Genomic DNA, 128,840 nt, shown 5'->3' with positions numbered 1-128,840 from the left:
GGTAAGGTGAGCTGGTTTGAAGTGGAAGCACCTTGCCTTGTTAAAGAGAAGCCCTTTTGCATCCAGCAGATCACAGGGAGCTGCTGCCAGAACATCCCTGGCTGCTAGATGCTGAGTTGGAGACCAACTTGCACCCCCTACCCCACCTCCAGAAGAATCCAAAAGAAACTCAAACTGAAACACAGGGTTTGTTTTTAATGAGGATGGATGGGGGGGGTTGATTGGTCATCTCTCAGAATCCAGGGTTCTCCCTCTCCCTCTTAGTTACACATTTAAAGTCAATCAGGTATGGAGTTAAATTACATAACCATACTGTACCATTGTTACAGCTTGCAGAGCAGGCATGAGAAAGCTGAGATGGTAATTATTTTGTAGCTGCACACCACCTACCCAGTCTGCTGCCTCAGTTTCCCCTCAGTTCCAGGGCTGATTGCCTGCCTTCATTCTCCACCCTGTGCAAGCAGGCTTGTTTCTCCAGTCCAGGAAAGACTAACTACACCAAGTTTTTCAAGTCCTTTCTGAAAGTCTACATGACAAAATTAAGTCTACCTAAATTAATCAGCTTATAACAACTGCAGCAATTAAAATTGCTTTTGCATGCCCACATTACACTCCATGTGTCAGTGGTGCATGTCCTCACCAGGAGCAGTCGCACTGATTTAACTGCTGATGTAAGCAACACAGCAGCTGAGGCTACAGCGACCTCAGTGCTACCTTGAGACTACGTCGACCTAAGAGGTGGAGTTAAGCCACAGTAGCAAGCGAGTTATACCAGTAGCAGTAGGAGCTACGTTTTAGTGTAGATGCTTACACTTAAGTTGATGCAAGCTGCCTTCATTGACAGAAAAATCCACAAGGCAGGATGACACCCTACCTCCCCTCTCTACTGTTCTTGACTCTGAGCACGAGAAGATTACACTAATCCAGTGTGACCACTTCCAACAGCTGCTACACTACCTCTCTTTGATAGGGCTTTCCTACCATAACTAGAATGATGATAACCACTACCACTGTGTATAATCCTACCCCAAGCAGTGGAGTCAGTGGATGTCATAGAATTTTCTACTCTTCTTCCTTCCCTAAGGCCTTTGGTGTGCCAACCTAAGAAACATTGGAGGTGCTCAAATACTGCACTGAAGGGTGCAAGTTTAAAACCTTAAGCTAGACAGGAAGGAAAACAAGTGAATTTCCTTAGGGGAAAAAAAGTTTATTGCATACTATGAATACAAAGGATAGACAATCTTTTACAAAAAAAAGCTTAGTGAGGCATGAGTCTCACATCTGAAAAGGCATATAGGAAACTATTTACACAAAGGCAGTGAAAGATGTCAAAAAGTTATTGCAGTCATCTAATGCTGAATAGTTCTTTTTATAAAGAGAAGAGAAACAGTGCAAAAATACTGTCAAAAGTAATCAGTTTTATACACAAGATAAAACTGATAAGCATAAGCTTATGTACTGATATGAAAAATATACATTAAAATATAAAATAGCATGCATAGTTTTTTTTAAAGACTTTCAATAGTATAAAATGAGTATGCCATTCATCTTGAATTAAAGGGGGGCGGAGGGGAATTGACCTCAATTGTCTACAAAATGTATACATACCATGAGGCTGAGAAATTGTTAAATCATTGTCTTGGACTTAACTGTAATATACAGAGTTACAGAACAAATACAAAAGCAAGCATTGGAATACTGAAGTAAAATAGAACATCCAGTGATGTAAAACTAATTTAACATGTTATGTCATGTAACACATGTACCACACAATTATACATGTGTAAACTTTTTTCCTTTGAAAAATATCAACAGTAGGTAATCAATTCCTCTCCATTTCACTCAGACACCAATCCTCCTGAGCTGATTAGGACTCTTACCTCTATAGGGAGTGCTGAACTGGGGTCCTAGATAGGTGAATATTGACATTAAAATAAATTGCAAATTTTAAAGATTTGATTTGTTTTTAGAAATGTTAGTTTTATTTCCACTATTTCGAAATAGTGCTGGGATTGTTCAGTTGGGGCTGCTGGTATATTGCTAAATTTCCATTTGCTGCCAAGGTGCGCAGTCCTGTAGTTCTTGTGCTTGTAAAGCACACAGTGAGAGCTGTATATGCATCAGATGCAGAAAAGCTATCCTTGGTATACAATGAAATACTGATCCACTGGCAAATGCATGGATAGGCTGGGGAATTCATAGTGGTTTCAGGTAGAGCATGTGATGGTTTTATTTGCTGGAAGAACTGGATAAATATAAATACTTACATTTTTGACACACATTGTCTGGTAAATAACAATTGACATCAAAACAAAGGTTAAACAAAACTTCCTAAAAGAATTTACCCTAAAGCCTCAAGCTTCTGAGTCCAGAATACATAGCAGCCAAGCCATTCCCTCCCATCAAATGAGCAGTCCAGTCTTGTTTCACTGAAGTCAATATCTAAACTCATGAAAAATTCTAGGAGAAGTCAGGCCCTAGAAACTTCCATTGATGCCGTGGGGACTGCAGATGCTCTGCCTCATTCAGAATTTGGCCCAATGAGCCTGATCCTGTTGACGCTAGAATCCATATCAGTGTTAGCAGGCTGACAAGCTCATTCAGGCCCGCTTTCACAAGGAGTATTGAAAATGAAATTTACAAATAATCCTCAGGTGGCACCAGATTATGGCATCCTCACTCCCAATGAATAGCATCTTTGTTTACAAGAAATACCACTGATTCTAAATGGGTGCTGCCCTGGGACTATTCATAGAAGAAGATGCTATTTGGCATAAGCATTGGTCGCAGAATTTGACCCTAGACTCACTCACTTTTCCAATCAGTGCACAGGAAATTCCCTTGAGCAACTGCCATCAATGCTAGTATGTTCCTTTCCTGGGCATGTAGGTTGCAGATTCTTGATCTGACAACAACCAATTCGATCATAGTCCCACCCCCTGAGAAGCTTTGAGAGGCAGACTGTTGAATAAAGCTGTTATGGCCAGTAAGTCATGAATTTGCTTCTTTTCCCCACTGATAAAATGGCTCACAGTAAAGAGGGGAAGTTACCATGCCATCCTGAAAAGAGATCTGTCAGAATTTTAACAAGTCAATGTGTGCTGCTGAGATTAAAGAAAGATTTTAAAAAACAAAACATACACTTTCTGTACTAGTTTTAAAAGATCTTCTCTGTGGAAGTACCTAGACTTAGCAACACATTTCCAACTTGTTCTACACTTCACAACTTGTGTTCCTGTCAATTTAGATGAAATGAGTAAAACTATGTTTTTAATTCTATAAATACTGAATGATACTTGGAGCTGGGACGACAGATAAATAAGCCACAGCTAAGGGGGCAGAAGCGTCCTTCAATGAAATTGGTTTAAATGTCTGGACTGTGTTAGTAATGTGAGCAGGTGCAATTAGTGAAAGAATAACCACAGCCTGCTATCCTCTCAATCCAGAACAAAGCAAACAGCTGACCACTGTTAATGTAAGTGAAGTGAATGTATTCGTTCCACCTACAATACAAAGTTACATCAGGTTTAGTATGAAAGCCTTAAGACTATATTCCACTAACTCTGAAACCCTGTTTGGTGCTTAGGGACCTAGCCAGGGCCCAAGTGGATGTAACTCAGTGTCCAGACCATTGTATCAGACTGTGAAGCTAGGTATTCTTGCATGCAGAGTCTCACCCTACCCTGCCCTACTTGTGCCTGGTCACATGCCCATCTACCATTTATATGCATGGCACAATGGCCCCAAATTCAAATCACGTCATGTTCAGGGTTCCTGAAGAGACAGCACCCAGCTGCTGGCATGGCGGGTTGTGGCAGGTCTGCAGAGGGAAGTTGAGGCAGCCAGGGACAGAGCAGTGGAATGCAAACTTCAGAACTTATGGAGTTCTGATCAAACTATTTATGAGTGGATTCTAAATTTAGCAAAGCCATTTCTCCCATCCCTGACCTCTATGAAGTTGAGAGCATGAGCTGCCCATGAGCTGGGGAATTTGGCACTATGGAATTTGGGGTCAATGTTAACTATTAGCAGTTCAAAATGTTTAATATTAAACCAAAAAAGTTATGGCTGTTAAACATTAACATTTTATCTAGAAAAAAAATGAATGCAGGCTTATTGATCTACTCAAGATTCCCTTTTATGAAGGAGATGAAGGAGCATAAGACATCAACAGAGATATAGCATGGGCTAGTATGTCAGATAGGAACTGGCAAGAGTTGGAAGAAGTCTATTTGGAATTAGTTTTCAGAATTGCTTCAAGTTGCTGTGCAGTTCAATTTGTGGGAGTTGGTGCTTTAAAAGTGGTTTCTTGCAAACTACCCATTGCCCATACTTTGATGTTAATACAGCATGAAAACCACAAATATAACTAGAGTTTTCATTCTCCTTTTAAAAGCTCCAGATGCTAAAACTGTGGGAGAGAAATGAAAAGATACTGTTCCTTTAAGTTCCATGCTTTCATTTCTACTGTAACAAATGAAATTGGATAGAAAATGCTTATTCCTGTCCTTCCCTTAAGGTTAAGAAAATATGTTCCAAAGAACGTGCGTGTGATAAAGCTGAAGTCCTTCAGCATCAGAAGATTCAGTTTTTCCTCTACAATATGGGGTAGATTCACCTCTCTCAGTTGTGAAACCCTGGCATGATGAAGTTACAGTTACAAATGGGACTAGAGAGGAAGCTCTGGAGACATACACCATCTCAGTTCATCTAAGATGCTAGCTGATCTAATCAAGATAAAATCTAGCAGAAAAAATACACTGAAGTCAGAAAAAAGGAAAAGTATAAAATTACCAAGCTTTCAATAAAAGGGAAAGAGTGAGTCACCTTGGACTCCAGCTACCATTTTAGTAACCGACTGAAAGTGGTTGTTATGTTACCATCTCTCTGGCTCATTAATAGGCACCTTTTGCTAATGGGAAAGGCATTTGGTGCCATTTTGTAATTAATTTTTTTAAAGAAACCTATAATGTGCCTTTGCACTACAAAAAGCCACATAATGACAACAGTGCTGAATTTTCTTCCTTTTTAACACAGCTATGTATGCTCTCTCATAACTTTTTTTCCTGTGCTTACAGAAGATCCAAAGCAGCAGTAGTCATATACATTTCAGCCAAGATATCTGACTAATACGACCCAGGAACAAATTATTTTCCCTTCTGATTTTCTACCTTTCAAATCCAAATGGAGCAATGGAACTTGACAGCGCTGAGTTCAAACTTAATTCATCATTAGGAAATTATTCAAAAAGCTATAACAAGATAACTAATGTAATATACTTTGCTTCAAGGTTTATTCCTTGGCCTGATTCCCAGATATAAAGCATCTCTGTGCAATTACCAGGCAGATGCCACTGAAAAGACTTTAAATGGTTGCTGCTAATTTAACAAGAGAGATGTTGGCACTAGCAGAAGGTATTAGAGAAAAACTAAAGATGACTGAAGAATCAACTGATTCTTAAACATAATATCAAGATAGTTTAACTAGGCATATATTATTTCTCCTAACCATCCTTTGGTGACTTGAACTGAAACCTCTCTCTTCTTTTCTCACCATTATACCTTCACCGTGGTACGTTATTGTAAATGCCAAGCTACCAGCATAGACAACATCTGTAAGGCACTCAGACCCAGAGCCTCAAAGGTATTTATTTAGGTGCCTAACGGGAATTAAGTATCTAAAATACCTTTGAGGATCTGATCTGAGTGTCCTCCACTCCCAACTGAAGTTGAGGGCACTCAGAACCTTGTAGGAGTGAGCCTTTAACCATTTGTTTAAAACAATTACCTGGCCTTGGCAAACAGCTTTAATCAGAACAAACAGAAGAGTTTACATTTGGCTGCCAAAGTCCCGGAGATAAGTTCTGAAAAAGCAGCAGCTGGCGGTGACCATATTGAGCGCAATGTTTCACCCTAATCCTGGCTCTCCTATAAAGTTGACACACTGCAGGCTCTGCTTGCTGGACTACGGTGGGTGTTTCCAGATTAGGGGTTAGGGAGCATGGCTCTAAACCCACCTACAGTCACTATGTACCCATCCAGTTTAGATTATTTCTAGAGTAAGATAGGTGGAAGCTATAAAATGGGTCATGGCTCGCCAGGATAAAACAAATAAAACACAGATGACAGCAGTAAATTCTGTCATTTGGGCGAAGTGTGGAATTTGGCCCCGATTTATACATTGTACAAGCTCAGTCAGGTAATAGCAATGGCCTGAGTAGAGTTTTTAAAGTTAAGCTTCCTTTTTTCTGCTCAAAACTAACAGAAAATCGGCCCATCAAAAATACTGCCGTGTGACTATACCAGACCCAAAATGCTCTTCCATCCATTTCTTTCACAAGTGTTGTAATATAGTGTCACTTGCATACATTTAAAGCAAACTCTTGACTGAAACCACATTTACGCTTGGATTCTCTAATGTTTTCTGGTATTTCAAGCAAAGCCTGCTTGGGCCTTGCAGCGTGATGTATGCAGGTGGACTCCTGCCCCTGGCTTCCGGGGGTCGCCATGGGAGTGCACTCATGAACCTGCACTACAAGATCAGGGCTGTCAGTCATATGGGGCTAAAACTGAGAGCTGATGAAAGCAAATGCAGTTCCACTGAGCTCAGTACGTTACACCGGATTTGAATTTGACCCGTTGTACCAAGTTTTTTAAGATATGGTGGTTTCGTTTTTTTACGAGTCAGCACCACCCAGCTAAACTGTTAAAAAAAAAAAAGTAATTAAGTACAGCAGCTATCACTTTGGGACAAAGTGATCCACAGTGAACGTGTGGCATCAGTGAAATAATTTAATGACCTAGAGGAGGAAACTTGCACAAAGGATGTGGAACAGTCATCCAGTATCAAGGGAAGGTAGAGGGAAAAGAGAGGAAAGAGATGGTCTGGTGATTAAGGTTCTGTCCTGGAATTTAGAGCCACAAATGGAACCCACGTCTCCTGCCACAGACTTCATGTGTGACCTTGGGTAAATCACTTAAAGTAGCTGTACCTCACCTCCCCACTTCTATAATGGGGATAACACTTCCTTTCTCTCCCCATTTGTCTGTCTTGTCTATTCAGATTGTAAACTCTTCGGGACAGGGATTCTCTCTCCTTATGTGATGTAGTAGACTGGGGCCTTCAGGGGCTACTGGAATATAAATAAAAGGAGAGAAAGGATACAAAGAGACCTGGGATAAAAATGGGCAAATGGCCTCTGCAATTTAATGCAGGGGGCTGGGTTGGGGTAATGAAAGTTAAGAAAGTAAAGCTTGCCAGTCCAGAAGGGCTAGTGCGTGATACGATCATAAACTGCAAGACACTGACTGGGAAAGAATCCGAGGGCAGGAGCAGACTGTAAAAACTTCAGCTCACTATTTTGGCAGCAGCCAGGACAGTAAACAGAACACAGGGATATAGGTCAGAGAGCACAGATCACTATGGCACTGTACGAAGGGCTAGAAAGTAAACCATCTAAGTGACAGAGACAACGATTCTTGCAGAAAACAAAACTCTGCGATTGGAGATGAGATGTCTAGACCTTAATGACATTCCTTGCCTGAATAAGGTGAGTGGGATTTGGCCTTGTGACAACAATGAAAGCGTTGGTCATTTTTGAGAACAATGTTTGACTTCTATTTTCTGGGCTGCAACTGGCTGACTCTTTTCTACCGCTCAATCCAAAGCCCACTAAGGTTGATCGAAAGACTCCTACTGACTACAGCGTGGTTGGGTTCAGGGCCCTAGCAAGAGTATTACAGCTCTTTATCTAGGAAGGGATCAAAGGCTGGTGGGTATTAATAAAGGTCATGACTAAGGTGTAATATGGCTTCTTGTCAAGTACTAAGCTGCAGGGGTAATTCTTGCCAAATTCTGAACATCCAAGTTCTCTGTATACCTTATTACAGTGGCGTTGGAATGATTTTTATCGTGGGGGTGCGCAGAACCATTGAACAAAACTGTAAACCGTGTATACGATGGAAACCACTTCAACCCAAGGAATACTGCCACACCCCCAGCATTCCTGCCTGAAATACCCTACTGCTTTGTAATCATAGAATAGAATATCAGGGTTGGAAGGGACCTCATCTAGTCCAACCCCCTGCTCAAAGCAGGACCAATCCCCCATAGTTGCCCCAGATCCCTAAATGGCCCCCTCAAGGATTGAACTCACAACCCTGTGTTTAGCAGGCCAATGCTCAAACCACTGAGCTATCCCTCCCCCAAATGCTTCCATCCATCCATTCATTCATTTAGGGATGCAAGTTTTGGCTTCTCTGCACTGTATCTTCTCTGTATTTATCATTGGATTTGGCCCATTACAGAGTCTTAACTGACTTTTAGCAGGTCTTGTTTTCATGGTAAAAGCCACAAAACTGGCTCTAAAATGTTTTTACTGGAAAAAAGCCATTCCCTGAAGACCTGTTCGTTTCATAAACCATATAACAGAATACAGGTCAACAGAACACCCCTGGAGAGGATGACCTTCCCTATGGACACATGGCAATGCAGATCAGTTATGTCAATCCAAACCTCACCACAAGTTTTACAAGTTCAAGAAATTCACAAGTTATTCCATGAAAAATAAATTACCTTGTACAAAATAATTTGTGGCACTCTCTCCTGAAGAACAAGGACTCCTTACTTTTGAGGCAACTTGAGCAAGTGCAATATTTGCACACCATGAAAAAGACACATTGTCAAAAGAATGTGTCTATCTTGCCAATAAGGTTCAGTCCAATCCACAAATACTGCGTCTGGGATCTCTAAGGAGATTAAATGAGTCTAGAGTTTTGTAGGAACTGGATGAGCACTCGATAGACAAATTTGTACTGAGCGATGGTCTGAATCATAAACATTCTCTGCTCCCGCAGGTGTCTCAGCATCACCGGAACATCCACTTTCTGGAAAGTGAAGGTGACAAAGATGTGAGTCTGTGTGTTAATTAAACCCAACATCACCAGAACCCTCCGTTGACTAAGTATAAGGAAAGAACAAAGATAACTCATTTATAGTGAATCACCACAGTTTGTTTTGGCCTTGCCTTCCGCATTATAGCAAGGAATATATATACACACAATATGAAAGGATACCAAGGTTCCAATCCTGCTTCCACGGAAGTCAGTGGTAATTTTAACATAAACATCAATGGGTTTAACATTGAACACCTGGTGTCTTCCAGCTATGTATCACTGTTACCTCATATAGTACCACTAATTGAATGTATAGTAAAAGGTTATTCAGGAAACTGAGCAATCTCTTAAAATCCTACCTGGAGGCTTCTTGTTAAATATAGCCACACTCAGCTTGTCAAAAATTAACCAATTTTGTCGCGTTACCTGACAAATCATATGCTGGGAAAATGGAGAATTTCAATAATCAAAATTTAATTTCTTGGGTCAGCTCCCCTCTGCCATCCACTGTGCATGCAGGCATGGTAGCCATTTGCACTCTGATTCATGGTCAATTTTACTTATAGAGGAAGGACATTAAGGTTCTACAAATCAGGGGAAGCAATCAATAGTCCAAACAACATTGGGTTCCTGCCAGAACAGAAGGTTTGGCAAATATATCATGACAGTATGATGCAGCTATTGCTCCCTCTTTTCAGGCCACCCAATTCCTCGCCAAAAAAGAGGAAAGTCACTAGCAACATCCACAAGACCCAGAAACTTGACACTTGACAGAGATGCTCTGACCTTCTTTAATTGTCAAAGCCAGGACATGAACCAGATTGTGTGAAACACAGAGAGGCTTGCAAGATGAAGCATTAGAATTCACTAGAAAATATATGAAGCATTAGCATTGTATTGTCTGCATTGAGAGAGCAAAAGAAGAAAAAACAACGTAGGTAACTTGTGAGAACAGGTATGTGAGGAGTAGTTCAAAAATCATTGAGCTACAGCTCTCAAAACTACCAAGGCCCAAATTGAGGGACCAAAATACTATTCACACAGGAAACTTAAAGACCCGAGGAATTCATTCCTTTGGTGTAAATAATTCTTTCCATAACCTCAAGTTCATAATTTCTGATGTAAACTATTTTCATTAACAAACGGGGGAGGGGGAAGCATCAAATTTGGGTGGAATGTGGATGATTTTGGGAATAAAACTAACAAGAACCCTCAAGAAGACAACAGCCAAGAGGTTTGCATTCAACCTCCACATTACTATGGACCCTGTTCCAGGTTCCTGGAACAACAGTTGTGTGTGGTCTCTTACATGCCGAAAGAGGAAAACCCATGTCTCGCTAAAGCAATGCTATACTATACTTTTCATTCCAGAAGCACAAGTTGGAACGAACAAAATCTTTTGGCTGAAGTCAGCAGCATTATGAGAATGAGGTTACGGCAAAGGGACAGGGATATAATTGGTTCGGCCTTTAGCCACCAGAGGCTTTCTGTATTAGGAAACATTTGTGGTTTCCATGCATTATGGGACTTGTTTCTAGAAAGTGAAAATTATTTAAAAAATAATTTTCACTTTCTCATTTACATTTCTGTGCCTTTACGTAAAACGATGGAGGCCCCTAGTTTTAATTAAATAAGCCCAAACTGACATGATCACCAATGTTCCCGCTACAATTTGTGTATGTTTGTTTTGTACTGAGCAGGTTACAACATGCACTGGACACTATATTTTTGTCCTTAGGCAAAGCTCACACTTGAGGTGAGGGATGTGTATGGGAGGTTTGTGTGGGTATGTGCAGGGGGGCTGTGTGTGTGGTGAGCGGTGTGCAAAGAGGGCATTGTGTGCGTGCATGGGTGCACGTGTGAGTACACTGCAGAGCCCAGTCAGGCCCCTCACCAAAGCTCCTGCACAAGGGGCACCCCGGAGCTACAACCGCCTCCTCCAAGCTAGCGTACCCCTGAGATCAGAGGCGATTCCACTCTCCCAGCGGCGCGCCTGCCCATGTTCTGTCATGGGCGGGACGGGGGCGAGCAAAACAGGTTCTTAAAGGGCTACACCACATCCCTGCTGGAGCCACCACAGAGAAGAGGAGAATGGCAGTACCTATATACAAGATTGCTGCACGGCTGTGCAGTTTACAGGGAACACCAGTGATCACAACTTTAAACGCGGAGCTATATTTATGCCATTCCACAAATGAGCTGTTACAGGAGACATGGATGCCAGTTTTGGTTAGACGTATTCCTGGACGTTTCATCACATGACAATCCTGGAGGGTTGGCAACTGGAGGGTAGTTATAGATGGCCCATAAGTACCAAGAAGGGTAGAAATGGTGATGAGGATTTTTATTTTATTTTCAAATCCGTGTAGATGAGAGCATAAGCTCCTGTTTTGGGTTTACACAACTAAACCACAGAATGCCTCAGCATGGAATTTGATGGTTAGAAAAGCAATTAGGTCATGTTGAGCCAAGCCATGTCAGAACTTGCCTGAACAACGACAAGACAAAAAAAAAAAGGCAGCAAGCCAGTTTGAGCCTGCACAACCCAAATTCCAGGCTCAGCATTTGACAGTTTGTTGATTTCTACTAGGCCAACAACATTTGGTAATCAGTCACTTTCTGTGTCATCACAACACGGGTCAGGCTTTGATTAATCTCAGAGCTATTTTGTGTGTGTGTAACACTAAGCCTATCACACACATGTAACTTCTATATTTATAGTCAGCCTTACAAGGATGTACAACAGGCCATCCCCGACCTATCTCAGGAGAGCTTACTTAACCACTTTATTCCAGGAATGGGGGAATCTTTGGATTCAAAAGCCGCCAGAGTGTATCTGTCAACAAGAGATTAATAATGCTTAATAAAAGGTGATATTTAGTAAGATACAGAATTAAAACAATTACTAGCTTTGCCTTCCACACTACAAACATCTTTCTCACATAAGGGGCACTTCAGCAAGGATCACTCGTTCATGTTAGGGTGCCAGGTCAGTGCTAGATTCAGGTATACTGGGATCTGACTTTTCTGATGACTATAGTACAATGTGTCTAGAAACTGTGCATTGTTGATTTGAAAGGTTACTATCTATAGAGTAAGACATGGAAAGTTCACACTCTCAGCGGTAGTGAGAACTACAGGCTATGTTCCACCAGCAAAAGCATAGAAGCTACAGTTAAAAAATCTGCAGAGCAATTGATAATGTTGTTGTAGTTAAAGCTCAGAGCTGAGAAACAAGAGATCTGGTTTTATTACCAGCGCTCCCACCAACTTCCTGTATGACCACTGGCAAGATGGTTAATCTGTGTGTGTGTGTGTTAGTTTCCTCATCTGGAAAATGGGGATAACAACTTATCTATTTACCAGGTGGGTTGTGAGAAATTCCGTAATTCCCAAGGCTGCAAAGCGTTTTAAAGGGGTATTGTATGGAGTGTAAAGAAATTGGCAGTTTTATTTCTGAGCCAATAGAAATAATTCCGCTCCAAAATAAATAGAAAAAAAGCACAGGTCATTTACAATAGGGGTAATGTTCTTGTATATGAAAAAAGTTTTTATCCCTACAGTATGTGATGATCACCATAAGTATCCATCCTGATTCTCTTGAAAACACATAGCTCAACTGGGGGGGGGGGGGGGGGGTGAACCCTAAAAACTGAACTACTCATTTACTGTAAATCTGTTTAAACCCATTTTCTTGAGCTACAAAGTCTTGAAGAAAAAAACACACTAAAAAACTGGCATTAATATGTCGCCATTAATTATGCCAATACTCAGGAGAAAGGGGAGTTTGATTAAAGTCAACAGAGATGCTCCCCGCTGTCAAGAGCTCTATATTCGCTGAGTGCTTTGCTGAGCATTCCTCAGAGCCCTAAGAACCGTCCTCCGCACCCAACGTATTATGGGCTCCATTACCAAAGGCTCAGACTCACGCCAAATCGTTCTTCTCACAGAAGAACTGGCTCCCTCTGTAAGCCAAAGACATACCAAGATGGCCAGAAGGGTTGCATGATTGTTATTTAATATTTGTCCACAGCAGCACTAGTATGAGGGGTTTCTATAGAGTGATATGAAATGCCTCTTCACGACAAACGACTGAGCACGCTATCATCTCTGCAGCACTCCCAGCCTTCAGCTAGCTCAAGAGCCATGAGTCAAACCTCAGCTTGAATCCCTCTCTCTGGGAGGGTGTAGGGGAAAAGGATTAAGGAGGAGTGAGGCTGAAACGAGATCAGTGCAAAGTTAAACAACAAAAAAAAAAATGTTTAAATTGTGCTATGAAAATAAATTCATCCTTAGTGTCACTCAGTTGCGGTCAGAGCAGTTACAGTAGGGCTGAATTTATTCCAGTACCTCTAAATGATCACCCTGCAACTACTGTGTGGTATACTCTGCAGTACCACACAGCCAGGCATTTCCTTTTATTTTGGTTAACTAGCCAGCAATTACCAGCCTTTGGAAGATTTTGGGAATGTGGGGGAGAGAGAGAGAGAAAGGTACATCATCAGTGCTGAACAAATGATGAGGAGAAAAGTCCACTGGCACTTGTCCCTCTGTGCCAATAGGCACACATTCTTAAGCGATAGCATTTTTTCACTTCTCACCCCTCCACACATGGGTATCAGATTCTCTATTTCAACAAATAGATAAGGGATTGCTGTGGGGTACAGGTGAAACCATGATGATGTGTGTCTATTTGTAACATCTGCTGCATTCTTTCACCTTTAATATCTATACAAGGCATTAAAGTCTTCCAGCAGTCCACTTGATGAAGGAAGCCCCTACATTTCAATAGCTGTTTTCCTGAGGTTGGCATTGTACACCAACATCATATTTTTCTTCAGGACGTAGTGTTTTTGCTGCACTGTTCCCCAATGACAAAGAACATAGCAGAACAACAAGTCGTTACACACTGTAACTTTTATGTTGTTGATAGTCTGTTAGAGTGCCAGCCTGCATAATAGGTCTCATAATACTGGCTGTGGCCCGTCAACCTTTTTTTCCTGTTATTTTTGAGTCGCAGCTGAGCTTTGTTCCAGTCTAGAAGCCAAAGACAATGAATGTGAGAGAGGGAGAGGGAGAGAGAACGAGAACATGCTGAAGACAGAAGCTAGAGAACTAAATCAATAGCTCAAACCAGTTTGGAAGCCAGCACACTTCTCCAACAGCTCTCAAGCTGCTCTTTTACATAGTTCTGTCTCCAGATTGACTAATTAAGACACAGGTACTGACCCATCTTAAATTAGATTGTAAACTCTTTGGGGCAAGTGTCCTATCTCTGCAGTGCTATATTAAAATAATAAAAATAAAAACCAACAATACCTACAAAATAGTCAAGGTACACATGGTAGCTGGTGACAAATCTCTGTCCACTGTGTCTGGGTACACTAACACAATGAGATAGATGATATTTTATGACTAGATTCCCCCAACACAAATGTAGTAAATGACTCAGTGGACCAGCTAAGAGAAAAGCAATTATTAAGGGGGAAGTTTACTTACTTCATTATGTTCCAAGCAGCCAATCATCAGTTCTGTTAGGATAACCACCCCTGTCCTCCCCACACCTGCACTGCAGTGAACCACAATTGGCGGGTTGCAATTGTTGCTAGCATCCAACACGCTGTTGGTATGGCGACGTACTGACTGTATCTCCTCCAAATAGGCTGTAAGATAAAATGCAAATTATGCTGTAAAATCCTGTATGGCTTCACATAAAAGTTGAAAAATTGATGAGAAAGTCAGTTTTCTTTTTAAGTGACAATAATTTACAGTTCCTACAAGACACTAATTATTTGGCCACTGTGCACTGAGCAGCACTGAATCCAGCGAGTACCAGCTGGGTTTCAATTATTACTTGGGAGTTTGGTCCCTTAAATTAAATAGTTCTTTTAAAAAAATTAAATTCTGTTTTCCCCTCTGCAAATCCCCAGTTCCCCAAAGCAGATGATTCTAGACATTACTTACAGCAATTCCTGCTATTAACAGGCTGGGATCAAAAACAACAGCTAAGTCCCCTTGAAAGTACTGCCTGCCAGAGCCAGTAGCGGATGGGAAGTGAGCATCCATCTGCCCTTTTCTTTCCTTCCCTTGTAGACTGAGTGAGAATGTCAACCAGGTCTCTACTTTTTTGTTTATTTTTCAGCAGGTATTAGGATTTTTTTTGGACACAGTTCTCTGTGGCTTTCCTGTAATCACTACTGCAAAGTGTAAGGATCTCAGAAAGTCCTCTTGTCTAGCTCTAACGCTCTCCAAAATAGTGGTTTTTTGCTTATTAAAAGTATAAACATTTCAGATATCCCAGTGGCTCAGATGGTTGGGTAAACACAATGCAAACTAGGACACTCAGGTTCTGACTTAGTGTCAGAGACTTATGGGTCTCTCCCACGGTTATTCCAGCAGGAATTGTGTGACCCGCAGAAATGAAGTCTCTGGACCTAATTCACCATTACATTGCACCCTGTGGAGTCCTTCCCACCTGTGCAAACTGGGTGTAAAATGCCATCAGAATCAGAAAGGTGGCATTTTACACCTACTTTGCACAAGTGGAAGTGATTCCATTAGGTGTACAGCAGTGGTGAACCATGACCTCTGTATCCAGCTGTCTCTATGGACAGCTGGATTCCAATTTTTACAACTTCCCAATTGCTGCGGTTGAATGTTGGAAGACTGTCCTTTCAAAAAAGAAGCTTGGAAATACAATGAGAAATAGAGTAGCCCAACTTAAAGTGGTGGCTGAAAACTCCATTACTAACCCATAATACCCTGAGTCACTTCTTTGGCAAAGCTGAAAATTCTATTTGCGTATTATTCCCTCCAGTTGTAAAGTTAAATAAAAGGGGTGTGCATTCCTTAGGGTCATTACGGTAGCATTACTAGTGTATTAAGTGTTTATTAGTAATAAAGTAGTAAGGAACAGTACTGAATTAATAAAAGTCAATACAACGGTTGAGAATTTTTCCTCTCACCCAAGCCTCCCACACTTCAACCATGTACAGCCCAATAATTAAAACACTTCCTAGGCAGGTAGGGAGTTAAGATTACTGCCCCCAACTGACTAACAATTAGGCATATCCTATTATTTTTATGACCCTACCTCCCCTATCTGATCTCCTTCTTGGCTGGCCAAGCTTGTGAAGGCCTTACACTCAACTTGATGATATTTCTGTATTTGTCTGTCTATATGTAACACAATAACTTTTGAACGCCACATCCAGTCAATTCCAAAATGTCAGGGAACGTTCTATGCACCCATGGCTAGAACCCCATTGATTTTGGAGAAAAATGGAGAACTGACAGAGGGAAAAATGGGGGACACATACAGATCAAATAGCCAGTTGATGGCAGCCATTAACACCTTCCAACATAATAATACTCTATCTCATCTCTGCTCATTCTCCCAGTAGAGTTAAACATATTGACACCCTAAGTGACTTATCTCCCAGATAAACAACAATGGGGAGCATGGGAAATGGGGGTCCTTGATATGGAGGAGGGAGGAAGTGAGGACACAGAACCTCTGGTCGGGGAGAACTGAGGACCATATTCGAAAGACAGGGGACACACACAGCCCCTAGCAGGGGAGGAAAGGGGTAGACATAGCCCTGGGGACAGGGAAAATATGGGGGAGGGGGTGCACACAGAGTGCCTGCCTTGAGGGAAAGAATGGGGGCCCTGGAATGAGAAGGGCACACAAACCCTGGGATGGGGGTGAAGTGGAAATGGAGGGGAAAGGAGCACACAAAGCCACTGGCAGTGGGGAGAAGGGGGGAAGTTACAGGGAGCCCCTGAAATACAGGGAGCTTGGAGGATGGCATATAGGGAGCTTATCGGCTGGAATAGAGGGAAGCCAGGAGCCCCTGGCATGTGCAATGAGTTCGGCTGACAGAAGCTATAAAGCGTGCAATGCTCCCTTGGTTCTTAAAAATGTTCATGGACCATAAATGTGTGCATTAATTAAGGAATCTTACATAAAAATCCTTGGACTTCTTCTGGGCAACCATGATCAGGCCAGTCAGTATATTGCAAGTGCCACACTGTCCTCTCCTGCCCAGACAAAAGATGCTTGACCTTCAGCCCCGTAGTAGCATAGCATCCAGAATCCGTGCGGAACTTAGTTGTCACCTTAAACTTCCCATACGTGGTTGAGCTGTGCTTAGAGCCAAGCTTAGGCCAGTAGCGATGACTCTTGCTTCTTCCTCCTTCCTGAACCACAAAAAGCAAAATTAAAATGATTCTTCTTGTAGTGTCGCAATTATAATTCTCACAAACAGAACCACTTGTTCAGCTAAACTGGGTACTTCTATTTATCTTCTCTTGTAAGAGAAGAACAAGGGGCTTCCCAAGAAACTGAATGGCATTAAATGTAAAATGCCACATTTTACAAAACATATAGTTAACCTGTGGAACCTCAATGCCACAAAATATCATTTAGTCCAAGAGTTTAGAAAGCTCAAGGCTTGAACATTTATATGGTTAATGAGAACATCCACAGTTACATTACAGCAGGCCCGCCGACAGGGGTAGGCAAAGGGGGCAATTGCCCAGGGGTCCGGGCAATTTAAAAAGGGCCCAGGAGCCCCGGGCCCTTTTAAATCATACAGGCAGGCTGCAGGGCTACTAGGCACACATGACCACTGTGAGCCCCGCGCTTTGGGGAGCCCCGCGGGCCAGTGCGATTGGCCACAGCGGTCGGTCCTGGATGTGACGGATTCATCACCCGGAATTGCTGTCGACAGGCCTGCATTAAAGAGACTAAAAAAAAAAACCTAAGGAAAAAACTCTCATCCTTCAGGGCATACATCAACTTCTGACTGCAATAGGTGAGGAAGAAACTTCCCCATAGGTAGGTTATTTCATAACTGTCCATTAAAAGGATTTGTCTCTCTAACCTCTGACAATCTGATACTGGTTTATGTCAGAGATGCGAAAGTGGACTAGACAGAACACTGGGCTAATGTGGTATTTTAATTCCTATGTTCTGATAAGGCAGGAGGGTTCAAAGCTGGATGTAGTGTTAGTTAGCAACGTGTGCCAGTTTTTATAACATAGCACACAGTTCTTGGATTACAATAAAAATAATTGTTTTGCTTGGCATAGGAATAAAAAGGTTTTTTTTTAAATGGACACTTCTCCAGGAACAACAGCTTCTGGTCCCTTTTCAGCGATAAGGATGACAGTATGCAGAACTGGCCTTGGATGGGCTGGGAATAAATGTCTTTTTAACCAAGAGCAGTTCAGGGTACTCATTCCAATGGAAACATTTTTGCTTTGTTTGGCAAACCAAAGTCTTACAACTGAACTAAAGCTTGGAGGTTGTTGTTTTTTATTTTAGTAAATGACAAGCTAAATACTAGAGAGCTATAAAACACAAGGTCACAGCAGTAGATTATCTCCAGACACGTGTTCAAGGGGAATAAAAGGAGAAAATAAAAGGGCTGCTAAAGAAAAACAGATTATTGGAATGGGAAGCAGTGACAATGGTAGAGCTGCTCACATTCAGAAAGAATTGCTCTATGTAATTTTACGTACCTCTTCAGCTGTGACCATGGCTATAACATTCACCCCCTGCTCCCACACCATCTGCCAGAAGTCATGGCATGTGTGTGGCAAAGGTCCTTGTGTGGCTATATAGTGCCATTCCTCCCCACCTACAGTAACCTAGGAGTCAGGAAAAAAATACAGTTAATGCCAGAGTTTTCTGCAGTGCCTGTGCTAATACTATTTTTAAACGTAAATGAAGATTATAAAACCTTTTACTCTTAAGTTTCCACACTAATCCATCCTACAATTACAGCAAATCAGCAAAAAATTAACCTTGGGTGCATACAACTCCTCTCTTATCACCCTGAGCACAAGGGCCTGAGCAAACAAAAAAACAGCCACAAGATTTTATACAGCTGGCATGTTAAACACAGACATCCGCAGGGCCAGTTTACAGCAGGGACCAAAAAGCAAATTTTAGAGAAGCCAGAAAAACGGTTGTTCTTTGAGATGTGTTGCTCATGTCTATTCCGTTCTAGGTGGCTTCATGCCCACGTGCACAGTCGTTGGAGATTTGTGCCTTAGCAGTATTTGTAGGGTCGGCTGTAGCATCCCTTGAGCTTATGAGTTGGTATATTAGGCGCCGTCGACCCTACACGCTCTCAGTTCCTTCTTGCCGGCAACTCCAACAGAGGGGTAGGAGGGTGAGTAATAGAATGGACATGAGTAACATCTCGAAAAACAACAGTTATGAAAAGTTAGGTAACTGTTTTTTCTTCTTCAAGTGCTTGCTCATGGCGATTCCATTCTAGGTGACTCACAAGCAGTATCCTCTGAGGTGGGCTCGGAGTTCACAGTCTAGCAGCGTGCAGCACTGCTTTACCAAAGCCAGCATCATAAGAACAGAAGAATGGCCATACTGAGTCAGACCAAAAGTCCATCCAGCCCAGTATCCTGTCTACCGACAGTGGCCAATACCAGGTGCCCCAAAGGGAGTAAACCGAACAGGTAATGATCAGTGATCTCTCCTGACATCCATCTCCACCCTCTGACAAACAGAGGCTAGGGACACCATTCCTTACCCATCCTGGCTAACAGCCATTAATGGACTTAGCCTCCATGAATTTATCCACTTCTCTTTTAAATCCTGTTATAGTCCTAGCCTTCACAACCTCCTCAGGCAAGGAGTTCCACAGGTTGACTGTGCACTGTGTGAAGAAGAACTTCCTTTTATTTGTTTTAAACCTGCTGCCCATTAATTTCATTTGGTGGCCCCTAGTTTTTATATTATGGGAACAAGTAAATGACTTTTCCTTATTCACCTTCTCCACACCACTCATGATTTTATATACCTCTATCATAACCCACTTAGTCTCCTCCAAGCTGAAAAGTCCTAGCCTCTTTAATCTCTCATATGGGACCTGTTCCAAACCCCTTGTCATTTTAGTTGCCCTTCTCTGAACCTTTTCTAATGCCAGTATATCTTTTTTGAGATGAGGGGACCACATCTGTACGCAATATTGAAGATGTGGGTGTACCATGGATTTATATACGGGCAATACAATATTCTCCGTTTTATTCTCTATCCCTTTTTTAATGATTCCTAGCATCCCGTTTGCTTTTTTGACTGCCGCTGCACACTGTGTGGATATCTTCAGAGAACTACCCATGATGACTCCAAGATCTTTCTCCTGATTTGTTGTAGCTAAATTAGCCCCCATCATATTGTATGGATAGTTGGTTATTTTTTCCAGTGTGCATTACATTAACTATCTTCCAGTCATGGGGTACAGTAGCTGATTTAAAGGACAGGTTACAAACCATAGTTAATAGTTCCGCAATTTCACATTTGAGTTCTTTCAGAACTCTTGGGTGAAAGCCATCTGGTCCCGGTGACTTGTTACAGTTAAGTTTCTCAATTAATTCCAAAACCTCCTCTAGTGACACTTCAATCTGTGACAATTCCTCAGATTTGTCACCTACAAAAGATGGCTCAGGTTTGGGAATCTCCCTAACATCGTCAGCCGTGAAGACTAAAGCAAAGAATTCGTTTACCTTCTCTGCAATGACTTTATCATCTTTAAGTGCTCCTTTTGTAACTCAATCGTCCTGGGGCCCCACTGGTTGGTTAGCAGGCTTCCTGCTTCTGATGTACTTAAAAAACATTTTGTTATTACCATCGTGCCAGGCCTGCTGGGTCAGCACGTAATGGGACGTGAAAGTGTGAACAGACGATTGGTCACCACCCTACAGATGTCCTAGATAGGTGATCTGTGATGTTGATGTGTAGGGAATGATCGTGACTCGATCAACGACCTTGAGTGCTGAGGTTGACCAGGTGGGCTCCCCACCCCAGGTCCGAGGCATCGGAGATCATAGAATATCAGGGTTGGAAGGGACCTCAGGAGGTCATCTAGTCCAACCCCCTGCTCAAAGCAGGACCAATCCCCAATTAAATCATCCCAGCCAGGCCTTTGTCAAGCCTGACCTTAAAAACTTCTAAGGAAGGAGATTCTACCACCTCCCTAGGTAACGCATTCCAGTGTTTCACCACCCTCCTAGTGAAAAAGTTTTTCCTAATATCCAACCTAAACCTCCCCCACTGCAACTTGAGACCATTACTCCTTGTCCTGTCCTCTTCTACCACTGAGAATAGTCTAGAACCATCCTCTCTGGAACCACCTCTCAGGTAGTTGAAAGCAGCTATCAAATTCCCCCTCATTCTTCTCTTCTGCAGACTAAACAATCCCAGTTCCCTCAGCCTCTCCTCATAAGTCATGTGTTCCAGACACCTAATCATTTTTGTTGCCCGTCGCTGGACTCTCTCCAATTTCTCCACATCCTTCTTGTAGTGTGGGGCCCAAAACTGGACACAGTACTCCAGATGAGGCCTCACCAATGTCGAATAGAGGGGGACGATCACGTCCCTCGATCTGCTCGCTATGCCCCTACTTATACATCCCAAAATGCCATTGGCCTTCTTGGCAACAAGGGCACACTGTTGACTCATATCCAGCTTCTCGTCCACTGTCACCCCAGGTCCTTTTCTGCAGAACTGCTGCCTAGCCATTCGGTCCCTAGTCTGTAGCGGTGCATTGGATTCTTCCATCCTAAGTGCAGGACCCTGCACTTTTCCTTATTGAACCTCATCAGATTTCTTTTGGCCCAATCCTCCAATTTGTCTAGGTCCCTCTGTATCCTATCCTTGCCTTCCAGTGTATCTACCACTCCTCCCAGTTTAGTGTCATCCGCAAATTTGCTGAGAGTGCAATCCACACCATCCTCCAGATCATTTATGAAGATATTGAACAAAACCGGCCCCAGGACCGACGCCTGGGGCACTCCACTTGACACTGGCTGCCAACTAGACATGGAGCCATTGATCACTACCCGTTGAGCCCGACAATCTAGCCAACTTTCTACCCACCTTATAGTGCATTCATCCAGCCCATACTTCTTTAACTTGCTGACAAGAATACTGTGGGAGACCGTGTCAAAAGCTTTGCTAAAGTCAAGAAACAATACATCCACTGCTTTCCCTTCATCCACAGAACCAGTAATCTCATCATAGAAGGCAATTAGATTAGTCAGGCATGACCTTCCCTTGGTGAATCCATGATGACTGTTCCTGATCACTTTCCTCTCATGTAAGTGCTTCAGGATTGATTCTTTGAGGACCTGCTCCATGATTTTTCCGGGGACTGAGGTGAGGCTGACTGGCCTGTAGTTCCCAGGATCCTCCTTCTTCCCTTTTTTAAAGATTGGCACTATATTAGCCTTTTTCCAGTCATCTGGGACTTCCCCCGTTCGCCATGAGTTTTCAAAGATAATGGCCAATGGCTCTGCAATCACAGCCGCCAATTCCTTTAGCACTCTCGGATGCAACTCGTCCGGCCCCATGGACTTGTGCACGTCCAGCTTTTCTAAATAGTCCCTAACCACCTCTATCTCCACAGAGGGCTGGCCATCTATTCCCCATGTTGTGATGCCCAGCGCAGCAGTCTGGGAGCTGACCTTGTTCGTGAAGACAGAGGCAAAAAAAGCATTGAGTACATTAGCTTTTTCCACATCCTCCGTCACTAGGTTGCCTCCCTCATTCATTAAAGGGCCCACACTTTCCTTGGCTTTCTTCTTGTTGCTAACATACCTGAAGAAACCCTTCTTGTTACTCTTGACATCTCTTGCTAGCTGCAGCTCCAGGTGCAATTTGGCCCTCCTGATTTCATTCCTACATGCCTGAGCAATACTTTTATACTCTTCCCTGGTCATATGTCCAACCTTCCAATTCTTGTAAGCTTCTTTTTTATGTTTAAGATCCGCTAGGATTTCACCGTTAAGCCAAGCTGGTCACCTGCCATATTTACTATTCTTTCGACTCATCGCGATGGTTTGTCCCTGTAACCTCAACAGGGATTCCTTGAAATACAGCCAGCTCTCCTGGACTCCTTTCCCCTTCATGTTAGTCCCCTAGGGGATCCTACCCATCCGTTCCCTGAGGGAGTCGAAGTCTGCTTTCCTGAAGTTCAGGGTCCGTATCCTGCTGCTTACCTTTCTTCCCTGAGTCAGAATCCTGAACTCAACCAACTCATGGTCACTGCCTCCTAGATTCCCGTCAACTTTTGCTTCCCCCACTAATTCGGTTTGTGAGCAGCAGGTCAAGAAAAGCTCCCCCCCAGTTGGCTCCTCTAGCACTTGCACCAGGAAATTGTCCCCTACGCTTTCCAAAAACTTCCTGGATTGTCTATGCACCGCTGTATTGCTCTCCCAGCAGATATCAGGAAAATTAAAGTCACCCATGAGAACCAGGGCATGTGATCTAGTAGCTTCTGTGAGCTGCCGGAAGAAAGCCTCATCCACCTCATCCCCCTGGTCCGGTGGTCTATAGCAGACTCCCACCACTACATCACTCTTGTTGCTCACACTTCTAAACTTAATCCAGAGACACTCAGGTTTTTCTGCAGTTTCGTACCGGAGCTCTGAGCAGTCATACTGCTCCCTTACATACAGTGCTACTCCCCCACCTTTTCTGCCCTGCCTGTCCTTCCTGAACAGTTTATAACCATCCATGACAGTACTCCAGTCATGTGACTTATCCCACCAAGTCTCTGTTATTCCAATCACGTCATAATTCCTTGACATCACCAGGACCTCCAGTTCTCCCTACTTGTTTCCAAGGCTTTGTGCATTCGTATATAAGCACTTGAGATAACCTGTTGATCGCCCCTCATTCTCAGTATGAGGCAGGAGCCCTCCCCTCACAGACATTCCTGCCTGTGCTTCCTCCCGGTATCCCGCTTTCCCACTTACCTCAGGGCTTTGGTCTCCTTCCCCCGGTGAACCTAGTTTAAAGCCCTCCTCAGTAGGTTAGCCAGCCTGCTCGCAAAGATGCTCTTCCCTCTCTTCATTAGGTGGAGCCCGTCTCTGCCCAGCACTCCTCCTTCATGGAACACCATCCCATGGTCAAAGAATCCAAAGCCTTCTCTCCGACACCACCTGCGTAGCCATTCGTTGACTTCCACGATTCGACGGTCTCTACCCAGGCCTTTTCCTTCCATGGGGAGGATGGACGAGAACACTACTTGCGCCTCAAACTCCTTTATCCTTCTTCCCAGAGCCATGTAGTCCGCAGTGATCCGCTCAAGGTCATTCTTGGCAGTATCATTGGTGCCCACGTGGAGAAGCAGGAAGGGGTAGCGATCCAAGGGCTTGATGAGTCTCAGCAGTCTCTCCGTCACATCGCGAATCTTAGCCCCTGGCAAGCAGCAGACTTCTCGGTTTTCCCGGTCAGGGGTCACCAACAGGGACAGATGGGGGGTCACCAACAGGGACAAAGCCACGAAGGGAACTTCCCCCAACACCAATGCAGAATTCTGCCACCAAGTGAGTAACAACAGTACTTGGTCCGGGATCCTGACCACACACTTCTGCCGGATGACACAAGTGCAGGCTGCCCTGTGGCCCAACAGTTGCAGGCACCTGTGAGCGGTGGTGAGAGGGTGGGCTTGCATGCACAAGATGAGGTCATCCATGGCTTGGAACCAATGAGGAGAAAGGTTCAAGCCTGAGTAGAGTTGAGGACTGCTCCAATGAACTCCATACATTGCACTGGATTTAAGGTAGACTTTTCCTCGTTTATTAACAGCCCCAGGTCACAACAGGTGGAGAAAACCAGATCAAGATGCTGTTGCAACTGATCCCAGAACCAGCCCTTTATTAGCCAGTCATCGAGGTACAGGTAAATTTGACCACCCCGGCACCTCAGGTAAGCTGCCACTGGTGCTATGCACTTTGTGAACACTCTTGAGGCCGATGAGAGACCGAAGGGCAGCGCCGTGCATTGGAAATGGCGCTGGACCAGCACAAAATGGAGGAAGCGCCTGGTGCCCTGGAAAAATGGAAATATGTTTCCTTCAAGTTCCAGGCAGTGTACCAGTCTCCCAGATCCAGGGAGGGAATAATTGAGGGCAGAGAGACCATGCAAAACTTTAACTTCTTGAGAGACTTGTTGAGCCGGCACAGGTTCAGAATGATGTTCAGGAGAGGGCGAGGATAGGTGCTTGCCCAAAGAGTGGTACCGGGGAGCCGGAGACCGGTACCCCTACAGGAAACGGTCCTGCACCGGGGAGCGGGTAGGGGGAAATAGATGCCTAGGAGACTGTACCATGGCGATCTCTGGTGGGAGGCCCGACGGTACCATGGGGATCGGTGTTGTGACTCACGTGTCCCGTGCCGTGGAGACCTTGCCGTCAGAAACCTGTGTCTTCTAACCAGGGACTGAGGCTGTGGTGCCGGGATCTGAGGTGGTGATGGGGATCAACGCCTGTGGTCCAGGGACCGAGGATGCTCTGCTGCTTTAGAGGGCGGACCCATAACCAGCTTGCCCATAAATGCCAGGGCCTTAGCCGGGTCCATCACCTGGCTTGGTGTCTGTGGTGCCGGCTGGCTTACTTGCTCTTTGGCTGCCAGGCCTGCTTTGGGCACAGATGACCCTGCTAGGGGTCAGAACCCTCTGCCGCTCCCAGGAGTTGGAGGTGGGTCCCTGGCTGGGCTAGGGGCTCTGACTGCAGCAGCAATTCCAGGGCGGGCACATGGCCTGACACTAGTTCTTTGCCCAAGGCTCCCATTTTCTGCGGTGCCAGCAGGCCCGTCGACTTTGACTGTTTCTTTGGCACTAGGGAGAGGAAACAGTGCAGGGTGGATTGGTAGATTCTGGTGCTGGCGGTGCACTGCGCACCGATGCCAAATTGCCAGGCATGGAGTCCGATCGAGAGGGCTCTGAGGTAAGACAAAAAGCAGCCTCCACAAGGAGGGCCCTCAAGTGAATATCCCACTTCTTTTGAGTTTGAGGGTGAAAGTTTTTGCAGATCCTGCACTCATCCTTTCTGTGGGACTCCTCCAAACACTTTAAACAGCTATCATGAGAGTTGCTAAAGGGCATCGGCTGGCTGCATGCTGAGCATGACTTAAAGCCCGGGGAAAGGGGCATGCCCCGCTCTGAGGCGAAGTCCCAGCTGGGACTCTAACTCCTAAACTACTAGTCTAACACTTAACTTAATGGTCTAAGTACCTATCAACTAAAAACAAAGAAGACAGAACAACGGACTCTAAGAACCGCTAATGTTCTTGTAATGCAAGACAAGATCAACCATCACGGTGGTAAGGAGGAACTGAGAGAACGTAGGGTTGGTGGCGCCTAATATACCAAGGGGCGCTCAAGGGGGTGCTATAAGCGACCCTACAGATACTGCTAAGGCAAAAACCTCCAATGACTGTGCACACACCTAGAATAGAATAGACATGAGCAAGCCCTCGAAGAAGAATACTTCTTCCTGTTTTTGCAGAAAATTAAGACAATGCAGTGCATCAAATGGAAAAAGGAAAATCTTTGTTTAAGGGCCTGATTCAAATCCCATTGAAATCACTAAGGATATGTCTACACTGCTGCTGGGAGTGAGCCTCAGATGAGTCTGAGTGCCCGAGCTGCAGCCCGAAAGCAATGTCCACACTTTTATTTTTAGCCTGCCAGCTGGAGCCTCTCTAGTTCAAAACTGTCTACCTGGGACAGGAGGCTCACTCCCAGCTGCAGGGTAGACATACCCTAGAAAGACTCCTGTTGAGTCCTATGGGCTTTGCATCAGGCCGTCAATGATTACTCTGAAAGAAAGTCTGAGCACTAGGCAGATTCTATATACATTTTAAAAGACACTGCATGGCTGCAGATAACACACAATTTTGAAAGCACCATTTGAACATTTTGCATCAGGAAAGCAAGAGGCTGATTAGTCCTCTGATGTCACTAGATTTGATCATGCTTAATTCTTTTACAATGGACAAAAATTATTTCTAGTAAGTAGTCCTGTTCTGTGGATCACTTTCAAAGTTGCAGTTGAGCCTGTTCCCAAATCATCCAGTTATGCCCACATATTGCATATAATACACTGATCTGATATGCCAGCAGAATTTGCTTTGAATTTCTCTTCCTCCACTAATTTATGGTTTTCAGTTCAGTGGTTGCAACCTATCATACAATAGATATGGCACATTTAACAGTTTTTCAAAAGTAAATTATGAAAATCCTTTCCCAATACATATAATTGACCTAACAGATCTTGAAAAAATACTTTTGGTGCGTTTGCACTGCAGCATATAAACAGGTAATTAAAAAGCATATTTGAAACAAGATATACATGCTCTATACTGTGCAATAACTAAAATGTACTGTTAGATCACCTTGAAAATTCCCATTTAAAACAGATTATTTGTAATCCTCCCATGAAGTAAATCTTCTAAAATACTTAGATAATTTAAAATTTACTCAACGGTATGTGTAAAAATCTGCCATTTTAACACTATCACCAACTAAACATCACGTTTTTTTTCATATCCAAACTATTTTTCAATTCTTCAGGTAAAAAAACCCCAAGAACATTTAAAGTCACTAAACCTAATTTTTTTTTAAAAATACCTTTAGCAGCTTAAAAACAAAACCAGGTGAACCCATTATTTTGTCAAAGTTAAAATATATAATTTATATATATATATATATTCGGTCTCTCAGACTGGGACCTCTAATTCCAAGTTTCAGCCCAGAGCAACTTTTTATTGACAAAGTTATAAATCCCAGAGAAAAAGATTGATATTATAAGGGCTGACACAACCATAGATATCAAGGTTCTGGCAGCCAATGCTATAAAGAACAATCAATAACTCTGACAAAACTAAGTGTGTACCATACTTGAGATGCAAGTCTTTGTATAAATTTTAGGAAAGAAATGTCAGTTTAGCTTGTACTGCTGAAACAACACTAAACTTAGATGTTTGGCTTTTGCACTTAGATGCCACAATGATTAGAGCTGTATTTAAATTATTGTTTTCAATATACCAGGAAAGGTTTTTTCAGCCTTAAATCTAGCTCCTTGTTTTGTTTCCTATTCAATCATATACACCACTCTCCTGTATGGATAGTAACTACAATCTGTGGACCAAATCCAGATAATTGATGAACAGTGCTTAAAACCAGTTGAAATTTCAGACACTCGACATCCGGACCCGTATTTGTATATGTAGTTGTATTCAATATATGATTTTTTTATTTGATTGCATTTTTGTGTAATATGAACCTGATCCAAAGTCCACTGAAGTCAATGGGAATCTTTTTCCATTAATTTCAATGATCTTTGGATTATGCTTTAAGTGCAGCAAAAAATAAAGGTTTTATTTTTAAAAAAATCCATAACTTAAATTATGATTTGTGTCCCTGTATTCAGACTGTGCTTAACATCTTGACAGGATAGGCCAGTGTTAAGTAAGCAGAGAAGTGCTGACAACCCACAGGGACTGCAGACTTAGTGTTGGAGGGGGTCATGATCCTCCAGGCATGGATCTTATCAAAATGATATAGGAGCTGTCTTCTGGTACAAATATCCAGCCTCCTGGCATCAGATAGGATAGGACCATAAATAGTCTGGAGGGAGAGTGATGCCTGGAATGTTTACTGCATTCTAATGCCCTGACTGCAGGTTATTAAAAATTGAGTATTGGGCTGCAAGCACACACTTTATGCTACGGAGGTAAATTTCACAGATGCAATTTCACCTTCTAAGCAAAAAGATCATCTGCTTGGCTTCTGTAACAGCCACCTGGAGTTCAAGGAGAAAATACTGGCAAGAGCCAGATAGTAAAACATTAGTGCATGTTCCTGCATGCTCTCTAGGTCTCAAATGAGTGTGTGTCCAATAGTGACACACAAGATGAAAGGTGGACTCTTAAAATTGGCTGGGGAAAATTCTTTTCCTGGCTGATACTACCTTATGGGCACAATTTATATTGTTAGAAATTTTTTCTCCCACAAATTAGATGAAAAAAAAATGTGATTCAATAATCTATCATTCTAGCAATGGCAGATGATGCCAAAAAACAGTATCTGCTACCCACCAGGACTCTGGTGGGAAAGTTATAACCCCCCAGGATCCTGGTTTAGAAAGGTATTTTGAATCAACAGGATTTAATATTGTAAATCATGACTAAGATTAGCTCTTCTCTTTGGACTTAAAGGCCTTTCTTCCACAAAGGTGTAAATGCACAAAATGTTTTATTTATTATTATAATTTAATTTTTTTTCATTTAGCTTTGGACAATGGGAATGCCACATGCCAGATGACAGCCACATGCCAGCCTGGCATGAACTGAGTACCACTACTTCTCTCAGAACAGAGTGATAATCACCAAGGGGCCTTGAAAAGCTGTTATTAGAAACTGAGAAGATAAAAATGAGTTTGCAGCCACCCTGAGACAGCTTACTGCTGAAAATGACTATATAGCAGGCTTACAAGCAGCATACAGGGTCAGACTGTATCTAAACCATTCATACAATGAATTTCTGAACAGTAACATAACTTCATTTTACAAAACTCCCATTTGAAACAAGGCAATATGAATGCTCATATGACCAGTCTAAATGAAAGTCATTATTTTAGGGGTCTGATTTACTAGACCACTTGAGTACTGGACATGCTCAAAAGGCAAACATGCATTTAACACCCCTACATTTTAAAAATCAAGCCCCATAAGATTTAAAACTAAGAGAGAAGCTCTGGGGTCAGAACTCCTACTGATTCAGTGCACTCCCCTTCTCCCCACACGTTTCCATTTAAAGTTTCTCCTGGTGGAAGCACTGCCTATCCTCCTCCCTTGGGAGGAAATTCCTGCTGGCCCAGCTGCTCCTGCAGGGTCAGGGTGATGGAAATTGTACTGGTGAGAACTAATATGGGTAGAGCTAGCCCTTTAGTTAAATTTAAGATATGCTGAATGCCCTTTTCAGCTTAACGCAAGCATTTAGCTGCTCGTCTATGCAGCATTGCAATAGATAAGGAAATTTCTGTACAAAGATTTCCAGGTCCCAGAAGTGTAATAAATACATCAATTCATGATTGTTCACTAAGCCTTGAAATTAGGAATGTGATGTAGTGACATTGTCGTCCCAGGTAAAACAACCTGCCCATTTTTTAGAGAAACGTAGGTAGATGTGAGTAAATAACTTTTTGCAAGTCCTCTAATGTTAGAGAACAATGGCCATCCCTGTAACAACATACCCACTCCCCTAACATTTCTTCATGTGCCATGTTATGCTTCGAAAGCCTTTACCTTTATGTGCGAGGCATTGATGTAGCCTGTATTATTTTCTTTGGTTGGCACCAGCTCTACTCTGTTCTCCTCATAAGGAACGACTTCCCTGATGCGGTTGCGCTCAGCATTTTCAGGCAATGCTGCAGTGGTGAAGATCCCATCTGCCTTTTTCTTTGGAATTTGCTCATATTCGGTGAATACCATCCCCTCTTCCAACTTCCTCTTCAAGATTTTGCACTGTGATTTAACAGAAGGAAAGGAATACTCTCATCAATTAATTTTTCGAGACAGAATGGTTGCAAAAGTATCATAGGGCAGTATTTTATCTCAATACAGAATGAATCATCAAAAACTAGGATGTTCTCGTCTTTTTGCTTGGAGCTATACTGCTTACTATACACAGTTTTATGTGGTATGAGAATGCATAACTCTGTCTGATTCAATGTAGTTAAATCAGCAGAGAATTTTATGTTTCTAGTACATTCTCTTTTTATAGTTATAGATTTTGGTGCTAGATAAAGCAAAAACCTTCTAGTTAACAATCCTGATTCCATAAATGGACTTATCTCAAGTATATTTTTGAAAAAATTCTCTTTAAAAATAGTCACTCTTTTCTCACAATTAATTTAGGTCCACATTTTCAAAACATGGTCTTAATCTGTACATTGCCATTTCTGTGCACATACAAAAAAAGACAGTTACCTTTTTCCGTAAGTGGTGTTCCTCGAGATGTGTTGCTCATGTCCATTCAACTTAGGTGACTCCCAGCAGTACCCCTGGAGGAGGGTAAGGAGTTCACGGACATGGAGCTTACAACACAGCTCTGCTGAACCCAGCATCATTCCTGGCCTGCTGCGTGATGGCATAGTGGGCCATGAACGTGTGTGTACCGAGGACCACGTCATGGCTTTACAGATGTCCTGGATCGGAATGTGTGCCAGGAAGGCTTTTGTCGAGTGTTCTCTGATGATCGGCGGCGGAGGGACTCACGCTAAATTGTAGCGGGTCCGAATGCAAGAGGTGATCCAATTAGAAATCCTTTGCATGGACACCGGGAGGCCCTTCATCCTATCAGCTGTAGAGATGAAAAGCTGAGTCGACTTATAGAAAGGTTTTGTCTGATCTAGATAGAAAGCCAGGCCCTTCTGACATCTAAAGCTTGAAGGCGCCTCTCTTCACTAGTCTCATGGGCCTTCGGGCAGAAGACCGGAAGAAAGATGTCCTGGCTCATAGGGAAAGCGGACACCAGCTTGGGAAGGAAAGCTGGGTGGGGACGGAGCTGGACCTTGTCCTTACAGAAGATCGTGTATGGCGGTTCCGAGGTCAGGGTTCACAGCTCGGAGACTTGCCTCACCAATATCACCACCACCAGGAAAGCTGCCTTCCAATGATAGGTGAGATAGGGAGCACAAGGCCAAAGGCTCAGAGGGTGGACCCGTGAGTCAAGACAGAACCAAGTAGAGATCACACTAAGGGGATGGGGACCGGACTTGAGGGAAAAGCCTCTCAAGGCCTCTAAGGAACCTGACGGTCATGTCATGAGAAAACACAGTCTGCCCCTGAATTGGCGGATGAAAGGCCAAAATGGCCACCAGGTGCACCCTGATAGAAGAGTTCGCCAGGCTCTGGTTCCTTAAATGAAGCAGCAAGATCGACTGCACCAAAGAATGCGAAGGGGAGATGCCCCGTTCGGCCGCCCAGCAGTAGAACCTTGTCCACTTTGCCAGGTAGTTCTGCCTAATCGAGGGCTTTCTACTCTCAAGGAGGACCTTCTGGACTCCGACCAAACAGGCCCGTTCATTCAGGTTCAGCCACGCAACATCCATGCTGTGAGGTGGAGAAACGTGAGGTTGTGGTGCAAGAGTCAGCTATGATCCTGTGACAGCAGGTCCAGTCGGTTTGGCTGGGGCCACGGAGGGATCGCTAACAAACTTGACAGCATCCCAAACCAATGCTGGGGAGGCCATGCCGGGGCGATCATGATAACCTGCGCCTTGTTCCTCTTTTTTCACTAGTACCTTGCTGATGAGCTGAATCAGAGGGAACACATACATCAGGCTTCCTGCCCATGGCAGGAAGAAGGCATTGGAGAGGGAGCCCTTGCCCAGACCTCATCTGGAGCAAAGCCTGTGGCACCTCCTGTTCTGCCTTGTGGCAAACAAATCCACTTGGGGAGTTCCCCACCTCTGGAAAATCATGCCGGCTACCTACAGGTGGAGCAACAACCTGTGTTGAGAGGAGAAGTCCCTGCTTGGTTGATCTGCTAGTGTGTTCCTGGCCCCCCAGAAGGTGACACGCTTCTAGACGGATTCCGTGGTCGATGAGGAAGTCCCAGAGACGGAGTGCCTCTTGGCAAAGGGCCGAGGATCACGCTCTGCCTTGCCTGTTGATGTAGGATATCGAGGCTGTGCTGCCCATCAGGACTCTGACCACTCTGCCTGACAAGTGAGGTAGGAAGATCGCACACGCTCTGCACACCATCCTGAGCTCTTTGATGTTTATGTGTAGCATTGAGTCCTCTGGGGATCACATGTCTTGGGTCTGGAGGGTGCCGAGGTGCGCCACACAATCAAGGTCCGAGGGATCCGAAACCAACTCAACTGAGTGAGGAACGCTGACGAAGGGAACTCCCTCCAGGACTTTCCCAGGGTCGGTCCACCATCGCAGCAAGGTAAGTACCGTCGCGGGGATGGTGACGACCTTCTCCAGGTGGTCCCTGGACTGGGAGTAGACCGTCACCAGCCATTGCTGCAAGAGCCGCATCTGGAGCCTGGCGTGGCACACCACACACATACACACTGCCATGTGACCTAGTATGTGTAGGCAAACGCTGGCTGTGGTCACGGGAAACGTGGAGACTTCCGCGATGACGTCTGTCAGTGCCCTGAATCTCTCCTTGGCAGGAACACTGATAGAGGTTGCGTCGAGCATCATTCCAATGAACTCTATCCTCTGTACCGGAACTAACATGGATTTTTTTTGTCATTCACCAACAGGCCGAGGTGACGGCACATGGCAAGCAGCACCACGACATCCCCTTGGACCTGGAGTTGCCCTTGACAAGCCAGTTGTCGAAGCACAGGTAGATCTGGATTCCTGGACGTCTGAGGTAAGCTTCCACCACTGACATGTACTTGGTAAATACCCATGGTGCTGCCACTAGGTCAAACGGAAGAACCGCGAACTGCTAGTGGTCGGGACCTCCCGTGAACCAGAGGAACCGTCTGTGTCCCTTAAAGATAGTGATGTGGAAGTACGCATCTTTCAGACTGAGGGTGGTGTACCAGTCTCCCAGATCCAGGGGAGGGGATGATGGAAGCTAGGGAGACTACGCGGAACTTCAGTTTCACTAAGTAGCAGTTCAAGCCCCGCAGGTCTAGTATGGGCCGCAGACTGCCATTGGCTTTGTGGATTAAAAAGTATCAGGAATAGAACCCCTTGTTTCTGTACCCCACAGGAACTACCTCCACCGCACCCAGCTGTAGTAGACCCTCTGCCTCCTGTACAAGAAGATTCTCATGAGGGGGTCCCTGAAGAGGGACGGGAAGGGGCGGTAGAAAGTAGCTGAAGGATGTAACCCTGTGCCCGCCACCATATTAAGGACCCATCGGTCCAATGTTGTAGATGCCCATGCAGGGAGGAAGGAAGAAAGGTGGTTGGCAAACAGAGAGGAGGAAGGATTGGGGAACAATTTGGTAGGTCACCCATAGGTGGTCCGGTGGCTTGCTCGCCCACTTCCTCCTGTAACCTGCAGTGGGGTGGGAGAGGGCGGTAGCCAGTCTCTCTTAAGCTCCAGAAACTGAGCGCGCAGCCTGAGAAGGCTAAGCAAACCCCCATGGGTACCACTGTGCCGGCCATGGAGTCTGAGGCCATGGGCCTGGTTGCAGTGCTGCAGCTGTAGTCTGCACCGTAGGTGCTGGGGCCTGTCCTGCCGCTAGGGAACCTTGCTCCAAACCGAAGCCAAAGTCCGAGCGGTCGCTCCCCTGCGACAAACACAGGGCTGCTTGGTGGCTCTGTCCTGATCGGTACCGGTCGCCCCTCCTGGAGTTGGATCTGGCTGACCTCGACGAGCGTCTGGATTGGGGCCTTGGGCACTAGTGGCACTCGGCGGACCTGCGACAGCCCTGGGCCAGCGATCTATGCCTCACGCTTAACAAGCGGTACCAGGATGTGGAGCAGGATCGGGAACTAGAGCGGGCTTGGCATCATGAAGATGTAGCCGCATGCAGTGATGCCACCCTGGGGGATCGGCGATGGTCCACGGAATGGTACCGTTGGTCCCTCTACCTGTCCCTGGAGCAGTACCGGTGCCGTGGAGATTTTGGGCACTGATTCCGAAACTCTTGCCAGGGGACATGTGCCTCCAGAGGTCTGCGCCCGGTCACCGGCGAGCTGCGCCTCGAGCCTCTCGGCCCTTGTCCGAAGTCCAGAGAGGGGATGGAGCTGCAAGGCTTCTACCTATCATGGTCAGAAGCGTGTCGGGTGTGTGAGGGCAACCACTGGCGGGACGTTCCCCGCAATGGGGAATGCTACAGGAAAAGTGGAGACTGTGGTGGTGGTCCCAATGCGGGTTTACCCCGGGACCCCACAGGGGCTGGAGTGGCCGGCACTGGGAGGGACATAATGTCTTGCGTTGCTCGGAGGGCCTCCGGCATGGACAGCACCTGGAGCTGACGAGGACCTCCACCACTATCCAGGGTAGCCAGCAGGGAGCAGGTTGGGCTACCCCGCTCGACCTGAGCTGGGGCCCGGGATCCCGAAGTGGGTGAAGAGGCACCCAAGACAGGGCCTTGGTCCACCCCAAACTTGTCCTTTCCCTTGCGGGAAGCTGGAAACCTTCCTTGCCCCATCTTCTTGGGCTTCTTGGCTGGAGCCATGGAAGGAAACCGGTGCCGGCTCATAGATGGTACTGGCAGGGCACTGCACACTGAGGTCATGGTACTTGGTGCTGAATCAGAGCACTGCTCCAGCATCGGGGTAAGGGCAGACTCCATCCGGAGCACCTTCAAATGAATGTCACATTCCTTCTTCGTCCTGGGCTGAAGCAGTATCAGTTCCATGCACTGACGCTGGCGGCAAGAAGGAACTGAGGGTGGAGGGGGCCAGCAGTGCCTTATATGCCGCAGCATATGAGCGCCATTCCAGGGGGCTCCAGAGCTGGTCCCTTTCGGATACTGCTGAGGGAAACACTTCCGGCACTGGTGCAGGTGGCGAGCACACACACCTAAGTTGAATGGACATGAGAAATCACTCAAAGAAAAACCTCTGATGTGTATCTGGGAGAAATGGGCTTACCATATGTAACTGCTGTCATTTACTCGTACAAACTGTATAGGGTGCAAAATTCCATGCACAAAAATCAGTTAATGGCACAGATATTTTTATTTGTTTTTAATTGCATGCATATGCATACACAGAAATGCAAAGAGAAATCATTAAGAATGAATCTTTTTTGTCTCTTGGACTGCAACTAGGGCTCTTCTCAGCAACCTACATGCATCATTCAGCACATTATGTTACAACAAAGAGTGACTGGTGTATCAACCTCCCTGGCCAAGAGGAGATGTGCAATATTTTAGATTTAGGGCTTGATCTTGTGCGACGCTGAACACTCCTTGAGGTGCAAACCACCTTCAACTTCCACTGACATCAGAGGGCATTCAGAACCTCTTACAATTGTTCATCACCCAAGATTTTGGCCTCACCGAAGCAGTGACAATACCAAAGACCTCCATCACTCCATCTCAGCGTGGCCACCAGTAACAGTTTCCAGTTTTTAAAACTTCAAATGCATACAATTGCTAGAAACAATGGAATAAATAGCACTTTGTGAACCTCTCTTACCCTCTCATCCATTGGCACCTTGGCTACTTCATCCTGGCTATCCTCAGGCACTGGAACGCTAGCAACGGAGAGTCCATTTAACGCTGCCAACATCAAGGGCCTCTTCTGGGCCTCCAGGCCTGCCATCTTCTGTTTCTCTAGATTCTTTTGGCAAGAAAAGGCATGTTTTTCATCTCTGTGTTATCTATAATGCCAGTAAAACACTGGAATGTTTTTTTAATCTCCAAAATCTGCAACTCTCTAGCCAAGGAATGCAGATGATCACCATTAGCAGAGTAAATTCAAATAAAACCTCCAATTCTTCCTATTATTCCCCAGGGGCCTACTCCTACATGAGCACAGAATTTTAATTTCAAAGGAACAATCCAAAAGGTAAAATATAGCTTACTTGCTACCAAAAGAATTGCAAATACAAATCTTGAGCATCTTTTCTGTAATGGTAAGTTGCTAGCAGGACATAAAGAATCATCTCACCATGTCATGATGGCAATACTTATGCAAACATATCCTATACTGGTTTTAAACGGTGTTCAATTCCATTTACTGCAGCGGAAAACCATGAAAAATATACACTGCTTGCCCCACTGCAAGTTTTATCTTTGCTGAGGTGTTTGTTTAATGCTTAGAATGGGAAATACTTTGGTAAATTTAAACTATTGTGTTTGGTAAATGTCCAGCTGTTAATGGTGCCCACTGTATACTGGATGCTAAGAATGATCTCATGGTGTTTAAAAACATATTTTAATATGATGCAATGCACAGAACTTGCTTTACATCATATTCGTGTAGTACATTACACTGCTGTATGGAGAGTTTGAGTTCTAATTTCGTTCTGTGGCTAGTGGGAAATGATACATCTAAGAGGTGGAGGGCCACAACTCCAGGAAGGTGAAGAGGGGGAAATATTTCATTTCATTCTCTTGGCGACTCTTCCCTCCTGATTTTGGGGGAAAGCAATGCACAAAGGCTGTCTGGATCACAGCTGCTTTTGAAAACTGCTATTACAGCATGGTCCAAGCTCTCCTGCTGGAAAAGCACTCCCCACGGGCATATAGTAAATGGATTGTTTCTGGAACGGGCCAGTCTGCAAACGTTGTCATTGCCCTTAGGTACCTTGGCATAACTGCATAAAGATACTCATCCTACTGGTGAAACTAGCAAAAATTAAAACCATGTTTTTACCAGATTTACAGACAGTTCAAGATCTGGTAATTTTGCCCAATTTCTGTTTGGTTTTCTGCTATGGCTTCATAAAAATCTGCTGTCTTGGACAAAACAGAATGTCCCAAAGTGAAAATGGTGAATTCTGTGCTTACGGGATCAGCCACGGCACCAAATTCACAAATGGTTAGCTGATAGTTTTCAATGCCCATGGTGAAAGAGGTAGAAATGTCATGTGATTCCTGAACTAGACTGGAAACCATTTTAAAAGCAATCTGAGCATAAAAAAAGAGAATAACCTCTGTTTGCAAAAAGCAAACATGCACATGGTGTTGATGAGGTGAACAAAGTTGATCTAATACTGAATGAATATCCAGAACAGAGGTTCTCAGATTATTTTGCCACTCCTGGCCCCAATACCCCAAGCTTTTCTCTATCTTTCCCCACATCCCAGAATCCTCTGTGCCCAGTCTCACAATCCTTTGTACTTCTTTGGTCCCTCCAAAAGTCTAAAATGCTGTAATACACACACACACACACACACAAATTTGTTTTGAATTCCTTGGGCTGTCTACAGCTAAGGAAGACAATTACACTCAATGCATAACCCTTTGATCACTTCATATCTGAAAGAGATCAAAAAATATAATTCAGATCGTTTTACTGAATATATTCTGGGATGCTACACAGTTAAAAAGCCTTACCACTGCAGTATTTACATGTGAGAGGTTATATTTTGCAAGCAGAAAGTTTATAACTTTTTTTTTTTTGTTAAATAAAAGCTTAGATACTGTAGGGAATAACGTAACCTCTAGGATACAGCTTTGTGGTCCATCTTGAGACCTTGACCCCAAGAATCAGAACCAATGACCTAGGAAGTGACAGTTTTTAGGATTTGAGAGATCCATTTTTGCATTTGTTCTAGCAGAACTTAAAGGAAACAGAGGGCCTGTCAACTTTCAGACTAACAAATAATTTTGTTGTCACTACTTCTAAATCATTACTTCAAATGCAAGAATCCGCGATAACAAAATGGGAGCTTTCTAAACAAGCTTGAAAAATCCCCTGGGGTATAGTGAAGTGTTTCATTATAAATGTAGATATTAAGTAACCTCATTTTATTTGCTGACTAATAGCCCCACCGCGAAGAATATTAACAGCAAGGCTAGTATTATTTTTATTATTATTATTTCTAAACACCCCCAGATCACTTGGACATCACATTAATGTAAATGGATTCAAAATTTCTTCTGCTCTTGGACCCATCCTGAAAAAGAAATATGCACTTTCTTAACTTGATTTCAATAGGACTATTCACAGTTTCTAAAGTTAAGCCCATGACTAAGTCTTTGTATTTTGATACCTTCCCTGCTGTCTATCATCGAGGTCTATGGAAGACCAGACTTTATATCTGTCCATTTATTATATTATATTTTAGGGAACATATGTACTGTATTCCTACAACAAGCAGAAGAGATGGACACTCAGTAATAAGTCTCTTCAAAAAGGCATGTCAGTAATGCAGGATGTCTAAATTAAGTTGTTAAAAAAACAGTATTTCACAGTTAGTCACTCTTATCAGTTTAATCTCTTTAAACACTGTGCTCGCCAGGTATGCGCATAATTCATTAACTGAGTGTTGTGGGCTGGTACTTTCATCTGAAAACTGCTGTAGTGTGCAACTGTGCAGGAAAAAGCAGTTGTGTAAACATCTTATGTTTGTTCTAGGAAACTGAATGAGAATTTAAGGATTCCCATTCCCCACACTTCAGAGAAAGAAAAAACAGCATCTCTACTTCCTCAAGTTAGCAGTATTGCTCCTTTTGTTGTGCTTCAAGTCACTAGTTTAGAAAATCAGCAATCCAAATTCCAGTGCCACCAAAGTTTTGTCCTCATAAAACTCAGTCACGTAGGTTAAGTAAAATTGTAGGCTAAGCATATGCTACATCACTGTCAAAGTGATAAGCCATCTAAATGTCATGGGTTGGACGCTCTGCACTAACACTGCATATTATGCAGTGCTTTGCTTTATTTCCCTGCAAAGTAGGGAGAATATGCTACTGAACCAGAATTCTCCACTCGTACTGGTGATGGCATTGCAAACCTATTCAAATTACAGCGCTCTAAATGACTGCACAAGCAGCCAGGCAGTGGAGAATCAGACCCTGCATTTTTTACTCACTTTTACCTTCCAGCTAATCCTATGACTGTCAAAAACTCTTTTTTCTGCATAAGGCTGTTTTACATTCCTCATTGTTTAGGATATAACCGTTTTGAGTTACGCATTTTGGGAAATTAAAAAAAACAACAAAAAAACACGTTGGTTCTTTGGTTCAAAGAAGCCTCTGCATTAGAGAAAGATACTTACCCTCATCATCATCTCTCTTTCTATAATGCTGTCCTCGATAGAAAACATTTCAGACACAGGCCTTTCCTTCACTGGTTCTTTCTTGACCCTCTCCTTTACACTCGTGAGGTCAGGCTCTGAGATAGATGGTCCAAGTGAGGACCCATTCATTGTCATTTGATCAGTTCGAGACACGCTAATGGCCTTGGTAGGCCCTGGCCTCATGGCCTTGGCCCTGGCTACAGCCACTGAAATGTTTACTTGGTCCTGCCTCAGGGCTCCATTGCTAACACTTTTCCGTGGCCCGGGATACTCAGGAGGAGGTTTATTTGGTATTCTAGCCAAAGCAGCTTGCAACTGAGCACTATATTCCACATTTTCGTGGAGCGGTGCTATCTGTGACACTGATTCTGCAGCTTCTTCTTCCTCTTCGCTTTCACTGCTGTGTATCAGCATCGTGGCACTCGAGAACGTCTTCTTGTGATGGTAGCAAGGGAGCTGCTGAACTGCATGTTCCACCTGCAATGCCTCTTCTGGCTGCACCTGCTCTCGCAAAGTGTTTCTACGTGGCAGAGGGGCATTTAAAGTCTTTAAAGCCATAGCTTCTATACCACGTACCATATTGCTGATGACCTCCAAACTATGGCGCTTGTTCAAAGCTGCATGATGTTTGACTGCCATGAGGGGCTCACTAACCTCCTGGAGTGACTGATGAACCACTGGCAAGCTGTCCTCTTGGAATGTCTTCACTGAGAGCTGGACCTTCCGAGTAACCAAATCAGGGCTACTGCCACTGACATATTTATGACGGTGGCTCGCTAGGTCAGGTGTGCTGGTGGCAGGACGTGGACGTGGATATGGAGGTGGTGGCCTGAAAAGGTAGTTTTTTAACATATGGGCAGTACTATAGTTTTGACTGCTCTGCAGCTGCATGTTAGCCAGTTCTGGAGTGCTAACTGTGTGGGATATGGCACTGGCTGCTGCCTTATTCTGCACAGCATTATTAGGGTTCATTTGGTCAGGCGGGGCAACAGGTTTGTTATAACCTCCATGCGGCCCATAAGGAACAGTATAGGGATGTCTCTCTCGAATCTCAGGTTGGCTGTAAACCAGGTCTTCTGGTTGGTTGTAAGCATGTGTGTTTCCAATATTGAGGTTCCTTAAAGATTGACTTTGGCTATCCATGTGAATAACCCCTCTCTTCATTTGCCTCATGACAGTTTCATAGTCTGGCGTCGGCCTGTAGGACGGCACTATGATTGCACTATGCCTATGGCTGGGGATGTAGTCTGCTCTCATGATATCACTTCCTGGGATGCTGAGATTGGAGGACATTGGAGAAGCCTGAACAAAGTTCTGTGAACGGTTGAGGGAGTTCATGCTGTGGGCACTGCACATACTGCCATTTGGCCCATTACCATTTAAGTAGCTGAAGTCCATGGGACACCTGTCCAAGCTGGTCTGAGACCTACAATAGAATGTTTCTTCATTTCCATGGAAAATGCTGTCTGTGTATGGTAGAGATAAAGAAAAGGACACTTTAACAAACAAGGGCACATTCAATGTCACGATCCTCAAAACCTTTCCTAAATAAAACCACCAAAACTTCAAATGCATTCTGGACCACTGATTAAGAGGCAGCCTTGTGTACATCCGTGCAGGACGTGTGATCTCAGGACTGGCCTTTCAGATTGTTTTGCCACTCCTGTACTCAATACCCCAAGCTTTTCTCTACCTTGCCTCACATTCCAGAATCCATTGTGCTCTTTCCATCCCCCCAAAAAGTCCAAAATGCTGTAATACACCCGCACGTTGTAGTTTGTTACTTGTGTCAGAAATGGGATCAAAACAATACTCCAGATCCAAACACTCCTGCAATTTGGGAAGATTTGGAGGTTGAACACTGTCTGTATAATTGGCTGCACCTACATCCTAGATCCAAATCATGCCCATGCTTTGAAACAGTTCAGATCCAGACCCTCTGGCAGGTTCTTAAGGCGGAGGAAGTGGTTGTGGAACTCTCTCTTCCCCCTCCATCCATCTGCCTCTCAGCAGGTTCACAGCTGTTATCTAAAGATACATCCCACGATTGGCAGCACTAGGCCCCAGAGCTACTGTACCACTGAACATTCTCTGAGGTCTCCTCTTGATATACGGCCCTCCCTGCCCCAAGCAAGCAGAGATTGTGAAGGGGGGGCGGGGTGTCCCTCCAGGGCTGTAGCAGGTTCCTCAACATCAAACCAATTTCTTGTCTCCAGGACTCTAAGCAAGCCAAAGCAGGCTGATCATGCCCCCGAGGAAGCAAAACAGCCCTCTGATCAGGTAACTGAAGCACAGAAATTAAATGATTTGGCCAAGGTCACAAAGGGAGTTTTCGGCACTGGCAGGAATATAAAAAAAATCAGATCTCGAGTCACAGCTGAGTCTCTTAACCATAGGACTATCCTTCCTCCTAAATCTCACAGGACTCAGAAGGATGGCCACCTCCAATGATTCTGGTGTAAGCAATTGCCCAACATCATATGAGAAGTCTTTGGTAAAGTCCACTCCTGCTGCGTCTCAGTCCATTCCTTTGTATGGCCCCTGCCTCATGCACGAGACACAATCACTACACTAAGATTCCATCATGTGACATGATTGGCTAGGGCACTTCAGCTGTGTCTCTCTCAATATGCAGACATAGCTTTGAGAAAATCATTTAAAAAGAGAGGGTGGTTAAGTGAACGACATGTGACTCTGCCACATTAGAGGCCAGGGCTCTGTTTCCAGTTCTAGTGGAAGTGACTTGGTGCAACATTTCCATCATCTCATCTGCCAAAAGGGGTGGTGGGAAATGATAGTTGCGTCTCCCTAGTGTAGAGGTATGTCAATAACAATGCGTGGAAATACAAACAGATGTCAGCAGAACTTATGGTCTCCTCATGCCCAGGCCAGTGCACTAGGCTACAGGGTATTTTGTGAGAATCTCTCTCTACTCCTTAGATTCCAGCCACCATACTTTCCTCAGACAACCGTTCTGAGGCTAACCCTGCACAGAGCCAAAAATACAACTTTTTATTCACACCTGACCCTGAAGCTTGACCCTGGTGACAGTCACTAGAACAGAGCAAAGGCCGTCAAGTAATGTACAGGCTATGTGGATCTACTCCCCCCTCAGCTCCCCAGTTTCACTTGATCTGCAGAAAAAAGCAGTATAAGAAAGTTGCAATTTTAAAATCAGGCCATTTGGGGAGACCTGTAACTTGGCAACCCCTTGACTAACTGACCCCAAACATGCCCTATAAACTCTACCCACTGCACTTAACTGGTATGCCAAATTCCAAGCCCTTCTAACGGTGCAGGTGTATTTTAGATAAATTTGAAAACTGGGCTTTAAACAGAACCCTGCTGCAACCTTAACTATGAAGTTATTGTGGAGGAGTGATACTAACTCCCATTTGGCGAGGATGGCATTCTGGAAATCTAGATCTGATGAACAAGAGCCCCTTTGCTGGCACATTAAGCTGCAGATCTCTGAAAGGAAATACCTTGTGAGTTGTTTGTTTCAGTATAGTGTTCTCCGCACTGGACATGCATAGGCGGCAGTATAAATGGGTGCTGTCTTGGCTGAAATAAAAAAAAAAACATGAATAACCTCGGCAAACTGGAGCTTTGCCACAGTTTTTGAATATGAAGTGCAGAAGAAATTACTCTAGATTCTTTCCGCAATACAGAATATTTCCTTACAGAGTTCTGCAGAAGTGTACAGAGCTTTACAAACAAAAGACATAGGGTAATGAGTTCAAAAGTGCCTGTGTGACTTAGGCATCTACGTCCCATTTCCAAAAGTGACTTAGCTACTTAGGAGCCTGGTTCTTATTGAAAATCACTGGGGCTTAAGCTCTCTAACACATAAGTCACTTTTGAAAATGGAATTAAGGCTCCTTGCTCACTTTACTTTTCAACATTTTCACCCAGAGTCCTTGCCCCTGAATAGCTTAGAAACGAGGCTTTGACAAAAACAAGAGGAGACAAAAACACAAGGAGTAGTAGGTAGGAGATGAGGGCAAAGGCAATAGCAACATGAGGTGGCTCAGCAGAGTCACGCAGTGTCTTGAATGCAGAATTTCAGTGAGCAAACCCCCAACTGATAAATATTGCAGCTAGCACTGTGATATGGTAGGAATCAGTGGCAGGGATGCTTTAGTATTAAATCAATGGATTATTTAAAAGTAATATAGGTAATAATAAATAAATAATAAAGGTAATAATATAAAGCATGGATGATGTCATAATCAGCAGTTTTGTCCATGCATAAAGTGAAGTATTTGGAGGATGGCACTGCAGCCACCTCGGCTGTGGGTGTGATTAAGTTGAGAAGTTTATGGAAGCACACACAGGTGTGTTCAGAGAGACACAAACTGTTCCGAGTTCTGAGCAAATGTACCTGCAGAACCACCTCAGAGGCACCTCTCACACAGGCTGGTTCCAGGAGAGCAAAATACTGACTGAGCCCATAGCTTCAAGGAGAAAAGAGGCACAGTCCACCTTTGTGCAGAGTCAAAGGGCCACAATGACAGCCAGCCACTGAACGGGCGAAAAAGGAGATAGGCTCGGCTTACACCTATATTTTCTATGGGATCAGGGGAATAAAAAAAGTGAAAGCGACTGTGATGAGGCATCTAAATCCTTGCAAGCAATATGACAGGGAAAGGGCTAAGTCAGAACGAGAGGAAAACAGGAAATGCTCCTGCTGGACCCAGTTACAGGTGAGGGTGTTCCGAAGAGCATGGCTCTAGGCAGCAGAGAATGGTTCTATTGGCAGCCTGAGAGGCAGAACTTAGTCTGGCAAGCACTGAAGGAGCCTACGTAGGTCTGAGCCAGAAAAAAAGCCTTCACACTAAAGAGAACGGGTCTCCTGCTAGGAATGTATCATATATATTAGGAAATATAGGAAACAAGCTGAATCCCACATTATTGTGGGACTGGTCTGAAGGACTCTTCTGTTATTGGAAAAGCAGGACTTTTTTGAGAGACCAGACAAAACAGTCTACCCTGAAGTAGTTGGGGAGCAGCTTGAAGCCTGGAGGAGTCAGAAATCCAATTCAGGGATCACTGCGGGGTTAAAAAACAAAACCACACTAGGGCCTCTTACAGGCTTTCTTCCACCTGTGTGAGAGTCATTGGAATTTTGGCTAGAGTAAATAGACTTTTGCCCAATGGAAATAAAAAAGTACAGAGTTAATGGGCCTGATTCTCAGTTATCATCCTATCATTAAGACCATGACAGAGCAGTATAAAAGGGGCTTGAAATGGGTATAAATGCAATTATGCTGCCAAAGCGGTATAAGGAGGCCTTAGTGTAAATGAGAATCCAGGCCATTTTGTCAAATGTCAGAGACACACCACAGACTTCACTTCATTATCCCACTTCTACCTGCTGATTTATTACAAGGCTACCATAGAAGACCAAGGCTTAGTGATAGTGCTATCTAGAACTGCTGTATACAGCTCGAGGAGGCTGTCTGCAAGGCTAATTGCTATAAAGAACAACTACTCTAACAAGTGAGCAAAACTACTTTTAAAAAGAAGCATGTGAAGGTTCATTTGAACAGAGCGAAAACCAGGTTGAGGAGAGTCACCTATTCCTCTTCTCATTGCTCCCAATCCATTTTCTCATTTGCCATTAGTTTACACATAGAATCTAAACAAAGGAGGCATGATTAATTTTTCCTGTTAAAATGTAGGCTTCCATTTTCCATATCTGATAGGAAGAGGGTCTTGTTTTCTTTGCGATAAAGAAGAGGCTGATCAGATCATAAGGCATTTAAGGGCCCTTTCATTTTCTTACATTAGCTATTTCACATCAAGGCTCATAAAGCAAATTAGCAGAGAATAAGAATTCTATATTTTAAAGAATGTAACACAGAAAGTGCAATAACCAAACTGTGCTAACCAATAGCTCTCTGAAAGTAAGCTTAAAATGATAGGCAGTTTTGGAAAGGAAACTGGGCAGGACTATTAGTTTAAAACATAGGTACCTGCCCACATGTGAAAACTATTAAAAGCTTTTGGAGAGGAAAATATGACAACTTTTAATACCACTGAAATAAAATGGACTAGAACAGATTTGTAGAAGGAACAGAATGAATAAATGGTACAGATTTTGTTAAAACACAGGCACTGCCCATCTTGAAAAGGGACAGCTGCTGTGCATGGATAAGAGGTGTCAGAAACAGAACTACCAACACTGACTGTCACACAGACATATGCTAATAAGATTTATTACTTCAGGAAGGTGCTACAAACCAAGAAAACTGTACTTCATTACTGGGCCTGAATGAGGCAAGAAGGAAGCCTATCTTCTTTTGTTTCACAAGCAAACCATTTTATACAGCCATGATAATCTTTGCCCTCTATGGAAGGGACTGGCAATGTTATTGCACCTTGCCATTCTCTCTTAGGTTTTCTGCTGGAATTCGATATTTCTTGGGGGTGGTTCAAGGGTGCTCGGAGAAAAATGTAGCAGCAAAAGAAAGCTTATCCCTACAACTGGCTGAAAAATGGAACATAATGTTTGCAAAAATTTCTCGGAAAATTGTCTCATTTTTGTGAAAATTTCAATTAAAAATATCGTCAAAAATTGAAAGCAGCTCTATTTAGCTGCATGGATTTACAAAAGAAAGAAAATATTGAATCACAGAATTATGTACTGATTGTAAAAGTTTTACTCAGAAATATTAGGCACTTCACAGAAACACATAATGAGATAAAGTTCCCACAGTCTAAATGCAGACTTGACACCTTAGGGTGACAAAAAATAGAGGACGGAGGAAGGGTTCAAGGCAACACACTGTAAAATCATGCAGTGATTCAGTTTTGGCGTATGTATGTTTTGAGGTTCCGTTACGTATACAGTAATAGATTTTTCAAATTCTACCCAACCTGCAGGAGATTTCTTACCCTGCAGGACAAATCCCATTGAACATCACTGCATTCCTGCAGAAAAGATGTTCCATTTTTGCAGGACAAGTAGAAACATTAAAGCCCCAAGGCCTATAAGTTTTAGAATCAGTAGTACTAATTCGTTCCATTTAAACAAACGCAATTGCTGTAGGCGATATGGCAGGAATGAGTTTCAAGAATGCCGATGTCTAGTCAATCAATATATTTGAACTTTAGAAAATGTCCCATCTCATGTATTGTCCCATCCCTGTATCAGCAATACCAGCATTATTATTGAAGACCGCACTATAGTACATACCAAGGATGACCTACTCCAGGTGGGCCGCCGTCTGATAGGGGGAGGAGAACTTGATTGTCTGTGGGGAAAAGTGGAGAGAGATACTAGGAACTGGTCTTACTACAAAGTTTAAATTCTGATTCAAGACTGGCTGAGGAAAATAAGAGCCTAAGATACTGAAAGGTATTCCTTATTGATAGATTTATATCAAATAAAACAGATGGAAATAATTTAGTTCCTGCTCTAAGTATAGATGTATTTTTATTCCAAAATAAACATGCTTTCTGGCCATTATCCTATTTGGCCTAATTGGAAACAAGGGAAAGAAAATAAACTCTGGTTTAAAAATGACAAATGTAAAAAGTAGATGTCTCTTAAGGAAGCATGGGCCAGCTCTCAAGATGATACAGGTGAACAGAAAAAACAGTGAGAGCATCTTGGAGAAGTCACAGCAAATCACAAAAAGGCAGTGCACAGATCAAGAGAGGAAAGAGCGGCTGAAGGACAAAGCTAGTGGAGGCAGGTATAATGTTGGAGTAGCCAGATGTAGTGGGAATACTTTAAAAAGGAAGGGGGAAAGAAAAAAAACTTTGAGGAGTCAGAAATATAGTTCTTACATGTAGAGAGGAAAGGTGGAATTTCTCCTCTTAGAATTTCTGATCTGGTGAATGATGTTATGTGCGATTAGAGGAAATGCACACAGAGGAAATACAAACAACAACAGAGTCATTTTAACACAGAAGTTGGGGAAAGTGTTCAGTCAGAAAACACACTGCAATATGTTGCTTACTATCAATACATGTAACTCTAACACAAATGGTGGTGCAAGGACAAAACCAGTTAACTTAGTAACTGTATTTTAGTTCTATTTATTTCTCTCAGCAACTTCATTTGCTACTTATTTTTATCTGAGAATAGAAAAATGCAAGTGTTTTTAGATGTTATATATCTGAAGTGTCTCTCTATACTGGACTTATGGTATCCGAGAACCTACCCCTCAATGTCAAGGGATAAATAACTTGAGCAAACGCCACTGCTTATGAAGTCTGAATTTAAACAGCCTTTACTGTAATAGGAGAATCTTCTGTGTTGACCCTAGTATATAGTTTCAAAGTAGAAATATGCTCCTCTCCAGGATCCGCTCAAAGTTTTTTTTAACCTTTTAGCCATCACATTGCTTTTTGTTTTTCTAGAGGAGAGAATCAGAAGCTTCCCTTTGAACTTGCTCCTCAAACTGTGTGTGATGTTGCACCCCATAATGCTCTATAGAAATATGCTTATAAGTGTAAATATAACATAACTGGAATATGTTTTATGCTCGATATCCCATGTAACACATCTTTGCAAAGGTTATGTTCTACTACATTTATCATTTTTATATCTGAAGTCATGAGAGTTGGCTCTATGCTTCTATTTAAAGTGTTTGCTGTAGAAAGAACCTAAGGCAGATTTGGTCAACATAGTGTGAAAGGGTTATTCAAGTAAATGGAAGTACTTGGCTAACAATGGACCTTGATAGATGTCAATTCACATCTGAGCGTTCCTGGGAACGTTCAGGCTAACATCTGAGCAATGGCGCAGCCTGTACAGAACTGAGTCATGCATGAACATGCGACTTGCCCATGTGACTCCAAAGCTCCATCTTGTAGCTGTAATTCTACACAGGGGAAGAGAGGGGTTTCCACCCACAAGAGAGAGACTATATAAGCCCCTGGAAATCCCTCCATTTTGTCTTCAGCTGTCTCAGAAGATAGCCTCTCCACCCCAAAGAGATGCCTGAAAGAAACTGGAACAAAGGACAATAACTACAGGGGTGTGAGTGTTTGCTGGACCCAGATTAAGAGGAAGTCTAGTCTGTAAAAGAAGCTTATTGGAACATCTCTAAGAGTGAGATTTACCTGCATTTAGTTTCTTACTGTATTAGGCTTAGACTTGCGTATATTATTTTACTTTGCTTGGTAATTTACTTTGTTCTGTCTGTTATTACTTGGAACCACCTAAATCCTACTTTTTATATTTAATAAAATCACTTTTTACTTATTAATTAACCCAGAGCAAGCAAGCAATTCCTGGGGGAGCAAACAGCTGTGCATCTCTCTCTCTGTGTTAGAGGGCGAACAATTTATGAGTTTACCATGTATAAGCTTTATACAGAGTAAAATGGATTTATTTGGGGTTTGGATCCCATTGGGAACTGGGAACACTTCTTAAGTTGTTTTCAGTTAAGCCTGCAGCTTCTGTGGGATGTGGTTCAGTCCTGGGTCTGTGTCTGTAACAGGCTAGAGTGTCTGGCACAACCCGGCAAGGTACTGAAGTCCCAAGCTGGCAGGGAAAATGGGCTCAGAGGTAGTCCCAGCACATCAGGTGGCAGTTCCAAAGGGGATTTCTGTGACCAAATACATCACACAGTTCAAAACAAAATTAAATCCACAATGTTGGATTATGAAAGTGCAAACATATTTCTACCAAGAAATAAATAAAATATTGGAAACATGTCCAACTCCCAAGAATAGTAGATAGCATTTGGAATCTGATCAACTACAAGCTTCTTCTTTGGGTGATAAGGCAGTGGTTATGTTTAGAATTCCCTTCATCAGCCCTCCACTAACTTACCCCATTTGAAAATTTATTTTATGCTCGCGTACGTGCGCACACACTCCCCCACACACCTTCTAGTCTTTCCTTCCATTATTTTGGCCTTCCGTTTTCCAACAGATGACAACACCCAACAGAACAGATGGATGTCCATCTGGGTAAACAGAACTGTGGTGATGATGGGAGCTTCTTCGCAGTTTTACAGTTAACTAATCAATGTGTTGGATACTTTACAGGGAATTCTCTCAGTGCATGGCATTGCTCTATAACCTAGCATTATTCTAAAAATGTCAAACTCTAAAATCACAGCTCTCCACTCCAGTAGGTGGATACATGTTGAAAGATATTTGCAGCTAATAAACTGGCCTTTGTCCCTACACTATACAACCTAAGCTCCACCCATTCCTCTTTCATTAGGGTGAAATCCACCCTTGTGCAGAGGGCAAGCTCAAGGCCTGTGCATTACTAAGGGCTCAAAATAGACTTAAGCGGCATATAGTGATACATAGGCCTCATATGGTACAGGAATTATTCCTTTGCTATATCTTAGTAAAAAGGGGAGAGGGTAAAGAGTAATTGCACAATTTTTTTTTTTTAAATGACAGACAAGCCAAAAATCAGAGCACTTCCAATGCAGTGTACTGAAAAAGAAATCTGAAATATGCATACTCACTCTGTGCAGATTTTATTCTGTTTGTAAAACTTATGCCTTGCAGCAAACAGCCGTGAAATATATTTTGCATTTTCAATATCATCCTTTAAAACACAGGAAGAAAAATTGGAAAAGCCGTCTGATTATTCACTCTGCTGCTATTACAATGAACTGATTTCAGCAACCGAAAGCGCGTTCTAAAAAATTCAACAGCAATAATGCCTTTTAAGGGATGCCACACACAAAGTCAGCTGCCAAGAACATCTGCAGTGCCCTCAAACCCTGGACCACTGAAACGCATCAGCATGTCTTTACACGCTGCCACTTTGCTGCTAAGGACAGTGAAAAAACAAAAAGAATGTTTAGAGCCAGGCTGTGTAATTTACACACTGGCCTGTGTTGGGGGTTATGGGGAGTTGCAGTTTTCTCAGAGCACTGCACAGTCCCTCCTAGAGCTCCAGAGAGCACGTATACAGGCTCCACCATTGCTCAGGCAGCTGCAGCTATGAGAGCATGGTGTGGTGAGGGGCCATGGACATTTCATCCAAAAGGCAGTCATGTCCACAGAGCTCCCAACAGAGTGGATTTCAGGCTGTCTAGAAGGTATTATGTACATTGTAAAGTAAAAAATAAATTGGAGTTCACCCTCCAAATACAAGTGATGGAAATGTTGGAAAGGGTGAGCAGGTGACCAACTGAATTTGTGATTGCCACCCTCCAAATGCAGGGGAGTGAGGTCACAGCTCTATTCAGATATTGGGACTTGAAGTTCAGTCTTTCTGATATACTGAAAAGTTTTTCTGTTGATACTGTTGAGGTACTTTGCTTACTGTGTGAAAGAGCACGGTTTCGTCTTTGTTGATCAACTCCACGATGATTGAAGACTTGTTATGTACTATATTCCCAATATCATTCCACCTGTGGAAAAGAAATGCTGCTGACTTTGCCAAGACACACAGTCAAACATTTCACCAACATGTTAGGAATGTAATAGTTAACGTGCAGGTTCATTTTATGTGAGAAATGCTGTTTGATGAAGAAACACAGCCAGCAAAAAATCACATGCTGTGATTAAAGAAAAAGCCACCCAGAAACACTGCAGAATTTAGAGTAAAACATTTATTCTTCAAAAACAGCAATGTTAAGGGTTACAATAAAAGATATAATTGGAAATATATGAATGCTTAATTGTAAACTGAACTGCATTGTGTCACAATTTAATTACGATTTGACTGTGACTAGCTGGCAGGGAAATATGTACAGTTCTTGTTGGATTTTTTTTTCAAAACTGTTTCCAAATTTCCTAGATTGACGCATAGTCTATACCAGAAAATTAGGTCACTTTAACTACCTTGGTTGGGGCATGAAAAATCCATACCCTGAGCAGTGTAGTTAAACCAACATAAGTCCCCGTGTAGACAGCAAGAGGTTGCCAGAAGAATTCTTCCCATCGACCTAGCTACTGCCTCTCGGGGAGGTGGATTACCTACACTGACAGGAAAATCCCTCCTGTCAGCATAGGTAGGGGTTTACACTAAACCGCTAGAGTTTGTTAATGTGCTTTGATCTAGTCGTTTTTGAAATGAGACTGAAGTGCACTAACGAATTTTTAATGAATATCAGCAGGGCCCACATAGACAGTTAGTTCACAGCAGGCTAGTCCAGGGCACATGCACACACCAGTTTGCCCCAAATTAATTGTTTGTGTAGATAAGCCCTTACCCATTACTGTTTTTATACAAACAAAAGATACCATGTTACTATTTTGTGTTTTATGCTCCTAATTTTTTTTTGCCATGTGTTAATTATTTTTTCCTCCAGTGACTGTCAGGTTGATTAAGATCAGTATTATGACCTTTATACAACTAGTTGGTGTCATTTATGTCCATCACATGAAAACTTTTGGGATAGAAATGATTTGCTCTTCTGGAAAATGTACTTGGATACATCCTGTCATTACATGCATGGGAATGCATGCTGAAACAGAACAAGCAAGCATTTTCTGAGGACATCTATACCTTTAAAAAAAAATAATCTGAGAGGTGTCTCACTTTTGCAACCTCCATTTTCAAGAAATCTTGGGAATGGCACAATTTAAAAGAAATCTACTCTGATTTCTTCATAAATCTACACATTCAAAAATGAAAGATACATGAAAAATGCAAAAAAAGATGGGAATCTTGATGATGTTGGAAAAAATAATCTAAGCCCTTTAAAATAAATGTTAAGGTCTTTGAAAAAAAGCTCCAACCACTGGCTAAAAACTACAGTATGACTCCTTAAAACATCTGTTTTACTATGAGTGCTGTACAAACATTCATACACCAAGAGCACTGGTCAGAAACAAATCTCACAGATTGTGGTTTATCATTCTAAGATAACAATGAAATAAACAAAAATAACCCATGAGACCACAGAAACAATAAAAAAAAAGGGGACGGCGGATGAAATCCTGGCTCCACTGAAATCAATGGGAGTTTTGCCGCTGTCTTCAAAGGGGCAAGGATTTGACTCGAAGCTTTTTGCTACATTTTTTTTTGATAGAGCAATAAAGTTGGGGTTTTTTTGGATAGAATAACAAAAAGATAAACAAAATTTAAACAATTGGAATTAATAAAACAATCCTTTGGCCAGACGCTCAAATTTTGCATTAGCAACACTGGGTAATCCCACAATGAGAAAAACAATGGCCAAATTTAAATTCAGATATCACTTTACCAGATTCTGATCTCAGAAACTCTTTATCTGAAGGCTGCTGAGTGTCCTATGCCAAATGAGTTAATTTCAGCCTAGTTTCTCATGGATTGTTGTCACATTATTATTTAGATAGTGCCACACACAAAGAAAAGACAATGGTCAAGAATTTAAAAAATGAGCCTAAAATTCAGCTCCTTTATCCTTATAAGTGACCTGATTTTGGGGTGCTGGAACAATTTGCATAGTGGGGGTGCTGAGAGCCATTGAACCAAACTGGAAACCCTGGATATAGTGGAAACCACTTCAAGCCAGAGGGTGCTCCAGCACCCCCACCATCCCTAGTTTCAGACCTATGGAAGCGTACACAGCTAGCAGTCCCCACTGAAGTCTAACGTATTTGCTTTCAGGTGCAAGAAAATAAGTGATTTAAGCATAAACTGACCCTAGAAAGGCAAGAGGAGAAAAGGCATCAAAATCGCATAAACAATTCAAGTGTACATGATAGCCTTGTCTCTCTAGACATCAACCCCATTCACAGACATCTATCACAGACTATCCTTCACTGCATAGACTTTTATGGCCAAGAGGCCAATCCTGAAAATCCTTACTCATGTCAGTACTCCTTTACTCACAGGAACAGATCCACTGAAGCCACACTTGATGCTGAAGTCATTGGAAAAAAAGCACAGCTTCCTGTAAAAGGAATTCACATTAAAAGCAGATGTCTCTTGATAGTACCTGTATATCACTGCTGGCCTTCCAATTCTATTTTTTATGAAGATTCCCATGAAGAAAATGCCAAGATGCATATCATTTCCATGATTGTCCTGCACAAAAACCACATAAACATTTAGTTAATTAATACAAAAACTGGTTTTACATGAAGAACGCCCATGGAACTACAATAAAATGTTTAAATCAAAATCATCCCCTAAGATGTACAGCACATCAGGCATTCAGAGTCTGTCTGTACATTAACTAACCAAAAACCTCCACAATCTGCAGAGCAATTGCTTCTTATTTACAAGGTATTTACACGGTAATTCAAAATAAATGTCATATGAATATAAGCCATGTGGCTAAAAAGGATTACTGTATGGAGCAATACAAGGGAAATTAGTGTGCTCTAGTGGAATAAACACTAGACAGAGTCTGAAATTCCTGCATTTTAATTCATACTATATGGATTTGGACCATTCACTTGACCTTTTGGAGCCAGATTTTCAGACTGGTTTTAAATGGGCCTCCATTTTGATAGGTGCAAATACCCGGGGACACAATTTAGGTAGCTTAGATGTCTAAGTACCTGATCTGTGGATGCAATCTGGTACTCATACATTTAAATGATAAATTGCATCCCAAAAGAATTATTCCTGTTATCTGCGGATGCAAAACAGGAGATCTATATTTGCAACTCTGGTCCTCTGTGACTCAATTTGCCCTTCTCTAAAAGAAATAATACTTACCTACCTTACAGGACTATTTATACAGTGCTTCTAAGATGTAAACCACTGTATAAATACAGCTCTATCCCGATATAACGCAGTCCTCGGGAGCCAAAAAAAAATCTTACCGTGTTATAGGTGAAACTGCGTTATATCGAACTTGCTTTGGCCTCGAGCATTTCCGTTATTAATAGTCAGCAAATCATTTTTGTTAGAACTAACACGGTGTATGCAGTACTCACCCCTGCTCTTTGTCCCCCTCCTTGTCCCCTGACTACTCCCTCGAGAGACCCCACACCCCTAACCACCCCTCCCAAGACCCCACTCCCTATCTAAGCCCCCCTACTCCTTGTCCCCTGACCACCCCCTCCAGAGACCCCCCCCATCCCTAATCACCCACAGGACCCCACCCCCTACCCACCCCCTCTGCGCCTTATCCAACCCCTCGGCCCCGGCCCAGCACCCTTAACATGCTGCTCAGAGCAGCCTATTGGAGCCAGACACGCTGATCCGCCAGAGCACGCATCCCACCCCCCAGAGTGCTGCTTTACCGCGTTCTATCCGAATTCGTGTTATATCGGGTCGCGTTATATTGGGGTAGAGGTGTATCAAGAATTAGTTTTACAATAAGTAATATTACCTTCATTTATTGAAGATAACATGAATTCAGTTCTTTGAAATACAAAGTAACATTTTTGTTTTTCCTATTTTGTACAGAATAGACACTTTGTGCTTCTTATTTAACATGGTCCAGAATGGCATACAATAGCCAAACAGGGACATCCCATATACAAAACCTGAAAAAATTCACTTGCTAGTGCAAAGTGGAAAGCTTTCCCTGGAGAGGGCTGGTGCTTACGCCATCACATTTCTGAAGATTTTACAAAAATAAATATGTCTATAGCTCTTATGATTGCCAAGAGATAAATCCAACATGAGCCAAATGTGAAGTGATGCAGTGTTGTCTTCCTGAGTCTGTAGGCAGGTAGTCCAAGTGCTTCAGCTGCTGCTTACTGGTTTGCAAAGCTTCAGAACATGAAATTAAGATGACTTTCAGTGCTGGGTGGGCCATAGTGACACCATCACTCTGCTGCTGCTATGGGAGAATTCTATGAGCTGCAGCTGAGGCAGGCATGGCTGAGACACACACAGTATACGGGCCAGAGGGACCAAAACAGATTGAAGGAGAAGGAATAGAGGAGACTCTCTTCTGTTCCCCAGCATCCTCACACCATTCAGGACATGTTGGAAAAGAGATAGAGGGTGGACCTCTCTAACCTATCTCTCTTCACTGACTGCTGTTTTGAGAAGAGAGGGAATCCTGTATGCCTTCCAGCTTCTGGAGAGTGGTGAGCTTCAAATTTATCAGATGCCTACTACCAACAGGGTAATACAAAAAGATGAATACCATTGGTAGTGTCCAAGACAATACCCTGTTCAAAATCCTAGCTACCTTCTCATTCTCAGGCTCTGTGGATGAACACACGTCTAGATTTGTCCCAAAGATTCGCTGGTAGTGTGCCCCACACATGCATTTTGTATTTATTTCTAGCTAGCAAGGATTAATCCCCCAGTAAGTAGATGTCTGGTACATTTTTCAAGCCCTGTACATGCAGATTCCCAATGCTGCACACACCAGAATTCTTCAAATTATACTCCAAACCTGCTGTGGTTTGGACGTTCTCTGCTTAATCATGGGAAGAGCTAAGCTAAGCAAAGAGATAGTGAAGATTTTATTTTAATTTTTTTTAAAAGGTGGGGAAGGAAGGAAGAAAGGAAGGAAAAATGCTCTCAAATGCCCATCTCCAAAAGAGAACTTTCTCCAGGGTCTCTCAATACACTATGTTTGTCCATACATCTATCCTGCCAGCTCTCCTGGGTGGGTGGTGGTTTTTTTCTGCGTCTTGCACTGTATGAGCATGCAATTGGTGCTTCACCCAGCAACCAACAACAACAAGGCAGAATGAGAAATTCTGTTAAAGAAACAAGTTGCCACAGTCTAGAGTTTTAATGGGAATTAATCCCAGAACAAAGCTTTCATTTCTTTTAGATGCATAAAGATTTGACATCAGAAGACCACATAATTTCTGCCTTCCAGTGAAAAAGCCATTAACTTCAATGGAGGCCATCACAAGATCCAAAGTACAATCAGCCAGTCTGTTTGGTTTTTTTTTGTCCCTTCAGGCTAACTTCAGGGTTCTCTTATTTTTTAATCTCAGTAGCAGGAGAGGCAGAAAAACACTTTTACTAGGAAGTGCCTGGGGTCAGGGACAAGGAGAACTGTTGAGCAGTCCAGTATTTCTAACAAATAACCACAGAAGGAGAGTTTGCAATTGCAGAACAGGCTAAAAGTGTTCAATTTTTTAGCCACCCAGTGGACCATAGTGACATATGCTGTTCAAACTTAACCAGGTTGCAGATGGCAGCGTGGGGCATTAAGACAAGGAAAACTAATTAAAAATTCAAGGGAATGCAACATAAAAAGGACAATAATATATTTAAGAACCCTGAAAAAAAAAAACACAACAGTTGTTAGCCTAACGTTACCTTGCTTCTGTTCAGCTGACAGAAGCTAGTACGGTCATACAAACCACATCTAAACATCCTACCTTAGCTAATAAAGTCTCACAACTCTCCCGTGAAGTGAACAAGAGTTGTTATATTCATTTCACAAATGGGGAAACTGAGATACAGCAGTTAAGTGACTTTTAACAACAGTAACTCAGAAAATCAATGGCAGTGCTGGAATAAAATCAGGGCCCTGATTCTCCATTGCTGTGCTCCTGATATAGTCATTTACCCCTGTGCAAAACGGATCTAAAGCACTACCATTCCAATCTGGCAATGTTTTACACTGACTTTGCACAGGTATATAGGACTACTCAAGGTGCTAGATAGTGAACAACCAGGCCCAAGATGTCCAGATCTTGAATCCTTGCTCTGTTAGAAAACACTTCCTCTCTCTCTCTTCTGGTACATGAAAGGGTTCATTCTTCATTTGGATGTACACATATTGCTTACAATAACATGAGTTATACACACACATCACCATATACCTCTCTATTGTCTCTTTTTTTTTTTTTTTGGATGGGGGTTGTAAGAAGGCTATGTAAATAATAGTAACTAGAGCCCCATACCCTCACAGGGAAGCTTTCCTGTCCAAACCCTTCCAGACGTTCCACTTCACTGATGTACATAAGTTCAGCTTCTGCTGCTGGTACGCCACTACAATTAAAACAACATAAGACAGCAAGAAATTGTTCAGTGTAACAAGTCATATTAAAGGTTCTAGCCAAAAAATGGCAGAGCCAGAATAATCTAGATTGACTCACTTTAGATACTACTGAGATTCTGAAGAAAATGTACAATATAATTAAAAAACAGATCATTACTTATATTATCAAGAGACAGACAGACATTTTAGTTCATTCTCTATATTGTCATTAGTAGGACGTAGAAAGCACAGTCCAAATCTAGAGAGGAGCAAGCAATATGACAAAGAGGCACTTTCTACTCCAATGTCTAAAACAGGTTGGCAACCAGGGCTATTTTATATTTGTAAAATTTTGTGAGAAGCTGATTAAACTTTCTGTACAGACTAAATAAAAACCCAACTTAAAGTAGCAGAAGAATAGCCATATGTACCAGTTTCCTACTGCCAGTGAAAACAGAACAGACCTGTATCTTAACATTTTGGGACTCACCTATGAGTTTTATGTTCCTGAGCTACCTTTTGAGTCAGATCTTCCAGGACTGCTTCATCTTGAGTCCAGTCCTATAAGAATACAAACAAGAACACTCTGTTTCTTGAGGGATACTAATCAGGAAAGAAACAAAGCAAAACACAGAACAGACACATTGTGATGGTGTATGATTTAGGGTTGCCACGTATCTTTAAGCTTGCAGGACAATGAAGATACCTAATACTGATTGTAATGGAAATCTAGATTTGTTTGTTATTACCAAAAATTTTCTGAGGGCAAGGTACCAGAGCTTCAGGGAAAACTTGGCGGGGCGGGGGGGTGGGGGGATTGGAAATTTTAAGAAGATTGTTAATTCAAAACAAAAAGGGGGCTAGAAATTTCTTCCCAAATACAGAACAGAAAGACCCAACTCTTTTCTTTTAGTAACTGTTTCAAAAAAGGAGGATCAAAAGCTTTGCTCTTCCTTTAAGTGCATAGTAGAGTTTGCCTTGTGTTCTCAACACACAGTTGATGAGGAAATTGTTGTACATTTTGTAAATGTGCTAGTGTGTATATGGGAGGAATAATTCTGAAATCAATTGAGGCAGGACAAAGGAAGTTTGGTCATAAAATCAAAGCCAAAAAAAAAAAAAAAAGGAAAATTAAAATGTTACCTAGCAAAACCTCAAAGTGATTATATTCATATAAAAAAATACGCCTCAAGGCTGTGTGTATTGTATGTGGCTAAACTGCCTGTTTCTTGCTCAATGGAGCCTCCCTGCAATATTTGTTTCTGCCACAGAAAAATGTCAAAGTGGTATCACGCTAATGAAAAATGACATGGTACGTGCCTGTACACAGCTACACACCTGTGGGGTGTTCTATGTACATATCTTTGTTCTTTTCACTGAAGAAATGCCATTTGACACATAATGTAGCCTCACAAGATCAAACAGTCCAAATGCAGCTGCCCCTCCCCCATTTACCAGCACACTACAATAATGTATTTTTCAGCAAATCAATGTTCCACTTTGAGACCTCATCTACTCCTAAGAGCTGCACAAATCTCCTCACCGCTGCTCTAGCACTGGGGCAGTCTACAACAGTTGGCAGTGGTTACAGCGCTAGTTTTGGGGGTTTTACCTTTATGTTACCTAACCCTGCCCGGGGAAAGGACGAAGTAGAATAGGTGACTCAATGCTGGAGGACAACATGCTCTAAGGGCTAACTGCTTCGGCTGGAAGTAGCAGCAACAATACCCCTCTTCAGCGTTGGAGGATGTCTGTGCTTGTGCAGCACCTAGAACAGTGGGGCCCTGGCCCATGACTAGGCTCCTAGGCACTATGGTAATACAACTAACACATAATAATACAATAGTAGTATTAGCAACATAAAAGGTAGGTAAGAGACAGCGTGATGGCAGGTGCAAAGCAGAAGTCAAACAACCTAGTCTAAACAACAACAGAGAGCAGGAATGGAAAAAGAAGGTATCAATCCAGAACACTGGATTCAAACTCCCTCAAACTAGGGAGAAGTTCATCCAAACTTTGAGACCCATCTTTATTTTTTCTATTGACAGAAAACTAATTGCAGTGTATTGAAAAAGCTCAGTAGGAGTGCAGTCTTTTGAAATGTGGGCACACAGTGGTAGATGCACTGCACATCTCTCTGTCCACAGTGCAGCCATAATCTTGCCCCAGGCTGTTACCCACAATATGATAAAAAATACCCCTCATGGAGTAACACCAAAATAGCTAGTAATAAATGAGAAAAAAAAGGCCTCATGAAAACAAGAATTCTGCTAGTCACTCTACATACGTTGCTCAGTGGAAGTTAAACGCCATCTGCCACGGCATACACAACATATGGCTTCTTACACTTACATAGGCTCGTTATTTTCCCCCTCCACTTGCAGTTTTCTCTCAGATACTTCTGAATTCCCAGCACACAATGACTGACATTCAATTGCCATTTCTCAGCCACTCTTGCTGTCTGATGAAAACACCTATAGCTTTACAATCCCTACACATTTAATTTCAACTCAGAAAGAACGTCAAGAACAGAGCCTGATCGTTGAAATTTTATGAAGGTTGAGCTCGTTAAAGTTATTCATTCTCCCATCAATTGCTCATTGCTATGGTGTCAAAGTAGCTGGTATCTTACCTCATTCTGTCTTATGGCAGCAATTTTACATTTCTCTGCAGAATTTATCAATGGACATAAAATAGTTCATTAAATATCTGAAAGATTCGATAGTTTCAGATTTAGATTTTAATAACTTTTACTGCACACTTACTGTGAGCCAAACCCTGAAGTCCTGATTCACCTATTATTCAGGCAAGAGGCTGATCCATATTGTTGGGAATTTTTCTTTAGTAAGGACTGCATGATTTGCTCTGTAAGTCTGCATTTGTTATATGAGCCAGTCCCCACATCCCATTATTATTTACTGTTTTTATTGCAATACTGCCCACAGACTCCCATCAGGAATATGTTAAATGCTGTATAACTTTATACTTTGTTCAAGTAAATATATTTCTTCTACTGAAATCTGTTCCTAGGGGAGAAATAAGCATGAATAGAGCTCACAAAGGGTTAAATTTATGCTTCATGTAGTTGCTAATGGTAAATGTAGTTGTTTAGCTAAAACCATATGAAACACAATCTCTTTGGAGGCAAAGCTTACTTTAGTCATTTAAAAATTTAGCACTAGCTCTTTTCATTGAACTATCAACACCACCACCTCTGAGGGATGGAGGAATTACTCATAGGAGACCATGAAATAAAGAGGGGAAAAAAGTAACTCACCATAGGAAACAGAACATATTCTCGGAGGAAATCATGAGATTCAAACTGATTATAGTCACCAAAATCCGCTGGAAAAAACAACATCACATTTACTCATATTACATAGCACTTTCCATGGATACTAAAGCCTCAATCCTGTGAACCTTTGACTCACATGCTTAACTTTTAAGTGTGTGAGTTCTCCCACGGAAACCAAAGTGTTTGTAGGATTGAGGCCTTGAACACCAGTTTAAAAAACTATCTTTTTTTTTTTTTTTAATGTCCATACCTGAGTTAGTGGTGTCACTAAAGACCAGTTAAAGACTGATCTGGGCACAATTACACAAGGATCCTCTCCTTTTTTTCAGTGCCCCACTCCTTGGAGCATGGGGATTGCTACTCCATACTGATGCCTCATTGGCTTCTGCCATCCCAAAAGAGATGGGGTGGCTTCTGGTAGGCATTTTGCTCCTCATAGCTTCCATCCTCCCCTAACACATAGTACAGTTTGGCCCTGAACATTTCATTCAACCTTTGCTAAAACACCACAAAGACCTATGTGAAAGGTGCTAGATTTAACATCCCAGGAGGCTGAAATCCCTTGAAAATTAACAATATCAATGCAGAGCTTTAAGTAAACTTGGATTTTCCTTCTCATCCCAGACTGATATATACCAGGCTAGCCAAAAGTTCCTGCCATGGGCGCTAGTTTAATACTTTATTCCCTCATCCTGGCAATTCCCTCTCATTTGCCCCCCATTCTCTCTATCCATTAAGGAGCGGATACAATCTTGGCACTCACAGCACTGCTCTTAGTCACCCACATGCAACACCCAAAGGATTATTATGATTTAAATGTTCTTAAAATAGTGCAGTTTTGAAAGTGCTTCCTAAAAATTAAAATGTTTCTTCTGAAATATGCACACACAAAAACCCCAAACAAAAACCACCCCGCACCCCAAAAAAGCCACGTCTAGATTTATCTGTTTGCTAAATACACAACAGCTTATAACTAAAGAATGAACTTGCTGAAAAGTTATTTTATTTTAACTGAACCAGATCAAACCCCATCTACAATATACTAGTATTTAGGAGTTGGAAATCCCCACCATAAATCACAGTAGCCAAACATTCTTGCTAAGCTTCTAGACAATTTCACATAGTACAGGATGCCAAAAATGCTGTTTCGTTTTGTTTCACCTCAGAGTTATGTTTTAAAATACACAGGGAATCAAAATGGACATAAAACACAAAGTACACAATTAAAACTAATTGAATATATTCCAAGTCTCTTTACAGGATCATGTGCAAAAGATAAAAGACAGCAACACAATGTCATGAGTAAGCAACAAAAATGGAAGTGTCAGATGCAGCTATCTATCATGATAACAGATTATGCAGAAAATTCACAACAAAAGAAGTGATTATTACTCAAACCACTTACAGAGACAGGAGAACGGACAAGTATATGGTAAGCCACTGGAAAGGTCCCAAACTGAGACAGTGTAATCCAATTTGGTGTCTGTCCATCACCAATTCTTGGCCTTGTACTTTAGGAAAACCTCATTAAACCATACCGAAAAGTTCAAGGTGGACATATCTTTTCAATTATACTAAAAGATTTTAGGGCAATGGTCAGAAGAAAACATTAGGATTTCTTTTTTCCTTTTGTTTTTGAACACCCAATAGGACATTAAAATGGTATTTCTACCAGCGCTGGCAAAGATCATATTAACTTACTGAATACTACTACTCTTCACCCATTCAACAGCTTTCATCCTGGGCACTCAAAGTGCTCTAAACCGGTGGATATTAGTATTCCTAAACTGAAACAAAGAGTAAGTTAATGATCTGGCTTTCAAGGTGGTGAGCATCCACAGATCTCACCAATGTCAGAAGGGATGGAAGATGCTCAGCAGATCTGAAAATCAATCCACAAGAGACTTGCAAAGGCCTTTGAGCCAGTCAGTGGCTGTCAGAGGTAGCACACAAGTTCTCTACTGCTAGATCCTTGTTCTAACCACTAGACCACACAGAAATGGAAGTGCCAGAAGGTCACAAATTAAGCTCTAGAAAATTTCATTTCAGCAACAGAATGCTCTACAGATAAGCAGAGACAGGATGGTCATATGTTCAAATAGGTTTCAAAAATGTCTAGGGACCTGTTGTACCACAAAAATCTTTTAATTTTTGAGAAGCCAGTAACCGTGTTATTATTTTAATAATATTAGCTATTATTTGTATGTACAATTACCTGATTTGAACATTTACATTTGTATTCTTTTCAGCAGGCACATCTGTTGCATCAAGTTTTGAAATTCTGCCTATTAAAGTCTGAGAGATGATATAACCTAATACACATTTATTTTTCCTATATTATAGGTATACTTTTTATCTCTCTCCTTACTAGGCTAAGAGTAAAATCACAATAATAAACAGCTGTAATAACCACTATTACGTACTCTATAGTACTTCTCATAGGAAGTGCCCGCTACAGCAAAGTGAATTTTTAATTAAAGGCAAAATTAAACTCAGGTTGAAAATGACATTACACTGAAAACAAAGTTTGAAAAACAGTCAGCTCTCATCATTTTACAAAGTAGTCCACTATTATTAGAAGAAGAATCTAGATTTGTTTGTTGTTAATTCAGAAAACCCAATGTTGGAGCTGAACAGTGCTTATATAGTACCTATGATCCCAGTCCATGATTCTACACCTGAAAGTAGAAGTAATTCATCAAAAGCCCAATCCTAGTTCTACTGAAATCAGTGGAAAGACTAATGATCCTTAACATGAATTGGGCTGGGCCTAATTAGTGTCAAATGAACACTTGGAATTAACTATAGAGGGCAATGTTGGAAGAGGACTAGCAGGTAATTTAACTTTACCTTGCACAGCTAAGCCAGCCAGCCGGATCCCCTGATCCAACGAAGAACGCAATCGACCATCAAGAACATCTTTTTTCACTTGTAGGTAATACTGATACCTGTGAATAAGTGAAACAAAATGAGACCCAAAGTTTATATACTTGGATATTTTCTACAGAACAAAGATTGCTGAAGACAGAACATTTTTAAGCAAAGGTTGTGTACTTAAATTGTACTGTGTATGTTGCAGATGCCACACATAGAATCCTAATTATAGCACTTTAAATATATAGACTAAAATCACCAGTGTGATCCCTATCAGGACCATTGTTCCCAACTGTACAAGAGAGAGAAATCAGAATTCCATTGTGTGCTTATTGGACCACACCACAAGAGTGACAGCTTCTGGAATTGCATCCACCCATAAATTCTGTAGGTGCAACTGAGGAACGTACATCCTTGTATGCAGTGTTGTTGTAGCCATGTTGGTCCCAGGATATTAGAGAGACAAGGTGGTTGAGGTAATGTCTTTTATTCGACCAACTTCTGTTGGTGACAGAGAGAACCTTTCTGAAGAAGAGCTCTGTGTAAGCTCGAAAGCTTGTCTCTTGGAACATACATCATGATATTCCCAGATCACATGCAACAGAATGAAATTAGTCTGGGAGGAAGGCACAGACAGAATATGGAGGATAACAGGAAATGGAATTAGGCGTGGTCTAAATTTGTACAACTGTTTCTGTTACAGGTTTGATTTTTATCAAGATAGTTAAAATGTGTACAATCCTTCTAGTGTGCCTTATAGTGGTATAGCTTATTCCCCCTTCCTGTATGTACAAGAACAGTTATGCTGGTATAACTGCATCCACACTAGGAGAATTGTACTGCTTTTACTATACAGAGTTAAAGCAGTAATCTGTTTGTGCAGACAAGTCCTAACAGTATTAGAAAAGATCCTTGTTCAAACTGTAAGAGCAAGTAGCTCAAAGTGCCATCTGACATTTCTGTATGCTGCATTAATCTAATAAAACCTTTCACATTCTTCTAGAGTGAACTCCTAAATCAGAACAAATGAGATTCAGGATCTTGCCACTAGACAGCACCAAAGTTCTGATGAGACCTGCATTATCAGGATTACAGCAAGAGTAGCAATACTATAATTTGATCAAGGCAGCATTTTCAGTGTAAAGCCCATTTTCATTTCCTTAGAGAAATTCCCCTTCGAGCTGAAATTTTTCAAGTTTACTTAAAGCCCAAAAGTTGAATTTTAGGTGAAGTAGGTGAAGAAAACCTTTGCAGATAATTTTGGGTTACTAGACTTAAAAAAATAAATCAAAGCTAAATTTTCTTCACACATTTTCTTGTGCTCTGGTAACTCACAACCAGTTTCATTTTATAAATTTTGATTTGGCATGCACATAAAGACTGAAGAAAATTGAAAGACTCCCATTAATTTCAGAGTGCTCTGAACAATCTGATTGTGAGAAAGGAAAGCTTGAGCCAATGAGAATAGCACACAGCCTCTCTGCTTGGCCTTTCTACCTCCAATCTCAAATTTCACAACTCTGGGATTGTGTGGCCTGGAATTCAGTTTACTGTGCAAAACATAGATAATCTGAAATTGCAAAAAAATGGCACCAGAGGCAGGCAGAAAGACTGCCAGACTTGCCTTTGACATCACCTTAAATGGAGGTAGGGGGACACTACACTTATAATTTCACAATCTGCACACTAAATGACTTGTAGTCCATGGGAATTTTGCCACTGAGTTCAGTGGGGCCAGGATTTCAACCACAGTTCCTGCAAAAACTAGAGGCAAGCCACACTACAGAATACACAAACAGCAGAAAATATACGATGATACCACAGTACCTGCATCAGACGTCATGACAAGATATTGAAAAGTAACTAGTGATTTTGGGTGCCTCAAAATTCAAGACCAGTGGTCCCCAAACTTTTCACTGTCATGCCCCCCCGCCCCTCTCTGTGCCCCCTGATCCCCAGAGTCAGGGCCAGGAGCAGAGTTGCGGCTCCAGCGGGGGGGGGAGAGTCATGGACAGGGGTAAGAGGGCCGAGGCTGGGGCCACAACTAGGGTTGGGGCTGGAGCCGGGAATGGAGCTGCAGCCAGGGGCCGGGGCCAGGGTCGTGGCCAGGCCATGGTTGGGGGCTGAGGCTGGTCCAGAGCAGAGATGGGAGTGGAGTGGGGCTGGGTGGTGTTCCCTCCGTGCCCCCTGTGGGGGCTGGCCCAGGCCCTGCCGTGCCCCCCTGAACATTCCTCCACAACCCCCTAGGGGGCACACCCCACAGTTTGGGGACCTCTGTTCTACGTGTTTAACTTGCAACACCTTTAGAAGGCTTGATTTTAGGAAAGTTCTTAGCACCCACCTTTGTGATAACCAGGTTCCTTTATAGTATCTCACACTGAACACCCAAAAATAGGGACACCCACAAGCACAAGTCACTTTTTAAAATCTTGACCTGAATGTTTTTTACAGCACCTGTATAAGGCACTGTGTTGTGCGGTGTTGAATTGTATTAAATGGATAGCATATATTAAACCTGACTGGCTGCTGCTGGGTCTGGAGATTGGTTATTAGTTTATTTTCTAATATTTGCCAATGTTCCCGATATATAAGCACCCATGATAAAAAGAAAGAAATCCAAATAAATAAATAAATAAAGCAGTAGAAATGTAACACCTACCAACCTTATTGAAAATACATACTATTAACTCAGTATTTATTAGAGTATTCCCTTGTACTTCCCCATATTTGCTGTAGGAAATACTACAGATATGGAAGTTAGCTAACTGCAATCCTTAGTTGGGGGGCATGGATCAGTGTTCACGTCATGCTGCCCCTGTCAGTACCCAGCCTGGGCCGGGCAAGCTAATGATCCAACCAGCGACCAAATTTGGTGATGAATCCTGATCATGTGCCACTTGAGGCACATTGGGTACATGCTAAGAATCCTTATTTAGGCTCTGCTCCAAAGCCCATTGAAGTCAATGGAAGGTGGACTTTAGATCACACCCTTGGCTATCTAACGTATCTGTCAAGTTTTTAAGTACTGTCACTTTATAGTACTCTTGCACAAAGAGTTAAGTCATAGCTGCTTATGTTATTTCTACTAGGTGGTCACCATTTTCTTTATAAACCCTTATTTTCAGAATTTATAACTTGATCATAAACGTATGCTGTGGGCTGAGATTTTGGCATGCAAGGGCTCAACCTGGAACAAATTATTTGTTTATATTTACAAAACAAAAGGTCTGCTTGGACAATTTTCAGCCAATCATTTTTTTCTTTAAAAAAGGAAATTAACTGGCTCGGGATGGGTACAATTCCAAATATAGGCACTGACTCCATGGGTGCTCCGGGGCTGGAGCACCCATTGGGAAAAATTAGCAGGTGCTCCTCACCCACCAGCAGCCAAGCTCCCCCCTCCTCGCCTCCCTATCCCCGAGCGCGCCACGTCCCCACTCCTCCTTCTCCCTCCCACCCTCCTCCTAACAGCTGTTTGGTGGCGCTTAGGACTTTCTGGGAGATAGTGGGGAGAAGCGGGGACGCAGCACGCTCAGGGGAGGAAGAGATGAAAAAGAGGCAGGGCAGGGGTGGGGACTTGGGGGTGGAATGGGGGCAGGGACTTTGGGGAAGGGGAAGAAGGGGGGTGGGGCGAGGGCGGTGCAGGGTCGAGCACCCACCAGCCAGAGGGGAATTTGGTACCTATGATTCAAAAGCCACTTTGTTAATTTTAAAAAACATGTGTGGCATCCCCACTCTTTGATCTATTTTAAAGGAATATGAATAGCTAAGTTTAGGCCCAAAAATTCCAGTCTTAGCTTTGGTTGGTGGTTGTTTTTTATTTTTAAAGGGGGTTGATTGTTGGGGGTGGCTATCAAAAGCTACCATGAAAAAAAAATGGCTATCTGAAATTAGCAAAAAGTTATAAACACAGCATTTTCTTTTTGGGTGGAAAACATTTGCTTGCAGGAGAATAATATGGATGCACAACCCCTCCAAGGGTACAGTAGAAAAATGTAGCCCTGACAGGAGCAGAGTAAAATCTAGAAGCCTGCTACAGTTGGGAGAAGCTTGTTGAGATTGAGAGATAATAAGGGGCTCTGACATCACCTTTGCCATGGGAATCGTGGGAGCTCTTTGCACAAATGTTGGGACTGTTGCTGGGTGCCGACTCTGGTTCTATTCCAAGATAGGGGATGGTCATACTCCAACATGCAGAGTCCCTGGGAAATCACCAATTCCCTGACATCACACTAGATCATATGTGTTGTGAGGAAGAAGTCGTGGGCTCCACTTTCTAGGAAGGGGTGGAATAGAGGAGAGACTCCACTACCGCTCCATAGGTACAAAGCTCATCCATGCTGCAAGGCCATGGTCTGGCTCTGTGCCCGTTCTGCAGGTGAGTCAGGCTATGGCCCATAAGCTGTGAAATCCTTAGGGCTCCTTCATATGAAATTATATTAATTAAACCTTATGTCACTAGCCAAGATTATGTGTTTTTTGTTTTAACAGAAATTAAATATTCACTTAGAATCCTAGGTGAATAAAACATTTTTTTTAAATTGCCTAAATAAATATTCACTTCAGAGAAACTGTCTCAGAAAAGTAGATAAAAATATGTATTTTATAAACTTTCAACGTTTTATATGTTGGAGAAATAAGCAAATATAATAGACAAAAACATGTTTGCTCATTGCTACAAACTGTTACACAAGATGGCAGAAATCAAGAAGTTCACAGTTATGAAGCCCTGGTTCAGAGTTACGGGGAAAGGGGAGAGAATTAAAATATGAGTTGAGAACTGAGCTTCAATCTTCTTTGCTAATTTTGGGTTAACTTTTGAGCATAGTTTTTAAAGTTTAATAAAGTCTACCGCTGTATGCCAGCCTGTAGTTAATTCCAAGGGGAATGGGAGTGGACAACAAGTCTGAACAAAACCATAATTACAAGGATATAATTTCCCACAACTCCATTAAGCAAACACAGAAAACATTACGAGTATATTTGTTTCTGTTGCTTCATCAAGTGAGTCCCGTTCTTTAAAAAGACACAAAACTGCAACAGATATCAGAAAGTATCTGAACTTTGTTAAAATACAAAACCTGCCAATAACAATATCAATCAGTTAATACCACAAAAGAGAAAAACCAAATGAGCTTAAAAACGTGGAAAAAGGGTGCAGGCTTAAAACTTCATTCCATGATACAGAGACTGTCTTAGCTAGAGCTCCGTATATCTTGAGAAACTCCAACTGACAACATAATTTTTCATTGCAAATTTAGCACAGCATATATCATCGCTATCTTTCATATTGGTTTCATTGTCATGTTTGTTTACAACATTTTTGGTTTAGTATTCGTAACATGACTTCACCTACTGGGATGCTTCAACCACCACACTCTGTCTGATGCATAACCGGAGCCCCTATTATAACAAGGAAATAATTAGGTTCCCCATTTGTTTTAGACTTTTGTTATTTTGGGTGGTGGACTTCTTAAATCTCAAAAGCAAAGTAGGGACAGGCATGGTGAATATTGGAGGAGAGATTATCCTGAGAAGTTTATGGGGGCATTCAAAGATAGCAGGGATGTGAGTCAGTCCTGCAGAGCCATATCAGTGTTGGGTCCTTCCCTTTTTTTGCTACAAACCCCCAGATAGAACTCTGTAAGGAAAACATTGCATTCAAAGCACTCTGTTGATCTCTGCTTCTTGGGAGGAGGACAATGTAACTGCTGCACATATAGCGTACTGCCTCCGGTTGACAGATTTGGTTAGCAGGGCTCATGATCCCTAAGCTTCAGAGCCTAAGCGCCAACCCAAGTTGCAACTTCAATTCACTGTCTACACTGCTATCTTTAGAGCAGTGGTGCCAACCCTGTTGGCCCAAGACCATTCACCTGGGTTCAGAGGCTTGCTTCGGCGGGCTATGTAGACGTACTTATGTAGACGTACACTGCAGACAGAACCCAGGAACTCCAGTGCCAAAAATACAGCCCCTTATATTTCAACTTAAACCAAATGAATATTTCAAGACTTGTGGTGCTTATAAACTGGCATTGCAGTAAGACTAGTGTAACGCCAACAGACCCCAGTCGTCAGCGAGCAGGATCGAACCGGGGACCTCTGGAGCTTAGTGCATGAGCCTCTATAGCATGAGCTAAAAGCCAACTGCCTGTTAGCTAAGGCTGTAGAGCAGACTCATTAATCTCGCCCTCTTAAGTGTTCCCAGTGCCACTAGCTGGGACAGAACACCACACCCAGAAGGTGTGTGGGTTACACAAGTGCTGGAGAAGAATGGGCATTGGACAGAGGAAGCTGTACAAATCAATCAGGACCCCTCCCTCCTCTTTCTGGCTTCCAGTCCTCAGGAGATGCTACAGCAGATCTTCTATACTGTGCAAGGGATTCTCCCCAAGTGTGCGCAAATATTTGACATAGGAATAGGGCATCCCCGTAACATACATATTCACCAAGTTAGATTCAAAAAGAAAAGAAATCATGAAGAATGTTTAACTATCCAACTGTGAAGAAATGAAAACAACACGATCAGTGGCAATCAGGCTGCTTTCCTTTACACTCCTGCAACATTTGTCGGCAACAGAGAATCTAATTTCTTTGGTTAAGTCACCTAAAGAACAATAAAATATATTATGTACTGAAGGGATTCTATGATCTGTAATGTACTTTGAATATTTCTATTGTACTTGCCTCCACTATGCATCAAAAGTGTGGGCTTCTTTGCCAGACACCTCAGTTTTGGAGGGCTGGCAAATATTATTTCTAGTTTTTTAAAAATAAATGCAAGTCTGATTTTGCTGGGAATTTTTGCCAAGTATAAATAAATATATTAAAGAATGTTTTAAAAAGAAAGATTTTTTAAATTTGATTACATGAGATGTATTTGAAAAACAACGACAAGTTCTTGGTAGTAGCTTACAAAATGTGCACTGCTTACTCAAGAGGTACAACGCCTTTAGAATTGTCCCTAATGATGTAATTACTAGATTGACTAGCAGTTTTTAATAACTCATTAGGTACTTTTTTGGAGCCAAGCCGATCTGTTAGGTAACTGCTAAACTACATAGTTTTGTTTTGTTTTTTTAAGGGAGGAAAGAAGAGAATGGCTGTAATGTTACATAGAAGCAATCAAAATCATTAAGAAAATGGAGGGAGGTAGTTTGGCCATCAGAGGCACAGTAGAGGATTTTAGCATTCAATCCTTCTGCTCTTTTACTGTTTCAGTATTTTTTAAAAAGTGATTAGATCATAATACAGACCTATCAAATTAGTAACATAATAAGCGCCACACTGGATCAAAACACTGGTCCAGCTAGTCAAGGATTCTGTCTGAGAGTGGCAAGTATCACCTTCTTCAGAGAAAGAAACAAGAAACCCTGCGTTGGGCAATCATGGAATAGCCTGCCTAGAAGGGAAGTTTCTTCTTAACAGCACGCTTACATCCCTCGGTAGAATTATTTTTTAAATATCAGCATCTCCAATATGGATAGTCTTGTAGTCCATACCATTTAAATTGCTCTTGAAATCAATTATATCTTGTGGCAGTGAGTTCCCCAGGTTGAGGGTGTTGTGTTTTTTAAAAAGTATTTCCTTTTTTTTTCTTTTAAATTCATCTGTCTTTTATATTTTCATCTTCCATGCTGATTCAATCATTGGCCTACATGCTGAGAGTGCAAAGGAAGGTGCTGATGAGCACTGACTGAAATGGTGAATCTCTGTAATGTAGACAAATCTCCATCAGTCTGAGGTGATACCCATGTGAAAGAGTTTGTGGTAAGACAACAGCATCCAAGAAAAGGCAATAACTTTTCTTCACTGCAGATAGGTTTTGAAATAATAATAGAAAAAAGGGAAATGTTCAGTCCTTTCAGGCATCCAGATACAACCTTCAGCATATTGGCATAAATAGTGTTACTATCGCGTTATGATTTCTGGTCCTGGATGTGCTGAAACAGATTTTAGAAGCTGTAATTCAATCAGTATAGTTTAATCTAAAGGCACTTTAAAAATAAAAATGTATATATTGATGATTTCATGATAGGTGAGAGTATGGCAAGCCTTCATCCCTGCCACTGGAATAATTTAGATTCTGATAACAAATACCAGAATAACTCTAACTTGCTCCACTGGAATTGCACCAACCAATCTACCAATGGAAGCCTGAGGCTTCTGGATACTAATGACAGTCATTTATCTACTTGTGGTAGAATATCAAATACAGTAGCTGTGTTTCACTAAAGAGTAATATTTTGGAAGACTGTCATTTAGTGGAAATCTGCCACACCCTGCAACGGGGGGAAAAAAAACAAAAAAAAAACAAAAAACCCTCAGCAGGCTAGCCAGGAAAAACTGAAGGAAAACGAAGAGCCAGTACTGTACCCATCAGACTCCTCCCTTTAGAAACTCAAGCTGTCCATGCCAACTTTTAAGTGCAGTCATAAATAAAAGGTTCCTGGGTCAGAAAATCCTGGAGCTTGAACAGCCTCATCAAGAAATTCCAGGTTAACTGCAGTTGACAGAACAACAAACCCTGGCAAAGACAGAATCAGAATCGCCTTCTAGAGCTTGGTGAAAAAAAATACACCATAACATTTCATTTTGTGAAATTAAAAAAAAAGAAAACAGCTTCTGGGAGTCTTTGGCCCTACCTACTGATACAAAAGGTCCTTGCTGGGCCAGGATTATTCCCATGACATCTGTTCACAGGACCAAAAGGGAGGATAGTTCAAATACACAACTCCTATCACCTACCTCTGCCTACTTCAACTCTTTAGAGGCATCTGTTTGCAAACCTGCTATTGTAACTCTTCTCAGAAGGGCTTTTTCAGGGTCAGTTGGGGAATTTCCTTGGAATTCTGGTTGCATCTCCAACCCTTAAAGCTGAGAGGATCCACTGGGTCAACCCTCTCCCGCAGGCTAGCAAATATCTCATGCAGTAAATCTGCCAACTGGACTTTGAGGAGGGGAACCTCCAAGCAACCAAAAAACTATCCACAGTTATAGGAAAGTGGCCTACTGAAAAGGAGATTTGTGTGGGGGATAGCAGAAGATGAACGACTCCGATTAACAGAGATGCCAACTTCACAGAGTCACATTCCATTCATTTCAGGGGGTGTTCTGTGGGCATATGTTCAGATAATATAAACTGTTAGCTGACCTACTCATATTGCCAGTAGCAATAAGAAACATATGCAAAGACAAGTTACCAGACCAAACTGATTCAAGCTCCCAAAAAAAAGATGCTGAATATTTTTCAAATTGAGACCCAGCTACAATATAATCACTTATCTAAAGGCAGCAGAATGTGAAAATCCTAGCACATTTAATTAAAGTTATATTCTAATAAAAAAATAGTGCTGTACTGCTCATGTTACTTGCAAGCCCCATTTGCTCAATTTACTACTAAAAAGTTGTTCTTATTTATGCATTCTAAAAAAGACTGCCAATCCAAATTTCAGATCTACTGTATTTTGTTCCATGCTATACATAAGCACCACCAGATTACAAACAAAAACATGCATTTCAGGCATCATGGGCCCAATTCTGCTCTCCTACTACTGTAAACCAGAAGTAATTCTAAGGAAATCAACAGAGTCAAATTGGTGTGAGTGAGAAGAGAATCAGGCATTCAAGAAAGAAAAAAGTATAGACATTGGGATTTGGAACTGGATTTGAAATTTTTCTTGTGTGAACTGCTAGTTCAAATCCAGCCAAACTCACTGGGGATCAAAAGTTGTTGCCGTTTGGTGGTCAATGTGAATTGAATTGCTAGTGAAATTCCTAGTAGTCAGACGCCAATCATTATCACATTCAGCATCTTTGCTGGGTGTGTTTGGAAGTGAATTGTGGCTAGGTAAGTGGTGTAGGGCTTTGGTTGTGTGGAACATAGGTTCACCTTCTGTGGGGAGAGAGGTCTATATAGTCTGGATAGCTTCCACCTCAGTAGATAGGGGACCAATCTCTGTGGCGACAGGCTGGCTAGAGAGGGCTAAACCAATGTATCTCAAATGTGGCCACTGTGGCTATGTGCAGCCACCAGGGGCTTTTCATGCAGCCACGACCTCCTGGGTGGTGATTTGGGTTGGGGGGAGGGAAGAAGTGGCCCCTCCCCTGGGGCTGCCAGCAGGGGATGGGTCTTGCCCCATCTGGAAACACAAACACTGGCGGAGCAGGCAGCCAGTGAGTTCCCCACCGTCCTGGGGACAGAGGGGTCGGGCTCAGCCCTGGCATGGCAGGCAGCAGGCTCCAGCCACAGGGCTTCGGGCACCATCTCCAGGCCCTGGGGTCCATTCCCAGGCCCCATCCCCTGGGCGCAGGGCTTCAGGCTCTGGCCCCTGGCTGTGCGGCAGTGGGCTCTGGCCCCATGCTTACCCCCACCCCATCACCCCTGGCCCCGCTGCCTCCCTCAGCCCCCCATCCATTCACCTATTACCCTGGCCCTCCTGTTTCCCTACGCACCCCCCATCCAGGGCTTAATTTGTCCCCTGGCATGCCGAGGCTGAGTAAGTGTGCTATGAAAAGTGATATTTGTATGTTTGTTAATATCACTTTTCACAGGAGACTTAGTAGGTAGCTGGGTGGTTGTGAAAAGTGATATTAACATACAAGTATCACTTTTCACAGCAGCAGACTTACTAGCCAGCAAGTCTAAAATAAAAAAAGCAACCAAAAAAGTAAAAGAAACAACAACAAAAGAATGGGCAAAGCACCTTATTTGTGTTTCTATTCTGTTTAGATTCAGTAAAGACTAGAGTCAACTGTACATTATTTTTAATACCGAGTCTTCACAAAACCCCTAAAAAAATAAATTACAATGATTTGGCCGTAAATGTGCATATTTATTTGTTTTTCCTCTGAGGTGACCAAAAAATTTGTTGAGAGAACCCCGGGGCTAAACTAATAGCAAAAGGGAGGGTAAAAAGAAAAAAGATAAGAGCACTTAGCACAAAATTGAGATGCTGAGAACAAATTTAATCAAGAAACTACGAAGAGAGGAAATTCCTGAATTGCCTATACACCAACGCTAAGAGTGTGGGTAAGAAACAAGAGGAACTGGAATCGCTCATTTATGAGCGTAAATTGAGTCTAGTGGCATTACTGAAACCTGGTGGGATGATTTGCATAACTGTAATGTTAAAATCAATGGTATAAAGCTATTAGGAAGGACTGAGTTGGCAAAAGGGGGATGGGGAGTAGTGCTCTACATAAAAAATGGCATTACCTATTTCCAAGTCACTGATAACTCAGAAGAAAATTATCTTGAATGATGATGAAGCAATGTCTTAACAGATAAAGCACAAAATACAGTACAAGTTGGTCTCTGCTACAGACCACCAAATTACACTGAGGAACAGGATGACTGCCTGCTTACGCACCTATCTATAAAGTGAAGGGAGAGGGGGGAGAACTGTGTGTAGGGGTTGCTGTTTAATCTCACAAACCCAAACACCCTTGTCACACCCCTTCCCCAAGGCCCCACCCCGCTCACTCTATCCCCCCTCCCTCCAGCACTCGGTCTCCCCCACTCTCACTCACTCTCTTTCACCGGGCTGGTACAGGGGTGCAGGCTCTCGGCTAGGGGCGAAATTTCCAGAGTGTGGGAGGGGACTCCGCGCTGAGCCTGGGGCAGGGGTGCAGGAGGGGTGTGGGGTGCCAGCTCTGGGAGGGAGTTTGGGTGCAGGAGGGAGCTCCAGCTGGGGCACAGGGTTGGGGTGGTGTCTCAGGGCTGGAGCAGGGGATTGGGGTGCAGGAGGGGGTGCGGGATGCAAGCTCTGGGAGGGAGTTTGGGTGTGGGAAGCAGTTTGGGGTGTTGGTTCCAGGAGGGGGCTCAGGGCTGGGGTGAGGGAGGCGGTGAGGGCTCCAGCAGGGTGGCACTTACCTTCGGTGGCTCCCGGTTGGCAGCATAGCAGGACTAAGGCAGACTCCCTGCCTGCCCTGGCCCCACGCTGCTCCCGGAAGCGGCTGGCATGTCCCTGCAGCCCCTGGGGGGGCAGGGGGCTCCGCACGCTGCCCCTGCCTGCAGGCACTGCCTCCACAGCTCCCATTGGCCGCAGTTCCAGACCAATAGGAGCTGCAGAGTCGGCGCTCGGGGTGGAGCAGCGTGTGGAGACCCTCTGCCCCTGCCCCTGCCCCTCCCAGGGCCGCAGGGACGTGTCTGTCACTTCCTAGAGTGGCGCGGAGCCAGGGCAGGCAGGGAGCCTGCCTTAGCCCTGCTGTGCCGCCAGACTTTTAGCAGCCTAAAATCTCCCAATTTGGTTTCAGTAGCCGCTGGAAGATAGAGCCCGATTCCGGGAGACTCCAGGTGAAACCGAGAGGGTTGGCAACCCTAACTCTGTAATCATGGGGAACTTTAATTTGAACTTTAATTTGTCATATGCTGGAGATCTCATGCTGCCAGTACTTTAACGTACTTGGAATTTCTAAATATTATAGACGACAATTTTCTAACTCAAAAAGTGCTGAAGCCAACACAGGGGAATTCTATATTTGACCTTGTCTTAATAAATAAAGAAGAACTGATCACAGAACTAAAGGTTAATGGTAGCTTAAGTAGAACTGATCTTGACTTGATCACATTTTATAATGTGCAAGCAGAATAAATTCCAGAACAGTTATTTATATACTTGGTGATTTAATAGGGACAGTTTCATAGAGCTGAAAACAATTATGAGCCAAATCAATTGGGAGAAAGAATTGAATCAGAAAAATGTGAATGATAATTGGGAATCATTTAAGTATATGTCACTAGATGCCGAAAAGCCAAAACCAAGGAAGAAAGCTATGCTGGTTAAAAAAACAACCTGGTTTAGAGGGGAAGTAATGAGCATAAATCAAAAATTAGGAATTGTAGAAAACTGATAAGGGAAGCCAAGAGACACAAGGAGAAATCTATGGCCAGCAGAGTTAAGGACAATAAGAATAAGTTTTTTAAAATATATTAGGAATAAAAAGAATCTTGACAATTGTACTGGTCACTTACTACATGGAAGTGGTAGCATTATCAACAATATTGCAGAAAAGGCAGATGCTCAATAAATACTTTTGTTCTATATTTGGGGAAAAACAGATGATGCAAACTCATCGTTTATGCCTTCCATTTCACTAGTATCTCTGGAATATATTAAACAGAAGCTACTGAAGTTAGACATTTTTAAATGAGCAGGTTCAGATAATTTGCATTCAAGAATTTTAAAAGAGCTGGCTGAGGAGCTAGCTGGGCCATTAATGTTGATTTTCAATAAGTTTTGGCACACTGGGGAAGTTCCAGAACACTGGAAGAAAGCTAATGTGATAATTTTTTTTAATGTGTAAACAAGATGACCCAGGTAATTATAAGCCTGACATTGATCCCAGGCAAGATAATAGAGCAGCTGACACAAGTCTTGATTAATCAAGAACAAAAAGGGGATAATGTAATTAATGTAAATCTATTTATGGAAAATAGATCCTGTGAAACTAAATTTTTTTAATGAGATTACAAATTTGTTTGACAAAAATAATAGCGTTGGCGTAATATAAAGACTTCTGTAAGGCATTTGACTTAGTACTGCAGGACATTTTGATTAAAAAAATAGAACAACATAAAATTAACATTCATTATGTGTATTAAAAAATGGATAACAGGTCTCAAAATAAAACTAAACTGGGAATCATCAGAGTGGATCTGTTTCCAGCGGGTGCCACAGGAATTGGTTCTTCGCTCTATGCTATATAACACCTTTGTCAATGACCTGGAAGAAAATATAAAATCATCACTGATAAAGTTTGAAGATGACATGAAAACTGTGAGAGTGGTAAATAATAAAGAAGACCGATCACTGAATCAGAGTGATCTAGATCACTTGGTAAACTGGGTACAAGCAAACAATATGCATCTTAATATGGCCAAACGTAAATGTATACTTCTGGGAACAAAGAATGTAGGGACTTACAGGATGAGGGAGTCTATTCTGGGAAGCAATGACTCTGAAAAAGATTTAAGGGTCGTGGTTCATAATCAGCTGAACATGAGCTCCCAGTGTGATGCTTTGGCCAAAAGAGCTAATGCAATCCTGGGATGAATAAACAGGGAAATCTTGAGTAGGAATAGAGAGGTTATTTTAAGTCTGTATTTGGCTCTGATGAGACCTCTGCTGAAATACCGTGTCCAGTTCTGGTGGTCCACAATTGAAGGATGTTGATAAATTGGAAAAGGGTCAGAGAAGAGCCACAAGAATGATTAAAGGATGAGAAAACATGCCTTATAGTGACAGACTCAAAGAGCTCAAACAAACAAACAGAGAAGTTTATGGGGCAATTTAAATTACAGTCTGTAAGTACCTACATGGGAACAAATATCTAATAATGAGCTCTTCAATCTAACCCAGAAAGATATAACATGAAGTGGAAGCTAGATAAATTCAGACCAGAAATAAGGTATAAATTTTTTTTTAACAGTGAGAGTAATGAACACTTGGAACAACTTACCAGGGTTCTTGGTGGATTCTCCATCACTGACAATTTTTAACTCAATATTGGATGTTTTCCTAAAAGCTATGCTCTAGGAATTATTTTGGGTAAGTGCTCTGGCCTGTTCTATATGAGATGTCAGACTAGATGATCCCAATGGTAATTTTTGGCATCAGAATCTATGGCCTGGTCTACAGTACGTGATTATTTTGGAATTCTGAGTTAGAATTAGCTGGGTATTGGGTATTGGGTAATCTTTCCCTGTTTGCTGTAGAGGATGTTGATTAAGAATGAGCTCTCAAATATGGATACTCTCATAAAAAAACAACCTTCCACACAAACTTCCTCGTGGCTGGATTTTACTAAAACTAGACAAGCCATTTACAACGCACACTTTGCTTCTCTACAAAAGAAAAAGGAGACTAAACTTTCTAAACTACTACACGCTACAAGGGGCCACAGCAATGGTTCCCTCAACCCACCCAGCAATATTGTTAACCTATCCAACTATACTCTCAGCCCAGCAGAAGCAGCTGTCCTATCTCGGGGCCTCTCCTCCTGTCCCTCCACCCCCACGAACATGATACAGTTCTGTGGTGACCTAGAATCCTATTTTCGACATCTCCGACTCCAGGAATATTTCCAAAATACCTCTGAACAACATACTAATCCACAGAGGTCTCCCTACCAACACTACAAAAAGAAGGATTCTAGGTGGACTTCTCCTGAAGGTCGAAACAGCAGACTGGACTTCTGCATAGAGTGCTTCCGCCGACGTGCACGGGCTGAAATTGTGGAAAAGCAGCATCACTTGCCCCATAACCTCAGCCGTGAGGAACACAATGCCATCCACAGCCTCAGAAACAACTCTGACATCATAATCAAAAAGGCTGACAAAGGAGGTGCTGTTGTCATCATGAATAGGTCAGAATATGAACAAGAGGCTGCTCGGCAGCTCTCCAACACCACTTTCTACAAGCCATTACCCTATGATCCCACTGAGAGTTACCAAAAGCAACTACAGCATTTGCTCAAGAAACTTCCTGAAAAAGCACAAGATCAAATCCGCACAGACACACGCCTGGAACCCCGACCTGGGATATTCTATCTACTACTCAAGATCCATAAACCTGGAAATCCTGGGCGCCCCATCATCTCAGGCATTGGCACCCTGACAGCAGGATTGTCTGGCTATGTAGACTCCCTCCTCAGGCCCTACGCTACCAGCACTCCCAGCTACCTTCGAGACACCACTGACTTCCTGAGGAAACTTCAATCCATCGGTGATCTTCCTGATAACACCATCCTGGCCACTATGGATGTAGAAGCCCTCTACACCAACATTCCACACAAAGATGGACTACAAGGCGTCAAGAACACTATCCCCGATAATGTCACGGCTAACCTGGTGGCTGAACTTTGTGACTTTGTTCTTACCCATAACTATTTCACATTTGGGGACAATGTATACCTTCAGATCAGCGGCACTGCTATGGGTACCCGCATGGCCCCACAGTATGCCAACATTTTTATGGCTGATTTAGAACAATGCTTCCTCAGCTCTCGTCCCCTAAAGCCCCTACTCTACTTGCGCTATATGGATGACATCTTCATCATCTGGACCCATGGAAAAGAAGCCCTGGAGGAATTCCACCATGATTTCAACAATTTCCATCCCACCATCAACCTCAGCCTGGTCCAGTCCACACAAGAGATCCACTTCCTGGACACTACAGTGCTAATAAACAATGGTCACATAAACACTACCCCATACCGGAAACCTACTGACCGCTATTCCTACCTACATGCCTCCAGCTTTCACCCTGACCACACCACACGATCCATCGTCTACAGCCAAGCTCTTGCGATACAACCGCATTTGCTCCAACCCCTCAGACAGAGACAAACACCTACAAGATCTCTGTCAAGCTTTCTTACAACTACAATACCCACCTGCGGAAGTGAAGAAACAGATTGATAGAGCCAGAAGAGTTCCCAGAAGTCACCTACTACAGGACAGGCCTAACAAAGAAAATAACAGAATGCCACTAGCCGTCACCTTCAGCCCCCAACTAAAACCCCTCCAACGCATTATTAAGGATCTACAACCTATCCTGAAGGATGACCCAACACTCTCACAAATCTTGGGAGACAGGCCAGTCCTTGCCTACAGACAGCCCCGCAACCTGAAGCAAATACTCACCAACAACCACATACCACACAACAGAACCACTAACCCAGGAACCTATCCTTGCAACAAAGCCCGTTGCCAACTGTGCCCACATATCTATTCAGGGGACACCATCAAAGGGCCTAATAACATCAGCCACGCTATCAGAGGCTCGTTCACCTGCACATCCACCAATGTGATATATGCCATCAAGTGCCAGCAATGCCCCTCTGCCATTTACATTGGTCAAACTGGACAGTCTCTACGTTAAAGAATAAATGGACACAAATCAGATGTCAAGAATTATAACATTCATAAACCAGTCGGAGAACACTTCAATCTCTCTGGTCACGCAATCACAGACATGAAGGTCGCTATCTTGCAACAAAAAAACTTCAAATCCAGACTCCAGCGAGAAACTGCTGAATTGGAATTCATTTGCAAATTGGATACTATTAATTTAGGCTTAAATAGAGACTGGGAGTGGCTAAGTCATTATGCAAGGTAGCCTATTTCCCCTTGTCGTTCCCCCCCCCCCCCCGACGTTCTGGTTAAACTTGGATTTAAACTTGGAGAGTGGTCAGTTTGGATGAGCTATTGCCAGCAGGAGAGTGAGTTTGTGTGTGTGGTTTTTGGAGTGGGGTGAGGGGGAGAGAGAACCTCGATTTGTGCAGGAAATGGCCCACTTTGATTATCATACACATTGTGAAGAGAGTGGTCACTTTGGATGGGCTATTACCAGCAGGAGAGTGAGTTTGTGTGGGGGGGGGCGGAGGGTGAGAAAACCTGGATTTGTGCTGGAAATGGCCCAACTTGATGGTCACTTTAGATAAGCTATTACCAGCAGGACAGTGGGGTGGGAGGAGGTATTGTTTCATGGTCTCTGTGTATATATAATGTCTTCTGCAGTTTCCACGGTATGCATCCGATGAAGTGAGCTGTAGCTCACAAAAGCTCATGCTCAAATAAATTGGTTAGTCTCTAAGGTGCCACAAGTACTCCTTTTCTTTTTGCGAATACAGACTAACATGGCTGTTACTGAGCCCCATACATGCCACTTCTACCGTGAGCTGCATGCAACTATGGTGGGTGACGCCACCACTACCCCACCACTGTCCGTGGACACCTGCAAGGGGGGAGTTGCACAGAGTGAGGAGAATGAGTTATTGGAGGATGAAGAGGAGGAGGAGGACGACGACAACAGTGAACAGGCGCGGCAAGTGGGGGTGGAGGATGGGGGGAGCGTCATGTGAAGCTATCATCCCAGAGAGCCCACAGGCCCTCCTTTTATATGGCAAACCCACCAGGCATTGCTTGCTATGGGAAAGGGGGCCTGGTAGTTTGAAAGCATTGAAATGAATGCGGAAGAAGCTGAACCCTGCGTGCCCCTGGGGCTTACCACGGCTGCCTGCAAGCAGAATTCCGTTGCCCGGCCACGTGGCTTACTCAAACCAAAGTGGCAGGCACTTCAGTATAAGAGGCAAAATGCGACCCTGTACAGAAAGAACATGTGTTGTGTACTATGAATTGCCTGTTCCACTGAGAAAGTGTCCCCTTTGTTCTCTAAAATGTATCTTTTAAAATACCACCCTCCCTTTTTTTCCTCCCGCAGGTGCAGATGTTTCAACACGGCCCCTATCTACTTCGTCCCAGAGGCTGGTCCAGATTAGAAGGCAGAAAAAATGAACTCAGGACAACATGCTCACCAAGCTCATGCAGTCCTCCCGCACTGATAGGGACCAGCTGAATGCGTGGAGGCAAACAATTGCGGAGTCCCGTTAAGCGTTAAATGAACATGAAGAGAGGAGGGACACACGTGATGAGAGCAGGCAGGATGCTATGGTCAAGCTCATGGGGGAGCAAACTGACATGCTCCACTGGTATGGTGGATATAATGCGGGAAAGACAACAATACCACAGACTGCCACTGCAGCCCCTGTATAACTGCCCCCCCTCCTCCCCAAGTTCCATAGCTTCCTCACCCAGATGTCCAAGAACACGGTGGGGGGTGGGGGGAGAGAGACGCTACAGGGACCCACACACTCAACCCCAGAGGATTGCACAAGCAGCAGAAAGCTGGCATATCCGAAATTTGATTTGATTTCTGGACTTGTCCTTCCCTCCTCCTCCACCCCCCTTCCCACAGTACCCCCCCCACACCCAGCCCAGTCTACCTTCTGATTTCTCTCAATGTGTTGTGCAACAAATAATAAAGAATGTTTTTTAAACAATTGTGACTTTATTTCCTTTCATATATATAGGGGGTGGGTAACTTCAAGAGAAACACACACAACTGTCAAACTATACCCTGGCAAGTCATGAAACTGGCTTTCAAAGCTTCTCTGATGTGCAGCGCGCCCTGCTGTGCTCTTCTAATTGCCCTGTTGTCTGGCTATGTGAAATTGGCTGCCAGGCGAGTTGCCTCAACCTCCCACCCACCCATAAACGTCTCCCCCTTACTCTCACAGATATTGTGGAGCACACAACAAGCAGCAATTACAATTGGAATATTGGTTGTGCTGAGATCTAACAGAGTCAGTAAACTGCGCCAGCGCGCTTTCTAACATCCAAAAGCACATTCTACCACCATTCTGCACTTGCTCAGCCTATAGTTGAACTTCTCCTTACTACTGTCCAGGGTGCCTGTGTAGGCTGGGTCCCCGAGGATAACTATAGGCATTTCAACATCCCCAACAGTAATTTTCTGGTCTGGGAAGTAAGTCCCTTCCTGCAGCTGTTCAAACAGACCAGAGTTCCTGAAGATGTGAGCGTCATGCACCTTTCCTGGCCATCCCACGTTAACGTCGGTGAAACGTCCCTTGTGATCCACCAGTGATTGCAGCACCATGGAAAAGTACCCCTTGTGGTTTATGTACTGGCTGCCCCGGTGTTCTGGGGCCAAGATAAGGATTTGCGTTCCATCTATTGCCCCGCCGCAGTCAGGGAACCCTAGCGCATTAAAGCCATCCACAATGGTCTACACATTTCCCAAAGTCACTACCCTTGGTAGCAGCTGGTCAACGATTGCATTGGCTACTTGCAGCACAGCAGCCCCCCCAGTCGATTTGCCCACTCCAAACTGATTCCTGACTGAGCAGTAGTTGTCAGGTGTTGCAAGCTTCCACAGGGCTATGGCCACTCGCTTCTCAACTGTGAAGGCTGTTCTCATTTTGGTGTCTTTGTGCTTCAGGGCAGGGGACAGCAAGTCACAAAGTTCCATGAAAGTGGCCCTACACATACGAAAGTTTTGCGGCCACTGGGAATCATCCCATACCTGCAACACTATGCAGTCCCACCAGTCTGTGCTTGTTTTCCGGGCCCAGAATCGGCATTCCATGTCATGAACCTGACACAAAGCCACCATGATCTCCCAATCAGCACATGCCGTGCTTCCAGGAATGTCAGTGTCCAGGTCCTCATCACTATCGTAATCGCGCTGTCGTCGCTTCCTCGCCCAGTTTTGCGGGTACTGCACATACGGCTGGATAATGCACAAGGTATTTACAATGGTCAAAACTGCAGTGGAGATCTGAGCAGGCTCCATGCTTGCCGTGCTATGGCGCCTGCACGGGTAATCCTGGAAAAAGGGCACAATACATAGGAGAGCAGAGTGGCAGCGGAAGAGGGGCTGTTCGGTTCACGATAGCCAAAAAAAGGCGGGAAATGGTTGTCTTCTGTAGCTTTCACAGAGGCGGGACCCCAGGACAGACAACATGGAGAAGCTCGGTAGCGCAGGAAGAGCGGTAGAGCAGAGTTGGTGGCGGAAGCTGTGCTGCTTGGTTCACGATGGCTGAGCAGAGTTGGCAGCGGAAGCGGTCGATGAGGAAGAGAAAGAGTAGATACTTATAGAGATTATATAGAAAGACGAGAGGAAACGCGAGGTAGATTCATAGTACCAGGAGAGAAGCAGTGCACTGTACTGCACCGTCTGCTGAAAGCAATATGGCGTCTGCACGCCAAAAAGGCGCAAAACGATTGTCTGCCGTAGCTTTCATGGCGGGAGGAGCAACTGATGACACACACCCAGAAACACTCGCGAGAATGTTTTTGCCCCATCATGCACTGGGAGCTTAACCCAGAATTCCAATGGGCAGCAGGGACTGCGGGAACCGTGGGATAGCTACCCACAGTGCACCACTCTGACATTTGATGCTAGCCTCGGTACTGTGGACGCACTCCACCGAATTCACGCACTTTAGTGGGGACACACAAGAGCAAATGTATAAAATCGCTTCTGAAAATTCGAATAGAATAATTTCGAAATAATTTCGTACTGCAGACATACCCTTAGAATCAGAGAGACTAAGCACTGAATATACTTGGAGACTGAACTCAGCCCTACAAGTTCTCCCTCCTGGTGAGAGTTGAAGTACGTGGGCAGGCCAGTGTAGACTACTGCTGCTCATGTGTGCCTTTTCTGTTCATTAACAGAGGACTCCTTTTGTCTCTAGGCCTGTCAGTTCAGCACTTTTCACCAGCACTAAATTCTTTTGGAAAAAGCGGGGGGATACATCTAAAACACAAGCTCAGATGAAAAATGCTCTGCAAGTTTTTTGTTCTTCCTGCAAACTACAAGCTGCTACATGTGCCTAGGCCTTGTTAAGGCTGTAGGCATGATACAAGCCTTTCAAAACACATACTTCTCTCTTGAAAAGCTTACCCAGCAGACTTGGTCTTTCACTATCCACCAATTTCTACAATATTTAGAAAGAAAGAAACCCCAGCCACAACAGGTCTAACCTCCAGCCTAGAATCTTTACTGTTTGTTAATAATGTATTATACTTTTTGGATACTCTATGTTAAAATAACCCCTTAAACATGAAGTTAGACCTTAAATAATAAAGACCAGTAATAACATGCTTTTGCAAGAGAGAAAGGCATGCCACAACCTGATTCTTATTTACTGTCCTTGAACTCTTGAATTAATTATAACAAATTACAGGGAGACTAGGTACAATTTATAAGCACAATAAACTCCCTAATAACCACCTATAATTTAATCTGGGTTAATCAAAAATACCAGAGGTATTATTCAATACAATACACCAACATGCTTTTTAAAGTAAAGTAAACATTTGTGGTATTGTCTAATCTTCACACAGGCTGATCTTGACTTCTTCATGTTGAACTGGCTTCATAAATTTCAGTGAATACAAACCCAAGTAACAACAAACACCTCAGCATTCAGTTTGGCTAGCCCAGTTTCTAGAGCTTGGAGTGGAATGGGAAAAATAAGGCAAATCACAAACTGAATCAAAGGGGTGAGGGAAATGTACATTTTGGCAGGTTTTCAGTTGAAAATGAGGTGTTTGATGTACACATGCACATTACAGAGACACTAGTACAAGAGACTTGGTGGTTAACACTTTGTTAACCATATTCCTTTGAAAGCCTGCTGAGGCCCACCGCTCTGATCCATCAAAGCACTTAACCATGTACCTAATATTAAGCACATGAACAGGCCCAACATGACTTAAGTACCTTTCTGAATTGGTAGAAGGCCTTTCTTCCTTGTTGGACAAGACAAACAGAGCCTTCACTCTTTTAGACCTGGTTGTAAAGGGAAAAAAACGTATAGGTACTTGATGACAAAATATTCTATTTTGATAACGCTCCTCCCCTTTCCTTTCCACATTTATTAATTCTTTTTTAACATAAAATATTAAAATATATACAAATAAAATGGAACAATATTTTGTAGCCCAATTACTCAAGAGGTCAATAATGAATAACATACAACACTTCATCCATAGATCTCAAAGTGCTTTACAGAGGATGTGAGTATCACTGTTCCCATTTCACAGATAGGGAAACAGAGGCACAGGGAGGGATGTGACTTGCCCAAGGTCACCCAGCAAAGCAGTGGCAGAGAGGGTAACTGAATCTAGGTCTCCTGCCTCCCAGTCCATTGCCCTATCCACTAGGCTACACTGCCTCCCCTGTCAAACTCAAGTGGATTTCAAATCTGTTGTGAAAAATCTCTCTCGCTAAACGTCCTTCATTGTGTTTTGTCTGTAAGGAATGAGAGAAATGCAGGCTTCCAATGGCTTATTTGCGACTCTGCAGTTCAATTATTCTCTGATTTATGCTGAATAACTGCAATATAAGTATAGAAACTAAAAGATGACCCATGGCTGTGTATGTGGAGGAATATGTATCTTGTTAGGGGAAGAGAACCACAAGTCCAAAGAAGTTCACACTCTCCCCCTTCCAGCCCCCAAGAAAAAAATTACATTAGATTCTGCCCTAAAATACAGATGTCTATAGCTCAGCCTACTTCTTCCACTAACACTGGCTGACTCAGTTCAAAATATGCTGTTGGCTGCCCTGAAAGGTAAGTGCGACTAACATTAGGAGTTATTATCACTGTGGGAAAAGATGGCTTAAGTTACATATAGAAGCAACATGAGTCAACAGTTTGAAGTTTTTTCTGGTAGCCAGCCAGGTTAGTGGTCAAGTAGGTTGGAGTGTCACGCTAAAAAAATGTCATAAGTTGACTAGAGCAAATATTATGTAGCCTGGAAGGTAAAAACTTCATAGGAAGGAAGTCTCTTTTAAAAAATGTGCTTTAATTCAGAAATAGCTTGCAACTGCTCTTAGTTTATTCTTTAGGCACAAACAAGTCACTTATGGAATTCTTTTTAGAAGTACTCTGCTCCAGAAGAGACCAAACGTCTTGATTTTCAAAGGCCAGCCACCCACTGCATTCACACATCACTGTGCCTACACTTAGCAGTGCAAACATCTCTGACCCCTACAACAGCACCTGTGCACTTGCGTATGTGTGATTTCACAATCTCAAAATAATGGGATTTGTGGGTACAAACTCTGACACTTATGTGTACTCAGGTGCTATTTTATTTAAAGGGCGAGTATACAGTCAAACTTTTACAGAACACATGCAGGTGTTTGTACTTGGAAACTGCAGGCTCTGGTACTGGCAGCAGAATTTTGTTTATGCACAAATGGGGGCTGGGTTAAAGCCAGGGTTAAATGTACCTCTAAGTATTCGATCATTAATACTGGGAGACACAGGATCACAAATCTTCAACTGACTAGGAAAGCCATCAGTAGAGCCTTTGGATCAGATTCCAAACTCAGAACAGTGTAAATCTATTTATTTTAGAGGAGGGGTTTTTTTTCCCCCTGCAGTGAGATCAGAATCTAGCCCATTCACTGCACAGTGCCTTTGTCACTGACTTGTCTTGGAAATGTTGCACGAAAATATTGCTTAAAATGAAATGTGAGGAGTCAGAAGCTTCTACAAAATAGATAAAACTATCTGGCTTCAGCACCATCAGTATATCTTAACAAGATACATTCCTATGAAACGATTGCCCAAGTACCCTCCCCTTTGCAGTAGTAACTAATAGCTAGCAATCCTGCAGAAAGCAATAAATTGCACTCAACTCTCTGACTTTATTTTCTGCAAAGACCTTGGAGACCTTGACACCTCCATTGGTATGATATAAACTAGTCCCCACTTATCAGAAGATAATGGATCAAACCATGGAAGACAGAGGAATTCTAACATCTCAGCAAACATGACCCCGTGTTAGTGAGCAGTGATCTACTAAAGGCAGGATGTTGCCAGCACACTATGTGAATCAATGCCCTGCCTGCTGGGTGAAGTGGATTTGTTTTATTAAGTGAGTAATTATTCTTTGTAAAACCTTCAAAAACAGCTGAAGATACCAAGTGCCACAGCAGCTGCCAAAGATAAAACAGTGAACCAGTAAACATCTCATTGCACAGGAATCTGCCATCTTCCTACACTGGTATTTCTGCCAAATTCTTCTTGAGATTTTCATAAGGACCTCCACACAAATGCTTCTTTTAAACTCATTCAAAGTCCCCAGGACTGTACTGACATCCAACTGCAGATCTTTTTTAGCCTTATATCCTGCCAAGAGGGGAAAAACGCTGAAGGTATTTGGCTCAAGAAGAAGGCTGCTTCTAGAACTAGTTCTATAGTTTGTGTGTATCTTAAAGAAGGAGAAAGTTTGCCGTACCTTGTAGTATGACTACCACATACAACCATTTTTAATAAAAAGATTAGATAATTTCAAATAAGGTTTTCACTGCTTGACTTTTTGACATAGTATATTTAAAAGCAACAGCCCATACATTTTTGCATGACATTTCTTGCACAATTACGTGTGAATCACATAATTGTGTCAAAAATGTGTGGGGTCCTCACGACTCTCCTGTTTAAAACACAGGCCCACAGTAATATATTCAGGGTTCCTTTATTAGCTGACTCAGTATCTGAGCACTATTACACATGTTCAGTATAGGTGAGAATGTTATTCTGTGATCCTTCAAATGTCATCTATTCTGAAATGTAACTGTAAAAATGGCACTTTCTTACACAGCAAATCTGTTCAGAGTGTGTGTGTGTGTGTGTGTGTGTGTGTGTGTGTGTGTGTGTGTGTGTGTGTGTGTGTGTGTGTGGTGCTGTTGTAGCTGTGTCAGTCCCAGAATATTAGAGAGACAAGATGGGTGAGGTAATATCTTCTATTGGATCAACTTCTGTTGGTGAGAGAGACAAGCTTTCAAGCTACACAGAGCTCTTCTTCAGGTCACAGTGTGTGTGTACTCAGATCTGCAGTGAGAAAGGTACCATTTCTTTACTACACCAAACCAGTACAGGTCTGGGAAGTGAACTGCATTCTTTGTGACTTACACAAAAACAGACTTGTTAACTAGCTCCCAATTGCAGAGTCACCTGTACAACCCCATCGTCTTCAAACTGTGCAGTTACACCACGGCATTCAGTGCAGCTGCATATGCATAGCTGAAGGTATAATCTAAGGGAAGTGAGATTTGTACAGGTGTAAGTATGGACTTCATTTGGTTCCCAGTACCTCTACTATTTGTGGAGGTGCACAAACTAAAAGAAACAAAGCCAGGCTTTCAGATCCCAGACTGAATTTACAGCACTGGCATTTAAAAGCAAAATTGATATAGAATTCATTGAGACACAAATGTGGAACCCCACAATAACTAGTCAGGAACAATGGTCTCATGGTTACGGCACTGGACAGGGACTCTGGAGACCTGGATTCATTTGGCAGTTCTTCAACAGTCTTCCTCTCTGACCCAGAACACATCACAATCTCGCTATGCCTCAAGTCCCCGTGTGTCATATGGGGATGATATTTCCATTCGTCCACTCTTTGTCTATATTTAGATCACAAGCATTTGAGGCAAGGAGCGTCTCTCCCTATGGGCATGTACAGCACCTCACACAGTGGGGCTCCAATGTCATTTGCTGCTACTCTAATACAAATAATAATTTTTAGAGCCATCCCAGAAAAGGACTATATTTCAATTTTTGCATTTCCTAATTGTTCTGTCTATATATATATATCTCTTAATGTAGCATCCAAATATGGTGGGGTGGGTTTTTTTTGGTGGGGCAGAGGGTTGGCATTTCATTTCCTCTGGTTTATTTTTTAATGGAAAATAAAGGGGGATGGTAAGACAGAGAAAAATAAAGTGCCTAGGCATGTCAGTATCGTTATTTATTTATTTGGATTGAAAAAGCTTCTATCCCAATCTGCAGGCATTTGTGTGAAATCTAAAAAATATTCAGAATTTAAGGACAAATATCTCAGCTTTAAAGAGGTGCTCATAACAATCCATCCCTGCAGCCAAAGGATAGAGCACTCTTTAAAATAAATAAATAAATGCCACTCTGGCACCACTACACAAATTCTAAAGCAAACTCCCCAACAAAAGCAATGAAACTAGATAAGGGTATTGACTATGGAGAAATGTAGGATGAGGCAAGTGGTGGTAAATCTACATACAGTCCACTGGTTTTCCATGCACTAACTAGCTGCAGGGACCCTGGTACTGTGCACTAAAAGTTTCCTAGCATGCTCTGAGCTACCACTACAGCAGTACTTTTAGTGCATCATGTAGACAAACGTTAAGTGTGACTGAATATCCCCCCAATTCCAGACGTCGCTAAGCCAAAGGCTAGGCATGAATTCTGGGGTCAAGGTGCCCTCATGCAGAGAGCCCTTTCTGCCAGCATTCTCATGGGGTATATCTCCACTGCAGTGAGATTGTGTGATCTGCACCCACATCTGAGAACCCAGGTTAGCCTAGCTAGCCTATGTTTGAGCAGCCACACTGCAAAGCTATACCCAAGTTACTGTGTACTCACTGATGCCGTGCTCCAATATGTGTCACTAGGACTTTGGTGGGCACATCCCATGGTTCTTTGCACTGCAGTAAGCTAAGCCACTCTATGATTCTTTCCCACCAAATAACTGGAGAACTTCTCTGTCCTGCTGAGCACACAGGGAGAACTGAGGGAAGGCACTTGAGAACTATCAGCACTTGAGTGATTTAGCCCGTGTTCTCACTGCAAAGTCAGTGGGTCACCAGACTGAGTGAGCAGAACCCAGGCTCTAACCCCCACCCCCACCCCCACGCATGTCAGGCTGAATGCACCACTTAACTCAGGTGAGAAGTTTTTGTGTATGGACAAGAGAGGGGTTAGGGATAACACCCAAGTAAGAGCTCTGGTTAACTCTGCAGTGAATACGTATCTTTGGTTGAAACCAACATTGTTGGCCCCAGTGTGTGTCTGCTGATGAAGCAGCCTCTCACAGCAAGAGCTAAGCTCTTGAGAAAACTAGTCCCAAATCATTTAGGGCATGTGTGTGCCAAAAAAGAGTTTCTTCAGCTACACCTGAAGACAAATTGGAAGCAGTGTAACATTCACTCTGCACACAACACTGCCTAATGAACAGGCAACACTGTTCTATATTGACTGGAAGAGGTATTTTTATTTTTTAGGATAACCCCATGTAAGTTACATTGTCACCTAAAAATTAGGCTATTACAAAGACAGAGATTACGGTGCCTTAACTCCTCTGCCTGAAAGATTGCACTCTTCTCACCAAATGTAGAAGAAAGGGAAGGCCGATGGCCAGAACTGCTACTTGAGGATCCAGGGATGCAAAGTTATCCTTCTCACTCCTAACATAAGAAATTCAGTGGATAGCCTTCTAAAACTACTGCCCTTGAAAAAAATAAATAGTCCTCTCTGATTTATTAATCATCTACACGCCAGCTATACTGAAATTTTGCACAACATATTGGGGGAGAAAAGAGACAACATCAGATTAACTAACATAGGTTATCCATTCACTAACCTCAGTTACTTTCACTACAGCTAGGACCAAATTCCTTTCTGCCAGCCACAAGGAAGAAGGTATATATAGAACAAGAAAGGTGCAGGTCAGTTCAACAAATATTTCTCTAAAAATGTATGCATGTATGCATTTATTTAAATATTTATTTATTTGAAAAAAACCTGTGTTGTCATGCAACATGACAACATCCTTCTCCTGGAGAAGTTTAGATGTAATGAACATTACATTCATATACAAAAAAGTATCCCGAGCTTTGGTAGGGCTGTCTCAGATAGGTTGATGAGAAACTGTCATTTATAATTAGTGAATAAGCATAAGCTGGTCTTTGTGCTGAAACATGGATCATTTTAATTAAAGTATTTCCTTTCCAATATATAGGAGATGAGAATTAATTGAAAAGAGGGAAGGAAAGAGGAAAAAGTCTACAAAGGAAATACACTCTAGCTCTAACACATCACTTTTCTACTGTTCCAGCTTCTTAGGCTTGTTTATCTTACCACGTCCTCTCATCAGGGATCACAGGGATCTTACATGTTGATTTTCTTAAAAATTACATTGCACCCATCATCAAGATATCCAATGTTACTTCCATCAATAATCAAACATAATGAAGGCCTTTATAAACAAGAGGGTTTCCCCCCCTTCCTGCCCTACCCCAAACCAAAATTTTGACAGTCTCCGAGAGTAAATACCTACATGCAACAAGTCTTATAATCTGAAGTGCTACATGACTAGCTAGATTTGCTGTTAAAGACCACTTCCCTCTACAAACCCTTAGGCTATAGGATTTTTTTTTTAAAAGTTCATTATTCAGAAGGCCATTCATTTCCCTAAGATAGTGTGCCGCATAAACAAAGCTAGACTTGTAATTTTCCACTTCATTTCAAAAGGGGGAAAAAAGTTTAATTTTCATGCATGCTGCAGAACATCACAGGAAGTTTACAATGGTGCCAAAATGTGGTTTTAAAAGAGAGTCTCAATCAAGCATAAAACAAAAACAAAGGAACACATTCAGATCACATAAGCAGACTTCAGCTGGAAGGTGCTTGAAAAATTTATGGGCAGTACTGGAAAAATCTAATGGAGAAAAGCCTACAGCCATAACATACTTGAAATACAGGAACATAGGAATTTATGTACTGGATCCTACTAGTGGTCCATCTACCCCAGTTTCCTATCTCCCAACAGCTGCTTCAGAGGTAAGTGCAAGAAAGAAGAGGTCATCCAGAGCTAGTGCAACAAACTCATTACAACATATGCATAGACAACAGTTTGTCTGTAGGGACAGACCCCAGGACCTGCAGCACCAACACCACAAGCCCCTACAACTTGAACCCCTAGTGAGTAAATGATAGGTCCTTATCCTCACTGAGCCAGTACAGACATGATGACATCCTACACCTTTGTAGCACAATACAATGACTTGAGCAGATCTTCAAAATGATTGTCACGATGTGTCTCTATTATTTCCCTTTGCACGGATGACAGTGTGTTCTGAGCAACAGGTTTGAAAAGTCTTATGGAAGCCTAGTCAGTAAGGAGAAGGGTTTGCCATCCTCAGCAAATGTTCCCAACAGGGAATTAAATGTTGCATCTTACTCCTCCTTCAGAGTGAAACAAAGTCCCAAGAAGGAAGCCCTTGTCTATTCTCTGTGGTTCATACAGCATTGTTCATAATGTTAGGGGGTTTCCTCCATGGTCAAGGCCAAAATTTCCACTTCTCTCACGGTTGTGCAGTGTGCATACACCCTCTATCCAGCTGGCTGCCCTCCATCACAAAAATGGCTGGCTGATTCTAGTATTGCCAACCCCCAAGCATTAAAAAACCATGAGTCAGGCCCCCAGAAATTTATCAGATTATTTTTAAATCAATTAGATTATTTTAAAACAATACATTTGGGGTTCTTCTTGTTTTCATGTTGGGTTTTGAGCCTTTAAGGTGCACTAGAGTCACATTTTCAAGCTTTTCTTTGCAACCATATTGGCTAGAAATCTGTTACTTTTTATAAAATGAAAATGGAAATTCTCATGGAATTGCATGACTCCAGGAGCTCGAGATTTAACAACTATTGTGAGACACACGATATCAGAAGAGCTGGCAAGACTGTTTCCTACATTAGTGTACAGTAGGTGTAATATATCTGTAAGTTTAGGTATACCTGTTAACAATGGGCTTGAGTCATTCCTGGGTGGTAGGCCCCAGCTATATTACTTCAGTCAGGAACATTCTTCCACAAAGGGGCCGAGAGCCAGCTGCCACAGCACACGGCGTGGGAGGGTTCAGCCCAAGAAAGGGCAGGCCAGGCCATCCACCCTCTCCCACTAGTGAACGCTTCCACCAACATAGCAAAGGCAGATCTTGCCCCATGTCTTTAAATAGCTATGATAAAGATGTATAACTTTAGAATACTAGGAACTCAAAACCTAACCCTTGGGGAAAAACTGCCATTTAACAAGGCACTATACAAAAACCCAGCTGATTTTAAAGGTACACAAGACCCAATGGGACTGAAATATGCATGAATATGAGACTAAGCCCCCAAATCAAAATGAAGTAATATTTCCTAATGATCAACATGAAAACATTATGCTTTCTAATGCCAGGACATTGCTGTTACAACATTTCTGACCTTCAAAACATACGAGCCAGCATTTTTCCTCCCCCTCTTTTAAAGTAGCCTGGATCTTAACACTTATATTTACACAACATTATTCCATGGAATGTTTAAATATGTACTCAACTCCACCCCCACCACACGCATGGAAACACACTAGCTTTCTGGGCTAAAAGCATAGTATAATGTTTTAGATTAGATCTGGGTGTCAACGGCTTCTGAAAATATCTGGCACGAAAAGCTCAGCTTTCAATCACCAACACACAGAGAGAACAAGCTCCTCATTCACTGGAGGGAGTCAGCAGGGAGAAGTGTTTGCCATCCTCAGCAAATTATTTTATAAACAGGAATTAATGCTGAATCTTAAGTCTGCCTTGAAGAAGCTCTTATTTTTAAGTCCACAAGAGAGTTTTACCAGCCATTAAAACAACATTTCTAGCTAACATAAAAAGTGGGGAAAGAATCCACTGAGTGTTGTTAAAGAAAAAAAACAACCCCCCTCCCCACCACATTATAACAACGTGAAGCACTCAGACTTTGCTTGTTTTTTAAAGGAAAATATTAAAGCCATTTAAACACCGCTTTGTTTACAATAGGGAAGGGCAATAAAGCTGGTGAATATATTTTGTGCTGCAGTAACTATCAGAATTAAAGAAACCCAGTGGTTTAAAAAAAAAGTGTCACAGAAACACCGAAACAGGAAAAGGAAAATACTTCAGATTATCTAGTCTAATACAGGATTCTTCCCTAAGGTAAATTTCATTGCTTTGTCCACTTTGAATTTATATGATTCAAGTTTCTGCTGCTTCTTTTGGGAGACTGTATTACAGTTCAATCTCATGATTAAGGTATTTATGCTGAAGTCTTTCCCTTTCTTTATTTCATCACATTACTCCTGCTATAGCACTTTGGATCAATCCTTCAGGTAAGGCCTATTAGACAATTGCCAAAGTAAGTCTATGTGTAGCCTACTAATAACTTTTAGAGTATCTCTTTAACGTGCATAATCATTCAGTTTCCTTGGAGGGAATTATTGAGTTGGGGACAACCGAATTTAACTAGAGTAAAGAGATAAAACTAAGAAGAGGGCAATTTAGACTGGATGTCAGTAAAAAAAAAAAAAAAACTTCCTAACCATGTGATCCATTAGGCTATGAAAGAGCTTCCCCGATAGAGAAGTGGTAGATATCTCACTGCTGGAACTTTTAAAACTAGACATGACAACCCTGCAAACAGCGAGAAGGAAATGATAGATATGACTTCAGTCATTCTTTCCCATTTCTAATACCTGCTGTTTTAGGATAACACTTATTGTGCTTTTTCGCTATGATCGCTATATCTGGAAATGGTTACTTCTCTTAAAGTACAATCAGTGGGCCAGACCTGCAGCTGGTGTAAACTGGAACCGCTACCACTGAAGTTAATGGAGCTACAGCAACTGACGATCTGGCCCGGTGTCTTAACAGGTAATACAAAATCAATACATTTTGGAGGCCTTCAAATTTACTTAACTGGACAACAAACAGTTAAAAACAAACAGTCTTTTCCCTTAGAGAACTGAAAAGCTACAGAACTGAGACATCAGAATCCAGAGGTACCAATGTCTAGATGATAACTCCAGACAGGTAAAATTGTCTAGAGTGGATAAAATCTGCACTGAAGGAGAAATCAAAGCATGCTCACTTGTTGTATAAAACAACAACCTGCTTCAGAGAGGCTGATGCTGCAATGCCGGAAGCTTCCGCTACAGTCCGCTGTGAGAGTGAGGTCTTAAGAACAGCAGGTGCAGTAACATCGTGGGGAGTGAGGCTTTCTGTGAGGTGGGACAGATGAGGGATGTCTAACACACTACCACTGGTTTGAGACTTAAAATTCCATTTACATACTTCAGTGCGTACTTCAGCAACTAAATGTAGGATTTGCACAGCCTCTTTAGGCTCTCAGTGATTAAGAACTTGGCTGTGAGGGCAGGAGTTTTAAATCTGAATTAACAGCCATGACTTCAGTAGAGTTAACCTAGGTGTACACCGATGTAAGAGAGATCAGGCTCCAGCCTTGTGTATTTAAATCCCTCCTTTCCACTCCTTGCATCTTTTCTCCCCTCACTGTCAGTTCTCGCACAATTCACCCAGCCTATCACGTGACAAGACGTTTCATTTCATTTAATTTATTTTACAAATTTACATTTGAAATTATTTGTAGTTAAAAATTCTGATGATCTTTTACACAATATTAATGTTAAGGATCTTTCTACGTTTCTTGTTGTTCTTGTAAAATCACAGTAAGATACAAACATGTGGCACTTCTTTGCATTATGCCTTACTTCACACCAGAGGTGTGCATTAATCAGCACTGCCATACAGTCTGTCATGTCTCATGACTTCAGGCAAATGCACTCTTGATTATCCTGAATAAATCCTATGGTACATACCCCATGATTTTCTTGACATACATATGATGTTCTGAATATCTATTTTGGCTAATGGCATTGCTATATTGCTCAAACCCATTACTCCACTTTGAATTCTGAAGCAGACAAAGACTCTCAGCCACAAGGTACAGATGTGACCAAAATTGAAAAGAAAAGCAGTTTATGTACTGTACCACATTAACAGCCAAAATTGTTCCACATCACTGAGCTTGCCACAAAGAGGAACTGACTGGAATAGAAAAATGTGTTATCCTTATCAAGGCAAGCAAAAGCACCATTTAAAAACAGTGACTAACGCAAAAACAATCAAATGATATTTGCATTAAAAATTATAAAAACAGTAACCACACTCAGCATTTGAGGATGTTTAACTTATCTAAAAAACACAAAACAAAACAGATTCAAAGTAAACATAAGTTCAAATAGCTGAGATCTTTAAGAGAGGGACTTTTTCTCAATGGAAAAAAAATTGGAAAGGAAGATCAAAAAGAGCCCTGATCAAAACAAACTGATCTTGCCAGCAATTTTCTGTTTTTCCCCCAGAATATATTTATGTTCCACATCTAGTCACAACCCAGATTTTCCCCCAGCCCTATTCTCCAGTGAAGTCAAAAGCATCCGTTCATAACAGTCTGTTGCCATGTTAATGGTAACAGCGGATCATCAATTTCTCACTTTGCATTTGAAGCAAAAGAAAATAGGAGGAGAAGGGCTGTGAAGAAGAAACCTTTGTTTAAAGCATGACCAGTACAGCTGGGAGAAAAAAAAAAGAGGTGGCAGTGAAACATAGGAAGAAATGGATGTAAACTAAGTTAAAAGAGGGTAGTGCTGGGGCCAGTTTTTCAAAAGGCCTCCAAAAACATGCTTGGCAACCAGAAATGCTCCTTTTCCATCTGCAAATACATTCGTTTCCAAATTTGGTCCCTGCATAAAAACTGCACATTGCCTTCCTCAAGGAAAATGCAGAGCTGGGAGTGGGATTCAGATTAGGGGCACAATCCACCATGGTGCTGAGCGACTCCTACAAGATGCAGAGTATTCTGATCTTCCTACACAAATTTGTTAGTCTCTAAGGAGCCACAAGTCCTCCTTTTCTTTTTGCGAATACAGACTAACACGACTGCTACTCTGAAAGCTACACAGACAATAAACCAAATCCTCCAAGGTGCAGCATGCCTCCTGTGAGGTGCTGTATGCTTTTGAACCCCACTGACTGCAATTAGAGGAAAGGTGCTCAGCATCTTGCAGGATTTGGCCCCAGAGTCCCAATTCTGCAAGGTGACAAACATGAAAACCACTCAAAACAATGGGTTTAAATTCTACAACGTACTGAATGCCTCCTGCAACATGGAATTTTTTAAAAAGGCACTGCAAGATGCACACCACTGTGCAAGATCATGCCTGAAGATCTGAATACAATCTTCACACCTCTCCTGAAATTGTCTGCAGTGAGTGGGGACTGACTGACACTTATTCAGAAAACAGTATTACACCCACATGAGAAGCAGCCATGAGAGCATGTGGGGTCTGTTTGCAGAACAACAGTACAATGAAAACAAGTTGGTTTGCTCTAGACATTATACAAAGGCTTATTTTTCAGCACAAATGGTTGGAAGAATGCCTCCTCTGAGTTAGCAGCAAATAAAAGGCAGATTTACAATTTCTAATCTATGCAAATATCTACTCTGCAGGGCATCACAAAGACTGCTTTATATCAGACACCACACAAATCCAAGGCTCTTTAAATATCCAAAGCAGACACCGCATCTCCACCTGTGATGGCTGGTAACTCGGAGAACAGCTGGACGACTGGAAAAGTTGTTGTTTAACTAGCCTGTAATTGAAATAGTGCCTTCCATGAAAAAAATATTTTGCTAATGTACCAAGACCCCTACTCCCAACTCAATTGCTTCTGCTATAGTTGTCATTAAGGGCAAATGGCTTGAGAAATCCTAGAAAAAATATGTGGATAAACCAGGTAGCAAAACTATGTGAACACTTAAATAATAAAACTGCCACTGATTACGCAGCAAAAAGAGTCTGCACTTATATTAGACTCCGCTATGAATTTCTAAACTAGAAAGGAACTTTTACCAAAAATTTCTAGGTGTAGTTTTCTGCCACCATGGACTTTCTGTTATCTTACTCGCTCATCCAATGATGAGTTATCATGGTGTGCATTTATAAAGGCAATCATGACCATAGTTCATGGGCTCACTTCACGTGATTTAGATGAAGAGTCAATATCATCTTCCCAAATATAGGGCCCTGTTTAGGTGACTAATAAGTTGATCTGTAGTCAGGTTATTACTAATTCTTCTGTCTAGGCAAGGCAGGGCTTCAGAAGTCTCTACCCCACCCTGCAGATCCCAGTCCTTTTTAACTAATGGACAATTATGTTAAGAGGCATAACAGCCTTCATATATCATATATGTCCTCTGAGCAATTGTTCCATGACTCCTACCCTCTTCCAGAGGTAAGCTTGTAATTCACCTAATGTGGAATGGATGTGAACAAATACTCGAAGAAGAAAAAACAGTTACTTACTTTCTCGTAACTGTTGTTCTTCGAGATGTGTTGTTCACGTCCATTCCACCACCCACCCTCCTACTCCTCTGTCGGAGTCGTCGGCAAGAAGGAACTGGAGGAGGTCGTGCCGGTGGGGGTATATATATGCCGGGCACAGTGGCGCAACTTGGGGGGCCCGCCGGCAGCCGCTAAGGGAAAAAGTTTCTGACGCTCATGCATGAGGCATGCGCACACCTAATGTGGAATGGACATGAACTAGCACTCAAAGAACCACCACGCTTACTAATCTTATAGAGCAGGGGCACAGAAAACTTTGCCAGTAAACGAAATGCCTTGAATTCTGCATATTTGTGGACTATGTGTATATTTCTTGACCTGACCACTTTATATAACAATCCAGTAATATTAATCAGAGTCAGGAATTCCAGGCCCTGCAGTTAGTGGAAAGTCTAGATTAAGAGAAGAGTTTTAAATCACACTCTAAACATGACCAGGCTGAGGCTTAGACATATTTCAAGCAAGAGCAAATTCCTGAAGTAAGGCTCTCTCATTGGCTTCATGGGCAGTAAAATTTTTGGTTTCTTTTTGATAGTTTTTGCAGCTTTAAACAGAGTGAATGATGTGTTTGATCAGAAGGAGATACTTGAAAAAAAATCAAATTCCAATTCATACAATTTGTAATTAACAGGCCAGATACAAGGCTGCTGCTAGCATACACTAAGGAGCAGTACTTCCAGGAAGGGGAGCTCTGGAAACTTCATCAGGAGGGCCACAGCCAGCCAATACACCTTCAAATATGGAACACGGCCTAGCATTGATCCTATGGAGCAATGACTAGACGTTAAAGCTTCCTCTCCTAGAAATAGGGTAGTTCAATCCCCACCCTGGGGAGCAGCTGCCTCCAGTGGAGCAGTGGTCGTATGATGTTCTCTGTTTGTCTGTGGGTTGCTGCCATTCCTTTTAAGTTTGACTCTTCTCCATAACCATCCTGTTATTCCAGATCTGTCAAAAATTATTAGACTCTTGGCCCAGCTACTCTTCTCTCAACTGATCTTTGATGCTTCAGACAGATACCCTCCACTGCCCATGGTGGAAGGGGGAATTCTTCCTGATCCCCACAAGTGAGCATCCTATGCCCTGAAAAATGAAATTTCTTGTCCTTATCTGAATTTGCATAGCTAAACATTAGGTACAATAAGATTTTCCAGCTCCTTGATACCTAGGAGTAATTTTGCGTTGACATACCACTGTAGAACTATGTAGGGGGTCGTGTTTCCTTTTTTTATTCTAAATTTACTGCCCTTTAATTTCCAGACTCTCTTTGTTCTCATAACAAGTAACATAACAGAAAGACAGAAGCCACATATTTCCACTGTATCCTCTATAATTTTAATGCCTTTATAATGTAATGTACTGTACCAGAGATCCATTAGTGAGTTACTATGTTCACTGTTGCCACTTAATAAGAGAAACTGTCAACCCCAGCTTAAAGAAACACAAAATGTAACTATAGGAATCCACAGCCACTCAAACCTGCAGTACTCGCAAGTACAACAGAGGTTTAAAAGGCCTCAGAATTACCTTCCCAAAAAATTAGTTTACAGCAAGACTGTCAAATGCCTAACACACCTGTGCATGGTGGTAAGGAGGTGTTTCTCTTCTCCTCTGTGAGAGCTACCAGCACTGCAGGTCACAGCATCCAAGGGTATGTCTACACTGCAGTAAAACAGCCACAGCTGGCCTGCATCTGCTGACTTGGCCTCTCAGGGCTATGTAATTGCAGTGTAGATGTTCAGGTTCACATCTGAGAGGGGAAGGTCACAGAGCCCAGGATCCAACTTGAGCCCGAACATCTACATTGCAATTTTATAGCCATGCAGCCAAAGCCTGAGGCAGCTGACACGGGCCCATCGCAGGTTCTTTACTGCAGTGTAGACATACCGTAGGGGCCACTATTCCCCCTTCCACGCAGGTGGGCAGGCAGGGATGAGGAAAAGACAGTGCCTTAAGTCTGTCCTCCAGCGTGTACACTAAGAGGAATGAGACCCGCTGAAGGCCTGGCATGAATTTCTTCCCCCCTACTCTGAAGCAAGTGGGGAACCAGGGAATAAATTGGGACTGAGTCACAATTCACTCTCTAGGCAGCCCCTTATCCAAGGCAGATTTTATTGTCAGTCTAATCACCAATTTGGTGGGAAGATCTGTCTGAGGCTAAATAGCCAATTGTGAAAGGACAGGGTGGCAAAAGGTGTTCCTTTTAAAACTAGGGCTGTCAAATGATTAAAAAATTAATCATGATTAATTGCAGTTTTAATCGCACTGTCAATAATAGAATATCATTTATTTAAATATTTTTGGATGTTTTCTGCATTTGCAAATACATTGATTTCAATTATAACACAATTGCATCCGTTATCCGGACATGCATCTGACGAAGTGGGTATTCACCCACGAAAGCTTATGCTCCAATACGTCTGTTCGTCTATAAAGTGCCAGAAGACTATTTGCCACAAAATACAAAGAGTACAGTGCTCACTTTGTGTTATTTTTATTACAAATATTTGCACTGTAATAAAGATAAACAAAAGAAATAATATTTTTTAATTCACCTCCTTCAAGTACTGTACTGCAATCTCTATCGTGAAAGTCCATTACAGGTAGGACCCCGTAAATGTAAACAAACTTGTTCACCTTAGCATCTGGCTGAACAAGAAGTAGGACTGAGTGGATCTGTAGGCTCTAAAGTTTTACATTGTTTTATTTTTGAGTGCAGTTACATAACAAAAAAAATCTACATTTGTAGATTGCACTTTCACGATAAAGAGATTCTAAAGCACTACAGTATTTGTACGAGGTGAACTGAAAAAATACTATTTCTTTTGTTTATCTTTATTACAATGCAAATATTTGTAACCAAAAATAATATAGTGAGCATTGTACACTTCGCATTCTGTGTTGTAATTCAAATCAATATATTTGAAAATGTAGAAAAAATCCAAAAATATTTATAATAAATTTAAATTGGCATTCTTTTATTGTTTAACTGTGTGATTAAAATGGCAATCAAGATTTTTTTTAATCGAGTTAACTCAAGCAATTTAACTCAAAACAAATTAACAGCCCTATTTAAAACTAAAAAACCTCCCAACTTAAATCCACCACTCCCCTGACAAGAAAGAAATCCCCAATTTTAATGTAGAACCTATGTAAAACTCAGTGGTTTATGTGCCCCCTTTACTTACTCGCTCTACAAAAGCCAGCCACTGTTTCCTGAATTTTGTTGTCAAAATTGTGGGAAATTGACGCATAAACAGTGAATTTACATAAAATAAGATTTGAAATTAAAAACAAAAAAACGTTAATTGCAAACCTGTCATGAACTGCAGGACGAAAAAGGAAATCACAAAAAAGAAAAATATGGATAGAGGGACCTAGACAAATTGGAGGATTGGGCCAAAAGAAATCTGATGAGGTTCAATAAGGATAAGTGCAGAGTCCTGCACTTAGGACGGAAGAACCCAATGCACAGCTACAGAGTAGGGACCTAATGGCTAGGCAGCAGTTCTGCAGAAAAGGACCTAGGGGTGACAGTGGACGAGAAGCTGGATATGAGTCAGCAGTGTGCCCTTGTTGCCAAGAAGGCCAATGGCATTTTGGGATGTATAAGTAGGGACATAGCGAGCAGATCGAGGGACGCGATCGTCCCCCTCTATTCGACATTGGTGAGGCCTCATCTGGAGTACTGTGTCCAGTTTTGGGCCCCACACTACAAGAAGGATGTGGATAAATTGGAGAGAGTCCAGCGAAGGGCAACAAAAATGATTACGGGTCTGGAACACATGACTTATGAGGAGAGGCTGAGGGAACTGGAATTGTTTAGTCTGCAGAAGAGAAGAATGAGGGGGGGATTTGATAGCTGCTTTCAACTACCTGAGAGGTGGTTCCAGAGAGGATGGTTCTAGACTATTCTCAGTGGTAGAAGAGGACAGGACAAGGAGTAATGGTCTCAAGTTGCAGTGGGGGAGGTTTAGGTTGCATATTAGGAAAAACTTTTTCACTAGGAGGGTGGTGAAACACTGGAATGCGTTACCTAGGGAGGTGGTAGAATCTCCTTCCTTAGAAGTTTTTAAGGTCAGGCTTGACAAAGCCCTAGCTGGGATGATTTAATTGGGGATTGGTCCTGCTTTGACCAGGGGGTTGGACTAGATGACCTTCAGGGGTCCCTTCCAACCCTGATATTCTGTGATTCTATGGATAGAAGACAAAACTAAGATTTATTTACAGCAGAAGTTATTAGAGAATATAAAGTAGAAACCAAAAATGTAAACAGATGTCAAATGTGTAAGACTTGTAGAAGAACACACCAAAGCACATGAAGATCTGGCAACTAGATTACCCTTCCAACTGATCCAGACAGAGAGGTGAAATGGGGACAGAAACATGGATGGATTTGAAGCGGCAGACTGAAACTTTATTACTCAAACACAAGGGAGAGGCAACCCATTCTCTCCTATGCCAGACATTTAAGTGGTTTCACTGAAGAGGTTATGGGGCTCCTACCATATAATCCATAATTCGGGGTAGGCTCTCCTCAACCAATTCCACAAGACTCAGCTTGCTCTGAGTCTTAGCCCCTCCCCCCCGACGAGGGGGTCAGAGGACGCCAAAGGGTGGGGACTTTGTCCCATAAGGGCCACAAGATCTGTACCTATGCGATGAGCCCAAGGCCCATCAGCAAAATCCCAGGTCTTTTTCCTCTGGGCCCATGCAATACCCTTTTAACTGCACTAGAAGCCAGCAATAAGTTGCTACAAATTAACAACTTAACCAAGTACATCAGTTAGGTACTAAGCACATTCCTATTTAACCCACTCTGACTCCAAGGTGCTGAAAAGAAGGCAAAAATGCTCCCTGGACTTCTGCCAACTGGCCCTGTGCAAGATAAAATTCCTTCATGATCCCCAAACGGGCGACAGGCTCAACCCACAGCATCTGCCAGGTCGGATTCCCATTTCTAGTTCAGGGTGGGTAGGGTGGGACTTCTGGAATGGAGCTGAAAGAGGATCTGCATGGCCTGTGCTCCATGTTAAATCCCTGGAGCTGGGCTGTGAAGGTCAATCAGTGCCCCTCTCCATCAACCAGTCAATGGATGCCAGAGACTGGATGCCAGAGACTCCAACGGACAGGGAGGAGCTACATAGAGCTTCTCACCGTGAGTGTCTCCCTCCCTTGCTGCTGAGGCTGTCCCTCTTTACTGCTGGCCCCATCAAGTTCCCCCGCCAGTTGAGGCAGGCAGGTAGGATTTCATGTTTTTAATGTGTATTTTATCATCTCGTTTTTGCAGAACACTAGCTGAGATGCAACACACAGAGTAAATCTTTTCAAATGGATATGCCAACTGGTCATTTCTCTCACTGGTTTTACTTGGAACTTGTCAGGAAGGGAACAAAATAGATGACACTCAAAATCTTAAAAATCAGAACCAAAAAAAAAAAAAGAGTAATTGTCCGTTCATACACAGCTATGCCACAGATTTACTATCAACAGGATGACCAGAAGGAATTCACATACCTTGTGACCTCCTGCTGCAGTCGGGACACACTGGGCACATAGAACATTACCCCAAAGAAAAGCAAAGGCTCATTGGCAAATTTGTCCAGCTGTTTCTTCAGAGGTTTTTCCAGTTCTACCCATCGTGCTTGCTGGCTCTTGCTGAGAAACCAAAGGCCAAAGTAGTGTGTCTAAATAAAGAAGTCAAATAGAGACAGTTTATTTTCAAGACCACACACACAACTGAGGTCATAAATGCAAATAAAAATGGAAGGCAATAATGTGTCAATTTTCCCAATGCAGATGCAAAGCCAAAGTTGTCTTTTGCTTTCATTTTTACTTCTTGGGACTAATTTGAAGAAGATGTCAAATAATTTTTGAAATACAGTATACATCACAATACGGGATCTGTGCTTTTCACTACTATCTATACAGGGTTGCACATTAACGGTATGTCTACTCGGCAATTAAACACCCACAGCTAGCCTGTGTCAGCTGACTCAGGCTCACAGGGCTCGGGCAACAGGGCTGTAAAACTGCAGTGTGGACATACATCTGTTGCAGAGAAAGTAGAAGCCAACTGCAGAGCTGAAAAATACCTCTTCTGTAGGAAGGTTTTAAGAGGGGTATGGGGGTAGTCGTCCCCTCCCCCCCATCTAGCACCATGAGATACAGAGAATCTACACATGGAACTTTAGGATTAAAGTAAAAGATTTTATACACATTCAGCCTTTTTTCCATGAAGTTTTGAAAGGTCTTGAATTCTTTCTATATCAATATGAAAACACATTATAACAGCTCAATTTTTTTCCCCAAAACAAATGTTTTCTGGCCAGCTCTCGTACTAATAAGCCCTTCAAGTGTGATGTTAGCATGTGTTAGAAATCGATGTTTCTGCATGTATATCTACTGTCTAAGAAAAACGTGTACACTCCAAGAAATTCCAGGTCATGTACATAAGGCTGGGGCCGTGTGGAACATAAGGCAACCTTTAGGAAACTCTGGAAGAAAATTGTACCAACTTTTTTTTCCTACAGCTCTTTGTATTTGTGTGAAAGGTGCCAGACTGAATTCTAGCAACATGCTCTCTTTCTATCCACAAAATGGGTACACCATGGGTAGCGCCATCGCAAACTTCCCCTCACAGTACCTCTTCGAAGTACAGTTCATCGCAAGTGCTGCTTCAGTCACTGGCCTCTTTGCTGAAATAGTCTACAGTGTTGCAATTTCTGCTAGTTGTGGCAGTGGGTTTTTTTATGCAGATACTTGTCCAGTGAAAACTGGTGATCTGTGTGAAATGAGCTATTCGTCTTCATCCAAAGAGCCATCCGATGGTACCAACTTTTGGGAATGATATATCTGGGCTGGTTCTGAATCATTTGCCGAGAGTTGAAAGGCACTCTATTCCATGGCTAATACCCAGAGGCAGAGTCTCCATATTTGTGATTTACTTACCTTGCTATCCAGGAGGTCAGTAATCTTCAGGTTGTTTAACTCCTTTAGCATTATAAAATATTTGAAAGTGTCAAGAATTAATGCCCCAGTGAACTTTCTTTTCTTTTAAGTCAGGTAGCTGAGATTTTTTGTTTGACTTTTTTATGAGTCATTTATCATGTACACAGAAAAGTACTCTGTGCACTCACAAGTGTATCCAGCCTTTAAGTTTGTGACTTACTTCTCCTCCCTTAAAGCATTTAGCATATCACTTCTTCTACATTCCATAAATGCCCACTGTACTTTCCACCTTTTCTTCCACAGGCCATCATTCAATTATCTGAGATGCATACTGCCCTTGGACAGCCTGTTACATCTACCAGAACATGCCAGAAGCTTAGGGCATGGCTACACTTGCAGATGTAGAGCGCTTTGAGTTAAACCAGCCTTCGGAGAGCGCAGTAGGGAAAGCAGTGCAGTTTGTCCACACTGACAGCTTCAAGCGCACTGGCATGGCCATGTTAGCTGCTCTTGCAACAGCCACAGAGAGCAGTGCATTGTGGTAGCTATCCCAGCATGCAAGTGGCTGCAATGTGCTTTTCAAATAGGGGTGGGGGGTGGAGTGTGACAGGGAGTGTGTTGTGTGTATGTGGGGGGGGAGAGAGTGCGTTTTTGGGGGGCTGAGAGCATGTCAGCATGCTGTCTTGTAAATTCAGACAGCAGCAGACACCTCCCCCCCACAGCATTCCACACTAGTGGTTGCTTTGTCTTGGAGCAGATAAGCAGCTGGCTGTCAGAAACGGAGCTTTCAAAGGGCATACCCACATTCCTACAGCAATTCCAAAACAATGACAAGAGTGGACACTTGACTTAAGGAGATTTCTGGAGGCTGATCAGAGCGCAGTAATGCAACACCTCGTCCACACTGACGCCCACGCATTTCAGACAAGACATGTCAAGCGTTAATCTTCTCGCCGAGGTGGAGTACCAGGAGCACTCTAGCCATGGAGTCAGAGCGCTCTACGTGCCTTGTCAGTGTGGACAGGTAGTGAGCTAGGGCGCTCGGGGTTGCTTTAATGCGCTCTAACTCACAAGTACAGCCAAGCCATTACAAGTCAGAGGTGAATTCATGTCATTTTCCTTGGAAAGTTTAAAGTAGTTCAAAATGTTTGATTTTATTTTCCCTTAGTTTTTATTCCCAGGATAAAATGACTTCTGCTGTTCAAAGCCTCTTATTCACAGTGTTTATATTTTTCCCCTCACCTTTGAATAACAGATGTAAACTTTAGACTACAAATAATCTTGGTTATTTGGGTGATTTTTAAGATCGCTCACATTGGAAACTTCAATCCAAGATGACACGGATTACTGTAAGCCCTTTTAATACCTTGAAAGTTCAGTACAGTATTTTCAGTACTTGTATCATTTCACGTTGAAAGTGAACTAGTTCGTTTCAAGAGTTCATGTATTAAAGGATTTCTTCTGAAAGGTGGTAAAATTACTATACTTTTTTCTACTCCTACACATTCCTTTTCCTTGCAATCTCTCCTCTCCTCCCACTTGCAACTAAATCTAATCTAATATAGCAATGAATTAGTAAAGAAGGAACATTCATTTGATGATGATTACATAATGGAATGATTATGTAGCAGGAAATTAGTTTTAACTGTGTGTTTATTATATTTTTAAGTTTATACTTTGGGATGCATTGTTGCTTCTTAATGTTTTATTCTGCCTATTCCTTTAAAATCTTGATGGAAATTCTACATTGATTTTAAACAAAACAGGGACAGTTTGCCTCACCGTACCAAACAACTGCCAAGAGTAGGGCAGAAGTCACAATTTTCAAACAACCTTGCCTATAATATGCTTCGTATTATACATTTTTATTTAAATATACTTTTTCATCAGAATTTGAGAAGGTTGGAATTTTTCTTTAAATAAAATTTTCTAAAAAGTTCCAACATTTTCAACATTGTTTCCATTTTACAGGGTTTAATATACTTTTTAATATATTTCATATATTTTTATTGAAATTTTTATCAAAGACTTTATTGAAATGTTTAGTTTTACTTTAAACTGGGTACCAGTATAACCCTTCCTTCTACTGTTCTACTAATGTACCTCAACCCTGATGTGGAGGGACCCCAACTATAGGGATGAAAGGGCAGAACATTTCAATATCTGTTCAGTCATTGGCCTCTTAGAATCATAGGGTTAGAAGAGACCGCAAGGGTCATCTAGTCTAACCCCCTACCAAGATGCAGGATTTGTTGTGTCTAAACCATCCAAGACAGATGACTATCCAGCCTCCTTTGTGAAAACCTCCAGTGAAGGAGCTTCCACAACTTCCCTAGGCAGTCTGTTCCATTGTCCTACTGTTCTTTCAGTTGGGAAGTTTTCACTGAGGACATGTCTACCCAGGGACACATACCAAAGGTGAGCCAAATTAACTGAAGGTGTGACGTTAAAGTGCATTAATGCACTTTACATGGTGGGTTCAGAGATATAATAATCAATTCATTAAAAATGATCAATGAGACCTTTATTTACACAAAACTTTGTTGTAAAGGCTTAAAAATCCCACAACTTTCAGTTTAATAAATTTTTGCTATACAGTAGTACATCAGAGTTACAAACACCTTGGGAATGAATGGAGGTTGTTCGTAACTCTGAAACATTCATAACTGAACAAAACCTTATGGTTGTTCTCTCAAAAGTTTACAACCGAACAATGATTTAATATAGCTTTGAAGCTTTACTGTGCAGAAGGAAAATGCTACTTTCCCTTTATTGTTTTAATAGTTTACATTTAACATGGCACTGTACTGTATTTGCTTTTTTTTTCTTCCCCCTTGTGTCTGTGGCTGCCTGATTGCATACTTCCGGTTCCAAATACTTCCGTGGTTGACTGGTCGGTTCGTAACTCTGAGCTTCTACTGCATCCTGCAGTCTATAATAGAGACGTCCCTACTCATTTGTCAGACAGCATGGGTGGGATGCCTGGAGGAGGAAAGCTAATAACACCTGTTGAAGTAATTAACTTAAATCAAAGGAATCTAGTGACTCAACACCTATTGGTATATTCAGCTATAATGCCAAGTATAAATTGAACTCTAAACAAGAGGAAGAGTCCTTGTTGCTTTAGCCATAAAGCACTAGCATACCTCTAATAGAGGAGCTCCCCCTAATCCCATCCTGGGATATCAGTTCAATACTGATTTAGAGGGGAGATCACCACTTACTGCAGCTGCTTGTTCTTGGAAGTTCTCCCATTCATGTACTGATTGGGTATAATCCTATTTAGTTTGAGACGAAGACAAGTCAGACACGTTTGAGGCAGTAGGACTGCAGGATGCAGGACTTCCTGTTATATCAGGCCAGTCCGTGGATGGGAGCTCTTCCAAGAAAAGCCCAGAGTGCTGTAGTAAGAGGTGCTGATGATTCAGTAAGTAGCACTCTTCCCTCTGCCTCAGTACTGAGCCAGTGATCCATGTGAAGTTCTGCGGCACCATATGGTGCTAGAGGTGCTATTTTTCTTACTTAAAAAGGTAGGGGTACACCCAACCCCATTCTGCCTGGCTACTGAGAGTAGCATAATATCAAGGTAAAGTTTGCTGTGCATGCTTAATATCAACCAACTAATCTATTAAATCAGTTAAAAAGTGCATTATTGATTTACATATCCTTAACCAAAATAAAAAAGAAACAGTTTCATAGCCAGCTAACAGCAAAATTCTTCTGTAATACTTAATACAGATACTCCTCTCCAATAAAAAAACTGGTGTAAGTCCTATTATACTAAATTCCTTTCCTGATCTCTCTCTCTCTCTCTCTGTGAGTGTGAGAGAGTATAATGCTAAAAGTACAAAAAAAAATTAAGGCCTACAAGGGCTTACATAAAACTTCATCTTATTGCAACTGATAACTGTCAACAACTCAAAATGAATCAGGTCTTCAAGCTGATGCTTACTAGAAAGGATTCAAGTTGATTTTACAGTAGTTACATGGCTACAGTTTCAGCTGACCTATGCTTGACCCCGGACTCAGTCAAGGAAAGAACTGCATTCCCTAGAGATCAAATAAAAATATGCAAAACCCATTAAATACTGTTTTTCAGTCAGGTGTGGTACAGTGATTGATAGCTCTTCCACAACAATACACATAGTCAACTCAAGCAAATTGAGTTTTGTTTTTGACAAAATATTTTCCTTCCAAGTCAGCCTGACTGAAAGGTGTGTTTATTTCTGATCCTGAAGGTACAATTTACAACACATATATAACAGGAGAACTAGTACAAGTATATCAAATTAAAAACACAATTACTGTTTATTTTTAATAGAGTCTTTCATACAATTAACATCACTAGACACCCCAAGGTCTAAAACACTGATTTTTAGATAGACACACAAAAATATATAATTTTACAAAAAAGAGATTAACGCAGGATTACAAAAACTATCTAGATAAAGGCAAGGTGAGGGTAGGACTCAAGGTTAGTGAGAGAGAAGAGAGGCAATTTTCAGGGAGGAGACATTGTGCAGAGTTGGTTGTGACGTAACTCACCACCTCAACGAGGGGCACGGCTCCCAGCGCTGGTGCACTGTTTACACTGACACTTTAGAGCGCTGCAGCTTGCTGCGCTCAGGGGGGTGTTTTTTCACACCCCTGAGCGAGAAAGTTGCAGCACTGTTAATTGCCAGGGTAGACAAGCCCTTAGTTCTGCACCTGTAAAATGGGGATAATAGCACTTCTCTACCTCACAGAGGCATTGTGAGGAAAAATACTTTAAAAATTGTGACATGCCCAGATACTACAGGGGCCATATAAGTACCTAAGATAGAGACCGAGGGAGTAGCATCTGTTTACAGCTCATCTGAATTTTGCCCTACATGCCTTCAGAGAATAGGTTGTGCCAGGATGGAAACCAAAGACGTAACATAGGTTCACGAAGAACTGGTGCCACCTGCCAGCTATGCAGGACTTGGAGAAATATGGATTGTAAATTAAAGACCCAGGGCTAATCAGCAAGCCTTGGCAACAGAAACCTGGAGATAAATGTGGACAGGAAGGTGCACACTTCATAGCGGCAATCCAAACCCAATGGGCCAATCCCTGCCTTGACTTACATCCTGTGAAGCCCTGTTGACTATGGTGGGCGTGCACAGGATATAAGTGAGCACAGAATTTGGCCCAGAGTACCTAAACTTTTTTTTTTTTTTTAAAGTATCTTTCTTACAAAATCAATTCTAAAAATACCCATTCACTCCTATGGCACAAAGTAGAAAATAAAAGAAGGACGAGATATAAAATGGGAAGGCTCAGCCTCTCAACAAATTTTGAGAATAACTATACAACATAAAAAGCCGCCAAAGGAAGCTCTTCACATATCCACAGGATTTTACCACATACACTACTCAACTTCTATGTATATTTTAATAAATAAGTAAGTTGCTCTTACCAAAGCCTATTTTCATATTAAAATAGTGTTCTATGCTGCCCAAATTCAAAAGACAATGGACCTGATTCCCACCATTGTAAATTAGAGAGTGGAGCCACTGAAATCAATGATGTCACATCAAAATAAAACCAACGTAACCAGGGCCAAAGATATTGCCTAATGCAGGAAGATGTGTCTTAAGGAACAGTCAGCCATTACACAGCTATCACATATAGCTTTAGTTAAGGTGTAGGTCAAGTTCTTCTAACTTTTTCTTTTTACCCACTCAACTTTCTCAATCATGTTTCTTTTGGACTGAAACTTCCCACAAAACATGGGTTCCAAACAGAGATGTCACTATGCTAAATTGATGGAATGATCTGATTATCATGTATTTTAATAATCTTTTTTTAAAAAACACATCCAAATACTGCAACTATATATACATATTGTCTACACAATAGGGCTGCTACCAAGAAATAAATTCAATTATACATATAAAGAATGAAAAAGAAACAAATCCCGAAGTCTATCTCCGCCTTGTCTTACTAAGGACTATGTAAAAACCTTAGGATTTGGCCCAAAATTTACACAGATAAATAACTATATTTTGGTACTTTGTTCCTTAACAACTAGTCCTTTTTCCAACAACAAAGTAAAAGAACATTAGTCTACTGACTCTGCCACAAGTAGGAGTTTTAACATTTTTGATGTGATGCCCAAACGTGGAAATTATCAGCTACCCGCTCAAAGGTAAAGTAATACACATTTATTTTCATAAGCAAAGAAGAAAGCTCTCTTTCCGATCATGTAGATTTCTTCCCAGCAAGGATGAACATTAATCACAGTACAAACTATAGGCAGTGTGTTGTCATCAGTTTTCATTAAACCAGAATACGTTTGCCAAAGTTCCGTTTACTGATAAGATCAGGCCAACACGAAGAATAACATGATTCTAATAAACGGATTCTACATGACAAATTGCTTGAGCTAAAAATATGTTAAATTACAACTGACAGATGGCCTTTCCTGGGTCACACTTACTTCACGTAATTCCAGCCTCTGGGCCACCGCCTCCAGACACTCCTGTCCTGTGCTCTCCACTGAGAGTGTGCACTCGATCACATTGTTGTCCAGCAGACGGATTTGTGTCACAAAACAGTTCTTGCTCAGGACATTATAGCGCCTGGTCCGTCGCAATTTCAGCCCGAAAGGCATGGTTGTTGGGCTGGAAGGCTGTCCCTTCCTGTCACACTTTGGATATCCTCAGCACGTTTTTTGGTTTCTCTTGAATGCCACTCCACTAGTTACTACTCTCCTCCAGGACTGGAAATAGTTGTCCATGCCCAGGGCCAACTCCAAGGGATCCCTGTAAAGAAACATGAAACAAACAACAAATATGAAGCATAGTTAACAATATGGATTAGGATAAGATGTTACTAAAGATCAGTGGAAATGAATGAATCTTAACGGGTTTGAACTCAAAGAAAGACTTACACTTGACAAGTAAAATAGATTCCAAAGCACTTCTACAGCTCCCCAAAACCAAACAAAATCTTTTAAAACTATATTCCGGCACTGAATTTTAAATGCAACTTTAATGTCAGACTATCTTTGAGGAGCTCCAGAAGCAGCTGCTGTATAGGTAGGGTTGGAAGAATTATATTTTATCAGAAATTGTCGGTAAATGTTGATTTCCCCATGCATACGCACACTACCTATATATATATATTTTTTTCCCATCAATAATAATCAAAATTTACAGATAGACAAATTAAGACAAACACAGCTTGAGAACAGAGTAACACATCGAGAACATGCTTCAGAGTTTGATTTAAGAATATTTACTTTCTATATTTTGACATGTGATCTGACGGTTTGTGTTTTAATGATTATAAAGCTTTAACTTTTTGGAATCTCAATGTCTGCTGTCATTAAATGATTTGTCTGGACATTCCCAGTGTCTGACGTCCCCTCTCCACTAATCTCCCACAGCTGTGAACATTTAAATAGATACAAATTGAAACAATGCTTAAAAATAAACATTGATAAACATTTTTTTTTTTTAAATTTAACTCTGTCAAGCCCCATTGACACCATTAACCTCCCACCATTAACCTCCACTAAAGGACCTATAACCTAGCCTTGTTCTAAACCTTTGGTGCCCCAGGCCACCCCTGAACATTGGCTTGAAGTGCTATGTATTCAAAAGAGGCCTATGTATTCAAAAGAGGAGCTGCCGTGTTCAGCACCACTGAAAATCTGGCCCAAAATGGCTAGAATGCATGTGAAAGAGAAGAAGTGTCAGAAACATTAGAGAGAAACCTCCTGTGGGGCAATTCCTGCCATTCGACTCATTTCAGCTCCATAATACTTACATGTCCCACTCTGAGCTAGGATAAATAACGACAGTCGCAGCTGACAAAGAAGGTAAAGCCAAATGGGAGGAGGAGAGCATGTAGTTTAGATACTATTTTTAATTAAAACTATTCTTAACAGCCATACACATCCCTGACAAGATTTGTCTTTTGGGCTAAAACAGAATGGACTTAGAAAAGGGGATGCAGACTTCTCAAAAAATATAATGAAGTGATTATTTAATTTTGAGGGCTAGAGCTTATTTCCGTTTTAGCTAAAGTCAATTAGGAAGTGGTTTAAGATAAAGCAAAAGAAGCCTCTCAAACCAAAATAAGGGGTTTGCTCTGGTATTACCAAACTAGTTTAAACCCAGTTTAATTTAAAAAGGTGCAACTTTCTCCTGGACCTAAATACAAAAAAGGAAAAGGCTTGGTAGCAAAATCCCCCCGGATTCCTTTTTAGTGAGTGTGTTTTGGGGTACTGCCCTTACGACTAAGAAGGTCATTTGCTTTTAACAAGTATTGTAGAAAGATGAATAGTGAATAAGAACAAGCTATCATTTTCGTTCTGCTGAAGAGAAGTAACAAAGTGCTTCCACCAAACTATGCATCATTTAGCTAAATATAGTGAAATTTTAAACTGATAGTATATTGCCCACATGTAACATTTGACATGAAACTGCAGCCATCAGTTATTTTCAGTTTTTACTAAGTTGCTATGGTAATTATAGAAAGGACATAAGGACATAAGCGATAACCACTGCACAGCAGTGCAACCACCATACAGTTGGTTAAAGTTATTTTTCAAAACACTTTATATCTTGACATTTACTAGCAGTTAAAGCTAGCTGCTGTTGTTGAGCTTTCATAATCGCCCAGGCAGTATGATAACTTTACCATGAAACACACAGAACTTTGAGATGCCTACTGATGTATACTGTAAGTAACCATCTTACACTGGCATCTGTAGGTATCCCATCTCTAACGTTGGAGCGCGTGTGCGCATTATATTCACATGACTGTGTATCAGTGTATTTATATGCCCTCACATCATCAGAACATCTGAATGCTTCAAACAGAAAATTTATCCTCATACTGCTCTCCTGCCTCATAAGGGTGTTATCATCTACAAGTGAGCTGTAGCTCATGAACGCCTATGCTCAAATAAATTGGTTAGTCTCTAAGGTGCCACAAGTACTCCTTTTCTTTTTGCGAATACAGACTAACACGGCTGCTCCTCTGAAACCTGTCATTTTACAGATGGGGAACCGAGACAAAGAGATTTAAATGACTTGCCCAAGACCATTTAGGAACTCTGTAGAAGATCCAAGATTTGAATCTGTATCTGGAGTTCAATCCAATGCCTTAACACTCAAATCTTGTGACCTGAGGGTTATTTTTCCCATTAATATACCCAAAATAATAGTTTGAAGCTAAAAATTAGAAAGAAAAAAAAAAGAAATCACAGACAACTTAGGCAGGATAGACCCATGTCTTATCAAATATTTTTGTTAGGTCTCTGATTTTGTTCTCATTAGTCAATCCAACTTTAGAGAGCCCTCATCCTGAAGTCAGTATGTTCATTTAGTAAAGTATTTTTTTTAAAATACGCCTTAGCTACACAAGGAAATTTACTGAAATAGCTATGGTAGAATAAACTAATCCAAAATAGCTCCCCATGCGGATACACTCTTCTGGAATAAAAATTACTTTTATTCTGGAATAGTTCCACCCGCAAAGCAGAGTCAGTATTCCAGAATAAAAGTGACTTTTATTCCTGAAGAAAGTGTCCACCTGGGGAGCTATTCGGGAATAGCTTATTTCACAATAGTTATTCCAGTCAATCTCCCTGTGCAGACAAACATTATCTTCACTTTATTATTATTATTATGATTATTATTATTAAGCAGCCACAAAGAGGAAGAACAAAAATTCAATTTTAATATGTTAATAGGTACTCAAAAGAGTGGTGGGTCAATATAAGAAATTAGAGAGGTAAAGCAACGTAGGGTTTATACAGATGAGACAGAATTTGGAAGTCAGGAGATATGGGTTCTATTCCCAGCTTTACCACAGGCTTTGAAAGGCCTTTGAGCTCCACCAATGGAAAGTGCAATAGAAGTGCAAATATAGTGCAAGTACGGTGAGATTTTCCATGGGGCCTAATGGAGTTAGATGTCCAACTGGGCATCCAGCACCCTTAAGCTTCTTTGAATGTCCCAGCCTTACTACAGAATAATTGCATGTTACAAATGTTTTAATCATTATATAATATATCCTGGTTCTAAAACAACACTTGCCAGGGCTCTCAGAGTATTATAATAAGAAAAATATAATACTATATAAACACACTCTCTTAAAACACAGCACAAAACCACTCTCATAAAACTAGACATTGCCAGGCAGGAGAGGAGGAAATATTATTCATTTAACTGTATTTAAACAAACACACATAAAAACACTTATCTGCTCCTCTAAGCATCACTGCAGTCAGTTACAAACACAATGCATAAACATCACAAACAAGACTTCAAAAATACACTCACCCACTTATCCAGGCACTGCCACCTCTATCTTCCCCTAATACTGACTCAAGAAAATGGGCTTTGCAGCACTGCCTGAGTACCAGGCTATTTAAGACCAAGATGAATAGTGAATTTCGAAGTTATGGGGCTGTTACAAGGACCATCCTGCCAGCCACTCCCTCTCTTATATACCAAGGGAGCTCCAGCTTACGAGCTTCTTCCAATTTGAACTGCAGCAGTAAGGCACAAGGCAAGAGGCAATCTCTCAAGCTGGATGGTCCCAGTCGATTCAGGCTTTATAGGTCGGAATCAACATCCTAATGTCCACCCAGAAGTCAACAGACAGCCAGTGCAGCTCATGGCATTAATCAGAACCACCGCCATCCTGTCTCATCCTATCAACGGAGATTAGCTTGCACTCTTTAAAAAAAAAAAAAGTACATAGACTTTGTGAAGTGCTGCTCTCGCTATATTTTCATATCAATCAATAATTGACTACGCATGGATTCCCTATGGCACCTTTTATATTAATTTATTTTATTAATTTTAACAAACCAAATTATTTGCCAAATAAAGTCTAAACTGAAAAAATAAATCATCAGTTTTACTCCACCCTCCCACCGCCCGCTTCCCAGAGAGCTTATGCTGAGCCAGCCAGAACCCTTTTATGACAAAATCAGTGATATCAACACAGGAAAATCTTTACCCTTGATTCTGTGCACAAGACTAGCATTCCTGTTTGGTCACATATCAAGAGGCAAGGCAAATCTGCTCTTTGGCTTTCATCACTGTCTTAAGATGACATTTCGCAGGTTTAAATAAAACTTTCTGAAGAAGATATAACACAGAGACCCCCGAGCATGCTCAAATAAATGTGTTGGTCTCTAAGGTGCCACAAATACTCCTTTTCTTTTTACAGAGACCCTGGTCACTTTTGGTCCTTAAAAGTGATCTTCAAATACAGGGTGAGGGATAGAGGAATTGTGCTTTTGCCTCACTTCCTTCATTAGGATGTATAAGAAGGCCTGAAAGATTCTATTTTCCTCTCTCTTCTCCTGCTTCCTAACCTGCCCCCCATTTCCTTACAAGTACCAGGAATATTGATTCTTGTCTACCGATATTTCCTGGAGAACTCTGAGGAGTAGAGAACTGCAAGAAGAATTCTCTCCACCCTCAACCAAAAGGACAGGAGTGCTGAATTTTTTTTTACAAAGAGCTTTTCTCCCAAAAGGTTGTCAGAAGCTGGGATTAAATAAACAAAAATCGACAGCATTTTGAAACAGTTTAACTATTAACTGTTTAAAGACATCTCTTCTCTCTCAATTATTATTATAATTTGTATTGTGGTCATGCCTAGAGGACCCCAGGTGCCAGTTATTATACACCCAGAGAATGAAAAGACTATCCCTGCCCCATATTTCAGTCTACGGTTGCCAACTGTCTAATCACACAAACCCAAACACCCTTGCCTCACCTCCTACCCGCTCCTTCCCTGAGGCCCCAACCCTGCCTCAGCCCTTCCCCAAAGCCCAGCCCTGCTCACTCCATCCCCCCTCCCTCCGTCGCTCGCTCTCCCCCACCCTCACTCACTTTCACCAGGCAAGGGTGTGGGGTTGGGACGCAGGAAGGAGTGCAGGATGCAGGCTCTGGGAGGGAGTTTGGGTGTGGGAGGCATCTCCGGGCTAGGGAAAGGGGTTGGGGCAGTGCTTACCTCGGGCAGCTCCCAGTCAGCAGCGCAGCAGGGCTAAGCCTGCGCCACTCCCAGCCAATGGGAGCTGCGGAGTTGGAACTCAGGACATGGGCAGCACGTGAAGGCCCTGCCCCCCAACCCCAGGGGCTGCAGGCTGCTTCCAGGAGCAGCGTGAGACCAGAGCAGGCAGGGAGTCTGCCTTAACCCCGCTGCACTTTTAGCGACCTAAAATCTCCCAGTTTGGCTTCAGTAGCCTATTTCAGTCTCATGATATGGTTTGTGCTGATGCATCCTGGCTTCAGGAGTACTTTTGACCACTGGGAACCTACAGCCTGAATTTTGCTGACAGAAGCCCGTAAATTCTGGGTAGGGAATCTGCTCACAGTCTGTACTAATGGATGGAAAACATGCTTACTGTGAGCTATATTCTGCCACCCTTACTCATATTGAGTAGTATCTTATTCCATGAGTAGTTTCACTAAAACCAATGGGAAATCTCATAAATAAGATAAACCTCAAATGTGCATAAGGATGCCAGAATCAGCCCCTGTATTATTTTTTACAGCAAATTAATTGCACATGCACCAATCTAATTATGGAAACATTTTTAGGGCAGCAATAAGAGTTATATATTATATATACACACACACACACACACACACACACACACACACTTTAATGATGGCCTGTTTATTTCATGCCAGGGTCACCACTGCTTCCCAGCTGTAAGGTTATGAAAAGAAAGTTAATATTCCTAGCCAAATTAGCAAACTCAAGAGGTGTTTGTAACACCAATTCTTGTTCACAAGCCTACAGGCTTTCAATTAAATCAATTAAGCAAACCAATAAGTGGTGGGTCAAATAAATATTATGTGCATATTTCATTCTGTTTTAAACAAGTCCCCTCGTTACGACTAAAGCCTTGTCTACACTGGCAAGTTTCTGCGCAGTAAAGCAGCTTTCTGCGTTGTAACTCCTGAGGTGTACACACTGCCAAGCCACCTAGTGTGCAGAAACTGTGCAGTTGTAGCGCTGTAAAAAAAACCCACCCCGATGAGAGGCGTACAGCTTTCTGCACCGCCAGTGTAGACGCCGGGGTCAATTACAGCACTGCGACTGGCCTCCGGGAGGTGTCCCACAATGCCTTGCTCACCTCTCTGGTCAGCGGTTTGAACTCTACTGCCCTGCCCTCAGGTTACCAACGCTCCAGGCGCTACTAGCACTGCAAACTGAGCAGCTCCGCGCCCGTCCTCCCCTGCAGCCGCTGTCACAAAAAACTCTTTCCCAGGCTCCCCCCAGACACTGCCAGCACACGCTTATCAACCTCCTGGCTCCCGTCTGTACCTGCTGCATTCCAGTCCTGCCCCGTCACAGTCCAGCCCTGCGGACTCCCTGTACCCACCGCGCTCAAACAGCCGTCCCTTTGCAGTTTAGCCCTGCTGAAGTACAGCACCCGCTGCACTGTGCTCCAAAGGACAAGGTTGCATATGATACCTCGACATACACAGATCTTTAACTGTCCCAGGACTCCCCCTCCTACTGGGATCCTCCCTTCCCCCATCCCCCACAGTGCTGATGTGTTATTTTTGTTTCTCTCTCTCTCTTCTGGTTGTTGTTTTTTAATACAAGAATTGTTCTAGTTTGAAAGCAATCTTTATTTCATTAATTGAAAGCAAACAGAGCCCTGCAAAGCAACTGACAATTTTCTTAAACCTTCATAGTGTATAGTCTGCACCAATCACAATCACCTCCTAGCGTTACAAGCACTGCACTCCCGAGCATAGCAACAAATATTAGTGGATTTCAGCTTCAAATTGTTGCCCCAAAGGCATCCCTGATCCTCATGGCCCCGCGCTGCACCCCTCTAATAGACCTGGTCTCTGGCTGTTCAAATTCAGCCTCCAGGCACTGAGCGTCAGCGGTCCAGCCTTGAGTGAAGCTTTCACCCTTGCCGTCACAAATATTATTGAGCATACAGCACGTCACTATAAGCATAGGAATATCGTCATCAGCCAGGTCCAGCCTCCCATATAGGCAGCACCAGCGGTCCCTGCTTGCAGCTTCCTGAACAGACCAGTGCTCTGAAATATGCGTGCGTCATGCACCTTTCTGACCAGCCTGCATTAATGTCCATAAAATACCCACAGTGATCCACAGGTGCCTGGAGAACCATTTAGAAATATCCCTTCTGATTAATGTACTTGGTGGCTAGGTGGTCTGGTGCCAGAACTGGAATATGCATGCCATCTATCATCCCTCAGCAGCCAGGGAAGCCCATTTGTACAAAGCCATCCACAATGTCACGCACGTTGCTCAGAGTCATGGTCTTTCAGAGCAGGATGTGATTAATGGACCTGCACACTTCCATCAACACGACTCCAGCGGTTGACTTTCCCACTCCAAACAGGTTAGTGGCCGATTGGTAGCAGTCTGGAGTAGCCAGCTTCCACAGTGCAATTGCTATGCGTTTCTCCAATGACAAGGCAGCTCTCATTCTCGTGTCCTTGCGCCGCAGGGCTGGGGCGAGCTCATCACACAGTCCCATGAATGTGGCTTTCCTCATCCGAAAGTTCTGCAGCCACTGCTCATCATCCCAGATGTGCATGATGACGTGATCCCATCACTCAGTGCTTGTTTCCCAAGCCCAAAAGCAGCGTTCCAATGTGGTCAGCACTTTTGTGAATGCCACAAGCAATCTCGTGTCGTAGCTAGTACGTGTGGCGAGATCAGTGTTGCACTCCTCTTGCCTTTGTAGTTTAAGGAATAACTCCACTGCCACCCGAGATGTTTTGGTGAGAGTGAGCAGCATATTAGTCAACAGTGCGGGATCCAGTCCCGCAGACCGAAGAGGCAGAGCACCGAATACACAAACTGTTGAAAGATGGCGCCAAATGCGGACAGAAGCACGGGGATTGCTGGGATGCGAATCAATACATCATAGGGCATTGGGACAGGATCCAGGATGTCCCGCAACCACCTCCGCCTTCCCACAACTCTTAGCAGCAGAAGAGGAAGAGATGCTCTGTGGGACAGCTGCCCAGAGTGCACCGTTCCGAATACCACTGCAAATGCTGCAAGTGTGAACATGCTAATGCGCAGGCAGCTGACAGTGTGAACACACAACAGCGGTTTCCCTTCAGTGTTCTCTGAGCAGCACTGTAACTCTGCCAGTGTAGACATACCCTATGTGTGTTTCAGGTGGGAAAGGCAGTGTCCAGGTTAGAATCTTATTTATCTATCTAAATGAAAATTGGAGGTTCTTTGTGTTCTTTACTCAAAGTTTTGTTTCTCATAGAAAAGTGTTTTGCCAACTCAGATTTTGTTCAAATGTTGTTTAGGAAAAAGTTGAGACTCTCAACAAAAGGAAGACAAACAATAACACCAACAAAACCACAAATGTCACTCCAGGAATCCTGCTAATCTGAATTGACGTTTGTATTAAATCCTCAACTAGTAAGCCGTCTAAATTCTACTACGTGTGCCTGCAACTGATTGCTAATTCAAAACTGAAGTCCCAAAATTATAGGCTGAAGTGAGGTCCCTTTGAAATGGTGCAGCACTAAAAGTTTTAAAATATGTATGGGGATAATAAAACCTCATAGAATTACTGCATATTATTTAATGTTTGCAAAGGTTTTTGAAGATGAAAAGTGCTATATTAAAAAAACAATAACTTTTTTTTAGGTTCAGGGGTAAGCCAGAGTGCAGTGTACTGACTTCAATTTAAACTTTTAAAAACTTTTCAGCATCTACTCATTTCAAGAGGCAAACTATGTCCTGCAAAATACTGTTCCCAAACCTCTGTAAAACTTTGATGCCAAATGTGTCATCTATAAAGTTGGAATAACCTATTCAAGAATGTCTTTCCTGAACACAGACTGTTCAGTACAAAGGCTGAAAGGACACCATCTTAGAGGTGATCCAGTGAAGCATAAGAAACTTCAGCTAGACAGAAAAGATTAAACCAAGAAATATTGAAGAAAATAATTAAACCAATCCATTGCTACCATGGATATTAAATTGGATATGGCATGTTATTTACTTGCCAAGCCATGTGAATAAGATCATTGCGGGGATAAAGTGAGAGAACAGATTTAGCACAACGTAAATCCAAACAGTCTCCTCTTCCGATCCAAAATAAAATCTCTAATAGTTTTTACTGGACCCCTGCCAGATTCTAGGCTGCTAACATTGGACTCTGTGTCCTCGTGGAGATGGGATTGTTCATCCACCTCCTTATCATACATTCTTTACTCTTGCCAGAGTACTTCCCACATATAGACAATAACCTGGATGCACACTGCAGAAACACTATATTACTCTATCACCCTTTCCATTACTCTGACAAGAAACACCACTATTACTATCCCACTTCAAACAAGGAGGACAATGTTCTTGCAGCCATTACTTTTATGTAAATGAATCCAAATGAGTGTGGAAAGATATCAGTCCTCCACCCTTGGTACAATGGAAAACAGCCCTTGGACCCAGAATTGTTGTACTGGCTGTGCATGCCTGTATGTCTCCCTCCAATGGCTGGCTCACATGGAAGAGCTACCTCCTTGCTCACTGGTAAGCGAGTTACTCCTTTGGGTCAAGTAATTTAGGCTTATTTGTCTGGTGCTTAAGACACTGGGATCTATACCCATTAATGACAATGGTGCATGCAGCAACTGGCTTACTGCATATTTCTAGTTTCAGAGTAACAGCCGTGTTAGTCTGTATTCGCAAAAAGAAAAGGAGTACTTGTGGCACCTTAGAGACTAACCAATTTATTTGAGCATGAGCTTTCGTGAGCTACAGCTCACTTCATCGGAATCGATGAAGTGAGCTGTAGCTCACGAAAGCTCATGCTCAAATAAATTGGTTAGTCTCTAAGGTGCCACAAGTACTCCTTTTCTTTTTGCATATTTCTAATCGCTAAAGAGGCAACATGGACTGACTGTCCTAAATCTTAGGTGTTTCTGCAGGAAGAACACTACAATAGCCCCTCTATGTGAGCACAACCTAGAGAATGACTAAGGACTAGTCTATACTAGAAGTGCTATAGCAGCACAGCTGCACCACTGTAGCGCATCTGGTGAAGATGCTCCACGCTGACGGGAGAAAGCTCTCCCGACAACATAATTAAACCACCTCTGCGAGCGGCGGTAGCTATGCCGGCGGGAGAAGTTTTCCCGCCAATATAGTGCTGTCCACACTGGAGCTTAGGTTGGTGTAACTTATGTTGCTCGGGGGGTGGCTTATTCAAACCCCTGAGCGACATAAATTATGCTGATATAACCTGCAGTGCAGACAAACCCTAGATCTTTCAAATCTGCAGGTTCTCACTGCAAAGAGCACACTTCCCTACTCTTCTGTGTATCTGCTGGAGTTTAACTTAAAGATGATGTCAGGTCATTTGGTCTCCTTGAAATGGTAGAGACAGATGGCTTTATTTCCTTTTTGCAGAAGTGGACTCCTAACAAGCTAGAATTTAAAAGTGGTGGATTACTTTTTAATCCACATAACATATAATCTGGAAATTTTTGATGCATATTGAGACTGGTAGAACTGGTATAAACTATCTGATCAAAGGAACAGGGAGCATACCTATGGGGTTGAGAAAGATAAAGATATACAGCAACCACAAAATACATTTTTCTTCTTTACGTTAGCACTCAGACAAAATATTAGCCCTCTCCCTCTGCTGGAAATTGTTTCTAGACAATCTAGTCAAGCCTAATGTTTTATATCCACCCATACTTCATAAGCGATATGTTGGAAAAGAATACATTTTGAGAGACGTGCGTGCTGAAATAAAACCTCCTGGATAAAACTGAAGAATTTATTCAAAACACAATCTGGGTGCATAATCAGAGAACTCTTCTTCAAGGCAAAGATGGTGCTAAAGGAAAAAACTGCAGCCTTAACCAACAGTTGAGGAAAAAGTAGTCACACTGTATTTAGAGAAGTGGTTCTTGACCAGGAGTCTGGGGCCCAAGGGGTCTGCCAAGCAGGGCCAGCATTAGACTCGCTGGGGCTCAGGGCAGAAAGATGAAGCCCCACCGCATGGGGCTGAAGCCTGAGGCCCTGAGCCCCACAACCCAGGACTGAATCCAAAGCCTGAGCAATGTAGCTTTGCGGGGCGCCCTGTGGCATGCCCTGCTTACTAACCCCTAACTCCGGCCCTGCTTTTTATATGCAGAAAACCAGTTTTTGTGGTACAGGTGGGCCATGGAGTTTTACAGCATTTGGGGGGGAAAGGGGCCTCAAAAAGAAAAAGGTTGAGAACCCCTGATTTAGAGCACTATGGTTATGCAAATAACTGGCCAAACTCTGAAGTTCTTGACTTCAGTGGTAATTTTGCCTGTGAGAGAACTAAATATAAGCTCACAATTCAGTCCATAAGCTCTGGGGCATTTCTATTTTAATTGTGGTTTCTGATAAATTCTGTTAGCCTTATTTACAACATACATCCCCTCCTAGGGTTACTCCTGATTAAGTTCTGATTCAGATGAAAATTCATCTTTCCATCATCATGCTATTTTTTTCTCTATAAAAGACTACAGTGGAGCAAAGCTGATATAGGACCTATGCTAAGCAAAAAGGACAAACAGAATACTTTGCACCCATTGCTGCATGTGCATATGAAGAGGCCAAGGAGACCAATTCCATTTAGGAACTGCTCCCCTGGTTCCCCCATGGCCAGCATTCTGGGACTGGGAGGAGCAGGCAAAAAAGTGTTATTTATTAAGACTGATGGGGCAAGAGCAATGGAAAACTCTGGATTTGGAGTACAGGGAGTCCGCAACCAAAGTCTTCTTGTGTGGTGAAGGGCACAGAAGCAACTGCTGCTCCAAATCACAGGCAGTTCTCTCACTTCCCCTAAAAATATTTAATACCAGCACTGAAGAAGGGTCTATATATTAAGGCCAAGAAGATTCTCGGGATATTCCCGGCATATGCCCTGCTCCTCTTATTATAGGCTTCAACTACTTTAATGTACTGTATTCTAAGGAGAAAAACTGACTACTTAACATGTATAATTTAATAATATTAAAAAGACTTTTCCTACTACATTCGCTTTTGAATTTAATTTCTAAAATTCCAGGAAGACAACAATTACTGTAAAACTGCGGCCTGTATTTACTACCAGCCTCTGGAACAATTTCAGCATTCCATATATTACAAAGCAGACGCACACCTAACAGAACTATGTAACCCTGGGCAGGGCATGAGAAGGGAATAATTGATGCAACTTGCTTATGCTGTGCAAGCTTGCAGTTTTACGGAAGGGTAAAAATAAGTGTAAGGGAGACAGGACTCACCTGGAGTAATTCATCTAACAAGAATTCTTTCATAGGTTTTTGAAAGAGACAACATTCTTTCCACTGATTAACCATTGTCATGTGAATTTCTCCTGCAGAAGTTTTACACTACATTCTATCCAGGTAACACAGCCAAGGCAGAGTATATTTTTGTAGTTGATGAGGTGTCTCCATGCTAGGAAGTGGGTGGGATTTGGATAAACCCTGCTACATGCTCAACACTCAAATAGAGTCATGGACAAATTATGTTTTTCCTCTAGGATTATAAATCCGCAAGGGCAAAGACTGTTTTCTTGGACAACAGGGGATGGATCACTCAATAATTGCCGGTTCTGTTCATTCCCTCTGAAGCACCTGGCATTGGTCACTGTCAGAAGACAGGATATTGGGCTAGATGGACCATTGGTCTGACCAGTATGGCCGTGCTTTTGTTCTTTGTTTCTTCTCTGTACAATGCCTAGCACAATAGGGCCCTGATCCAAGACTGGGTTCTTAGGTGGTACCATAATGCAAACAAATAATGCACAATTGATAATATCCACACCTAACTCTTCTGGTTGAGTGGAAAGTCAGTTTGCCATTTTGTTTCTTTTTAACAATTAAAATGACATTTTACCCATGGAACATTCTCTAGGTCTGATTCACTGTACACCTGTCTGCACCAGCATGGCTTTCTCACTCCACTGGGGGATCCAACCCAAAGGATGGGAGGTGGAGGGACCATGACTGCTGCCCTCCCACAGGACGCTCTAACTCATGTCAGGTTCTCCATAATGGTTCTGATGGCACAGTCTCCTGAGAAGATACATACAATCAATGCTCTACTTGGACACCCAAGCCATGCAGTCTCCCAGCCAGCCCCGCCCATTTTTGGTGTCCTCTTCAGATTCCTAAGTCACCTCGCTCAAAGGAAACTGCAGCCACTTTCTACCACTGCCACCTCCTCCTCCGACCGACCTTATGCCCCTGAGGCGTCTAACAGACCCTATGCTCTCCATGCTTTGCAGCTACCACATCTCCCCTGACACAAATTACTGCACACCATAGGCAAGACTTTGTTCTAAGTAACCCCACTATAGGTCTAGAATGACTCACTTGAAGACAAGTGAATCATTCTAGACTGATACAGGCGTAACATTAGAATTCGATCCTTTGTTTCTTCTCATTTTTATGTTTAAGAGAAGACGAGAAGGCTACGAGAAGTTAAGATAACTCACTAGAAAAGAAGTGAAATGTTAGCCAAAACGTTAAGTGAGGAAAAAGCTTTTAAAAAGTTCCCTCAATTATGTCAATATCGCTTTTTTGTTAATCTTTTCACCTTTCGTCTAAAATCAACTGTCACATCCTTTCAAAAATCTGATCACGTCCTCCGTTGGTGAGTGTCCTACCATTGCCTTCTATCTACCTACCATACTTATATGACACTTATTACCACAGTATCTGAGCGCCTCACAATCTTTACTATATGTATCCTCCTAACACCCCTGCATTATATGGAACTACTCTTAGCCCCATTCTACAGATGAAAAACTTAGGCAAAAAGACTATATGACTCATCCACAAGGGTCACACAGGACATTTGTGGTAGAACAGGAAACTGAACCTGTATTTCCCAAACATCAAACAAGGGCCCTAACCATGAGACCATTCTTCCTCATTGGTGGGGGATGGACTCAATAACCTAACAGGTCTTTTTTATTGGCCAAGCTTGAGAAAGCTGTATGATCAACTAGATGATATTTCTAACACTGCATCCGATCAATGCCAACATTTCAGAGAAAGTTTGAGCAATCAACTATCAGAACATTATTGATTTTGGGCAAAGATTGGAAAACTAACAGGAAGAAAATTGGAAGACACATTGGGTAGGTTTACACTCCAATTAAAAGCCCGCAGCTGGGCAGTGCCAGCTGCCTCAGGCTCACAAGGCGGGGGCTGCAGGGGTGTTTAATCGCAGAAAATATCTGAGCTTGGGCTGGAGCCTAGGCTTTAGGACCCTGCAAAGTGGAAGGGTCGCAGAGCTCAGGCTACAGTTGGCGCCAGATCGTCTACACCACAATTAATCAGTCCCTTAGCCTGAATCAGCATGGTCCATTCCCAGGTGTCTAATTGCAGTGTAGACACACCCTGTCATCTGTTTAGCATAGCCACAGCTTTAGACACCTCTTGATTGTCTGCAGATTAAACAACGGTTGATGGTACCCATTAATGTCTTTCAGAATAACAATACCCCTGCTCATAGGGGAAAAGGAGAATGGGGGGACATTGAAGGAATGTGGGGAATCAAGGCACGCAAAAAGCCAGAGTGAGGGGAGACACAATGGAGGACCCTGGTATAGGAGAGGGGTGGAGAGTAGCATTGCAGGGAGTACCTGAAGTTGAGGGGGATGGAAACGTGGCACACAGGGAGCTTGTGGGGTGCAATGGAGGGATGCAAGGAGCCCCTGCGGTATGCAGTAAGTTTGGCTGATAGAAGCTGTGAGGTGTGTGACCTCCTCTACCCCTCCAGGCTATAACTATTGTGATTCCATTGTGGCATAAAGAGCTCTTCTTGGATTTGAATAGATGTTCACCTTCGCATTAATACTTTTATGAAGTGATCCATGTGAATAATGACAGAGACAACTTGTCTCAATTTCTGCTTTTCTTTATATCAGAGTAGGAAATCTCTTTAAAACGGTCAGTGATGAAACAGGAACTTTCTCTTCTGGCCTCTCTAACTTGTACGAATTCATATCTGGGGAAAAAAAATACCCTGAATTGTTTTCCTCCTTGAATATGCATACTCTGCCTGTTCATGCCAGGAATGCATTCCTAGCAACTCCACCTCTTTTAGAGGGAGTTATGCAACGCTAAAGAGTACAGCAGAGTTAACCCTTTATAACCTCAGATGTGGTCAGATCTCAAAGTAAACAAGGGTGAGACTGATCGGTACTCAGGGGTGCTGGGACAATTTGCATAGTGGGGGTGCTGAGAGGCATTGAACCAAACTGTAAACCCTGTATATGGTGGAAACCACTTCAAGCCAGGGGGTGGAGGAGCACCCCCCAGTGCCAGCACCTATGGCAGTATTTGGATGGAGGGCCTCTAAGGAACGGTTGGGGCTCGTCTACATGGGGAAATTGACCAGAATAGCTATTGCAGAATAAGCTATTCTGCAACAGCTCACCATGTGTTCTGGTTGGCATATTTTATTCCCAGTTAATCAGTGTGCTCACAAAGTGCACTAATTATTCCAGAATCAAGTGACCTGCTCCGGAATAGAGTGGCCACATGGAGATCTGTTCTGGAATAATGATTGTGCAATAGCTTGTTCTGAAATAACTATTCTGGTCAATTTCCTCATATAGACAAGACCTTTGGTGCTGCAGAAGTGGGGGTGGCAATTCTGAAGTCCGACATACCATATTCTCTCAAACTAAAGAGTAGCACTATGGTCCATTCTGTTGCTGGAGGTTCCATTAACCATCTTTCGATAAGACATAATATCAAGGCCCTGGACCATCTGTTTGTTGTATATCCCCTTGTCCTATTGCAAAGAAGAGAGGGCTATAATCCCCAGGGGCCTGGCCAAATGATAATTTTGAGTAATTACATTCTGCCTGTTTAAAATTTCCCTTGTGGTTTCAATTGGATAAAGTATGCTTCATTTCTTGTGCTAAACCCTTTCCACATTCCACTTCAGGGTGGCTACATTCAATGGTAATGAAGGGTTCCCACCATATGCATGGTATTTCAGTTAGCTATGTTTGTCAATTGCTTTCAGATCCTTCAGGGTGAAGGGTGCTATATAAATAAGAAATTTTATTTCCTGATTAAGGTAA

At 42.4% G+C, this 128,840-nt stretch overlaps 1 protein-coding gene across 2 annotated transcripts; it reads right to left on the bottom strand.

The window, feature by feature from the left end:
• Positions 1-8,756: 8,756 nt before the first annotated feature.
• On the bottom strand, positions 8,757-112,352 carry PTPN14 (protein tyrosine phosphatase non-receptor type 14). Of its 2 annotated transcripts, none has more exons than XM_077811948.1 (18): positions 112,179-112,352; positions 104,282-104,451; positions 63,322-63,419; positions 60,454-60,521; positions 57,667-57,737; positions 57,100-57,187; positions 53,256-53,344; positions 50,651-50,738; positions 49,842-49,924; positions 46,595-46,652; positions 42,879-42,957; positions 39,373-40,859; positions 35,844-35,987; positions 30,018-30,236; positions 18,423-18,551; positions 16,862-17,096; positions 14,394-14,557; positions 8,757-8,885 (listed from the first exon to the last, which is right to left on the bottom strand). In XM_077811948.1, the coding sequence occupies exons 1-18, from the start codon at positions 112,350-112,352 to the stop codon at positions 8,757-8,759; spliced, it is 3,573 nt and encodes a 1,190-aa protein (XP_077668074.1). The 2 variants fall into 2 exon arrangements, with proteins under 2 accessions (XP_077668074.1, XP_077668075.1); XM_077811949.1 differs by having other exon boundaries at positions 8,757-8,881; positions 14,390-14,557; positions 35,844-35,978.
• Positions 112,353-128,840: the final 16,488 nt, after the last annotated feature.

Source organism: Eretmochelys imbricata, chromosome 3, assembly GCF_965152235.1.
Source record: "Eretmochelys imbricata isolate rEreImb1 chromosome 3, rEreImb1.hap1, whole genome shotgun sequence".
Lineage (NCBI taxonomy): Eukaryota > Metazoa > Chordata > Testudines > Cheloniidae > Eretmochelys > Eretmochelys imbricata.
Note: the sequence above shows the minus strand (reverse complement) of the source record. Positions and strands in the feature narration are given on the sequence as shown.

Bases quoted from the DNA above. Each gene is read 5' to 3' on its own strand.
- PTPN14 (XM_077811948.1), bottom strand. From the start codon at position 112,352: ATGCCTTTCGGGCTGAAATTGCGACGGACCAGGCGCTATAATGTCCTG. The intron at 46,653-49,841 runs GTGAGTATGCAT...TTTTCCCCACAG, and splicing joins CAGAATAAAATCTGCACAGA to ACAATCAAGTTCTCCTCCCC. The intron at 30,237-35,843 runs GTAAGAGAGGTT...GTTAAATCACAG, and splicing joins AGGTGCCAATGGATGAGAGG to TGCAAAATCTTGAAGAGGAA.